We start from the raw sequence: 144,179 nt of genomic DNA, 5'->3' as shown, positions 1-144,179 counted from the left end.
TTACAGTCAGCTTTGAGAGAATTCATGTTTCTGACCCCTGCTTATGATTTACTGTTCAGATATTTGTCCATTTGTTTATCTATAAAACAGTCACGGTTGTGTACTGCATACAAAAACGTGAGAATGAATTCACTTCCTTTAGATTCGTTTCAGTTTACAAGAGATGTTACACAATTCAGAAGCCCGCGTGGCCACGTTCCTGATTCCATACAGAACATGTCTCCAGCGTTGACTCGGTGTCATCATCTTGACGGGTCAACGCGCTGATTCATGCGGGTCAAGGGGAGCGGACGGGATGGTAGTGATTGCAGCATGCTCTGCGCGCATGACAGATGCAGAAATAAATGGTCCGGGCTGTTTTCTGTGTTCTGAACTCAAACCCTGGGGGGGAACCAATTAGTAGAGGCACATTACTTTCTCTTCTAGCTCATGTGCAATACAATAAGTCTCAATCCTCAAGGTATTGGGCCATAACATATTTCCCATGCACACATGTCTGTCTCTGGAGGTCGGATGTGTGTGATTTGAGGCCGCCACATGAGACTAATATCATGCTTCATGTCTGCCTTTAACCTATTCCCTCATGTCAGATTGCTTGGGATCATCCTTAACCTCGGATAGAATGTAAACTACTTTTCTGTACGGTTGTGCAGGAAGACGTCAAAGGAGGTTCTTCACAGGACACAAAGATGTGCACTAATCACCGCCAGAGCCGTTTGGCTCGTCAGCATTATCTTCACATCACTTTCATCTCTGGCATGGTGACGATACAGGTAGGTATCGTGACCTTCACCACCTTTTTCTCTGATGATTCAATATATTTGCCCTAAAAATGTGATTGGGCTGCTGCCGCTCCTTTTGCAGCCTCCCATTTTCCAGGCTTCAGCGATTTGTCAGAGCTGCTGTCCTGCTTTCTGTGTGGTCTCTCTCTCTCTCTCTCTCTCTCTCTCTCTCTCTCTCTCTCTCTCTCTCTCTCTCTCTCCCTCTCTCTCTCTCTCTCTCTCGCTTTCTCTCCCCCCTCCTCTTTCCATCCCCACCTCCCTTCATTATCTGCTTAAGATATCATTACAGGCTCTGACAGCTACAACTTTATTTCCTCCTCACATTAGGCAATTTCTTAGAGTTGGATGAAAGTCCATCTTTGCCTTATGGATTTGGCAGGCCCACCAACGGGAAATAGAATATGACGTGTGGGATTCACAGTGTGTGAATTGCTCAGCTATTGTGCACCAGCATATTTCTTTGGTTACACAGCAGTCGTGTACACATCGCGGCGAATGTTGACACATTGCTGCCATGAAAACAACAAACAAAGCAGAAGACACACTGCAAGATGTTTTATTAGGTCATGTTATGGATCTCAGATTGTGAAGCAATACAGCGCTAATGAGAAAGGTTTATTTGAAGCTAAATATCTCGAAGCTACTTATTAAATACTGTTTAATAAAACACTTTAAAGCACTCATTTTACCTACAGGATGGCAGTGCAACCTTAGAAACTACAAACAACCCGTCTCTACATTTAAATGCACTGAAAAAGTCAAATTTCCTGGCAGAAATTAGACAAAAGATATGCACACTGTACTGTCATCTCTCACTAGATTTAATTTAATGAAGCAACATTGCAAACCCAGAGAGGTCTTTGTCTTGTCAAGTCACAGTGCAGAACAGGCGCATTAGTCAGGTGCCTGCAATCTGCATAATTAATAATCAATCTGCTCCCAGACAAAACCAGTCAGGGCAGCAGTAGACAACACCATTTGATTCACCACCAGAGGATGAAAAATGAGCTTCTATAAAAAGGACTACAAAAAACGATGAAAAACATTAAAAGATAATTAAATTAAGCGGGGAAAAAGATACAGATGCTATTTCTAATATACTAGTCACTAAAGCAAAAAGACGAGCCAGAATGTCTCCTTTCTTCACGGGAAGTCTTTGACACTATGTGTAAACAGGAGAGATTTCGGAGAGGTAGTCAACATGTAACCATCTTAAAATCAGTTAAAGGGAAATCAAGTTCCGTTAATCACACTCGGCTTGTCACAGTCGTCTCGTGCAAATGAAACCGTTGAGCTGCGCTTGTTAGACACGGCTGACTTGCAAGGTTAGTGTTTAGCTGCCTGTTCAGGTCAGATTACTTTATGCAGTGGTGACCAGTCACACACACACACACACACACACACACACACACACACAGAAGGAATGGGCATGTCACGCTAACTCTGGCATGGATGCTACTGCTTTCATCTGAGAGCCAGCCCACCTCTCAGAACGGGCTCCCCAGCGCCAGCTGCATTGCCTCATATGGAAATAACTTGTGATGTAAAACAGTTTGGTGCGTGAGAGAGAAAGATGCTCGTGTCTTTTGAAACCATCAAACTAGACAATAGTCTTGTTTGTGCAGCTCTTTAAGAGACAGCACCATGAAGCCCTGGACAACGTAGGAGCAGTTCTGTTGCCATGTCGTTTATATCTTTCCAAGAATGGCTTGGGAGGGTTTTGTACTTGTCAGAATTAGCAGTGTTTGCAGACAGGTAATAGCTAACACAACCATTAGCCTGTGATCTTTCTTGCTAGAAGTGACCACTTGACAGCTGTATCCTCCAGATAACATCACCAGGCTCAGCTCTTATTTAAGATGTTTCCTTGAACACAACATCAAGAGATATCTAATCTCTGATGACAAAGCTGTAAATTCGGAGCACTATTTTACTCTGCTTTTAGCTGACACGGTTGCTGATACAAGCCTGACATAGAGCTTTTAATGGACTGTCTCCACTGTTAAATGTTGCCTTTTTTTTCTAAATCTGTTTTCCAGGACTATATTTCATGTTTGTTACTTGTTATTGGTCCCACTTGTGTGGTAAATCACAGTGGGTGAAACAATGGTTCAGCATACGGACTGCAAAATGGAGGCTTGTATAAATACCTGAGCAGGATTAATGTTTGGCTATCTGTCAGTTTTGTTTTCCTCAGGGCGTTTTCATCCAAAGGGAGCAACCAATCAGATTGCAGACTCCAGTTCAGAATATAAATATTGACGCCGTATTTTCTCTTTCAATGGATCCCCCTGGAGGACACTGCAAATGAACAATGGATGGAATATTTGTACTCCGAAGGGTTCCCAGTTCCGCGCTCTCTCGTCATCGTGTCACTGTTGGGCCAGATGATCTAACCTCAGCCTCCCGATGAGATACATGACATCCGCACGTAGCAGCAGGGGCTAAAGGCATGATGACAAGCTGTCTGCTGCTCTCAGAGAGACTGAAGAAGGACATTGATGATAAGGGCCGAGCACAGATGTGTCTTTGTGCTGCAGTTAGGGACGACACGTGGAGAGGGGCCTTTGCAGCCTCCTGCCTCTCAGGGCTCCTTTGGCCTGTGTATAATTGATGAGTGGAGTGAATAAGAGATGAGTTTGTGATTGTCAGCCAGCCTGATGGGGATGGACAGAGCTCAAGTTTGGCTCTCCTCATCTGGCTGATGATGACAATGATGGTGATGATGACTATGCCCGCGCTTCTTCCACATCACTGTCCTGAACTCTGCCCGGGCCGCGCATCACCGCTATCGTCACCGCTACCTCTTCTGGATGGCAACACAAAGACAGAGGGGCGTGCCAGGAAAGAAAGAGGCGAGGAGAGGGAGAAGGAGGCGGGGTTGGCGTGTGGGGGGGGGGAGACGACGAGAGCAAGAATGAAAGTTGGATGAAAAAGGAGGGCAGAGGATGGGAGCGGGGGAGGGGAGTAAAGAAACCGCTCGAGAGTGGAGAAATTCACTCACAAGAAATGATGACATGCAGATCAGATCAGGCTCCGAGGGGGATTTGGTTGCAGTAGTGGCCTTTTAAACTGACCGGGCGGAAACAAATGTTTTTACTGATCTTACTTTTTCATAATCAATTCATTGACTTTTATCTCAGACACTTTGGGTACATATTGGGGAGGTCTTGTACATCAGACATGTTTGGACAGCAGCGTGCTGCCGTGGTGTGAATATATTACCGGGGTCGTCCCTGAATCATTTTCAATCTGCGTCCCCTTTCTAATAACATTTCTGCCATTCTGAGACAACAATCTACATATCAATGTGTTCCTTCAGAAAGGGATTACCAACAGAAATTGGACTTGTTACAGATTTGATGGGAAGAAGCATTCTACAAATGGCTCATTAAGGAATGCAGTTTCTCTCTCCCTGACATGAATGCTGATGCTGTGTCGTCACTGTCGTGCCCGGCTATACCTCGACTGTGTACAGAGACGCTCCGTCCTGGGTCAAAGCGGTAAATGATTGACCTAGCTCTGAGAGGAGTATGAGCTGGTGGGGTTGACATTGTACGATGTGTTCTCAGTGTTTACGTTAACATATTTGAAAGGGATGGGGAATAAAAGGATTTAGCAATTTTTAGGCTGTGATTCATTTTATCCGAACCATCTCAGAAGCCGTTATAGGAAACAATTTGGTAAAGAGCAGGCACTTATATTGGAAGGCAGTGGCGGGCCGTGGGTTTCAGACTTAGGCCACAATACATAGCGCGTTCATACAGTCCATGTTTTGTTTGTTTTTTATTCGAAAAAAGCTATAACTTTGTGATTCTGTTTAGGCCTTAAGAGACGGCTTAGAAGGCCCTGGCGGCCCGCCACTGTTGGAAGGTAATTGGATGAACCATCTGTCCATCAAACTCTTGCCGAAGCCATTTCGGGAGAAGAGCGAGAACATCTTTTTCATCCAGGAAGGCCTTCAGTGCATTTCTTTGCTCTGCTTTCAGTGAAGAAAACTGACATGCCTGCTGCCATCGCCGCCTCTACGCTGACCTCCTCCTCAGAACCCTCCATTGTGGTTGTGAACAAACGGTTGACTCTCAAAGCCGTTGCGTCACACACCTGAGCAACACCCCAGAGCTGCCGGTGTCTCACAGGATGACGATTCGTCTGCACACTGGCATGCCGGATGCTATGATCTGGTGGTGTTGTGAGAATCCCGCTGCTGGACCGTACTGATCTAAAACTGTTTGCTGTACTCGACATTGTACAGAAAACAACAATATTTCCATTTTAATCTCTTCTCAGAACATATTGTGTCCAGGGTATATTGTGAGCTAAGTAGCAGACAACCATAGAGGCACACATTTAAGCGTCTTTGAGCATTTAAAAAAAGCGCTGCATAAAATTTAAGTATTATTATGTATTCTCCGAAGGTGATAAGCCGTTTTCACTTGAACTTGTGACCTTTTGTCTATAGGGCCACCTTTTTCTCTCCACACAATAAGTCTCTTTCCACGGATATATGATTTCAGATCCTTCTGTCTGTCTGCCCCATCCTTTGAAACTGAAATAGAGCCGTGCTCTGGGATTCTGCTGGTTTAGTGGATGGCTGCGGTGGTGCCACGGAGAAAGAAAGTCTGCCCTTTACACAACCGCTGGGACCGGGTGAGTGACATTTCTGCTAATGCCATCACATGAGCCGTGCCATTTCAGTGAAGACATGGACAGATGCCACCCTGTGCTCACACCACTGTGACCACACAGGAAACTCCATGTCTCTCTGTGTTTTCAAGCGAAAGCCTGCGGAGGTCAAATTCTCATCGCCATCTATGGAAGTGCGCTGCCTCCATGAACGTCATTACGTTGAATTCTTCAAATGATCAATGAGTGCAGGTGACAGCACGGAGGAAACGCAGGCGAGACAGTATACGCTCGGCCGTGGCGCGACCGCACCAAACGTCACCCGGTGAAGCTTTTATGTGTTGCGCTTTACGGCTTCAAATGAATCTCAGACATGTTGCGTGTCTGAATGTCATTTACGGCTCACGCTTTGCAATGTGTTGACTTCAGACGGATCCCATTCGTTAACAATGCACGGTCCACTTTTACAGCCCTGCTTGTAGTCTGAGGGGAGTAGGCGCTGGCAGAGCTCAAGGTCTCTCTCTCTCTCTGATAGACTGTACTCTCCCTCCTCGACTTTGTGTCTTTTGGGGGAAGGTGTTAGTTCGACGCGAAGCAGGCGACGAGGCAAGCAGTGTAGCGAGGGGAGCCCAGAGTTTCAGCTGAGTCCAGCGTTTTTCTGTCCGCTCCTTGATGGCTCCCAGATGTTTTTTAAAGCAGCCGCTCTCTCTGCATTTGCTTTCTTTCTACCCCCCCTTCCTCTCTCTGTGTCTCTCTTTCTCTCCTTTCACATAGCTTTACCCCCTCGTTCAGCCTGCCCTTCCAATTTTCCCCTCTCTTCAGGGATCACACCCTTCGCAAAAGCGCTCGCTTCACCGTGTCTGATCGTAATCACCCCTCGTCAAATAAACAGTCGTTCTCCACACTTGTTCTCTTTATTTCTCTTTTGCGTCTCCCTCCTCTGTCTTTGCTCCCTTCTTTCTCTCCTCCCTCGCCCTCCATCATTTCGTCATTCAGCTCGTCATATAACGGGCCAGTGCATGACGCTTCTACTATATATTCTACTATAATATACGGGACAATGTGGTGTTTGACTACAAAACCAAGTGTCCTCAGCATGAAATGCATCGCCCATGCAGAATTCATGTGATTTCAATGCACTCGAGTGCGAGGAGGATTCATTCACCAGGAGTCCAAAACATGGCAGACCAGGACTTCAGCCGCTCGGTTTCAGAACTGAAATGCGTTCGGTTCAGGTGCAGAAATAGCAGTTGTGCGCGACCTGTAAGTGCAGTGTGAAAGCTCCTCTCCTTCAGCACGCACGAGTGTGTGTGAAAATGTAAAGACAGAGATATAGATATAGAGGAAAGGAAGTGTGTGAGGAAGTCATAAATAAGAAGCTCTCGCTCTCTCTTTTCCTGAGCTCTGCTGAGAAAACAGGAACTTTACTTTTATCAATGAAAACTGTTTTTTAAATGTATTCACTATAAACATGTGCACACCGCCTTGAAGGAATGCACCAATTTTACAAATTGCTCAATAATTAATGTTATTGCAAAGTAATGAAGTGGCATCAACATTAACGATACCTGTGGGCTCCTGCTTCTTCATGCTCGTCATGAAAAAAGAGATTTTATGCATCCGGCTTTTCTAAGTTAAAAAGAAATATAAGTTGGAATTGACTTATTTTCTGAAAAAAAGGTAGAAAAGGAAAATGACTTTTTTAAATAAATGTTTGAATTTGTACTTGTTTCACACTTTATGTATGTAAATGCTTAAAATAGTCTGTACTCCTATTTACAAGACAACTGTTTATCCATTTGTTTCGCAGTGTTGCTTCATGAGTCCTTCCAATGTTGTATTCATTTTCTTTTCATTCTTTTATTGTTGTTATGTGTTTTGATGTCCGCATAGTTTCTTGATGCTGCACTTATATTCCGCTGTAGTCGTAAGTGCTAAAAGCTAAATTGTGGCTTGGCTAGCCATGAAGTCAATGATGCAACCTACACTTTGTGAATACTTACAGCTCTGAGGAGAATAACATTGACTTTATAATCATGGCTATGTCCCACACAACATTTCAGATTAGATTGGGCCTAAACATAAAGGACCTATTTGTTTGTTTTCCCCATTTAGGCTTTTTCACATTGCCTTGACGAACATAAAGGGAACCCAACACCATTGTTGTCTCCGTACTTTAGTACTTTGGGTACTTGCTAATACCGAGTACCGCAATGATAACTTAATAAGACCATTTTATTTTTGTCTGGAGTTACTCAATTTTTGACTGTAACAAAATAAACATACAACAATGCTGTTGCAGACATTTTAACAGTAGCTCTTTGCAGTAATGCTAATGACCTGTTAATTGACAATACAAATGTTGACGGATAAAATCTTACAATTCAACAGTTAAAAGAAATATTCCAAATTTTAAAAAAAGCTGAGCAAACATTAGGACTGGCTTGTGACTGAATGACAATAGTTGGTCAGCCCTTAAGGGAGCCGGGGCCTCATTGTTGCTGACTTAATCAGCTGGTGTGAGCTCAGCTTAGGTCTGGAAGAGTTGTACAGATAAACTGCTCTCACACCACACTAATACTAATAACTGTGCATCTTTATGGGTAATATCTTTAATCACTGATGCACCTCAACTCTCCACCATTATTAAGCCCATAGTCGTTACAGCTTTCATGTTTTTCACTACAGCTGTAAAGTGTTCGCTGCGACGATAAGAAAGACATCTGTGACAGCCGTCTCCTTCAGACTGCGTGACCAAAGTCCTCTCTCTCTCTCTCTCTCTCTCTCTCTCTCTCTCTCTCTCTCTCTCTCTCTCTCTCTCTCTCTCTCTCTCTCTCTCTCCCCCTCTCCTTCTGGATGCAGGTTTCACATGAGTGTTCACCGGCAGACAGAGACGTTGACTGTAAACACTGCGATCTGTTTTGATGACGCACAAGCCAGCGCAAGCTCAATGATATGGAGAGGCAACTGAGGGCAGGAGCTTCCTCATTAGCGAACACATTCCTGTGATGTTGACCCAATGGACTCACAACTTTACCGCAGAGAATTTATGTGTGTGTGTGTGTGTGAATATGCATTAATGCCACAAAATGGACTAAAAGAAAAGAAAGTTCACATGTGAAGCTGTTTTGCTGCATAGAGGAGTAAAAGGGCTTTAGTTTTATCTGAGGTAGAAGAAAGCACAAGCGTGTTTTTTTATCACTTTATTTTGTCTAGTTTTTTAAATGGATAAAATAAACATATTTTACTGCATACATTTTTGTATTTGATTGACGCTTGGGTCCTCCCCAAAACCGTGTCAGCCTCATCACATCTGGAAATAATGATCAGAGTGTCACTCCATGTGGACTGGATGTTTTACAGACAGCCGTGGAGGAAACATGTCATGCCTGGAACAATATCCTCACACGATTTCATTTCAAACTTTGACTGAATAAATTTAACAAAAATCAAAGATTAATCATAATCATGTTCATAATAGATTATGTACAGTGTGTATATATATATATATATATATATATATATATATATATATATATATGTATATATATATATATGTAACTTGACAACTCAATTTACTCTTTTACAAAATATATCCAATCTAAAGGAGTAGTTCCACATTTTGGAGAGTTGCAGAGCGTTGGATGAGCAGATTATCTCCCTGCCTCCAGTCTTTAGCAAAGCTCGGCGCATTGCCTCTTGGCTCTAGCGTCATACTTGTGTAACTTGCTGATTTCCCAAAAATTATTATCATTACTTGTAACTCCCCCTTCGTTGCCGCTGCTTCTGTTCATGAAGCATTTGATCAACGAGCGATAGCAGTGAGATGACGCCTGCGCGGCTTTTTGAAGGTGTGAGAAGTGCTTCCTGCTCACGTCACAGCTTCACATCTCTTTTCTGCTTCTTCATGCATTTCATGACTGACATGGTGTGATCCGATTCCTACACTCTCGGGCCACTTTCTTTAGGTGCACACAGACAACTTGATTTGACTGATCACTCACACATTGTTGTATTTGTAAATCTACCTTCACATGGTTAATGTAGCTGAACTTTAGCTGACATTGCGATGAGGGAGCTCGGTGGACGCTTGCGGGGAGTGACGAGGTTGCGGAGTCACTTTCTGAACTGTGAAATCACGTAATTAGTTTCATGTGATTTGCGTGTCTGAAATGGTGTCAGTGCAATTATGTACTGGATGCATATTAACACAAATATGCAAAGATACAAAGAGGAAAGGCTCAAATGTCTCACGCATGCCTTGAGCAATTAGCACTTTTTTTCCTTCTTTTGATTTGTGTTCCACACAACTTTATTCAAATGGTTTAATCCTCAACCACAAAACCATGAATGAAAAGCAGATATGTTTGTGGTAATGCTGATTCCACAGTTTGGAGCAATGGGATGAGAAAGGTCCACAGGGAGAAATGCTCCTCTTCAAAAGAGACGGGCATGAATGTAATTATCACAAAACAATGCTTCTAAGGAGCAGGAGTACGAGCTGGTCCACTTTGGCACAGTGGCGAACCTTGTTCCAGATTCCTTGAATCATATTGCTGTTTTTTTTCTTGTACAAATGTTCATTATCATACGATGAACTGTGGACCTGTGCTCGTACTGCTCACATCTCACTCTATTTATTTCTCTGGCACAACTGATAACCCCTTTTGTTGTTCACTTCCTTCCTTTTTTCTTGATGCATTTCTATTCTTCAAACAGAACCCTGCTGTTTTCCGTGCCCTCTCTCTCACTGATTACCACTTACCGTAAAGAGTGCTTTCCATAATCTCTCCCACTCCGTCCCTGCGCCTCCCTCTGTCCCTCCCTATTCTTATTAAAAACTCTCCCACTTTAGTGTCACCCTGGCCCAGGTCCCACTCGCCTCCACTAAATGATCCAAGGCTTCCCTTATATCCTATCTCCTCTCCTCATCCTCCCTCTGTCCTTCCTTCTCTCTCTCTCTCACTCTCTCTCTCTCTCTCGCTCACTAGCTCGCCCGTTGGCTCGGCATGTAAGGAGTGACGCACAGCCCTGCTGTCAGGGAGAGATAGCAGGCCTGACTCTGGCTGTGACGTCACCAGGTTATCTCCAAGCTGTCCTTCTGCAGAGCTGCTACACAGGAACAGACACACACACACACACACACACACACACACACACACACACACACACACGCGTTTGCACCACTAGTATTTGGCTGACAACCCTCAAGATTATGGTGCTTGTGCTTGTACAGTATATGAGAAAAAGACACACACATGCAGTCACGTTTTCACACCTTCAACCTCCGAACCAATTACCAGCATGCATGTCTTAGCGCCACGCTCCTGCACGGCAGTCACAGGGTCTGTGTGTAAATCCCTTCCACATATATATGAAATCATTAACACCCTAGATTGATCTTTATCCCATATGTGCAGCAACAGTGAAATGCTCACAGGGATTCTTGCGCTTGTAATTCACCGTCCATGAACAGATGCAGTAGGAGCCGACATGCTGCACATGCAGAAAAGATGACTTACTTTACACTACAAAATCTTGCATGACCTTTTATTTCTTTTCTACATTTACAAAGCTTTCTTTTATCTTCATGTTTCATATGCTAATGATCATAGACCTTGAATTGAATCTTATTATACCATGGAATAAATAGACACATCTGAATGTCTTGTGCTATCACTTGTTTTCTGATCCAGGTGGCCCACAAGAAAAGAATAATATCCATTTTATTTGTAAAGCACGTTTCAATCTGGGAGCAATAAGTGCTTTCTGTAGCCAGATCATATCAACACATATTATCAAGAAATAAAACCCCAAAAATAAAAGATTACATTTGCAGATGAATCATCCCAAAGCATGTAAGGTAGTGAAACTATTTAAATACCCTTCAAGTCAAATGGTTGCGGAGCTATATTTAACAATAAATAAATAATTAACTGTCAGGCGAAAAAGGCAAGTTGGTAAAAATGAGACAGGATTTTAAAGCCGAATCATTGTGAGCCGTTCAGATCCTGGAAGACCGCTCCAGAGCGGAGGTGCAAACGCTCGATCGCCTTCAGACCTTCACCTGGACTCCAGAACCGTCAGCAGGCCTAACACGCAGAGCCGTTTAAGTCATGAGTAGCATTTTAAAACGGATTTTAAAGGAAACTGGCAACCAGCTAACACGGGGCGGTGTGAGAAGAGCGTTTGGTGTTTGTGAGCAATCTGGCTGCTGGGTTTAGCTCCGCCTCTGGTACGGAGGCAGGTGAACACGGACCTACGAGAGTCCAGTCGTGAGGAAATAAAAGCGCGGATCATTTTCAAAGCCGAGCTCACTGTCAAAGGTGACACTCGGGTTCTTAGCAGTGCTGCTAATGTTTGAGGTAAGGAACCAAGCCGGGGCTCAGGGCCGATGATAAGCACCTCTGTTTGGAGTTCACTGACTGGTGTCTCATTTCACAGTTTCGGGGTTGTTAGTGAGGATGGCCATTTAAAGCACAAATATTATTCAATATTCACTCGGATTTATTCAATACTTGCTTGTACACTTTTTCAGATTGTGTCCCCTTTTAAGAGGCTGGTACTAGAAAATTGAATTCATGCTTTAAAACTGACTCGAGAGATTAATCAATGATCCCAATTGTTGCATATTTTCTCATGATCAACGAGTCTATCATTGTAATCTTCATCTCTAAAATCATGAAGAAAAACACACAAAAAAGTGTGGTTCAAAGGAGAAAAAGGATAGTAGGCCGGTGATGAAATTGTACCATCAGAGAATACATGAAACGCTGTCAAATGAGGCCTTGCTCCGTGGTGGAAAAGTATCCCAGCTGTTCATTATGGAGGTTATTTTGGAACCAGTGAACTCCATTGCTGCACCATCTCCTCCAGTAATGAGAGGAGAGGCGTGCTGATGTGCGTTCTCCCTCGTGGGCAGTGGACCCAGACTGTCCACGATGGACCAAGAGGACCAACCGATGGACAGCTGTTTGAATAAGATGATCACCTTGTAATTAGGTTCTCTGTATCATATACTAATGAGTATTTAAATTCAGAATTGTCTGTTTCCCTCAACGAATGTCATTTTTCCAGCTCTGTCCCAAAATATGAAATGTAAAACAACACATTTTATTAGTTATGGTTTTACACGTTTATGTGGGTCAGAATCTGCTCATTCATTCAATCGGTCCCTTTGGTCCCGTCCAGTTTGAACCTTCCCTCATGTGTCCTGCTGCCAATACAAAGGTATATGCTTTGTTCTTGTTCTTTGTTAATGTGACAGCATTGGTCCCAGATGTGCTGTCAAAAGTGCACCGGCTCCCCTGAGAGCTCCACAGGAACAGAGGGTTTTCTTTTCTTGTATTTTTTTGTGAATAAAATTTGCAATACCTGATTGGAACCTTTCCTGAAAAAAAGCAGAAAAAAGGGCCATCCTCAATATTCATTTGAAGTGGAAAATCAGGCAGTGGTGAAGTTCAGTGGGTTTGGGTGGGGTGAATAAAATTGGATGGCCTGCTTTTTTCCATTTCATTGAATTCAGATCAGGACATGAGGCCAACTCTTAGATGTGTCGCAGAATTTGGCATCGGCAGTGATGGCAGACACAGCTGTATCCAGCATCCCCCACCTCCATCAGGACTAGAAAACTCAACCTCCCACAGCGCTCCTCTTTGTTCTAATTTATGGATTCTTCTCTGTCATCTGATTCATATTCTCTCTTGCTTTCTTTGAAAAGAGCAACCAGTCTCCCAAATGTTCTCACATCACATACAATTGTTCTCATGGTACTTTGTCATCGTCATCCTGCCCAGCATTTGGCTGAGAAGGATTCGCAGTCTGTTCAAAATTGGACCAGCCAGGGAGAGGCAGATGTTTGGAGTGGTGTCTGGGTGCGGCCAGGGACCGTGTTAGAAGACAATAGAAACCGCAGGACAGGCTTCCCCAAAGTAATGACGTAGAGCGTGAGCCGCTTCGTTTCTTTTGTGCTCTCTCGCTTACATCAGCCGGCCCTGATGCAACATGGCGAAGCGGAGACATCGCCATGTTGCAGAATACAACTGTGAACAGAACGCCCAATGTGACATTTGCAGATCGAACCCGTATCTCTTCTTTTTTTTTTAGAGCCAATAGTGCTCTGACCATTGTTCAAGCTGTACTTCTGTTCACCAACTTTTAGTTTAGTTGAGCTCCGTGGAAGAGGGAAACTGTTTGAATTTGAATACATTGAGGAATGATGTTCTCCCTTATTAATCCTCTTACTTTAACTCAGGCTTTTGGCTAAATCTTTACATTTCAAATCAATAACCTCACTATGCAAACTGCACATCACTTCATAACCACACAGGGAGACATTCAGAGGCCGACCTCTTTAAATGAATATCGTTACATTTTGGTAATATGTTTATTTGCCTTCTTGTTGTGAGTTTAATGAAAGGATCGATGTCACTCTCATGCCTGTGTGTTGGATATAAAGCTATTGACAGCAGCCGCTTAGCTTAGCTTAGCATAATGACTGGAAACGGGGGCTAGCAAACAAACCAGACTTCCATATGTCATAAATGATCACATCAGTTCCTGTGTGTTGAATTAGTTCTCAACATTATCAACTATTTGATTTGATTGATCTTGGCAATAGATAAAACATCAGGTTCACTTTCTGGCTTTTATGAAGCTTTTTCATCACACGTAGTGTTCAAAAAGTAAAAATAATTATAATATATCAACAGCAGCTTTTTGTTTCTTTGAAAAAAACAAAAAAACAATCAGAACCTGTCACTTCCATTCTTAATCAAGCTCTCCATTCGCTCGCCGTGTGTCTTCAGCGTATTTGTTTCTGTTCACCGTGTTTATTTTGTGGTTTGCTGCAGTCAAGCCATATTTATGCAACACACACACAAGGGATGAATGAAACAACTCTTCACGTGAATCATGTGCACCTGTGGTCCAGTTCTCTTTAAATATGCAACATGCGTTGGTCTCTTCCATAATGGTCTTCATCAGTGCACCAGTCATTGATTTATAAGTAATTCAGAAGCATAAACAATTCTCCACTGACAGTGCAGGCGTGTTTCCACTGACAGAAGGGAGACGTGGAGACTGTGTGTGAGGAAATCACCTGAGAACGCCGATAGTCACTTCTGATTACATTAAAGCTTGCAGCGTCATAATATATTCATCATGTGAGAAGAAGCCGACGTAAAGACACAGAAAATAGATTTATGGACTCAGATGAGGAACGCTTGTTCTTTCATTTTCAAACACACATTTCTGTCGGATGGATTGAAGACTCCCCACAGAGTTAGACGCCAGTATTATAATCCAAATAAAAAGTGCTCAAGTTTGAATTTATATCATCCAACTGTCCTGTCACATCGTCCAGTGTGCAGTGCACCTTGATGTTACTGAAAGATGATTCGAGCTCTGAATTGGGAGATACATCCAAATAGCATTATTATAATGCACGCAACCGTCACGTGATCTCTGCTCTGTCTGGCGCACATGAACCAAAGAGAATAATGTAGGGCGGTAATTGGACAGCTTCAAAGACACGCAGGGGTGTTCCTTTCATATGTTCTTTTTCTTTCTGATCGGTCAATACATGTGACACAACACCGGGCAGCGTGTGGTGATAACGCTCCTATCTTTTTGGGCTTCTACTCACTCCACACTGAGATTCACAGCTCATCTGATCGTAAGTCAAAGGAAAGACAGAGCAAGGAGAGGGACAGCGACCGCAATCCCTCTGGGGCCTCAGATGTGCCAGCGAGCCTTTCGTTCCCTCCTTCACGGTGTGAAGTGAGGAGTGAGCCGTCTGGACAAAAAAAAAAAAGGGGAGTCTGTCTCTTGCGCTCCTGGCTGTTAACCTGGCAGGCGGATACGAGAGTGAAAAAGTGGTTCTTCGCAATGATCAGAGGCGTCACAAAAGACACAGACGCTGCCAGAGCTGGGAAACAATCCCTTCATTTTCCCGACATCAAAAGAATGTACTGTCTGCAAATGAAACGACTCTAAAGAGGACAGGAGAGAGATTAATGCGGAGTTTAAAACGGGAGACAGATAATCGTGTCCTCAGTTTGCTTTGGCGAGGTGCCTTCCGCGCTGAGCCAAAGAAATCAAACAAGTCAATGAAGTCTGGAGACGGATACGCCCCAAAACCCCAGCCGGTTTCAACTTACCTCGAACTGGGTTGCATCTCCATTCAGTGGAAGTTGTTGCCCAGTTCACTTCATGTTGGCAGATAGATAATAAACATCTGAACCATGGCCAGACATTTTGTTCTAACAACAAGCCATTATTCCAGCTGAAGAAAAATGATGTTTCTAAGAGTTATGATCGCCGCTGTGCTTACACTACACCTGCTGGCCTGTGTCCTGGGATTTATTTATTTTAAATCGTACTTTTATTGTTGATTAGAAATTGATTCCATTTACACGAGTGATTCAAACTACTGTAATTGAGTCACACATTTCTATAGGGTTTGAGCACAAAGGGGAAGCGTGTTAATATCAGTTCCAAACGGGCATCAGGAAGAGCCATAGAGAATCATTGAATAGTATAAAGGGGGATAATGGTCCGTACTTTTGGGCAAACTGGCGTGTGCACCCTCAAACCTTTGCAGCTGCGTAATTGGGGCTGGCGTGCAACCGGGCGTGTGCTTTTTGAAAATTGAAACGGCCATCTGCGGCTGTACCAACTGTTGATGATTAACTAGTTTGTCCATGGAACCCACGATACAAATCACTTTCTTTTCACATCCTTCCAAAACAATTGTAGCCACAGAGCCGAGGCCTTTTTATTCTTTGGTATGTTACAGTTGCATAAAGAAATACCAGAACATTTTTTAAATAATGTGCACAAAGCTACATTTAGCACATGTCTAGAAAATTAAAAAAATGTTTAAAAAAAATATACAGAATTAGACGTATAAGACAAATGCATCAAACACACTTTTGGGTCATCGTTTAAGAATTGATTTGCTAATTATGACAATTTCACAAAAACCAAGTGATGGCAATTTAGAAAAACTCTAATTTGAACTGCAACATGATGTATACAACTGAGCAAACTTCATCCACTGTTGAGCTGGACTTTAAGTTTAGGGTTTGTTTGTTCTTTGATCCAACGATGTGAATGGAGGACGTCTGAGTAAAAACACGTCAAGAAGTTTTAAATCCTGGTTCTGTTTGCATTTCTAAGTGTTGACCTGCAACTCTACACATTCATGGGGCTGCCACACTTCAGGTTACCCAATGATCATGGAGATGATCTCCTGGTGTGGACAGCACGACAGTACAAGACCAAACCCAGAGGCGGCTGTGATAGATTACTTTAGTGTCCTCTGCGCGGCTTATCAGACCTCTTCCTTTTTACTGCCTGCATCTCTCAGGCTCCCAGTAGTTAAACACTGAAGATAAAAGCATGTCGTGCAGGCCCACACAAAAACAGCCACTCAGTTGATTTATGATGTTGTCCTCCACCGAGGAGCTGTGCTTCTCAGGGCCACAGTGCCGTGACTGCCCTGTGTAACGGGCCTTGTTGTGTCGTATCCTCGGACACCTCTATCCCCTGTGCCTCCTAGCAATAGTTGCCGTGGCCTTAATGGCTCTGTTTTTCGCCGTCGGTGCATTTTTATCATGTTGGTGAAACGTGGAAACCACTTGGGACGTGTTCCTTAGGCGGCTGGCTGATGTCGCAGCCTAAACGCCGGTTGTGGCGAAGGTTGCGTCACGGTTTGCCGTCCCACAAGTCGTTTTGATTCACTCTAAGAAACGCAAAGGTTTTCAGGATTTGATAGGACTCTGGGAAACACGTCTCCTGTGTCCTGTCCCTTGGTTAATGCGAAGCTGACACTTCAGCGGTTGTTTAAAATGTGTCGCCTGCTGTTCTCCTCTCTATTTGATTGACATTTGGAGATAGCAGCGGCTGATGGAAAGGTTGTGTTTGTTCGCGGCGAGAGAGACGGGAAAAGATAGACACAGAGATGAGAGAAAATGGGAGAGCAGAGCATCCTGAACTACGATAACCTGAAGTCCTTTTCTAGTGACACATGCTCCCATCTCTGACTGGGTGGATTATGGTGACAGCAGCCTTTGCTCATCTTAGTCGAGCCTCCGCATCACATTCCTGCGATGAAGACACTGGAAAGAAGAAACAGTCTTTGTTGTTGCTCTGAGGGAGAGTTGCCTCTGTGCATCTCGGCCTTTATTAGGTCTCGCTATTGAAGACGGGCTCTTTTTAACAGAAAAAGGATAAGTCCTCAAACCTGAATTATTTATTTCCAGAACCAAAACACAGAAGAACAATACAAAGTATCACACGGATACTTAAAATGCGTCAGCTTCAAACAGTCGTATGTGTTGAACTTCTCTAAAATCGGACGATGTTAATCTGTGGGATGAGAAGAAGCACTGTGTGACCTGTGTTGACTGGTTCATGTGTGTTATATACCGTGATCGCATGTGAGTCTATTGATCTCTTATAGATGTTGACTTACATGTTGTCCTTGTCCGCGGCCACATATTTAATGCCAAAGCTTTAGTTTCACATTCTGAGCGTTTTATAGCAGCGAACAATACAGCTACGTAAAGACACAGTGAAGAAACATCTAGCTGAGTAGAGATCGAAGTAATCTCCCTTTGTGTGCGTTTTCCAAGCTTCTCTGAGTTTTGTTGACATAGCCGTGCTGGCCGTGCGGGCTTTCAGTGCATGCGAGCAGCGGCCCTCAGGTAAACGCTGTGGCTTCTACCTGCACTTTCGACGTTGTTTACTTGCCGTTTGTTAGACATGCTCCTAATCTCAGATCTTGCAGCTTGAACGAATGGCGGCAGGAAGAGTTTAAAAAAAAATATTGAATGTTCTTCAAACGTTTCTTTTATTGTAGCTTGCTGCCACCATTGCACGACAGGGACATTTTTAACGTGTGTGTGTGTGTGTGTGTGTGTGTGTCGTCATTGTTGTGAGAGAGTGTTTTGTCTTATTTTTTCTTTATTTTTTCTTCATCATTTCTTGGCAAAAAACAAAAAGTACGTTACACAAACTAACACTCAAATATTGAAGAAAAGTAAGACGAGACTGATAACAATAAAAGACATTATACAACATTCACAGGGGCAGTACACTGCACGCCCTCATTTGTGCGTGCACATGTCTGTTTTTCTATGCATGCAGTCTCAAGAGCTTCCTCACAGCCACCGGCACTTTTACATTGCGTCATGTCGTTGAATGTTCATGCCTGTTACATTTAGTGGAATATGATTCTTGCGTGCATATTATTTCCATCTCGTTGCTCTTCTTGATGAGGAAATTGAACATACATGCTGCAGTAGGTATGTGATAAGAATCCTCCATGTCGACCACAACCACCGCTGCCGTCACCACCGCTGCCACAGTGTTTCTAAGAAATAGATCACCTCCAAATTTTGTGTTATGTAACCTTTAAACAACTGCAGATTTCTCTCTTTGCCTTGTTTTTAAGAGCCACGGGACCACAAGCGTGCCTGGAGGCCAGATGCAGATGATGGTCTGTTAGTTTGCGGACCCATGGTCAGGCCATCATGATGACATTAACACTCCAAGAATGTCTGTAGCACTCACTCTCAACCATCTTTCCACCCTCAGCTCGAGCGGGGTAGGCTAATTCTCCCCTGCAGAATGAGGATTGTTATGAAGGATTGCGCGTACAGTATGTTTGTTAAACCGCAGCACTCACTCTTTAGGTACGCCTGTCTTTTCTTTTTTGCTCTGTGAAACTCCTCCTCTTCCTCCTTTATGAATGGATGAAGCAAACAATAAAAGATTGTCCTGTAGTCACCAAGCACTTTTGATTTGGGGCGTCAACACGTCCTGAGCTCTGTGTGACACAGCGAGCTATCCGCTAGTTTGGACCACTGGAGCAATGTCGTGCAGCATCGGGAAGTGGAAGTGAGGACACATGAAAAGACATTTCATGCATCAAAGAAGTCCCTCTGGATCTGCTCATGACATGCACAACAGCTTCAAATACTTTGAGGGGGGTCAAGCTCACTTCCATTGGCTCAATCTCACCGCGCGATGCCAGTCTCTCCTCCTCCTTCCCCTCTTTCTCTCACTGACCTTTTTTGTGTGATTGCAGCCCTGATGTGACGAGTGTTTCATGAAAGAAATATTTAGACAGATCATAAGCTTGAGCCCGGGCTTTGAAGCCCACGATGGTGATGTTGACAGCAGCTACTGAAGCGCCTAATTAGGCTGCGAAGACTGCACCTCTGTGTGGGCTCCTCTGATGCAACTGTGAAGGCACTCTGCTAATGCTAGCACGCTGTAGCAGTGTGGAGATAACGCCGGCCAAAATAACTGATTGGTGGTTTTAGTGTGTCACTTGCATCTCCAAGCATGGATGTCCAGTCGGGCTGTAACGACTGGCCGCTTTTGTGAGTAGCCGGGAGAAGTTGTTAAGTTGCTATTACACTGATCTGAAGTTTGAGGTTGGCAGGGCGGCGGGAACTGGGCTTGGCGTATCCCTCGTGTTCGATGCGCAGCCTGCTGTGCAAGTCATAAATCTTTGCTCGCAGTTCTTTGATAAAATATCAGCGGCAGGAAAGTGGAAGGGCTGTCGCCTGTAAAGCTAGCTTTCCGTACGGAGCCCCTCTCTGCTGGGCTTGTATGAATTAAACATGGACCAGGGCCATTATAAATGACAGGGTCAGGACAGCCAAATACGGATGTTGGAAAAACAATGCGACCAACAGAATCTATCATCTCTGCCAGGTCAGTTAAACTTTGTCTTGTAAGGCCAAGTCAGCAACTATCAGACTGCAGCTCCAGTGAACACTCTTGCACTGAAGTGAACAGAGCCTCATGACAGTAGTGATTGAAGAGGACGTCGGCTGTGTGCTGTGCTATTACTTCCTGGTAGTTTGTGAATGATAATCGGATAGAAGCTGCTTATCCCTCTTTTATTAAGTCATAAAAAAAAATTAAAAAAAGAGTTACCATCCAGTGTAGTCCTGACAGGCGGTTCCTTTAGTGCTCAAAACCTGGGCACCTGCATGAGGTTTTGAATGTCGATGAGGAGACAAATGTGTGGTTAAATATAAAGGTCAATGTTAGATTTACAGATTTGCTATTAATCCTAATGTTTTCTCGGGATGTAACCATAGCCTGTATAAGATATGCACTTATTCTCCGTGACGTCGCCCGTAGATTTCAGAGGAGCCCTCGTGAAGCTCAGCGTGTGTCGCTTTGGCCACATGGAGCATGTATGGAGCAACGTGGACGTCCATGGAGAGTTACATGAATGGAACCTGAAGACACCAGCTCGGGCTCTGAGATAATTATAATTATATCATGTTTGACTCCTTTGGCCAAAGAGAATAATCAACGGCTGCTGCCCTAATTTTACCTCATCTGTACATGGCTTACATATTGGGTCAAGCTCAGCTCATGTCCAAAGTGTTTGTCGTATCGGTGTATTGTTGCCGCAGCCTTAAATGCACTGTGGTATTGTTTCCTCTCTTCACTGGCTTCTCTCATGCGTCCAGCCTCTCCCCTGCTGATGAGCAGCACTTTGGGTGCCAAGAGTCTGGCAGCTCCATCCAAGTCTCTCGCCGGGTAAAACTCTGCCTCCCTGTTTGTTTCATATGCCTGAGCGTTGTTATCTGGACTAGGAACAGACACATTGATGAAGTGGACCCTTCAAAAACTATGGAAGTTGACCAGAACGCATCTGTTTCTTAAGTCGTGGAAATAAACCAAACAAATATTTAATTAACACGCAGACGGGGAGGATCCTTACTGAGCTTGCCTGAGCAGTAAACACGGTTGGTTCTGTTTAAGCCTGAGACATAAACATCTTACAATAAAGAAAATAAATCCTTTATAAGATTCCATATCATTTACCAGCTAAGTTAGCTTGATTTGATCCTGGATGCAGGTCTATCTGGAGCTTTTGGCTTGACCTTAATGTGCAAAAGTATACGCTGACTCAAAGTTGAATTGATCAAGATGAATAATTTTATGTCTACTCCACTGAATCCACCAGTAGAGCTGCGTTGCAGTGATGTTGGTTTGTCGAGAAGAAAATGTGGGCTATCACCGAGAGCGTTTTGAAAGATACCTGTGTCTACTACTACTACTACTACTACTACTACTACTACTACTACTAATAATAATAATAATAATAATAATATTTTTTTTTTACATGCACATGGAATATTTTTAAGAAGTCGACAAAATTAAAAAATCAGGAAATCATTAACAATTTATTCTTGGTCAATTTTACTTTATGATTATATCGAATCTCTGAGAGCATTTTTAATATATATATATATATGTATATATATATATTAATTTATATATATTAATTTATTAATTTATATATATTAATTTATTAATTACCTGCATGCTAAAACACTCTAAAAAACATCTACTTGTACATTGCCAACCAAACAGATTCCTTTGTTGATTGCAGAGCAAACACACAGGCCAGCTGGAAAGTTTCCCTTTTACATTTGTCCCTGGAGACAGAGGAGTAGAAGCATTGTTGGGGTACCAGGGTGGCAGCTAGGGCTGCCTTGTGTTCAGAGATACCGTCCCCAAACCGAAGGGGCAAGGACTGAATTTCCACTCTACTGAGAATGAAGGATCATCCACAGCTGTTTGTAAATGACTAGAACAATTATATTCCAACGATTTAATGTCTAATCGTATATTACAACTACATGGAAACATCTCCAAAGTGAACAATACTGAAGGCGGTCAGAATAGTTTATGCCAACCTTGATTGTCCTTTTCTGCTGTAGCTTGTATTAAATGTGTCTCACGCGGTGGGTGTCCTCCAGTGTTAGTTTGACTGTATCTCTCACATTCTTCCTTGTCAGATAGACTATCGTCTAGTGTGGTCTGAAAGGTAAACAGGACCCAGGGGGGTCCGGGAGCACCAGTCTGTATTCTCTCCTCAGTGTCAGAGTCAAGTGTCGGCTAATGGAGCCTGTCAAAATCTCTGTAGCCTAAAACCACCTGCCTTGAGAGGCCTTGTGTGTAGATGTCAAGTCACTATAGTATTACCCAGCAGCCCCACAGCAAGACTCAATACTGTGCTGTCACACTTGATTTATACACCATAGAGAGTGATACATGCGGTAATTCATCTTAATTAAGCTTTGGTAATCCTGTCCGAACTCTATTAGCTGCGACTTGTGTGACTTCTAAATTGAACGTGCCTCTGTGTTGACTTAGTCAATATGGTAACGGGTCTGCCGTCGTAATTTAGATGTGAGAAGCAACTACGTGGCAGTGTTATGATGCGGTGGTTTTTGTGTTTGATATTCTGTAATTGTTTGATTTACATTTATCATTATAATTGAGTGTTTTTTCAATGTCTGGGTAGATGGGTACTTTAACTATAATGGATCCAAAATGCGTTGTACCCCATACCAGCATGTGTATGCAAATCAACAGCAACAGACACACCGTAACCATACATCAAGTACATCAAGTAATTCCTTTTTAAACACTTCTAGATATGAGTTTAACGGGACATAGGAGCGGCAGTAGCTCTGTGGTCGCCCTGCAGTCACAGAGTAGCTGGTTCGATCCCTGTTCTCCTCATAGTTTGCAATTCAAAGTGTCCTTGAGCAAGACACTGAACCCCCAGTTACTCACCGGGGGCTCCCATTGGTCCTAAATTGCGATAGCTGGGTTAAATGCAGATAGCAAACTATATGTATGTAAAAATGTGTGTAATATGACGACGTAATTAAGTTTTTAAAGTATAAGAAACTTTAAAAAATGGCTTCATTGTTAAAAGTGTATTTAAACGTTAGCATTATAGCATTGTATTTGTTGACTAGTCCAGAAACAGAACATGATCATTTTTTTTAATAACCAATAAATTGTTATTGTAATATTACAAGATAAACTATAACAGCCCACATCACTGTAGTGAAGCCATCAGCCCGTTCACTTTATATTGATGAATGAATGGACTTCTAGTTGCCTTTCTCGTGCTTTAGCCAACATTTACCCATTCACACGCACACACACACACACACACACACACACACACACACACACACATCCATACACGTGCTGCCATGCAAGGTGCCACCTGCTCATCAGATTCTAATCTAATCTTTCACACACACTAGTGAACAGCTCAGCCTTCGGGAGCAATTTGAAATTCAGTATCTGGCCCAAGGACATGCGGATTGGAGGAGCTAAAAAAAAATCAACCCACTGATCTTCTGAAATACAAGATAGAAACCGCTCTGCCTCCTGAGCCACACCCACAATCGTAGCGTTGTTTGTATTACACCTCTCTCTGCGACAATTAACCAACGAGTCGGATAATTTCTTGCTCAAGACGTATAACCTCTCTCTGCTCCTGGTGTTCACACGTGCAGTGTTCATTCATGCTGCAGACACACTGCCGGCTGGTTGACTGAACGTGGCTCTCAACTTGCATCACCAGCAGCTGTTACGTAAGCTGCAGAGTGCAGGCAAGTAGCTGCTGCATGCTCGAAAAGTCAAGTAGCTGTAGCTGGAGAGTTTTCAACTTAAGTTAATTGTATTTTCTTTAATGTGTCCTGTATTAATTGAGGTTATCTGAGCATGCGTTCCCTGTTACAGCGGTGCTCTGGTTGCAGAGTGGAAATCAATATCAAAAGAACAGACAAACATAAAGCAGTTATGGGTAGGTATGGCGCGATTATTGCACGTACTTTTATAGTTATTTAACAGTGTACGTGTTTTGATTTGAGGTGGTTTTGCAGATTACTCCATGACGTCAGTGTGCTCATAGTGAAGCTGTCTCTCTTATATCACTCCTAGCATGGGCTCCATAAGCATCAGCCAATTATTGTAGTGAGTTAAGTATGGAGCAGAGTTCCAAAATTGAGATATAAGATGGCAATTTTCCGACTGGGGCTTTTTAGATAAATAAACACCAGTGGTTATTATGTCTCTCAGTCGGGTAAGGCCAACCAACCGTACTGTATAAAATGCAGTGTTGAGTGTTGTAATAATCTCCAGTAATGAACCTAATCATGTCTACAAAATGAGAGGAAAACTCTTTCAATAATCAATTTTCTACAACTCAGAGAACGGCACTTCTGTTTCTGTTTATAAAACCCAACTTATTTTTTTGGAAGTTTACTAAAAAGGTTGTCTGTATGAGAAGTAAACTTCTTGTGCTACAATAATAAAAGGTGTAATGCGGAACCCATTGTCTTTGCACCTGAAGGTTTAATGACTCTCTAGTTACAATATCTCTAAGTACACTGTGGGTACACGTCGGCATTTCTTTCAGCGAGGTCAAAGGTCATGGTCAGCCATGCTGTAGTGTTTTTAAAGTAGTAAAGCCGACACGGCGGACAGTTCAAAGCTCTAACAGAGATAAGCTAGACAGAAAATGCTCATGACATTGCCTTGACAATGCCTAGTGTGGACACATATAAGTGCCTTTACACAGCTTTCCATACCGCTCTGTTCAAGATTGTAATACATAAAAGGGGAAAAGGGTTCGGTAGTTCAATCAATCAAGCACACGCAGTGAAGAGCCCAAAATGAACTGAAGGGTCAGCCGAAGTGTAACTTCCACTTGATTGATGCATGTTTTTTTTTTAGGCGTGTATAATCCCACCTGAGTGCGTATATGCTGAATACTTGTGTATATGTCCTACCACACCTCGGGTCAGCACGAGGTCAATGAATGAAATCACATGATGTCAATGTCTCCTACAGAGCGCCACTACACAGCAAGTGTTTCTCCTTCCTCGCGCAATGGAAACTCCACAGCTCCTCTGCCAGTCGTGATGGATCAGCAAGATATTCAGCCAAGGAAACTTGAAAAGTGAGAGTGTGTTCTTCCCAGATGGTGTGCCTTCTGTATCTGCCAAACATGATGTGTGTGTGTGTGTGTGTGTGTGCCCTCAGCTGCACATATGAACATATATAATTTGCTTTCATACACATGCAAATAATGCTGCAGGCTTGATCTGTCACACACACTCAGCCATACATACATCTATCCACGGGAACGCGTTTCCTTAACAGACGTAGTCTTCAGATTGCTGAGCAGTTAGATAGTCTGTAGGTTTATCTGGCTGCTGAGGCCAACAACAAGAGCACTTTCCTGTTGCACCGGAGAAATAACAAGCTGTGCTGGGTTCTCTTGCCCGGCACAGATTAGATCAGTGCCAGGGCCGGATGGTTTGGTCTGTCTGAGAGCCCCAAGTCTTTGGCTTTTACCACTTGGACTATGTTTAGGCCCCCTCCCCAGGGAACTGTCCAGTTAAGGCCAAGCAGAGTGGAGGGCTGCAGGGAAAGTCCAAGTCCAACACACACAGGTCTGAGCACCAGACAGGAAATGACCTGGGCCTTTGGAAGTCATTAAACTCTTAATCTGATACCACAGGGCTAGGACACACTTCAGCAGCTCCCATCTCACTCTCCTGTAGATATGTTATTCACTATTTCCAGTGAACGATTTGGTTTTTGCAGCATTAGAGACTGTATTTGATTTCTGACGATGCCTTGTCTCAATTATTAAATACATTTATGCGTTATATCGTAATACTTCAATATCCAGCACATAAGTCAGATGAGAATGATCTTGTTACCGATAGACTTCACAGGAAACATTATGTAAAAATATTGACCAAATAGAAAGTAAAACTCACACATTAAGTCAGAATCTGAATTTTACAATGGTTTCATGATGTTTTCCATTTCTTTAACTTGTCTTTTTCATATTTTTTCCAGTTGTTGTGCGGCAACAATGTTATTTGGAGCTTCTTGAAGCCGCTATGCGGCACATCCCCCCATGCACATGAAACTGGTAGGATAGTGAGGGGAACAGTCCAGTGCACAAGTATAAGGCAAAAAGGGGGTGTTTAAATTTTTAAACATATGCCATTTTAGCACTTTAATTATTGAAACCTCCCGGTGAGCCGTGAATAACTTGTGCATAATGCAGACCCAGAGAAATGTTTCAGCACCGTATATTCTCAGAAATTTAGCTCATGTCTGTACTCAGTGTACTGTAGTACTTATTACAGTGTCCTGACAGAGAAGGAAACAGAAGCAGTTTGGGTTTGGGGCGTCACAGAGTTCAAAAGTCAACAAAATGTTTTGTCAACATAAAAAAAAAAAATCTTAGAGAAGATGATGACTGTGATTTAAAATTGATTCATTCCTGAGTGCTCTTATAATTGAGTTGGACATGTGTTGAAACTCATATTTACAGAGGACACACAAGAGAATGCAGATGGCATTGATGTCTTTAACCTCACTGGAGTCCTTGATTAAAAAAAACAAACTCACTGACTGTGATTAAATATTACGAGAGGAAAAGTAGACGATGATTAAAGTGCAAAGTTATAACATTTTCTGTATTTGACTGTTGGCTGAATTTATCAGAAGTGTTTCAGCTCGGGGCAGCGCAGACCAAAACAATGTGTACCCCTCCTTCTCAATCACTATTTCAACAATAACATGTATCTCCGCAGGCTTTGCCTTTAAAGGGTAACAGGGATGTTGGTACGGAGTGACGGTGCACACGGCGCTTATAAACACTCCTGACACAAGCTTATGTTCAGTGTATCCCCGGGCACACATGCCTTCTGTTGAATTGAACCAAATCTCTTTTACTCTCCACAAAAGAGGAGTCGGACAAAGCTTCTCATCCAGTAACAAGGAAAAAGTACAGCTTTGATTCAAGAAATTACATTTTTTTTTGCGATTTAATGCCTCCAATCATAGCATTGAAGTCTAAAGTTTGGTGGTTAATTAAACACACGTCCTCTCTCTGTGCCAACTCAGAATCTCTGTTTAAACAACGTCCATCTGAGAAATCCCTATTACCAACAGAGCAGTGCATTTATAGATTATCTGCTTTTGCTGAGCTGCTGCTAACTATATGTGTGTGTATGTGTGTCCATTTCCATGTAGCAATCGAGTAAACATATTAAGGGGTTGAACACTTGACCAACTGACAGAAAGTGACTTGACCTGAGAACATGAAGAAAACAAATGTTGTAAAACGTGGGGAGGGTGAAGTACATCAGCAAACACGAGAAATGTTTGCATTGTCGCCGTCATCAGGTTGACATTTTAGCCAAAACGTCTTGAACGTCTGCCTTTTCCTGGGCAGCTCCGTGTGGGTTTTGTGACTCAGTAATGCTTAGATTGCAGAAAATTTGAATATGAAAAGTTTGCTGTTTTACTCAAGCAGGAAATGTAAAGTAAAAATATAAAGGTGAGGTATATGCCTTTGCTCTTATTTTCTCCTTCAGTCCACCTCGACAGCACATCTGGAATCGCAAAGCTCATTATATAATGTTAACTGCTGGGGTCAGGCTTTCACTTATGAATGCCATGATGTTTCATATCATGCTCGACATATCTGCTTGGATCTTTGATACTATAAACTATAACACGGTGTTAAGGAATTATTGAGCCAGATGTATTTCATTCCTGTGTTATGAGGAACATAATTAATAGTCTTTAAGCTTCTGCTGTGTTCAAACTTAAAGCTTCTTGCACATATTGTACTCGGCAGAGGCTCGTGAGTGGCAAAGATCATGTACGATTTTTCCCTGATGTTTACAACGCTCAGGCTTAACCAAATGACAACTGTAAGCTGTTAGAGAGGTTTCTCATTTTTGTCAGTTTACTTAAGGCAGACTTTCCTCCATTAAATGACGTCAAACAGCCACTGGGAAGACTAAATAGGGCTTTTTAAAGCCTGTTGCCGTCTACACAACTGCCGTCACGCAGTTCTTAATGGGGGACTTTGAGTCCCTCCTCCTCGGTTGATGAAGGGAGAAAAGTGAAGGGGCGGAGATGCTTTATATTCTCAATTTAAGAGGCAAAAACGTTGCCTTAAAAGTCTCTGTTCAGTGCATCAACCATGTAGGTGTTTGCCATAAAATGTTATTGATAGAGAAGGTTAACCAGAGTGGAGAGTGAGAGTTTGTAAATGGAGGCCTCAATCTGGCTGCTTCCTCTTGAGGGACCACACACTTTATAGATCACTTCCTCCTCTCCTCTTCTCCAAGACAGGCCTGACTTGTGCCGGCGCCATGCTCTGTGATGGCAACCAGGATAAACGGTACAAACAGCGGGGGATACATGGCAGCTTAAAAGCCTCTGTCCCAAATAAAAGTCACGCAAAAGGCAGAGAGAGGGGCTGTCAGAATCTAGAGATGAAGACCAGCCATGTGAGATTGGAGCTGATCGGACAGAGCCGGGATGAGGCTGAGTGTGCGTCTGCTGCTTCTCGGGGACAGGAAGTCTGCTGCGCTGTCCTGTCTTCCCTCTGCCTCTCTGTCTCCATGCCAGTCTGCTGTCTTTGTCTGTCTGCTGTTTAGAGCGCCAACCCTCCAAAGGTCAGCCGACATCGAGCTGAAATCTCATTCTCTCTTTTTCACCACGGGGCTCAAATCATGTTTTACGGTAAATCACCCGACAAGTGATTCAGAAAAACTGACTTATGAATGGCTGAAGTTTGGAGGATTTGGCCCCAGGGGAGGAAAGTTGCCTTGCATGCTTCACTGAAAGCCCACAGCTGTTTGCTGATTCTGACTAGTACCTTAAATTGTTCCGTAGCTTTTCATGCTTGATGATTGTTTGCGTCTGGCCTTGGAAAGACCAATAGCATGTTATTTGGATTCCTCTGTAAGTCCTCCCTAAGCAGTCCCTTGTAAACCTCACTGCACGTGTGGAAAACATGTTAGCAAGCCCTAGACCAACCACAACAATCAACACAGTGCAATAGAAACAGATTACATTTACAATAGAATATCAAATATGATATAAAATGCACAGACATACTGACTTTCTTTTAGCTCTGTTTTTGGTCTCTACCATCTCCAGAGGGATGTCTGGCTCTTTGGCTGCTAGATGTCCCACTGTGTTCACCAGCTGGTCGCTAACTTTCTTTGTCTGACATTTTGTGCTGAGCAGGTAGTTATAGTCCGTGATTGACATTGCACTTATTTGCTTTAACAATTTACAGTTTATGAGTTTGACCTGTTTTCAACAGGTCTCATTTATTAATCACATTTTGTAACTACAAAGTAAAAACTGGGGCTCTCGAATGTAAATTGCACCAAAAAAGATTTCAAGCTTAAAACAGTCAAAGCGTTTTTTTTGTACTTCATCCAGTTGGATCGGAAAGAGTCTCATCAGTCATGGGATTGTGTCATCCCGTAAAGGTCGATGTGATCTTTCAGTTGAAGTAAATCATCCCAGTTTCTCCCAACAGTGATGTATGTTTGAGGGTTGTTCCAGGTTATAAGTTACCTAAACATACAGAACAAAGCAGAAGTATGTTGCAGTCAATAAGAATCTGACTAATTGTTTGTGATTATGTTTTTGGAAAAGGTTGTCATTAACCCTCATCTTTTTTTTCCCAACTGGAAAGTTGCCGTGAAGCACTTTACCCATGACCCCCTGTTTCCTTAACAAGTGAATAGGGCCTAAGGATCGGTTTCTGGGCCTGAGTTCCCAGCAGCATTCCTCATGTTTAGGAAAACATGTAAACTGACGTCGAAAAAATAGAAGTGAGCAGTCAGCTCCCTTGGCCTTTCTCGCCTGGCCCAGATGCCCATATGAAAGCTGACTTTTGTGTGCTGGACAACTCTCATACAAGGTGGACGGCCGGTGTTTTTCCTGGCATGTCTTAAACAAACATGGACCAATTACACTGGGCTGCCTGGTGTGTGGAGCCATGATCTGCAGTTTTATTTTGCATTATTTGAGAAGGCTTAGGAAGCAAATCTGTACTCCACAGAACAAGAGAGACAGAGATATATAATACAAGTTCCTGCAGTTTCCCCGGGTTAGCATAAATCCCAGGCTCAAGCGGATATCTAGTGTCTAAGACAAGCAGCACGTCCCACGCCAGCTCGCTGCCACATGGTCTGAGCCAGCTGTGGTGGCAGAGCAGCTTTGAAAACTTTGACGTAAAATATTCAATACATGCAGCTCCCCTGCATTTATACAGTATGCAATACAATTTGTGGCTCCTTTTCCACTCAAACCTTGGAATTACATTATTCATCTGAGACGGTGTTTCAGCTTTCTCTCTTTCTCTGCCCGCAGTGCTCCCACCCACACCAGTGAATGGAGTAATTCAATCACAATATTCTTCCCCATCAGTCTCCAAAAACTGAGCCCCAGTTTGTGCACATGTTCGCTGCACAGTGGTGCACGGTGGGGACACGTGAAACCTTTCTTACCTCAATATGCCACATTGATTTATGATCAGTGTGTCCATAACATAATGGATCTTTGTGTTATATGTAAGTAGCAATACCACAATGTAAATGTACTACTGTAAAGAAAAGGTGCTGCTCCTGTGAGTGTTATAGAGGAATATATTATATTATTGGATTATAATACCATCGCATTACCATATAAGCAGTATTTTACTGTTGAAATTGGGGGAGGTGGAGCTAACTTTATTCAATAACAATGCATCATATTTTATGAGTTCATTGTGTGTTTTTTTAGGTAAAATCTTAAGTTTTAAGGTAACTAGTTGCTATATTTTTGAGGTGGAAATTAGTATTTCATTCTGCAATGAAATGATGTACATGACATATAAATTGTGTTACATTCCACGACTGATGATATGTATGTGTTATAATTAGACTTTTAATTTCACCTTTTAATAAATAACAACCATCAAAATTATAAAAGTTTCTCCTAAAGCAGTGGTATGCCCATTTCCATAGATTGTTTAGTTGTTCAATAAAGTTTTTAACAAATATAATTTTAAAACTGTAAGATCTCACAGTTTGCTTTTCTCTTATTGAGAACCTGAACTGCCAAAATGATTTAAATTGCAATGGTTTGGGTGAAGAGTTTGTGTCCCAGCGATTAAATGTAATTTCAGAGGAAATATTTAGGCAGAGACACTTTTTCTGCCATGAAAATGAACAACATTTAAGATACCGAATCAAAAGGGATTTGAGGGATTCATCTGCTATATCCCTGTGTGTGTGTGTGTGTGTGTGTGTGCTATGTTTGTATTAGTTTGCATGTGTCTGTACTGTGTATAAACACCTGTTCTGGGGTGACCTTTTATAACCCTTCTAGATACAGTATGTTACAGTTTGCCATGTCGAGAGAGTCAGCAGTTTTATTTACCAACAAACACAGGATACAGAGACAGCCTTTCCTCTTCAACAGCAGACTATAGTGGACTGTAAACACTGGGTTATTTTAGTTCTCGATTCATCTGGAGATCATTTTCTCGGTTAATTGGAATTCCCTGAAGCTGATGGTTCAAGTTAATACATCAATTCCCCTGTTTTGTTTAACAAACAGTCCAGACGCCAAAACTATTCAGTTAATTATAATCTAAGGCAAATAAAAGCAAGCATTTGATAAACTGGAACCATCAAATGTTCGAATCATCAAAATCGTTGCAGATTAATCTTCTCTTGATCGATTACTTGCATTATTGAGGCAGCTCTGGCCATACAATTAAAAGCGAGTTACAGTTTGCGTTCATTATATTGGCTTTGTGTCACCATCTTTGGCTCGAGCATTTCATTTCAGTAGTTATAGGATCTAAATCCTGTAGCTCTCTTGTGCCAATGAATCCCTGGATTGTACATGATTTAAAATGGAATATTGATGGGAGAACATTTTGGCGGATGTTGAAATCATTGACCCAGACTCATATATAATGCAGTTGGCTCTGTTGTAGGCTCCTGCTCCGTTATTGCCGGGATTGTGTAATACAAGAAACAAGAGGCAGGGACTAATTACAGTTCGGGTACCAACTTCAGGTCAGACGTTGTTGATTCCTGCGGGTGTCCAGCTTAGAAGGCCCTGCTGTGTGGACAGTGGTGTGTACAAACTCGGGCAGATAAAGGACTGTCAGGAAGTGAGTGCACATGCGTGTCTGTGTATATGGTGGCGGGAGACGGGTGTCCACAGCACCTTCGTGGAAACTTGGCCATAAGCCCACCGTTACCCATGAGGGCTGATAAAGGCACAGCTACAAACGCTGCCTGTGAACATGGCGCCCAAGGTTGGGTCTGGACTCGACTTCCTCCACGTCGAGCTGGAGATCAGTGAACAGAACATGAAGTGTGTCAGCACTTCTGTTCTGGTTTCCACTTTGGAGACAACTTAACCAATTGAGCCCCAAGTCCCTAGAAGTAGTCATATTTACCCCAAATGAGTTATAATACTTGTGTTATTTTATATCATTTTTTTTCAGAATTTATTTGTGAAAAAAAAACGTTTATTTTAAAAAAAAAGAAAAATTGTATAACATATTTCCCAAAAATGCCTTTTCGAGCCGCCATGGTTCAAGGCCTAAACAACAAGCTACAGTGTTGTAAGACCCCTCTTTGTAAAGATACTGACCTAAATAATCGGAATCTGCAAGAAAAATAAACAAAAGCCTTAGCCTGTTACCAAGGATTTTTATTTAAAAAAACCCTCTGTCGTTCGGTTCAAAAATAGTAAAGTTATAACCTTTATGCCTAAATATGCTCAGATTTCTGCTTAAGACGTGTGACGCGTTCGAAAAAACATCCTCCGACCACAGAAGCCGTCGCAGTCGTAAAAGTCGAAGGAGTGGGAAAAAAAACAAACAGTCCGGTCACATTTGTATTTGTCAGGTACTAATATAGTACCCACAAGGATCTGTCATACTTTATTAGATTCCTACAAGCTCACAGGGTTACAAAGAGGTGTCTTTTTATTAAATCCTAATGATAAGGTTCATTTTTTCTGTTTGGATAGAACTCTTCCCACAAGGCTTCACTATATTTCAGCAATTTAAATGAAGTTAATCAACGTTGTGGTTCCGGAGAATCAATCACAACCTCTTCTTCTATGGTTTTCTGCAGCACAACTTCTTCTTCTATTGTTTCCTGCAGCACAACCTCTTTACTCAGCGACCAATGACACCCACTGTGTTCATTGAGAAACAGGAGCCACCTTTTCAGAAAAAAAAGCATAATTATAATGAAAGTCTTCTTACTTTCATTTCTATGTTTTAAAGGGTTTACTTCAGATGAGCTGTTCAGATGAAAACATACTTTCTTAATTTTATTGATATTGTTCTTTTGGTTTTCTCCGGGTGATCCAGTTTTCTCCCTTAAAAAAAAGAATTAAAACTTCTTTCCAAAAATAATTAATGAATAAAATTGCTAAAAAAAATTGATTTAAATAAGTATCGTGTTTCTATTTACATATGTCTCTTCTTATCATGTTATGTCAGAGGTCGTTAAAAACACTTCAATACTAAATGATGTAGTTTTAATCACCTTTTAAGCACCTTTCATACTTTATGACTTTTCTCTCAAAATTGCTGACGAACATGATTTGATAGTTTCTGAAGTAAAAAATAATGGAAGTAATAAACACGACATTCAGAGCCTGTTGAGCCCGAGCGGCAAAATAGGGAAATACTAAAATATGATTCACCTAGCGATCCATAGGTGCTAGTAGACAAAACGAGGTGACGAAAAGCAAGCAGATCCACACAGATTCAACACATGCACAGAGTTAAACACAATGTAAACGTGTTTCCATCACTCTCTTCAGGCTCTTCTCTTCTTCTTTCCCTCTGATTTATTCGTTCGACTCTGAATCACGCTGTATCTGCATTGCCATTCCAGCCAAAGTGTCATCAAACAGACAGCTCCTCTTGATGGATGATTCTATTTTAGATTATTGAAAGCTATTTACAACCCGATCTGCCTGAAGTGGAGATCAAGTGTGAGTTAGGTCATCAGTCCATTGTCATGTTGGATATGAGCAGAGCATGTAGGTGCTGCAGGGTGAAGGGGGTTTGTGGTAAACAACTCTGCAGGACATTCACACTTCCTGAGTATACATCAGATCTGTCAGCCACAGTCCTAGAGAGGCCAGCGTAGGTCATCAGATGACTTGCCCCCCCTCCGGCACCCCCCATGCTGCCCTCAACATCCAAACCAGATGTCTGATGAATTGCTCCTCATAAAAAGATTCCTCTTTCACAATGGACCGTGACATTGCCAAATAGGGTAAGATGGTTACGTGTGCATTCCCCAGTCGTTAAAGTTCTTACGGGTAATTGAGAATGGCCTCTAGACGTGTTTGTAGGGATGACCAGGATTTTCTATCCACAATAATTTTGCTTGCAGCGGCTGCTGAGAACTGCGTCTGAGTGATTCATCTTCGTCTGAACCAGAAAGTTTCAAAGGGGGAAGATGCAGATTAGGATGAGTTTTATTCACGGCCATTGACAGTTTGCATGAATACAGGGCAGCTGTTGGCTTTCACAGTCGACAACACAGGCAGGTCTCATTCCGGATATTTCACATCTGGCATGACTGTATGTCTTGTTTTCCTGCCTATCACATAACCTGCATCATTTCACATTATATCACCACACACAGATATAGTTATTTTGAACAACATTGGGCCCCTCACACAATGGATTTGCCTCTGAAACGTAGAAGAGGACCAACAATGTCACATCATGAGTGCACCATGGTAGACATGGACAGTGAATGCGTGTATATCCTTGCTTTCTGGCTGACTTCAACTCCTCTCTCCTTTGTCATGTTCTTATCTTCTGTTTGTAAAGAGGGAATGTTTCTGTTCCACTCATCCAGGAAATAAACCAGTCAGATGAAGCAGTATTGTTTCAACTCTTCCAAAGACAAGTTACCCATGGGCTTTGATAAGATGGAAAAATAAAAGACGTCGCAGGAATCTGCTCAAACTTGGAGCCAGCAGCTGCCCTGTGTGATGCACTGCTTTGCAAGAGCTGTCTGGCACACAGTGAGCATGTGCTGAGAGGTGATGGACAGGACCTGGCCTCCTCTTGCTCCTATCGCTCCCTGTTAGCGCCTCTCCTCCCGCGCCTCCCGCTAATCACAACCGACAAGGGACACACATCGGTCGACACCGATTGATACAAAGAGTCCCGCTGAGCTATCTCAGCTGGGAATAAGCACAGGTATAGAACATCAGCATCACAGGAATGAGTCCTCATGAACTCCTTCTCTGTTTCAAAGGATGCAGCATTTCCATAAATGAATGAAGGACGTGGGGATGCAAAAGCAAGAGCGTGACATGCTAGCGCATTGTCTATTAGAACACTCCGACCTCATTTGGATGCTGTGAGAAGACCAGATGTTGAAAAGCTTCAGGGTTGAAGACAAAGAAGTTACAGAGTTGAGAAACTACACACGGTTTTGTGCGTCAGCTTCTTTGTGTTTGCATCAGCAAACGTGAGCGAGATTACATGCGCTTGCCTGGCGGTAGATGTCTAAACTGTATGTGTGAGAGCGTGTGATCCCACGAGAGCGTTACATCCGAGGGTGCACACGTGTGCCTCCTGAACTGTGATGTTCTTCATGCTCACGTAAGATACACACTGAAACATTGATGGAGACCTTCCACTGTGACGCAACACATCATCAGTGACACTTAAAGTGGGATGAATATTTCAATGACCCGGTAAAGTGGGGGCATCAGGAGTCAAGCTGGAGGGCAACCACAGGACTTTTAAGGGCAAAAAGTGTTCGCATGAAGATGTCCCATTTCTCTCACCAGCATCTATATTCTTCTCACGAGTTGAAGATCAATTCATGGCAAGACTGTTTGAAGCCATCAGGTTGGCTTGGCCACCAAAACCATCAATCAAAATGCACCCATTGGGATGAAATGGGGCCTGAAATGGTTGTGCCAAAATACACCATATTTATGGAACTCACTGGGAAAATATAGGTCAACACCAATTTATAATACAAACAGGTTTGTTGCTGTTTTAATATATATATATATATATATATATATATATATATATATATATATATATATATATATATATATATATATATATTCTTATTTATTTTTTTAAATACAAAAATAAGGCAAACAAATGTTGAAGAGAAAAGACCAATCTCAACTTAAGTCAGAGCTAATGAGGACAACGCCTGCTGGGCTGTCTGAGGAGAGATACGGGGGGTTTCATTGGTGCTGCACTAACTTCTCCCTGCGTGGAGTCGGAACTCGGGGGTGTGAATGAGCTGAAACTCGCGGCTGGTTGGAGAGCCGGTGACAAACAGTCAGGATTAACACCTCAAAACGCAAAGCAAACACCCGACGGACTCTGGGTCTAACTGCTTGAATTCCTCAGCAGCGTTTGTCCTCGAAAGTAAAAGGAGAGCCACTACTTTTTTTTTTCTCCAGGAGAGACCGGGAAGTGATCAAACAATGGAAAGGGAGAGCGCGTATTGTCGCTGCATGCTCACGGAACGGGACTGATGTTTTGCTGCTGTTGCAGGGACCGGGCATTGGAGGAGCCACAAACCAGACGTCAAAGAAACGGTGCTCCACAAAGGAAGGAGGGCAACGCAGGACGCGTGTGTGCAGAGAAGCACTGCCCTAGATCTGAATAACTTCTACGTTTCTCATTAGTTACTCAGTTATTCAGACTCCGTTCGTGCCGTTCCTCGACCCTGCACCTGGAAAAACAAAGGGAACGCAGCACATCTCCATGCGTAAATGGAGACCCATCGGCGCATGTTCGCTGTACTTTTTCATCATGCGTGCAATAAATTCTGCTTGTCACTAACTCTCGCCCTGTCCCATGACCACACTAGTATAGATGCATTCTAGACTTCCTCATACTGCATATCTACCATGAGTGATGGCGATGCCTGCAGAATCTGACAGTGCCGGTGCGCAGAGCACTCGTGAAAAAAGCTTCAGCGCACCGGATCGCAACGGCTATGTGAAAACATGTGTCATCCCACTGTGCAGTGACCGAGATTACGAGTCGTGGGTGAGGCTAATGTTCACCAAAATATGGAGTTCCCAGAGACTCCGGAGTGCGGTGTGTGTGGGGTCGCTCTCGCTTTTCCTCGCTCTGCTGGTCAAATGTGCAGACTGGAGAGCTGGAGCCAGCAGCAGCAGCAGCAGCAGCAGCAGCAGCAGCAGCGCTGACAACAGACTCTCGCATTCATCGTCTCCCCTTCACTTGGTCTCAGGCTGCGCGGCGGAGCTGTTGCAAACTTGCTGGAGTGTTGTTTCCCCTTTGTTCACCCTCGTTTGTGCCTTCTTTTGGGTCGGTGTGTACTTAATCCGCTGCGGGGTCCTCATCCAGACCGCCCTTTCACTCCTAACCTTGTGCCACCTGGGCGAAGCGGCTGCGTGGTCTCTCCTGGACGGGACAGATGAGCAGCTGTTTTCCTTCGCGACAGCAGCCGCGGTCGTGCTCATCTGCGTGGCCACCGGCGCACTCATGGTAGCGCGGCTGAATCAGGGCATATCTGTGGTCGTTTTCATTAGCCTGGTCAGGACTATCTCACTCTTCTCGCTGCACAAAGTGCGGGCCACTTGGAGACCGTACGTAGCGTACCTGGTTGGAGTGCTGGGCATCCTGCTGGCGAGGTATGCTGACAAGCTCCTTCCCAACCAAGGGAGACACAAGGAGGGCTGCACCCCCGTGACTGGAGCTAGGGAAGAGATCCCTGTGTTTAAAAGGCGCAGGAGGTCCAGTTCTGTGATAGCCTCAGACATGGCGCACAGTCAGTCCAACAGTAAGTCACATCGCCGGACCTCTCTGCCATGCATCCAGAGGGACCAGGTAAGAAGTTCCTGTCCCATTCAACTTTTCTATTTCTGCCTTGTTTTCTGCTTTCCAATGACGAGTTGTGTGTTTGTGCTTGGCGAGGCGAAAGCAGGGAGCATTGGAATGGCAACACAAAAGAGGACCGGTGGGCTTTTATGAGTTATTTGGATTTGGATTATTACATGTTGTATTATTGTCGTTATCATGGCTGTTAATGCATATCATATTTATGGTTGCATGTCATGTGCAGTACCACACAACAGCAACCACAGCAATAATAATAATAATAATAATGACAATAATAATAATAATAATAATAATATTAATAATATAAAATAATAATATTTCAGATACAAATTATAGTAATCATTATAATTAGCTAATAGTATGTGTTTATATGCTCTATTTTTACATTGCAGTGGGTATACAGTTGCTCAGTTGTTTTTCTCTGATCTGCACAGATCATCTTTGGAATGATATCTTTTCACATCATGTGGAGCAAACATTTGAAGGCAAACATGGAATTATAACAATGTATGTTTCTTCTTCTTCTTCTTCATCTCCTCAGTAACATTGTCATATACAGTAATGCTTCATTAGATTTTCTGTCATGAATAAAATACACATTATCTTCTACTAAAATGAGCAATTAGGCCACATTTTCCAAATGTGTTTCTCTAAAAACATTGCACCCAGGAGACCAAGGTAATCATTTATTCATGTATGTACAGTATAGTTTACGTTTGTCATTTTGTTGCTGAAGGGAGGCTATTTTAGAAACAGCTTTCAAGTGCTGATGAGAAAGGGAAGCTGAGGACACGATGCCAATGATTCATCTCATCCCTAATTATTTATGTCAAACATTCTCCCCAGATGATCTCCGAGCCACTGCCACAACACTGACAAACGCATTATTATCTTTCTGTCCTGGACTTCAATACCACTTGCTCCTCATCACTTATCAGGCATTGCGGTCCTTAAACTCCAGGAATGTAGCAGCTGGCTTTTAAACCTCCCGTGATACTGATACACATGCATACCTGTGTTAAAAGGAGAGAAGCTGACTCATATCAGCTCCTCAGGCCTCCTTATGGAAAATCAATGAGCATGCTGAGCATGTGGATTGGAAACAGATTTTTGGAGTGATCAAAGCTCTCGTTGTGACCTGCGAGTGCGGTCAGGTTAGAGATGAGAGGGAGCTCTGTCGGCCCGGGCACTTGAAAGATGCCCTCAGCTCTCAGGGCCAGTTAGCGTTGTAGTGTGCCTGTTTGTTTTCCTCTGTGGTGTTACTCACACACTCCTGCATGCACACATCAGATAGGAAAATACTCTTAGATATTTTAAAGTGAACTGATTCAAATGGGATGTCTCAGCTGTAGTTTATTCAAGTGTCAATCATTATTAACTTGATATTCAGTGGTTGGTTTGCTGCAGTGATGGAGTGAGGATCTTTGTGTTTTGTATGAGCGACGAGCTGGAACACGTCTGGCTGAATATTGAAGAGTTACTGTATCGATAAACACGCATGTGAACAGACGGCACATTGTTTTACACTGTGTTGTGTTTTAAAGCTCAGTGTTGAAAGTGATGAAATTAAACAAATACATATATGTATTGACATACACCAACAAATTGGTACATTTACTACACTTCTTTGTTTGTGTGTACGTGTATTTTGTTGATGTTGTTGCATTAGATAATGAAGTTATAGCTTTTTGTTCTATAATCTCTAAACAATACTAAATAAGAAGGAAACTGGATATACGTAAGTGGAAAAACTAATTGAAAATGTTTTCCATTTCACACAGTAATGTTTCCATTATGGTAAAAGCAAACATAGCCATTAGACAACCAAGCTGTAATAAATTCACTTATTTTCAGTCGCAGCAAGGCACTTTCAAACACCAAAATGTGTAAAAAAAACAAAACAAGGAGGATGAATGCCATGGCTCGTGGATTCAGCCTCCTTTACTTTAAGGGATTCAAGATGGAGTTACTCAGAGAACAATAAAAACGGCCCTAAACTTAAGACATTAGTCGTAAACAGATACTATTGATGCAACTGTGGCAGTTGACACGTTTTTCTTGTGCTTTAGATATTTTTTTTTCTTGCAGTAATGTCCCAAGAAACGCTGAGCAGGATGGAACTCCCACACAAACAATGCAGACAACATCATGCAAAGATGCTAAAAACATTTCCAGCATCTCTGACTCTTCTCTGCTCTGTCACCTGAGCCAGGCTGGAGCCCTCTGCTGAGTGCTGCTCTCCACTACACGCGTCGGTTGTGTCACACCAAGACAGCAGCAGCGCTCCGACTGTCTTGATAATACGCTGAAGGTTAAGAATTCGTTTGATTTTCTATCATAAATCCTCAGTGTTCTTGCATTCGCTCTGATCTTTGGTGGCGGTGCTAAGCAGTTGAGCAGCCGTGGCCTTCCTGTAATTGAGACACACATGGCGGACATATGCCGCCCTAACCGTGTCTTGTCTGTGTGGTCTGTAATGTGTAAACAAGCCCATGCTGACCCACACTAGTCATCACCTCGCTCACACAGGGCTCTGGCCTCCCTAAGGGAGGGGGGGGGGGTCGACGCGCGTTTGGGGGCCACCGTGCAACCACCACATGCTGACTGGAGCGGCGCAGCGTAACGTGTCTCACTGACTCTGCCCGGAGGCCAAAGTGTAGGCTAACTGCATGGCGGTATTGTGGCCAAACATTTTCCAAGTACCGCTTCTCAGCGAGATGATCTAAAGAGGCTGCATGACGCCTGTGTTTTTTTTCTGTGTTTAATAGAGTTACGATGTTTTAAAGAAGCTGTAAGAGTGGCGTGACAAGGAGTAGTTCTGCACTTTGTTGACGTGACAATGTTTGCATTCGAGCCGTGCGTCTGAAGTGTATGAAGAATAGTGCGAGGCCGGAGGACGGATTACAGTTGATACTTAACTTTTTTTCTTCTAAGGAAGATTCTCCCACAGACCTTTGAGTCTTATTTAAAGGCTCTTCAGATTGATAGTCTTTGTGTAGAAACAGTTTATTCAAAAAATAAATAGAGCAAAGAGGAATCCTTCTGTCCCCTCATCCTCACAGGCCTTAAAGCTGCCATGTTGCCCTCCGCCGCTCTGCCAAAAACATGCTCCGAGGCTATGCTTCACTCTGCACAACTGTACATTTAATAAACAGCCATTTTCCCCTCCTTTTGATTACAAATTGGCTGCCAGCATCTATCAGCTCACTCAGTAGGTGCATTTCACAACTCTGGGGTCGTCCTTCCCATCATAAAAGATTGTAATTATCAGCTGATCTGATGGTGGTTAGTGGGGGCCTCTGTGGGATATTTCTTCTTCTTGGGTTAATACAAAATGACAGACCAGTCTTCTGCATTTCAGCTGGCGATATTGAACTGGATAAAGAGGTGTGGATCGCTTTTTACAGTGTCAGGAAATATGAGTGCAAGGCTCTCCAGCTGCAGTGATCAGCACTGTCAGAGAAATTCCTCTTCGCTCATGCAGAGGAAAGCAGCCTGCCAATGTTACCAGTACACATGGAGTGTTTTTAACTAAACTTACCTGAGCTACGGCGCTGACGAGCCAGGAAGGGGAGGAGACACCGGCAAGACATTTCTGCGTTTTCGCTGATTCTCTTTAGGAGGCGTTTGAAGCCTCTCCCTTTTCTGTCAGCAACTCCATCCCTCTCCACAGCGCTCAACGCTCTGTCCTCTCACTGACACCAACACAAATATTGTCCCACCAGAGGAGGAAATTCTTTCTTAACTTGGATGATAAAGATATTCTTGAAATATATGGTAATGACTTCCTGTGGAATTGGATCCAAACACAATTACTGTTGCTGTTGTAAATGTTTCCTGTTACTCTATTTTTGCTGCACCGTCCATAATTGAATTGTGTTTTGGATGGAGGAGGTTGTTGATAGCCTTTAGGGCAGAGATTTACCACTGGGCCACTGCACACTCTCATCCCAAACAGCGTGTTTGTATTCCAAACACATAGCCTCGTGGGATGTGATGGTTTTTTTTTTTACTGGACTGGCCTGTGGGTTAGAAACGGTCTCGTTGAGAGCCCCCCCCTTCGTTTGGAAAGGAAGCTGATTTCAGCATGGGGCTGTGTGTCTTGTGATTGGGCGATCCAGTTCACACTTTCAATCCCCACTCAGTCTCAGTCTATTAGCTGCGCTGTGCGTGTGTGAGGAGGCAAAGGGTGGAGGTATTGGGGTAGGAATGAAAGTAGGTCATTCAAGGTTTTGTTTAGCAGTCAGGCAATACAGCAGGCTTACAACCCCCCTCCTGAAGGCTGGAAGAGAGCTAAATGTTGATCATCGAAATACCCTGTTTTAAAGGATCGGTGTGTAGCATTTAGGGGGATCTATTGGCATACAAGTGTTCATAAGTATATTGTGATTAGTAGAAAATAGTAATCATTGTGTTTTTCGAAACTTTAGAATGAGCGCTTAGTAGCTACAGTACATAGCGAGAGGATCCTTATCACGAAGTCCACCATGTTTCTACAATAGCCCAGAATGGCCAAACCAAACACTGGCTAGAAAGGGACATTTTTATTTTCAAACTTTGCCTCGGCCACAGTACCGTGAAATTTGAGTTATGAGCCGATACTTTTTTCCTATTTTTCCCTCAACTTTGACCCATGCAGTTTATATATCGGTGCGTCTGAGTTGTGGATTTTTCCAATTCTAAATTTAGCAGCAGTTACAGAGACATACAAAATTCACGTGACATATTCCCAAATCCCCTTCACGAGCAGCAACAGCGGCTTATAAACTGTCGCGGCCTGTTTATGATTAAATACAACGTTTTCTTTCAATTTAGTAGATGCAGCGTATAAAAGGGTACACATTATAACCCACATTTTACGGTAGTTCTGCTACGTTGTTGACACACACGAGGACTTTCAATTGATCGCAATCTGCAACCTCACCACTAGATGCCGCTAAACCCTACACTCTGCACGTATAAAGTTGAATGATACTATTGTCTCTAAATTCTGATAAATGTTTACAACTAACATTTTGTGTAATTATTGTACACTTAGCCTCTCTTCCTAAAAAGGGCTTGTTTAAATGAACAGTTCAACATTTCACTAAATATTGCTCTTTGCAGTGAGTCAGATGAGAAGTTGAATTTACTAAATATCTTGTCTGTATGATAAATATGAAGAAACAGACAGTGGTTTATTAGCTTCGCTTAGCATAAACACCTTAAAAAGGGTGAAACAGCGAGCCTAAATTCGAGAGCTAAACCTGTACAACCCGATCTGAACTCTTTTTTAGTGATGTTGCTGTGTTCCTGCGTTGCTGTGTTGCTGTGTTCAGCCATTACCGTGTGAGAACAATATTGTGAAAACCAATATCAACGATGGGAATGAAAAAAAATAAGACCCAAGTTCTCATAAAGCGGAATTATCCTCAAAACACTACATTACATGGCTCAACCATCTGTGTTTCGTTCCTTCATTCCCTTAGTTTAAAGCAACAACAACAACAACAGTAGCTCACATTCTGGTTCTTGCCCTGTGCTTCTGATCACCTTTAAGCTAACCAAACCAGAAGTCCAGGACTGAGCTCAGTGCCCCTCTTCCCTCTCTCTCCTACCCCTGGCACGACCACGATCTGGCTCCCTACTGATTACCATGGAAATTATGGAAGGACGTCTGTGTGAGCATGTGTGTGCATGTAAGCGTGTGTGTGTTGCCAGCAGCGTGATGGCTGCCAGCTGCTGCAGGCTGAGAGGTTGAATCCGCTCGTAGAAACACGGAGGGCCTCAAACCACAGACACAACCCAACGCAGCTGGAACTGCTAGACAGGCACAGGCCTCCAGTCCTGACACACAGCACACATATTAACACCTCAGGATCCTAATAACTGCCTCACATTTGAATAGAATGGTATAATCTTAAGCAAATTATTGATGTGTGTGTGTGTGTGTGTGCGTGTGTGTGTGTGTGTGTGTGTGTGTGTGTGATTACACGCTGTACTTTATTTCTTCTGCTAACTAAGGCAATTAAGTCACTCAAGTTTTCTGTGTTACCATAAGAGACTAGTTCAGGGATGAGGTGAACAGAATGTTCCTGGCACAAACGTGTGTATGAGTACAGTACGTGTGTGCTTGTGCATGAGTGTGTTTGTGAGGCAAAGACGGGAGAGAGAGTGTGTTTGTTAAGAATTGGATTTGCATATGTACATATATTAGGTGTTTGCATAAATAGGGATGGGTATTGTTTGAATTGTTACAATATAGCCATTTACGGCACTATTACCATAATGATACTATTGTTTTCAACTATTCATAGTTTACAGAACTCTTTTTTTCTTGAGAAATGTGGAATGAAAAAAAGAGGTCTGTAAAATATGAATAGTTTTACAGACCTACCGAGCAGATAGTAAATACATGAATAAACAATGCGCCATGCAGACATCTGGCATATGAAAGTCAATTTCAAGTATGACAAACGCTTATATTACCATAATGATACTATGAATACTACTAAACTGCCGCACCTCTCACTAGCAATAACAATCACAGCTTCATCAAAAACACGCCTCAAAATGTAGAACAATATTCAGGACTAGAAATGGAAAAACACACAACTTACACATCTAAACCAACAAGCAACACAGAAAGTGAGCGCAGGAAATGGCTACAAAAAGTTGCATTGTTAGTGACAGAACATTGCAGCAGAAATACTCCTCGTTCCAGCTTCAAATGATGGTTGTTTGTTGTGCTGTACTGAAGGATGGTGGTCAGCTGGCCTTCACCCACTGTTACACTTTCAAATTTCCCTAGTTTCTGGAACCTCTTGACGAGGTTGTTTGATGATGAAACAAAGCATTTTTGGCAAGTTTTTAGTTTTCTGAGGCACACAGAATAATGGTATACATAAAGAGGTGGATCTCGAGGGGATCCCAGTGCGTATATTGGACTGGATCAACTGGGAGTAGAAGAAACAGCTTCAAAGAGAATCAGGTTATTATTTGGTAGGGCTAAAGCCGTCTCCTGTCACCTTCGTGCCGCCTATAAGCAGCCAGGCAAAACTTTAATAAGAAATAGCAATGTCGTATTGAACCAAACCCTTTTTCATTCAGCAAAACAATCCTCACCTCTCAAAACAACCAAACAAACATATTGAATAAAGACTAACTATTACTCTATCCCTGCATAACTCTCTGTACTGTTTTTGATAGTTGGTGACGACCATGGGTTTTTTTGTCGGAATGACTCATTTTGGGACGTTTGATTCTTAGCTTTTTGTACAAAACAAGCCTGTGTTTGCAATGTCGATGCACTTATTTTGCTCTTAAAGGATGGGCAAGTTCATGGGTGCCAGAAGGTATCCGATAGGACAGCACATCACTTTGGGAAACTGAGCATGTTCTGCTTTCATCTCAATTCATCCTCCTCAAGGGCTTTTTCAAACACGCGAGGAACCCACCTTTAAGACAGTGATCCTTTACATGAGGGGACATTCCTGTGCTTGCCCCGGCGCTAAATGAACTGGAATGTGCAGGTTGAGCAGACCCTGAAGGACAGGCCTGTGGGCCCGTTCACCCAGCCCCCTCTTTACCGTTCCTCCTCTCCCCGCACACCCTGACCTGAGCCAACAGCCAACACCACCATCCTGGGCTGTCACCAGGTGTGCAGCTGGCCTCTGCCGAATGAATGGACACTCTCACATCGCCCCGGGAAGTGTGTGTGTGTGTGTGTGTGTGCGTGAGTGTGTACGTGTGCATGTTTGTGAGAGGAAGGTAGCAGCAGAGAGAGGGAGGGGAGAGGAGTCCTGGATGTAAATAGCTGCAGTCAGGAGATGTGTGAAAAACAAATGGAAGAAACAACTGTTAATTTCCCGTCTCGGAGTGTTCACGTGAAGCGGTGTCCAAAAAAATGGATCTCATGGCCTTTAAATTGGTGTCGGAGAGGAAGTGCAGCAAGTCCCTGAGGTCCAGTCTGGCCATTTTGTCTCGGCTCAAAGCAGAGCAAGCTGCAGTTGCTGCGGCTGCTGCCATCATCCATTTAACCAGCAGGAACATTTTTAACCTCTCCGGCTGGGGCCTTCCACTAAATCCAAACATGGTCAGCTATTAATTGATTATATATTTCAGCAGCTTGACAAGGATTTCCAGTAATGGATGATTGTATTTAGTAATCCACCTCCTGGTGGGCCACTTATGACTTCATCTCTATAAACAGGTTCTGCATATGCAAAGTAATCTGTAGGGACACGTTTTTGGGGTATTGGAAACATGCGTGTTTCCATTTGTAGTCCAAGTAGTATTGACCAATGACGTTTGAGAAGGCTTTTGTAGGGAACCCACCGGCTATTGTCTGACCATGATTTAGCTTTGTATTGGCTTAACGTTAGCTTGTGAACTGGCTACTTGGGAAGCAATCCAGTCGTACACATCACCTCTATAGCTCCAGTCTCGAATCTCAATCGGACCGTAAACAATGACCAGCAGATTGACCCCTGTCAGAGTTATATAACATACACATTATTTATTATTACGGATTGATTCATTAATCTTTAAGAAGCATGTTGTATCTCACTGAGGTCAAGCTCATTGTATGTATTAAGTCTGATTAATCTGTCAGAATGCATCATATTTCATCCACTGATCTTGTGTTTTGTATAAAATCTTGATCTGTAAAGTAACTAAAGTAGCTCTCAATTAGTGGAGTAAAAAATACAATATTTCCCTCTGTCAGCAGGCTGCATGTCTGTCTAACTCCATGGCGTGGTGCGAGGAAATGTGTTATTGTAACCTCTGCCTGGTGAGCCCCCCCTCATCTCCCCGTCCAGCCTGCTGCCTCACTGGCTCGCCATGAGCCTGTCTGTCCCCGCAGCCAACAAGGCTTCTGCTGTTCCCTACTCAATGCCATGTTTTACTCTCTAAATATGTTAGAGAAAAAAAATCTGTCTGTACATCTGTCTGTCAGTCGGGTTATTTCACCCCTTGCAGCGGCGAGAGTCTTAGGGTTTGGGTTAAGGGCTGTTTTCGTGCAGTCACTTTCAATTAGCCCGATATCAAAAGCAGAATGTATAGCTGCAGCGCTGTGCTGGATTTGCATGATGGTATACAGTGTCTATATGATTTAGACTTTTACGGACACATAGTGCACAAACACCAAAGTTGGAATGCTGGTTATGATGCTGAGGTGAACAGTGTGGAGGTATTTTTGTACTTTGGTCACATTTCTGAGTCCACTCTGCAAACAGAAACCGCTGACGGTCAGCTCAAGGAAATTTGTTATTTTTATTAATTAAAAATAGAAATATGCTATTCTTATTAGTTTCATATGTATATTCGTTAGCACCATTAGTTAGGAAAAGGTCTGCACACATGATCACTTATTAATATGAGACACTAGAAAAAGTCGAGAAAAAGTTTTTCCCCCTGCTAAGCTCTATGAATATTTAATCATATTTTTTTTTAAAGTGAATGTCGTCTCAAGTTAACTTCCACGTGTTTGATATTTGGTTAGGACAAGACATCCAGAGGGCCCTGAGATATTCCCACCACAATTGCAGGAGTTCAACTGCACACTGTATAATTCAGTTTGAGAGTGTGAGTCTCGACTCGGTTGTTTGAGAATCGGTGAGACGAAGGCCGGCGCTCTGGCTCGTCATCAGTTCGTCTTCCCTCAACCCTGCTTTGGTCCTCGGCTGAGCAGTGTGATAAAGTGGTGACCCCCCTCCAGTTTTTCTTTCCTGTACACTGTAAACACCAGTTAACACACCCACACACACACACACACACACATATGGTCCAGCAGACGGGCTACGGCAAGGACTCATTGATTTGTTGCCGCTACGCTCTGCATTGCCTGGAGACAATAAACGATGTCAGAGCTGACGTGTTCTTGTGTAGGTGACATCCGTTTATACTACAGACCACAATCGATGGCTATGAACAGCAGGCTCTTCAGTGCATAGTATGTGTGTGTGTGTGTGTGTGGTCAGACAAGTGCTGTGTAGTAGAGATAGTGGTCTGTTGGTTCCAAGCAATCATTCCTGCCAAAGATAGCTAAGCTCACCCGCTAATTGCTTTGTGGCGTACGAGCCATGGAGGCTGGTTCAGGTCACATCTCCGCCTGGAGAACAAGACGTGAGAAAAAGACGCGTTGTGACAACGTGAACTTTGTGATAAGATGCATGGCATTGTTTCAGAAAACTTCAAATGGATTCACAGCCCTTCGTCCACCCAGATAACCTATAGCCACATGCCGCATGTCTCTTGAGAAGTTTCTCTTCGTTAGAAAGAGAGGGAAAGAACACGCGTAGTGAGCCTTTATTTTAATGCTTATGCCTCAGGTTTCTCTCTCCACCATCTCTCTCCATAATGTTTTCCGTTAGCTCCTGTTCCATTCATACTCTCACTGACCTTGCGCCGTCTCCTCCGGGACTGGACAGCTTAAATGAAATCTCTACACCTACTGTAGCAGACACCTCTTCGCTCGCTCTGTTTTTTCTTCTTCTTCTTTTTCCCTGATCTGTCCTCTCCATGGACACTGGAAATAGTTTAGTGTCAGTTCTTCATGCTCAAGGCGGTTCAGCAGCTTCAGATCCTGGATCACAGCTCTGAGACCACATTGCAGATTCAATCTCCTACAGTGAGTCGTGAGTCGTGTGTTGTCCTTTTTTTTTGGTCTCGTTTTTTTTCTTCTTTCACTCTGTTAATAATCAACCCTTCACCTTGTGTCTCGCTGTCATGGCCAGACCCACTTCAGTGTTAAGATTTGAGGATTGTTAGAGGTTTGGCAGGTGATTCATCAAGGCTTTTTGGAGAGAGCGTTTCCATTGTCAGGACGAGGAATGGCATGCGGCGGTTTTGGCAAAGCTCCACAAACTGGAGAGGCAGAAGGACTTTTGACGTCATCGGGAAACGTGACCCACTTCTCAAGAGGCGAGGAGCCTTGGGCTGGTTGAGCAGATGTTGCACAGATGAGCCGACACACACACACACACACACACACACACACACACACACACACACACACCCAGACAAGCACGCATGTGCACCTCCACTGTGTGCCCACTTTCTACTCTGCCTTTATGTCTCGTTAAAATAGCCACAGAAAAAGAATCAACGGCCCAGGAACTTAAGTCAGGTCTCATTTGGGTTTGTGGTCGTGCACATGCGAGAACTGGCGTGGGTGTCGGCGTGTGCGCTTTCAAAAGAGGTACAGCATGACAAAAGAGAGGGTGTTAGGGGGTCATTTAGGTCGTAGCTGTTGGGTTTTCTCCAAACGGGTCTCAGAGGGGTTCTCAGGAACCTGAAGCAGCTTAATGCCTTTCAGCTACATTGCTCCTGTTATGAATGGTGGATGAAGGGGAGACAAGGTGACGATGGGCCCGAGAGAACTGCTAGTTTAGTTCTCCACTGGCTCCCGACTACCTGTCAGCCAGAGGCGATCTCCTCCTCTTCCTCCTCTCTGTATATCACGCTGGCTCTTTCAGATGTTGCATAATGACTTACTAACCAAAGGTCTGTCACTTATTTTGATGATGATGTGTTTTGTGTGTGCAATAGGCTTTCTTTATCTCTAGCGCTACCTTTGATGGAGACCAAAACAAAGCTAAAAGGAGTGTACATATTGGACTTACATTCATAGGGAGGACACAAAAATGTCTCCAATAAATGTTAATGTTGCTTGGTGTTCGCTTTGTGTGTGAAATTCATATGCAACATTTGCTAACATGTTCAACATATTCATTTAAATGCTGATAGTATGTAACTGTTGTGTTTACAGCGTGTTGCCCCAAGTGGGCATAAAATAAGATATTGCAGGATTTCATTAAAAGTTCTACTTTATTATTCGATAGATTTTTTTGCATGTTCATTGTTTTTGTCATGTGCCACCATGTGGATCAGCATTGAGTCCCCTGTGGGACATGATAGTGTTTCATCTAATCTAATTTCACCTCCTAAATCTGATACTCACATCAGAATTTGTGCATGTAACTGATCTTTTATATAATCTCTGGTAATGAAGGGAAAAAACTCTGGCATTTGACACATTTCTGTTGATTCAATCAAATTGTGGATAAAGTATGTTCACAATGCTTGCAGCTTGCAATTTCGTCTTTATTGGATACAGTAGTGGGCTGACCGGTCCAGCTTCCAATCTGAGACGTCACAGGTTTGATTTATCCTCTCTACACAACTAATTTCTGGGCATTTTCCCTTGAATCTTTCCTCATAATCAGTTGGAGCACTTTTGCTCAATAGTTTTGGATTTCATCTTAGTTGCATGTACGTCTCTCTGTCCATAACGGAGTCAGACCATTTATCCATTGCAAAAAATTGCATTTATGCACTTTCAGCCAAGCCACAGCTGGCAGTCCCCTCCTACTCTCTGAGAAAAATCAGATGAAGATCCTCGATCTATGGAAAAGGGAAACATCAAAGTCTATTGATCTCAACCATATGCGTGGCTGTGTGCTAATCACACAATACGTTGATATTGTTTAGCTTTAATCCAGCTTCTTTTGGCAGCCGTGTCCTCTTCATTCGTTATTTTCCGGACAAGTCAAATGCTCTATGGTTTTCAGGCAGATATTGGGTCAGGCCCTTTTGCTATGTGTTCAGAATTCAGACCAATTCCAGAAAACAAAATGGTGGCTCCCAGAGTGAGAGGCTGCTCACGCTGTCTATGATGAGCTCATTATTTCTGAAATGTCAGTGGTAATGAAGATTGGTCACCTTCAAGAAGCAAGCCAATCTACTGTGACTGAGGTCTTTACGTTGCTCGTCACGCCCTGTTCCTCGGCGTTGTACACTCTGTCGCTGAGGCACAGCGAGCTGAGAGCAGACCCGACAACATTTCATGCTTATAAAGATTATCCCTGCCTCATTTTACGCGTGCTGATATTATTGCTTGGCGGCAGGAATGTGCTTGGATGTCGAAGGAAGTAAAAACATTCATGAAACACACATTCATAAAAAAAAAAAACGCACACACCTGCGTAAAAGGGGGCCGGAGCCTGTGATGTTGCCACAGATGTAATAAGCACTCATTCATTTCCACGTTGGCAGAATGTTAAGACTGATTCAGGGGCCGGTAGATGAAAAGGTCAGCAGGCTTGTTTTGAGTGAGTGTAAGATTTCCATCATCACGCCGCACGCTCCACCAGCCCCCGTCCAAACTACACAAACAGTGTCTCTAAAGCCCTCGACAGCCTCGATTCTGCCATTAAGTCAATAATCTGCCCTCACTCTCTCCTTCTCGTCCTGCTCTCTCCTCCCCTCACGACTGACCTGCTGTTAGTTTACGTACTTCCCTTTTTACTTACCCTCAACAACGCTTGTCCAAACAGCAGCATAACTTTCCCCCTTATGTGTTTCTCTTTCTCATACCGTGCCATTTTCCACAATTCTTCCACTTTTTGTCCTCTCCCCTCCCCACTCTTCTTCTCACCCAGCACCGTTCATTGTTTCCAGACAGTGGTGAAACATATTGAGGGAAATGTGTGGAACCTTAAAGTCTGTTTACACGGAGAAAGACAGGGACACACGCACGTGCACACACACACACACACACACACACACACACACACACACACACACACACACACACACACACACACACACACACACACAGACAGAAGTAATTGTTCCAGGAAAGTGGCATCTGTGCAGGCCATTAGACAGGGATTCAGTGGACCAGTGCGGGCCTTTTACATATGGTGGTCAGCTGCTGGAAAGGAACTGGAACCAGGGGTCACATTTGAGAGAAAACATTAGGGAAGATGATGCATGTTGGACCCACACTCACACACACAATTATACACACATCCTTCAAAGTCTAGTGTCCTTCACCGCGTCCTATTGCTCTGGCCGAGTCGTTCATATCCGCAGGTTGGAGCAGACAGCCCTGCGACCTGCACGTAAACCCTCACCCTCTCTCTCATTTGGAGCCTCAAAGTATTCTCACCCTCGTCCCCTCCAGGGTCACTCCTTGAATCAAAAGCACTGAAAAGTTTGACATTTGTTCAAGAGTAAAGGGTGTGGGAGAAAGTGAACTCTGAGAGGCCTCTCATCAGTAGCAACACAGTTATTATTGCAGCAAAAAGTCCACCCTACCGTAATGGCTGCTGAAATGGCTCCCTCGAGTGCAGGTCTACTCGACTTTAGTGAGAGAAGAGGAGCGATTGAGGAAGAAATGAGAGTGAGGGAGTATTTTATAAAGCTTCTTTTTGGGAAGTTAAGTAAGAAGGAGTGTTTCTCTTTGGATGCTACAGCTGTGATTCATTAGTATATTTGTGTTGCTAGGTCTGAGTTGACTGGACCATGTATGGACCCAGGCCAGGATACTTCCTACTGGGCCAACGGTTCTGCCCCCATATATTTGAACTTTCCTCACTGTTTTTATACCAGAGCGCGTAGAGACATTCCTATTTAATGTGTAATGGATAAAACATAATTGTATTGCACTGTATTTATTGTCTCATCTACTGAACATGACATATTTTAATAGATATATTTTATACACGTTGGTGAAAAAAACTTGCAAAAAAAAAGTTTTTATTTGTGACAATGGGCTATGTAAATAAAATGTACTTATCTTGTTGTTTTAGGCAGTGAGCTAATACAGCATTTAACTAAGCAGATTGTTTGTTTTTCCTCCATTGATTAATCATAATGTAATCATTTCTCTTAAATGGCGTTTGATAATGATCTTGTAACCCATGTGGTCCATTTTCATGCAACATTTTCTATGCATTATGTTGAAGCAAAAATCTGATTACTACATTAAATAATCTGGAAGAATTGAGAGTCCAGAAGCATAAAGGCACAGAACATTGGACATTTGACTTCACATGACTATAGTAGTAGTAGTAGCAGTTTGAGATTTTACTGCCATGACATTGGAATAGATTGCCAATTTAACTTAATATGCTCCTATTATAAATGCAGTTGAAAGCAATACAATCATTAGCATTGTGGTGGTACTAAGTTACTCAGTCCTAAATTAAATCCAGAAAGGTAACTCAATCACCCGTTTTCCCAGAAAATTTTGTCGAGCCTCCAAAATGTAAAAAAGGTTGGTTATAGTGAGGTCATGTTATTAGAGCAAAGGTCTAAAGAAAGCGGCTCCTTCTGGGTGGCATGCTGTTGGTCACGGTGATATTACGAGAGGTACAACCCTCTGGGAGGATCCTGCTCACGTTGCTTCAATGTGAGTCGTGTCAGAGCACCTGGTCAGAGCCTCAGGCAGCGGATGTGGCTGCGCATGCTGCATGAATACGAGACTCATTAAGTTCACTGGCCTGCCAGGTGGACTGCAGCTTGTTCCAGCACATACACACACGCACATGGTATACACACACACACACACACACTCACATGCACCATGGTGCATGGACGTGTACATGGGTGCCTGCTAATAGTTGCGCAAGTAAGACACGTTCACACACTTCACAGGGACAGACGGAGGGAGGGAGAGCTACCGAGCTTGTAATCAGATCAACTCCAATATGGTATCATTGTAACCACATTAGTGATGATGCAGAGTGTAGTATATCAGGTTTTGGCCAGAGCTCAGTCACATTTGTGGCAGAGAAGTGACATGGAGCGCTTGTGCCAAATGCAATATTACTGAACTTGCGTCATGCACATTAAGGACAGTTGAAAATACAGATACTGCGGAGGAAAGTAGACTGACGCTGGATGAAGCTCACTCTTGTAACTTCAAGTACAAACAAAAGAGAGACAGATGCTTTCGACTGGAGCTGCAGATGCAATGTGTCTTTTGATCATCGCTAATCTGTTTCACTCATGCAGACTCTTTGTAAGAAAAGAAATGAAGAGTGTCATTACAAAGAGAGGCATCTGTTTGCAGTATTTAATGTGTTTTTACTGTGAAATGACACTCAAAGTTAAAATAGTATTGATGTCCTGACAAGACATTTATTTTTATTTGAGCATTTAAAAAACGATGAATATCTCTGCATATATTATATTATTAAAAGAACTCGTCCAACTCGAGGCACTGATGTGATTGAACTTAAACATGCATCTTGTTCGTCTTATTAAGAGCCGTGTAATATACAGGCTGGTTTTTGTATTCCCTTCAGCCCAGAAGTTTTTTGGATTAGCTAATTCACCAGTGAGAAGCAGAGCTGAGCGTCCCAAAAGCAAAATACGTTTTAAAATCCATCCTTGACGCAGCAATCTGAGAGAACAGATATTCCTTTTTTACTCACAGGCTCTTCTCCAGCAGACCTTTACGAAGCTGTTCATCAAGATGTCATACATGTGCAGCTGTTTTAATTTTGGGCACTGTGCATCAGAGAACATCATTTTTCTTGACGCCAGGGACACACTGTAGACATGTGGGGTGAAAACACAGTTACTATTATCCCAGCTGAGACTACTGGAGCCAGTCTGGCTTTTTGAGTCCTGGTATCACTCGGCGTCCGTCTATTCCCACCGAATGGTCTTTCTAGTGGGAATGCGTATATGGCCCCAGTAATGGAGTCTGGATCACATGTTTGTCTCGGCATACTCTTCTCTGATAGGCCCGTGGTTCTTAATTACCAGAGTGACTGTTTATCCACACTGTTTGCCTGGATCCTTATCAGCCCTAACAGTGTTTTAACTCCCAGTGGAGAATGTGTGGGAGATGGCGAGAGGAAGTGAGCATGTGTGTGTGTGTGTGTGTGTGTGTGTGTGTGTGTGTGTGTGTGTGTGTGTGTGTCGTGACGCACAATAGTGTACATGTCAGCGTGCGTGTTTGATGTACTTTGTCAGACATGGGTCAGAGTGTGTGGAATGCAGAACACGCAGATTCTGCCAGCGATATCTTGGTTGTGCCGATGAGCTTGTGTTTGCGCTCCTCGTCGTCAAGACGGAGGGTCCGACTTGCGGCGTGCAGTCATGGAGCGGACGCTCACGTCGAAGGTTTTAGCGCTGAGGGATGAGTGTTCAAGTTACTGCTTCATTCCTCGGCACCAACGGTACCAAGCAAACGGTGAATTTGCACGTTTTGCATTCCAAATCAGGAGCCCTTGTAAAAGGGTGACCAATTCACTGTGTCTGGGTTGTAAAAATGTTCATGCAGTTTATCATCGGTCTGCTTTTTATTAAAGGTGGAGCTGCGAGTTGGTACTTTGTGTGTGTGTACACGAGTGTGTTTCCATATGCTTTTATTTGTGTGTTTAGTGTATGCATGTGTGAGTATATATATATGTGTATGTGTGTGTGTGTGTGTGTGTGTGTGTGTGTGTGTGTGTGTGTGTAAGTGTGTGCATATGCATGCATGTGTGTAACCTGAGCCCAGGCCATCTCACTGTGTGTGAGTAATGGTCCCTGTTTTATTGGCCCGCTCCTCAACAGACTCTATGAGTAATCACATAATGCCTGCTCTGACGTCAGAGCAGTTTCCATGACAACACAGTGCTCCCCACTCTGGGGAGGTGCGTTCATTTTTTATTTTTTTTTTCCCCTACATCTCGTCCTATGTGATCTCAAAGCTCCGGCTCCGGGTGAAGGCATTACTCCTCGAGCTAAAATCACCTCCCCCTAATCTATAGTTTCACAGTGTGCTCGTGTGATTAGAGCGGCACACTTTGTTCTCTTTTACCTTCCACTTCTTCTTTTTCTTCATTATGGTCCATCTCTCTGTCTCTCTGAGCCTCTCCCTCTCTCCCTTCACTGTCCCTATTTTAGTCATCTTCTGTCTCCTCCTGCCTCCCAGCTCTGTCTCTTTCATGATTAGCCCCCATTTTACTCTCCGTCTTCTCCCTTCCCCTCTCCTTTCTTTTCTTCTCCAAACTCTGTAATGCCCGAGCAACCACCTCTCCTATTTCCACGCCAGATGTATTCATTTTTCTCCCTGCCTTTCATGCACTGTTGAATTCCAGTGAACGGCCGACCCCTTTCTTTTCTAGAGGCTCTTCCTCTTCACAGTTTTGCTTTTTCCCTTTCTCGTTCCTTGCTCTGGTGAGAGGACAGGCTCGGATGAAAAGGAAACACACTCCCTTGTGCCCACATAAGATTAATACTGCTTCAGCCGTCCCCCAGGGAGCCAGAGGATAATATAGCAAGTTCTGGTTTCGTTTATGACTGAATAGCAAAAAGGTGCATCGTTAAAAATGATAACTTGCTAGAGTGCACCGATCTATTAGCTGCACTCTATTAATTTGTTTGTATTGTGTTTCACCAGTGCGACCAATTTTTAACACGTAGAAAGCAGGGAGAGCGAACAGAAAAACGTCTCTTCAGCTGTGTGTGCGAGGAGACTCAGCTGTCTCAGCAGAATCAAGACAGATTGGAGGTCATCTCTGAAAGTAGAGATGACTTCAATGCGGAGGGGCCGATGGATCTGTGGAGGGAAAAAAACACAAAGAAGGTCCAGAAAACCACCTTTTTGAGAGGAAGAGAATGGATGAAAAAGCAACCAGTGACTTCGATTTTGAAGGTTGTATGAAGGGCATGTCCTACTGATATCTACGATACCGGGACTTGATGGTGGACACTGAAAACACTTGAAATTCAAATTCTGTCAAATATCAGATCACACACAAACTCCAAAGAATTGAATGTGTTCCCTTTACATTTTCAATATTAAGCTGACATATCAACGCGGAGTATCTATTACTCAAAATATACCTGAAAATAGCAACTATATCGTTATTTACGGCAACCAAGAGCTGATGTGCAGTTGCTAGCGTGGCAATCACTTTTAAGCGTTAGCAATGAGCCCTGGTTTCACATGAAGTCAGATACATTTAGATTCACCATTCCAATAACCACCGTACAACCGTAATTCAAAGTTCAGCTCAAGCGTCAGACTCAGTCTTACTTTTTCCCAGCCTGAAAACCAGCAACATGTCAATAATCAAGCCAGCCTCAATCTGTAGCCAGCAGCGGATGGTCTGTCTGGCTAGCCAAACACTCACACATTGAAGCCGTTAATGGCTCTGTGTTATGTCTGTTGTCGTTGCACGGAGAGGCCGGGGCTGAAAGCATTACGCAGCCTATTTCCAACCCATTTCCTTCCCCTGTTGAAAGTGGTGTGTTGCTGCTTAGGAGAGGGGTATTGCTGTCTCCCGACCAGCGGTGATCTACCGCCCTCACTGCTCTGTCATGTGGATACCCGCGTCCATCAGTCATCCAGTCAGGAGTGAGATTGGTGACTAACAATGAAGACAGACTGGTTGTCTGGGTGATGTGTTTGGGTCGGGAGCAGAACCACCGTAATAGACTTTGCGTCTCTTCAACAGAGCTCGACTCGTACAGACGTCCGTCTTCATTTTCAAATCAATTAGATCCCAGTGGAAAACAGGCCCGCTGACACAGGTGCATGTGTGTGCAAAGTGTCTCTGTGGCTGTGTGTTGGAGAGAGGAAAAAGAGGCAGACAGAGGAAACATGAGGGGTAGTGCGGGAGTGTGTGTGTGTGTGTGTGTGTGTGTGATTCTGTGCGGTTTGCCAGAAAGGCAGCCTTACCAGATGACGGCCATAAAAAAGTGCCGCCTAGCAGCTCAGCCCAGAGTCATAGCTGGGTTTCTGGCTGACTTGCCCTTGACTTGTTTCTGAGGCCCAGGAACAGACAGAGCCGTACCCATTAGTGCGTTGTTGCATGTGACTGGAGTTTTGACCCAAGAGTCTGGGAGCACTATCGAACCGTAACCCAATGGGCCACAGTTGAGGGTGTTATGGCCCGGGGCGAGATCTATTCTGCCAACACAGGTCCCCTGGTTTTGCACAGTTTAGCTTGGCACTGCCAGCTCAGCAGAGGGATCGAATCCAGACAAGTACAAGGACAAGGTGAAAGTCAGAGTTGTGCAGTTATCCTACTGCAAAAATGTTTGAAAAGTAGGTAATATATATATATATATATATATATATATATATATATATATATATATATATATATATATATATATATATATATTTATATATATATATACATATATATATACATATATATGTGTATATATATATATATATATATATATATATATATATATATATATATATATATATATTGATCTAAAGATCAGTAGAACTCTCATATGTGTCTGTTAAATATGAAGCTTCGAGCAGAAGATAGTTATCTTAATTTAGCATTAAGACTGTTAACATGTAACTCATTAATTAACGTTAAATTATTTTTTTTTAATCCCAGTCTTCATGCTAAGCTAAGCTAACATGTCCTGGCTATCACTTCATATTCAATGGACATATGCGAAAGTGGTACTAAATAAATGTGTGTCTAAAAAAAGTGTTTCCCAAAATACTGAACTATTCCTTTAAGTGAACCCGTCTCATCAGCAGTGCTGCCGCGTCACGGCCCATCAGTGTGAATCCACCAGTTGGTATAACAGTGTATAAAAGATCAGAATGAAATGTGACACATGGAAAATGCTCTGTCCTACTAAAACAATCTCCCTTCGACCTGACAGGAGTCATTTAGCCATTGGCTTGCAACTTCTGACAGCTCATTATTGTTGCTGTGATTAGTTCTGTAATGTTGTAATCACTGACAGCGAATGTTTTGGATGTGGGTGCAGGTCGGGCGTGATCTGTCTGCAGTTTCTTCCTCCATTTTTTCTCTTCAGCGTTTTACAGCGTTTTACAGTAGCAGATCCGAGATCCCTCTGTTCACGCCCCCGCCTCTTTATCTGCACAGATCCATTGCTTCAGGCGGGAGCAGCTGTACTAATCAGGTTATATGTGGAGAACTCATTTTGTTTGGGGTCTGTTTTCCATTAGATTAATGTATACATGCAGATAATAAACATGCAGATTTTTTAAATGGAAAGAAAAATAGCCGTTTGCCCAAATTTCAACAGTTTTTAACTCCACGGTGGCCATTTTGTATTTACAAGTCTTGCACAGTACAGCCTTTTCAACCGTGCAGTTGAAACTGTTTATGGCTCAGTTTTATGATTCCTCTCTTCTAGTCTACCTCCCTAATTAATTGAACTACTTCCCATTATACTAGATTATCCTTTCCAATTGGGCATTTTCGAGCCAGGATTGTGAAAACAATCTTGGCTGATGGTCATCATTTATCCAGAGTTGCAGCAGACATTATTTGTTTCTGCTTTTACATGGTCTACGGAAAGTGCAATTACAGCAATTACAGATGAGGAGTCACACCAGCTTCAGGCTATAGACCCATTTCGTTGGACTAATACGGGTTGGGAACCTCTGTTGAACACGATGTTAAAACCAGGATTAATCTTTCTTTTCATTGTTTGATTAATTGTACTGCCACCATTACTGATTGGCCAATTAAGAGTATAACAAATGAGGATTTGGACAGTGTAATGGCTGAGTGGGGTTAACCGCAGCCTCCATCACACTCTCCATCATGTTTGCTCTGCTTCTTCAGATGTTAGCGAGACGAGCCCGTTGTTCTGCGGTGTCTTTGGATCATGTCGTGGGGAGCAGAATGTAGAAGGCAAAGGTCTCAGCAAATTGTTTCCTCAGCTGTGCTGCAAGGCTAAGAATGGAGAAGCCCTTTTAAAGTTGTGTTGTCTTAAACTTTCTCTGCTGTGAGACTTCGTGTGGCTTTCAGCAGCAGAATGCAAAGTATGCCACCATTTTGTGTATTATCTAAACAACAATAACTACATGTCAAACTCTGGTCCTTCCTTTGTTCACGATCATATGTCAGACACATATTCCCAATATGAATTCAATTATCTTTCTCCGTCATAGGGTAACAAATCAGGAGTTGAAGGAAATGTAAATGCTGCCTGGATTGTGTCTTTGTACAGCAAGAACCCAGTAAGGCGGGATGGTGGTTAGGTGTAGATGGGCGTCAAAGCTTAGGACTCTTACACCACAGACCGAGGTTTGCATCCCGTGTCCCGAGTGGATTTGGATTTGACAATAAAATCTCTTTGTTTCAGGTTTGATGTGGTTTTGGTGTGATGTTGCAGGGACTGTGTGTAAAATGTTGTGGCATCTAGCAGTGTGGTTGCATATGCGACCAAGTGAAAAACCCTCCGCTCACTCCTCTCTTTCCAAGACTGTGGTAACGTGATCCACCTTGGTAATGCCATTCGCCTTGCTCAGAGGCCATCCATACCATAATAACGCAACTTTAAGATCAACGGTAGTCTCCAGTTTTATTTGGGGCTCACATTATCGCCGTTTCACAAGCGCGTCTGAGACGTAGGGCGGCCTTCAGGTAACGTAAAGAACACGAAAGAAGCTCTCGCTGGAAACATGGCGGACAATTGTTAGTGTGAGGTGGTTTTACTCCAATAATATGAATGTTCGATTCCATTTCTGCAACTAGACATTGCTCGTTTAAGTAAACACGTTGTGTCTTGTGCTTCAACTCACTGTTGGCTTTTCCAGCATTGGACAAAAAAAAACATCTATCACTTAAGTATCTTAAGCAAATGCTACGAGGGCCTGAACTGTTGACCGATGCCTCACATGTTACGAGTGGAAATAGAGGATAAGAGGAATTTCCTTGAAAACATATTCAATGTTGTAAATTAGTTAAACATAATGTTGAGTCAAGGTTGTTATGAGCACATGGTGCAACACTAACATATCATTTCAAATCCTATTGATTGGGACAAGACCTTCTGTGATCACTAAATTATTCACCTTTAGCCACATACTTGCATTGCGTAACAATTTGTTATGATCATAGTGAGAAATCTTGTCCAAAAGCAACCAGAAATATTTTTCCTGTTTTGTAAACCAAGTCGGAGCAGTACATGTTGTACAAAAAAGTGCAATGCTTGCTTCGTTAGTCTGGACAGTTAGTCTGGACCTTTCAGCCAACAACATATACAAAATGACATCAAACACATGACAAAACGTTTCATACCGTATGTTAATCTAATTTGAAATGTTGCACCACAGGTGCAGATTAAAATGTTCCATTCACAAACTGTACATTATTATACATACCTTATCCTGTAAGATCCTCATTTCTACTGCCGTCTTCTATAATACAACAAAGAAAAATACACCAGTTTAACAATAAGCCTCAGACACGATACCAAACAAAACATATCGTAGTTCAGAACTGAAGCGTTCATGCATATTTATGTCGTAAGTTGTTTGTTCCCTGTATCCATCTCCTGACAGCAGTTTTGCAATTATTTATGGATTCCATATTTTAAGTAGAACAGGAAGACTATTTCAGGCAATAGCTTTTCATGAACGCACAACTGCTTATGAAAACAGATGGCAAACACAACGCAGTGCTTATTTATTTTATCGGGAAAAATGACTATAGCAAACACGGACCCAGTGAATGATTGCTGCTTTTATAATGTATGATCTCTACTTCCTCTGTTCTGCAGCATCTGAGACGATATCAGTGAGAACTGAGACTGATGAATGTGAGGAATGTAAGCTGACGTCACTGCCAGCACCGTAGCTTCAGTCACATGGCTACGCAAACACAAGTAGCTGGTTGGCCTGATGTGGCGTGTGCATGCCTTTGTGTGTGTGTGTATGTGTGTGTGTGTGTGTGGGTGTGTGTGGGGGTGGCTCTGATCAAGAAGATCCAGGAGCAAAGTGTTCCTTCAAGAAAGTTTTTGCTCCGTGTTTTTAAAAAACAAATGCTTTGTGTTTTGTTTTTTTTACTTGGATTCCTTCCATGTTTGAACAGCAGCACAACAAGGTTTTTTAAACAATGTTTTTCCAGCTTGTGGTTAGCCTTAATGCTGTTCCAGAGCCTGAGCACACATGCATGCATGGACACTATAACTGTACACATCTGTATTCACACGCAGTCATGAAACCTGAGCCGTGCACATGCGTATGTATTGGGACATACTTCATGTTATTGTATACCTATTGGGGATAAACTTACAGACATACAAGGACTGTGGCACACACACATGCATTTAGACTCAGTTGTTTGCTAACTCCAGTTGTAGAAAGTGCATTTACTTAAATAATTCATTGTTATGTAACATCATATCTCTTCTTCACTCTAATTCATAGGGGAAATATTGCAGTTTTTACTTAACTTAAGTTATCTAACACCTACAGTTATTAGCTACTATGATGATTGTGATGTTCGAACAAATAGTTATGATACATTTGTTCATTAACGCAACAAATGTCACAACGTTGGCGAAGTTAACAGCAGAAATATGGCCTTATTCAAATTAACAAGAGGGCTAAAGTGTTTCACGCTGGACTTAAGTTGGTTTAAACGTGGTGCGTTGTACTTACTGCCTTGTACTTAACGCTGCACTGGTTCATATTTTTTATATTAATAATGTATCAAATGTCTAAGTAATGTAAAAGGAACAATGACAATGACCCCACAGAGAATTGTTGACTGTGCAGTTCATCTGTGTTTTAGTTCGTTCTCAACCTCTAGACATAGCACCTAGCTGTTTTTAGTAAACAAGCTCTGATAAACCCGCTGTACGCAACTTGCCCAGCAACAAATAGCAGACATGCAAAGTTAGTGACACGCAGGTTGACACAGCGACTCATTACAATATCTTCGGTGTCGGTGAAGACCAAAATAGAGCTCAAAGAAGAGTGAATATTGGACTTACATTCATGTAGTGGCAAAAAAAACATTGGAAACTTTAGCTCATGAATCTGCAACTGTTTGTCCACACGTTCACCATAACAGTTGAATAAGATGTTCACATGTCAATGATGTGTTATAAGCTTTTTGTACAACCCTCATGTGGCAAAAAAAAACAAATTCACAGTTTGAAATATTTGTGCCGCCACACCGTGACGGAGCTGTTGTCACATTTCTGTAGCGCTGTACTGAAACTATACATCCTGATATATCTTTGCCAAAGGCCCAATTGCTGTACGGCACAGTGACAACATATTATTACCACTGTATCTTTGGTTATTATCACATCATACATCACTTAGGTGAGCAGGACCGAGAGCATTTAGATAGTATATCTTGTGTGGTGCTTGCAAAGACTCCGTGAGCCCCAGCGAAGGTGTGATCAAAGAAGGTGGCTTTCCTTTCACCTAGGTCCCTTGCAGCCTATTTTCCCCAGAGGACAACTATATATTATCCCCCTGTTTGCGTGTCTCAAAGCTCGGTTTCTAGGATAGCTATCAGTATGATGATCCAGTCCTAATGGCTCGTTATTTTGCCTCATCGAGAGGAGCCCACCAGTGTGTCAGTGAAGGCCGTCTCTTGTTCCCCTTACCTTCGCGGTCCCTGCAGACCCCTGCATTCCTTCTACATGGGGAACTAGACCCCTCTGGGAATTTCAGTGACAAAGCAAGCATTTTACAAGCTAATGGTGGAAAACCAGCTGATGGGGCTGACCAGAGCCTCTTCTAGGGGAACAGGCTCTGTAATGTAAATCTGTCCACCTGCAAAAAGAGGAAGCAGAGATTTATGCTCTCACACAGGTACACATGCTGTTTATTAGCGGCTGGCATTCACACACTTTCATGCATGCACACGCACGCTTTGAGTACATCAGTCAGTGCATAGGTGCTGTCTTGATTGTACATTTATATTTCTACAGCAGTGATTTATAAAGGATGTAGGGATGTGATTTAAAGGCATATGCTTGAGCGGGCAGTCGCTGTCTGTTTGTTTACTGGAGTCCTGTGGGAATCTTGATGGGATTGTAAATGTTCTACGTGCAGCTGTAATAGTGGGGGAGATGTGTGTGTGTGTGTGTGTGTGTGTGTGTGTGTGTGTGTGTGTATGTGTGTGGGGTCCGCTCTCTGATGAACACAGACAAAAAACAGAACACAGACCGGGCTGAGTCAGGCCTGTGAATAAAAGATGAAATAATATATGCACTGGAGGCATACATGCACACATTCCCATGCTGCTCTCATAATAATGCTGTTGACTGAACTCTGTGTTCTCAGAGTCTCATCCCCTATTCACTGCATTACCTTATAGCAAAGATTAAGTTACATGCTGAAGCCAGAAGAATGATTTAATTGCGCCAAAACTAACTTAATTCAGAAGTTCAGTGTGTTTGTTTCAGTTCTCATGTCAAGGTCAGCTCCAAATTGTTTTGTTATTCAACTGTTCATTAACTTTGAAATCCCCTCTTGACGTAAATCGCCTCCTCCAAAAGAAATATTGCCTTCTGTCCCAGTCAGACTTATGGCTTCATAAAAACATTTTACAGTGGAACTGTAACACCCAGCCTTGTTGTCTGAGACCTGCACTGTGCACTAAAGCAGCACTTAGCCATCCATTTCTCATGGCTTAAATAAGACCAATGAGCAGCAAAATACAGCAAAATGGGGCTTAACCTTTTTTTTTTTTTTCAGCATGCGCTCCTTTTCCTAGCCCGTCATAATGTAATTCATAAATGTGATAGAAAGTCTTTAAGAAGACACATAAATCAATATTACCATTTCCATTCTGTAATGAAAGCTCAGCTGGAAAATACCCAAGTGGCTGTAGGGCTGAATCATGGAGTTGATGGATGATGGGGAAATACACTCTTTATCTCAATGCTGTCCATCGTTTCTTGATGAACATGTAGCTAGGCCAATGACACACACATTAGAGGGAATGTGTTGTCCCCCTGATGGGTTTGTAATTAGCCAATCAACAACCAGGTGCAGTCACCTTTGGGAAAATGTGTCACCCACAGAATGAGTGACAGCGCAGCCTTGATATATTCCAGAAGAAGACCAGTTAGCTCACATTTAGTAAACAAATTGCAGCGTCACAAACATATTATTGTGACATAGCTCTTTAAAACAAGTGTGCTGCGGCCACAGAGTAGCCACTCGTGTTGTCACAGTTTGAAGCGACTGTGAATTAAACCACACAAAGCCCACTGGCACCTTGCAGACTGAACAGAGCAGAGGCTTGTAAAACAAACAAACTAGTGAGTGCTGTGTTCCCTTCTCAGCTTTCCAGGCCCCAGCAGTAATCCTGACTGGACTATTATACACTAATGGCATTGGCATGCTGTTTTGAGGTGGGCTGCCAGGTCTCCCCAGCCAGATCCCCTCTTTCTAACCGGGCTGAATGTGCGGCCAGAGCTCATAAGCAAGGAAAAGCAGCATGTACACAAATAATATTCCAAAAGAATAATATATTATGCTTTTTAATCATGTAACCACATGGATGAGGCTTTAAAACTTTTTTTTTTTTTTTTTTAAATATCTCTTTCTGCTTTCATAACATTTTTTGCTTTGTCATTGGTACATTTCAGGTCGTCGTGTTTGATGATTTTCAACTTGGAATATGGGGTACTCCCATAGAGGTTTCCTCTGGGCCACGGCATCCTTGTGGCCTTTGCTTTCACCCTTGGAGACTGACAGATCTAGCTCTGGTAGAGCCTCAAACACTGGGTTTCTACTCGGATCAGGCACTAAGTCTCTCCCGGGAAACGTAACGTTAAATCCCATTAGTCCCACTTCCGAAATTAACGAAGTCTGAGTAAGAAAGTGTGACGAGTATGGAAGGGCTAAACAGAGTGCACACACAGTTGTGGTGTGTAAAATATATCATGGCATCATATGTGAACATTGTTAATGCACATGCATTTGTGGTTTACTCATAAAGTGTTCGCTTTGCAGCCCGGTGCATGGGACAGAGAATGTGAGGGAGGGTGTGTGGATACCAAACAGCTTTTAATGTGTGAGTGTGTGCGCTAATCTTTGCATTCACACAAGTGTGTTCCTCATTCCCCGCACGTGACCCCCTCCGCTCTGGCAGCCCACCTCAATAGTTCCCTTCCCTCCAGCGATGACGCAAATGACCCACGATGACTGACCCCCATGGTAAAACCTGTAAAACATTAGCCGTCGTGAATAGGAATGACTCTCTGTACTCTACACACGGCATGCAGGCAGTGAAGGATATATTACATTTTTTATTTATTTATTTAGGTGTCCTCCCGGCGGACAGCTGCCGTGCTCAGGGAGGATATGGCAGAAGAGAAAGAGTCACCTGGACAAGGAGACAGGCTGGTTGTGTCGCAATTGTGTGTCTGCCTGTCCGTGAGACTTTCAACACTTGTTTCCTGCAGTGTATAGTGTACACGGTACTTCTTTTCCTTAACCTGATAGCTTTGCTATTGCCTTGTGTCCCATGAAATTGAGAACAGCTTATAAAGAGAGTTTTTTTTCAAACTCGTTTTATTGAGTGGGAATGTAAATACATTATGGATAGAAAGGCGATGAAGACACTCTTAAATAGTTCCTATGTGTTTGTTAATCAAAATGTAACTTTCATTTTTTTTTTTTGCTTTTTGTAATGTCAGTGAAATTGACTATTTCTGGACTGACAATTATAAAGAAATGTGTATCTGTTCACACCTCAGAGAAAGAAATGTAAGAAGAACTCCATGGTGGACCAGGTTAGGTAGCAATTAATAGAGATGTTAAACATTAATGTACACTATTATACTAGATAGGTTTCTCCAACGCAGGCTTTCATTAGAAGGGATAACCTGTAATCATACGTTGTCATGAAAAGAAAAAACTGTATTCAGACAAAAAAGACAGTTTCCCACCGGCACTCATCATGAGAATACCTCCACCTGTGGGTGCAAAAGAAGAATACACCTCACTTTCAGAGCTGTGATGAGCAAAATCGAGTTTACTGTGGCTCTAATAACCATGAAAGTGAGTACAAGGATCTTTGATTGTTTCTTTGATGGCGTCCTTACAGCTAAGCCGCTGTCATTTCTGAAGCCTTCCTATAGTGAGACTTAGTTGAGTCTGACCTACTTTCTTTTTGTCGACTGAAATGAAAGTGAGTGCGGATATGTCTGAGCAACGCAGACGTCAGAATAGAGAGCAGTGATAAAAGAACAAAGGAGGAATAAGTAAGAAAAGGAGACCTCAAGGCAGCGGATGTGAGTCTGAGTGCATGTGTGTGTGTGTGTGTGTGTACTTATGTAAGTAGGCATTTGTGTGAATTCATGACTTTGCAGACCTGATTGTAAGTTAGAGCAAAGTGAGTTTAATTGGACAGAAAGGGGGTGCATTAAACCCTTTGGGTCCAGCTGATTGGAAATCCTGCGGACTGATCTGCTGGCCCTTAATTAACCCACCCATACTGTAAGATCAGCACTCCCGGTCTTCTTCCACACCCTCAGCCTGGAGATCGTTCATTGGCACTTCTTGTAACCGTGTCCTCAATTGACACTGTATTTGGGTCCCAGTAAATCCAGTTCACTAACAAGCCAGCACAGCTACTGAAGATCCAAGTAGACACACATCAACTCCACTCGCATGAAAGCCAGTAATGAGGGTCGAAGTAGGACGCGGGAGGCGGAGAGAGAAAGAGAGCGGCAGAATGAAGGCCTGATCATGAATGAATGATTAAGAAACACTGCGAGCAGTTATCTTGCACTGAGCTATATTAGGACCAGGCAGTTTCCGGTTCCCTCTCCAGACACATTTAGAAAAGTGCTCGGTAGTAAGTCGACGACAGTGGCTTCAGGATTATTGGTGTGGAAGGGGAGCTTCACTATGGCTTGCTGTCCGCCACTTCACACTTGTAGGGAAGTGGTTCTCTGGTGGGAGCAAGTCAAACAACAAGCATATTCCAGTAGTTTGTTTGTGCTTTGACACTGTGGTGTTTACCCAGCACCTCAGAGGCACAGCAGCTTGCTGTGGGCCGTGGCTCGCAGCCATGGTGGTGGACAGGGCACGGCTGCATCCTGGCATCCACGCTGCTGCCCTCTTAACACTCTGGGTGAGGGGAAGGCTGGGAGTTTACTCGGCTGGCACTATTTCATTTTGAGTCATGAGAGTGCAGCTCATTTAGGGAGGGAAGCAGGCGTTTTTTTTTTTTGGCTGGCCGCTTTCTTTGTATGTCTGACAGTTTGATATCATCTACTGTACTTAAGAGTGGCCTTTTCATTATTTACCGTTGTGCCTATCAATCTAAACAAACTGTAATAAAGCTGAACAGTAAAAGACTTATGGTCTTGACACAGGTTATGATCGAAATCTGTAAACATCCCTTTTCTCTTGAAGTGATTTCATCATAGAGTCAACCCACTGTAAGCCATTTGGGACAAGGGACAGTCCTTGGTTGGGCAAAAAGATTAGACTTTTATATATATTATACATATGAGGTTTCAATTGGATTCATCTGAACTCAGTCTGTTTCTTTGTCCTGGTCGTCTTGTGAAGGTTATTTGTCATTGTTTTGTTTCTCTTACAAACCTATGTGTAACTACAGGAAGTATCCTTTGGCCTCAGCTGAGCTATGAAACAGTTAAGATTTAAAAAGAGTTACAATAATGAGGGAAGTATGCACTAAAAAGACTGTAACTCCCTTGTTGGCTAACTCGCTCAGACTGGAGTCTCCCTCAACAGGTCATTTGATCCAACTTTTAAAAACAAAATAGTAGTTTCTTTTGATGCTGTGCAGCCATGCAGAATATACTCTAATATAATATAAATCTCTTACATTTTTAGCTTCACCCAAACACTTTATAAAGTTTAACAGCAACGTCTCTTTCAAGGAACAATGTCTCGGTAACTCTGTATATGAAGACTTAAAAAGACAAAAACTGTTCCAAAGAAAACTATTGACAGTGAGTTCTTTGGGCTATCCACAGGAAACGGGACATTGTTCCTGGAAAGACACATTGCTGTTGAAGTTCGAACCCTTGAGGGTTCCTCTGCTGTTGTATTTTGAGAAAATAAAAGTTTGTGGAAACTAGTTATCAAGTACAAAAGCAATTGAAAAGAAGTTCAAACGTCCAGGCTCTGATACTCCAAGAGGTCATTTATGAATGTAAACTTGGCTTAACCTACTGGGGGGAAAAAGGATTAAAGGGAGCAAACTTTAATGCTGACAATGTGGGAATCATTACGCTTTTTCATCTGTGTTAAATAACATCTTTAAAAGTTTGAAGCAGTTCAAAAAAATGTATTTTAATTGACACATTTAAAACGTGACCAGTGGGGCAGGCGAGGGCTCACATGAGCTCGGTATGATTTGATCAGTTCAGTTTATTGAAATGTCCTTCATGAAGCTGAACTCCACCATTATACTTTCTTTCCCTTGCGTGTTTCCTTCTTCAGAGTATCACTCTGGATCCTGAAAGTACAGCAAATCTCCAGAATGAGTTCACAATGGAGCCAGAGTCCCATAAAAATGCCTGAGACCGTATTGAGTGTGTCGTGTTACTCTGGAAGCTATTGTGCCGTGATAGAAAGACGTACTTCCACTTTAAAAGATACAGAGCATTTTTTCTCCTGAAGACTGGTTTCGGTCTCTTATAAATCACTAGCATTGCTATAAGTGAAAGCCACTGCTCGACCTGAGTTATGGGGCGGTAATGAATCTAGCAGAGGGTGAAACAAAGGGCATAACTTCTACAAAGTTATTATTTTTCCCAGTAGGTGCACTGCAGCTTTAGGACAAAAACTTTTACTGCTCCGGCTGTGTTGTGCTGCCTGGAGGGCGTCCATGAAAAACCAGGAGATATCTAAGAAATCATTCACGCGTGGTTTTACCTCTTTAGACATAATATTGGCAGTGAAATGTCATATGTTATAAGTATAATCTCCATACTCCTGAAGCAAAACAAGGTAATAAAGTTTGAACAAGACTTTTGGTTACCAGCATGTGGTATTGTTTTCATCTTGTGCGTCTGAGTTTGTGTGTGTCATCATGGCAAAGTTTGGTCGTGGAGACAGAGACTGCAGAGCAGGAACTTCCACATCGGCGAGTTTGAGTACTTTGCCAGGTGTTTATATTTATGTCTTTCTGTCTGTGCACCGATTTTATCAATGTGATAGTGTCACAAGGGCAAGATGCAGTCACGAAGATGGGTGTGGCTACGAGGGCGCCAGATGATGGTCTTGGTTCTCGTCCGTAAAGGATGAAATAGTTTGAAAAGAAGACGTATATAGCGTTATTAGCAGTGTACATTGTAGCCTCTGTGAAGTTATTGTCTAGTTCTGCTGGGTTTCTTTTGTCTCTTGTGACGGACATTTCTGCTTTTTGTTCTCCAGTAATTTCTTGTTTGTTATGACACCGGTGATTTGAAGGCTGGAAGCACTAACACCAAAAATGTTGTTTACGGACCTTCCAGCGCTGGTAAAGAGCATTCAAACACAGTGGCACCAGACTGAATCTACTGTGTGGTTTAGTAAGTGAGTAGCGCACCACCATCCACATGTATTTGTTGATGAAATGTTTTGAGCCAGTCTCAGAGGAAATTAACTCCACTGTGGCCTGCAAAGTCACTGTGTGCAAGAGGCTATCTGCGGCGCTCAAATTTTATGCTCAGCTTTGATTTTGTGCGTTTTTTGTTTTGTTTTGCCAGATCAAAGGCTGCATGTAGACTTCTGTGTAGTCTGGGTCTGTCTCTCAAAGCATGGAGATGAAAGGTTGGGTTACATAAGACTGTAAGACCGAATAGGCTGTTTATGTGTGTGCGCCTGGAGAGCCTCACTGATACTAAGACCTTCTAATGGAGCAGGACTCAGCCGTGACCACGGAGGAGCTGCTGCCAACTCCTATACTTTAAGAGCAAAACCCCGTCGTTAGAGAAGTACAATAAGACAAACAGCTCACTGGCTGGCTAATATTATCATTCACAGTAATTTACATCTCATACATGGGCTTTTTACACAGATGATTGCCTGTTTGACTTCTTTTTTCGTCTAGTATGGTTATTTTAATGCATGAGAAGGTACACACACGCTTGACGGAGCTTTAATGTGACTCACAGATATTATCATGCTTATGATAGAAGAATCCAGGCTCTTCATATCAGCAGTCCTTGGGCTAGAAAATGGAGCATGAGTGAAGAATATGTTTGTTGAGAAAGGGCAAATCCCCCATATTGCATTTAAATAAAAAGAAAATGCTCAATGTCAAACTGTGGAAACGCCGTTGTGCTTTATGAATGGATGTGCGACGTATTGTGTGTGTGATTTGGCTCGTTTACTTACTGTCAGGGTCACCATTGTTTTACCAAAACGTAAACTCCTAATTTGATTTATAGTGAATGTGTTTCAATGCCCTGAAAACAACCAACTTCTTACTGCGACCTTACTGCTGTTATGTTCAAATAAATGAAGACAACACACCCATTGCTGACCAATAGGCGGCGATGCAGTTAGCTGCGTGTGCAGTTCTGTTAGCTGTTCGCTGAAAGCTAGAGACACCATGCACAACAATACAAGTTGGCAAAGTGCTTTTCTCACTGTGTCTCACTTGCCTGGTCTCACCTCCCTTGCCCAGGTAAGGGCTGCAAAGTAATGAGTGAGGAGTCAGCAGTCAATCAATGGCAAACAGGCAATACAAGGTGTTTTGAGAAAGTCACTACAACCACGAGAGTTCCTTGACTTTGCCATCAATGGGCACCCAACATTTTTTGCTGTTCGATGCAAGATTAGTTGTGGACAGACACAGAGATACACACACACACACACACACACACACACACACACACACACACACACACACACACACACACACACACACACACAAACACAACCCCGATATCATTGTCTCCTGGCAGAGATGGTAATAAGGAAACAGGAACAATTTATTAAGAACTCGGCCGCACTGTTGAAAGACTCGCCACAAAGCAACACTTCTGTCCAGACGGACTAGTAGCACTGGCGACCGAAACCCCACTGAACGCTTCCTCTCACAGCACGACACAACTCAATGACCTCCTCTGACACAGTAAATTACACCTGAATTATCAATTTGGCTCTTATGCTCAGCCTCCTTGCCTCAGTGTGTGCAGCAGCAGTTTGTCACAGCGGCACGCTGGGTTTCTCAGGGCCTCTCGGTTCTAGGGCAGAAAGCCCGAACAGAGGCGGGGGGTTTAATGTTGACTTGGCTCTCCTGCAACGTGTTCACCAAAAACCGGTGACAGAGCTGCACTGATGCATTCGGTGACTCTCAAGAAAGTGGAAAACGGGTTTACGAGGCCTGTGGGAGGACACAGTGGCTGGTAATTAGACAGTGTAAAAAGGTTCAGCCTCCACCAGGCCCTCGGGCAGTGAATAGGAGCTAAAGTAAACCAAACCTGACTGTGAAATTGCATTAAACGTCTGCGCTTAATGGAAAGTGAGAAAAAAAATATGACAAAACCCATTTTTGCATTTATGAGTGTTTCCATCCCCTCCACTTGCCTTCTTTGCATCACCATTCCTGCTCCTCCTCTTTTTTCGCTACAGCACAGTATATCTCGATAATGGTGCTGCCTTTGTGCCGAAGTTCTGTCGTCGGACGCTAACAGGAACAGGATGTTCATGACTGCGGTTTGAACATATCTCTCTTTTCCCACAGATGCTCCCCCGTTCGGATTGGGACCACAAGAGAGGCTCCCGGGGATCACAGGTTAGCACTGTCCACACAAAGAGAGACACACTAGCAATAACAATAATGTTAAACAGCTGGCAGGAAAACACACACACACACACACACACACACACACACACACACACACACACACACAGGAACTTGTTCCCTGATCTCCGTCACTCGCCTACACACACCTTATGAATGACGCAAATAGCAGAAATCCCACCACTAACAGGCCTGTTCACCCACTCATTTCAGCCATGGTTAAACAGCATGTCCAGAGGTGTCACTTCCCACAAGAGTCCTTGTTGTACTCTTGTAGTCTGAAGGACGCAGGTCTGTGAGTTGGCTGGAAGGTGCTGCACAAGCCATTAAAGGCCAGGGAATTGAAACTAGAGGGACTCAGGTTGCCCAGCTCGTAGAGGGCAGACACACACAAGCACATCCTTGAGATTATGTTTGGGGATTGATGTATTGAGGTGCCACAGGGCAGAGTGCTGGAGTACATGAAGATCAAACATTGCCCTTGGTGGCGCCATGGCCATGTACAGTACGGTCTGCATCAGGAGGATATCCTTTAGAAATTAATAGGCAATGCATTTGTGCTGACACTGTATGCTGGGATCGCAATAAAAAGTTGTGGTTGGGGGCTGAATTGGGGCATTTTTTTAATAAATACTGATCATAGCAGTGCAGCGCACGACTGGGCTTGAAATTAAATTACACACTGTAATTTCCTAGAGATGCTAAGACTCATATAGCAGTATATCTGTTCTCAAATCAGCCTCACAGTATTATCCTCTTGGAAGCGAGACATTTTCAAATCACATGTTACCCTTTTGAAATATTGTCCAAGGCTCATATCAATTTGTTATATGGGGTTAGTACTGTAGGCAAGCACATATTTTTTTGATTGATGCATTCCCTAAGCTGCCATTTAGACTCAGTGGTCAGCGCAGTCTTTTTTTTTGTTTTGGATTGGGGCTCTGCATTCGTCAGTGGTATCCCATAATAGTCCAGAGACTGACAAGACGTGTAAGAAGTCGAGGCTTATGTTGGCATCGCTCTCCATCTCATGGCTATTTTCCCTTGGCTCTGCTCTGCTGGACCAGGTTGTTGGTCAGAGAGGCTGGTTGCGCTTGACGATGCCATGGCACCTCGCAGAGTGTGTAAATCACACACTCGGCTCTTTAACCGGTGACCAGAGCGTGTGATTGATCTCCACTTTGTCGTAGTCGCCAACATGCACACATTAGCGGGCTCATTTTCCAAACCGCGTTTTTTTTTTCCCCCAACCTTCCAAAGCATGCGGTGGATGTTTTAGCCTAGGAATTGACAGTGAAGTTATGTATGGAAAGAGCTATTTAAATATTTGTATTCGACTTGAAAACACATTGGTTTTGGAACATTACCCGGGGAGATTATCGGAGAAAAGAGTGTCTGTAGGCCCCGGATCTTGAGACTGTTATTCTAAATTACAGAAAGGCTGGAAGAGTGGTCTGTGAGGCAGACAAGCCATGACATTGCAGTCATGTTGAAGATTTCTCAAAATCACTCTGAGCGCTTCAAACACTTGAGACCAGCATTTCTTAAACTGCAGATTCTTTGAGTTGTCAAAGGTCGCTGCCCTTCTCACTGTCGGTCCTATCATGGCAATCTTCAATGGGATCCTGTGGCTTGACTGAATTTAAGGCGGAAAGAGACCGAGCTTGTGGCCGTCCTTCATCTGGTAAACAATTGTATCTGCACATGATACAGAAGCATTAGCAGTTGTATAAGCTCCTATGTTTCATGCTGTGCAACAGTAAAACACCTTTAGAAAGGGATGAATAGAATGACATTTTAACTTGGTTTTATGAACAGCCTGCTTATTCATTTTTTTAAGATTTAAAGAAACGTGTGACTGTGCCCGCCACAGTGCTGATGAAGGATTTATGTTAAACCTCTCGTATCATGTGGTGAGTCCTCGCTCAGTGTCAGCGATCTGTACGCTTGCCCTGTCCTTTATGGAAGCATTTCTTGCTTGCTTCTGCCTCTATCGGTCTGTTTGTGCGTCTCTCAAGCCTTTTTTTTTTTTATTATTATCTCACTTGGTTCCTTTTTCAAACGCCCTGAAAGTATGTGTAAGGAAAAACAAGCCTCTTCTTTGAGATGAGATGGCTCCATGTTTGGGGTCAATTGGCTTGACCTTTCCTCGTAAATCATTAATGAGGCAGTTATTATTGTTTGTTTTGTGTTAATACCCCTCAGATCCCACAGCACACCCCCTTTAATAAAATATGTAATAGTGTGTAATTGTATCCTGGCTGCAGCCGAGGACCTGGCTCAGCACCGCTTCGGTTTGAGTTGACAGAGGGGCTGTGAGGGGAGTTGGGTCGTGGTGGGCTTTCGTTGGGAAGTGGGAAATGCAGTTTTGGCTGCCGGAGCTCAGGCAAGGAGCAAAAAGTGTCTCAGAGGAGTTTTCTGTTACCGTTGTGCCGTGATTCACACTGTATGACTGCTCCGTTATTTCAAGTAGAGAACATCACCAACTCCCAGGCTCCTCTTCTGCTAATCCATCTGGACAGATGTAATCAGGGCCATTACTGCACTGCCACTGAAATAGAAAACTGCACAATAATGATTTTTCAAACACGCAGAGAGTTCTGTGTAAATGAAGTGAACCTAAAAAAAAATAATGAATGCACTTAAGTATTTTTTATTTAATATATTCCCCAGCTTCTAGCTCAGCAAATGTGTGTATATCTCAGAGTGTGCAGGGGGGTTAATTGCAAACAAGAACCCCAATGTGTGTATGTGTGTGCTTTATGAAGATGCAGAGTTGCTTACATTATTGAAATGTGTTTACTAAGATAATCAAATACCTTTCGTTCTCCACTAGGCCCCTGAGGGATTTGTCCAGTCTCTAGCTACATTATATTCTCACCATTGCACAATTTTAGGAAGTTTCACATATCCCTGGTATTTGACTTGAGGCTTCGAGGGCTGTATGTTTAGATGAGGGAGCCACGGGGTTAAAAGTGCATTAAGTGGACCGTCTCGGAAATTGCAAAAATGTGACCTCTCTGCCTTGTATCCCATTAATAATAATCAGAAGACAGAAGGGTCAGTGATTTGTTGGTTGCATCAAATGCACTTCATATGTCTTCTGCAGAGTTATTGTTAAATACATGTGGACGCAGCAGCAATACCAGCAATCACATTTCAAACCCTCAGTGTTGTTGCAACACTCAATGTCCATGATGTGATGCGTGATGTTTTGCATTAAATAATGACTATTTGCAAATACACATACACATTTCCAGCATCGTGTATGTATATTTTTATCCAGCACAGGTAAGATTTGAGTTATTTAGTCCTCCGAAGCGTTTAAATTAAATGTTTCTAGTCAATGACCCTCATTCCATCGATCAGGTACAATGTCCAGACTAAACCAGCATAACTACGTTATTTGCAAATATTATTTGGACAATCTTTGGTGCAAATTACTGCAACTAAAGCTCCACACACAGCAGAGTAGGTTTCCGTACAGAGAAGCTGTGTGGACAAACAGCTTTTCACTCTTCAGGAGTGATTGCTAGTTTGTTTTGACTGGCACTTGGTTTGGTTTACATGAACTGCTGTGCGGGTGTTAATCTATGGCATGTCTATTGACGTAGTGTTCCAAACTGTGTTATTCACTTATACACTGTTGTTATTCATCGTAAAATGTCATAGCAGCATGTCCATGCATGGTTTAGTATATGACTTGGCTTGTTGAACAATCATAAAAACTGTTAATGCTGGTAGTCAGTCTAATCAAATGTAGCATGTCAACAAAAGCTTGGAGCTTGTGACCGAATATCACACCGATTTGTGGTGAATTTGTGACCAGAGGTGCTTGGCACAAGGGCTGGATTAGGAGGATCAGTGGGTGTGTGAAGGGGCTGGCATCAGTCAAAACAGGAACTTTCTTGCCTTTTAAAATCAGCATGCCTCCTGGCAGTTAAATGCAAAAGATTGGCCAGCCACAAAAATACCAAATGGCTGCACGCTTGAGAGAATCCACTGCAAAGACATTACGTCTTGAATAAAAAAAAGAGTTTTCAAAATGACTTGAGCAATGTATATAACTGCTCGCTAACAACACCAGAACACAGGTTAAAGTGCAGCATGAAGGTTTGTATGGCCGCTTCATTAAAATGGATGCACACAACTATTCAACTTCTCCCTCTCAGCGTTTCCAAGTAGCGTGAGACAACGGGAGTCCTTTCCTGTTCCCTCATAGTCTTGCAACTAACACCAGACATACTGCATGTTGTTTTCCACAGTTACTTTGGTTGTTATATCTTCTGGAATTTCTGCTGCAAGGGAGAGTACCTGCAAAGAACTACATTGATAATTTTTGGGCAACTGGGGATAGCTAATGATAGCTTCTGGGTAAAACAAAAGTGCTACACCCACTTCCTGTTTGAGGAGCACGATGGTTGATGCACCTTTGTGCCGTGAATCAAGCCGTCATCATCCCAGGAGATCGGAGCATGTTGACACATAGACCTGCAGAGTGAAAGCCGAGCCGGGGAGACAATCCAAACGCAGATAGTGTCGTTATTCTGTAGCCATTACATTGTGCAATCTCCATTTACCTCTTCATGAAAAGTGACAGTTTGTAGGATTTGGTGGCATCCAGCGGTGTTGTTGCGGAATGCAATCAATTGAAAACAACTTGGCTCACTCCTCCCTTTCCAAGACTGAGGTAACCTGAGCCGCCAAGTGCAGAACTACCTCGCTCAGAGGCCATCCTTAACATAATAACATTACATTAGGAATTAGGAGCAACGGCAGCTGGTGGTGCCGCAGTTTTTCACTCTGCAACTCAGTTACAGTTCCCAAGAGTGTTGGGCAACTATGGTGGCGTTCGGGCACCGTAAAAACGTGAAAGGCCCTCTTTAGTGTTTGGTTTGTCCGTTTTGGGCGACTGCACAAACATGTTTGAGCAACATGGCGGACTCCATGAATATTGTGAATATTATAGTCCATTACTGCTAATAGTTTCCTGGAGTGCGACACACTGCCCATTTAAAGCCTAAAAGTTGTTTATTGCCACTTTAAAGCAATAATGCAGAAACTTTTGGAAATACCCCTGCTGCTGCCAGCTGTTTTCATGGCCACTAACTGTGTGTATGTTTACTTTCAAAAGTAAGATTGATCCATTTCGCTTGAACACAGAAGAATGATGAACCATTTTCGAACTGAGGAAGCTGTTGTTTTGATGATCAAAGAGGCAACTGTTGTCTTTTTTCCTCTGTATTTTAAGGTAGTCACTCCCCACATCTCCTCTACACAACTCTCTGAGGTGCTGGATCACTGATTAACTCTGAAGGGTGTATTTCTCAGAAAGATCTCTTCAGAGAGGAGTGTGAGTCAGTGGCAGACAGTTGTTGACAGTTGCCAGATGTGAATGTGTGTTACTACGAACGTGGTTTAGGGCTGCCGTCAAAAACGCATGCATGCTTATGGAACGACTTTGAGAAATAATTCATATTTAGTACACAGCCTCACTGGGAGGTTAAAATGGATGGATTTTAATTATTGTGTTTAATGGAGTTTACAAACACTGCAGTTGTGATTGAGAAAACTTTGAAATGCTCCATCATAACATCTGTCCAAAAGCTTTTTTCTGTGATACTCGCGGTGAGGCTGCTACAAAGGTGGCTGTGGTTGATGAATGAAACTAATCATCTAACCTGACAGGAAATGCTTATATAACCTTTTGAAATTATGTAACCTACTCACAATTCAATCACAGGACGTCCACGGGTGATTTTTAAGTTTTAGTTTGCAGATTGTTTGGAACATCGGGATTTATCTTCCAGCCTAGACCAACTTGAGCCAGGCATAGTTGGGACTTTACACACTTTTAATCTTTCCCTGCAATCAGCTTTGTTTGATAGCTCAAAGCTCTTGCTCCTCATCTCACAAACATTCTTTAGGTAGCTTCAGAGGGAGGATTTTTAAAGGGAGATATATAATTTTTGACAGCATGTTATTTCAAATTAAGCAAGATTTGGCTTGTTTTTTTTTTAATATATAGCAGAACAGGTATTGCTATTTTTTACTTCAAGAACAGCACAAATTCAGTGGAAACAAGATCCCTACTGTGTCCCTACATGCACCTGGAGCCTTTCACCACACTGTATTTTTCAATGTCATGCGTTGGGCATTAAGTGGCTCGCACTCTGTGCAAAATCAAACTGTGCACATTCATCTTTCCCTCCTCTTTTACGGCCACTTAGGTCAAATCTTGTAGGTAGTCTTGTTTAGTGGCACAATTCTTATCCTGCATAGTGGTTTAAGGATGCACACACGTGTCTCTGTGCTGCATGATCAGGATGATGTCATTTTCACTTCATGTATTTCAGTCTTTATCGACGCGACGTGTCTTTTACTTATCTAATGTGTTGACTGTGTTGTGAGAACCAGGGGTTAAGTTTCTAGAAATTGCCCGAGTTGTTTGTGTGCACCAGACAGATGTTCTCCAGCAGCTATATTTTGCTGAAACCCTCTTTTAAGCAAACTCCTAAATCAGCCTATAAATGAGCTGAGAGACAGGTGTTTACATCTTATCCTCACAGCATGCATTAAAGCAGAATATGGGAAAGAGAAGAGGGAGAAGAAGAAGAAGAAGAAGAAGAAGAAGAAGAAGAAGAAGAAGAAGAAGAAGAAGAAGAAGAAGAAGAAGAAGAAGAGAAGTGGAGAGAGAAGGGATGAGGGGGTACAATAGTCTTCTGTCCAGAAACGTTCCATCAGCCATCCCACAGGACGTCTCCTTGTCTTTAAAAGGGATTAGCTTGGTCCCAGGGCTGACCATGTGTCAGATTTATCAATAAATGTGTGTCATTATCATGTGCGAATCACCATGTGTGGAGGAATGGCCTCATACCCGCTGAACACACAGCTTTTGTCCTTTTACCGACTCAAAGAAAAAGTGCATAAATACAGTGACTTATCTGATATGACTAGGAAAATAAAACGCGAAACCTTCTCTGTTCCCACAAGCCAAGACGAATGAAAGGTGTTCACACATGTGTTGTTCAGGTCAACCTCTTGCCACTTAGCCAGTGTAAACAGTATAATTCTGGGTGCCTGGCAGCTGGTGTCAAAGTGAATGGGACATTTGGGGAGAAAAATCTGATAACATTCTTCGGCGAAAAAGGGAACTCGTGAGCTTATTAGATAAATTTGTTGGCAGCCAAGACTGACCTGTGTTTAGTTGTGGTTGTTCAACTGCTCAAGGCACAGCAATTAAGAGTGGGCTGTGAACTTTTCACTTTACCCTGCGAGAACAGGGCCGGCTCAAACTACGCTGGTGCCTTCAAAGCACCGGGAACTCGGTCAGAAACAGACGGGGGCTGTTGGCTGTCTCAGGGGTCAAGAGTGAGGAAGTCAAAGGTCTGACTCTAGCTCAGACATTGCTGACGAGTCCATTCATTCAGCATTAAGTATAGCGCAGCTGTGCTGAACATGGTTTACCTCATGTTGTTGTTCACATCTCTAAAAGGCGGCAAGTACGTCAACTCCTACAGCTGTAAAGTACCAATCCATGCTCCCGCTCACGTTTTGGCTTTCTCTGAGATGAAAGGAGCCATATAAGGTGGAGATTAAAGCCTTTGATGTGGGAGTGGATGGACGTGGACATGGACGTGTGCGTGTGCGTGTGATAACTCAATTAAAATACACTTTACAAATCTTGGCCGGATCTTAGTCTGACATTGTGATTGAATATGTCTCCTATGATAATGGTCCAAAGTAAATGGCCTATTGTTTTCCTACTTTCATATTGTTGTGTTTAGGTATTTTTATAGGTATCATTTGTGCCATGTTGCTTTTTTCCCTGAGCTAAGTGCCCTATTGAGGCCTAATTTGGATATGGCTGTGCTCAGTGTCATTGTCCACTTGTAATGCATTCTCAATAAACATGGTGCAAAGCTGATGAATGTTCTTTTTTTGCTGCTGGAAAATTGGCCTCACCACATCATTTCTGAATAGAGACGGTGATAGTTTTCAAAGCAGTCTTTGTTGTATCAGCACCTGCTGTGACAGCATATTGTATCGTACAGAAAAGACCAGTTGTAAAAGACTTATTCAGATCCTTCGTTAAGTAAAAGAAGCAATACAGTAATGTAATGATACTCCATTACAAACTTTGCATTCATTATATTAGAATTATCAGCAAAATATAAATACAATACTATCAGAAGTGAAAGTAGTCATGCAGGCGAAAGGGCCTCCATTGGTATTATAGTATTATATAATATTTGATTGTTATTACTGATGCATGAATGTGTAATCAGCTTAACCACATTGAGCATCACCATTGGGCATCGTAGTGTTTTGTCAGAAGTGTGCTCTGTTGCACTTGTAATCTCCTCTAACTATGACATCACTCTGCACTGACACGCCCTGGAGTACACCTCTGCATCACTGAACATTTAGGAGCAGTAGGCTGCTGTAAAGCCCTCAGGGAGCAATTTGGGGTTCAGTGTCCTTCTCAAAGACACTTCGACATGCAGACAGGCGGAGCAGAGGATTGAACCTTGTGGTAAAAAGACGACCTGTGTATGTGCGTTTTCTGGGCACATGCGCTGATAAAGTTGTTATTGCAAGTCCAATAGAAATTCCTGAATCCTTGTGGTTCCATCTTGTTCTCCAGGGAAACATATCTGGCTCTTTGGCTGCTAAATGCTCCACGATGTTCACCAACTAGTCACTAACTCTGTCCGCCAGTGGTTTGGCACTGGGCAGGAAGTGTACAGTGGGTTTGTTCAAGCTAGCTGGTGATGGGAGCAGTGAGACTCAACCAAAACAATATAGCAAAAACAATGAGTTTAAGAACTTATGAGTTTGAGAGTCAAGTTATAATTCTTTCTGGGTTTGTTTCTATGGTCTACATCTTTTAGTAATATATACAAAATATGCATCAGTGCAACTTCACGACAAAAACCTTTACCATTTTATTAATAAATATCACACAAGTGTACTTACCAATAATATTTGAGCAAATACACTGTCAGTTTCCACCACTGAGAGAGTTGGAACAGTCTGTCTTAATGCAAAGACATAACTTTAGCATAGCTTGACTTCCATTTCAGTAGAATTAGCAACACAAGTGATGCCAATGCCACCGTTAAACACATTATGTTCTCACACACGAGCTGCCGACATGGTTTGCACAGCTGCTCTTCACACCTACCACCAAGAAGCTGCACACGGCCGCTATCAGATCCAGCCATTAATGAACATTGAATCGAATTAGCCACAGCAGTAGTGATGCTTATTTCACCTTCGTCTTTATCCGTGTCCTCCCCCCTCCCCCCCACAGTCATCAGGCACCACTGTCATGGTGGACATAGCAGTGATGGGAGAAGCCCACGGACTGATCACAGATCTGCTGGCTGACCCCTCTCTGCCCCCCAACACCTGCACCTCGCTGCGGGCCGTCAGCAACCTGCTAACCACCCAGCTCACCTTCCAGTCGCTGCACCGGCCCCGCCCTGTTTCGCTGCTTAACCCCGGCGATGCCTACACATTCTCAGACTCAGAGGACGGACCAGAGAAAGGAGAGAAGACGTCCATCCATAAGGTAAACCCGTAAATGAAGGTCATGTGTCACGATTTTACCTGTACTGGAAAGATATGCAGAAGCAGGGAGTCGACATGAAGGACTGACTGAATGTTTAATCAAAAGTAGTAATAAGACATTTTTTGTAGGAAATGGCTGAAATAATAGCAATGCAGTCCGCTTTATTAGGGCCACATTTATACACCACAAAGCGCTGCACACACATGTTCATCTTTTAGCCCATGTTTCAGCTAATGAGTGCTTCCTGCTCGCAGAGCTTTTAGCATCAAATGAAGGAGCGTATTTTCATAGAGTTGAGTGAAGAAAAATAGAGCGTGTCTACTGCTCTGAGCAGCGTTCTCCCTTTTCATAGCCACAGCTGTGTCAACATGACAGATGTGCAGAGCCAGACAGCGTGTGTGTGTGTGTGTGTGTGTGTGTGTGTGTGTGTCTGTGTGTGTAGTCGAGAAAAGGGAGAGGCGACATGAAGGTGAACAAATCTCTCAAAAGGTTACAAAGAGGGACGTCTGTGTGTCAACCAAGCTGGACCCCCCACCACCATTTTGGACCCAGTTATTAATCTGAGGAAGAGACCTAACCCGGCTGTCTTGGAAGCTGTCGTGCGGTCGATGGTTGCCATGCCATCGAGCCAATCATTTGGCTGACAGGTGTTTTTTTTTTGTTTTGTTTTTTACGTCGTCTAAACTTTGTACGAGTAGCTAAGACAAACTGTGCCTGGGAGGCTGCCCTCATTAAGACTCCGCTCCTCAGAGATGACATGCAGCCTCTGACTGCCCGGGAGGAGAATAGCAGGAGGAGTGAAGGTGGTTTATGCAGGAGTGGAAAGCCCTGCTCTTGCTTTTCTGCCTCTTGGCTAAGAGTTTGATGTCCATCGTGGTGCATACTGATGCCTTTCAAGCACTTTTCCGAAACCCATTTTCTTTCCAACACAGCGTATGTGTGAAAAATGCAGAACTAATTCTGAAATATTTGAAGTTTCATCAATCTCACCTTTCTTACGAAACAGTTAGAGAGATAAGTCAAGTTACAAACTTAAATCAACACTGGCTTTTTCTTTTTTTTTGTGACGATACCCTGTTTTTTGCCACGCTGTTGTCGATGGTGAGGCGTGTGTTTCTGTGTTGTTGTTTTTTGCTTTTGGTAGAAGTCTGAAAGGCTTTCATGAAAGAATGGAACCATAGTGCTGCAAAATCATACCACAGCACCATTATTCCACCTTTAAAATCAGGAATTAAATGCATATTTTCATACATCTTTAGTATACACTATACTGTGCAAAACGTGTGTGTAATACATTCGTCTAATCATAACAGCATCATACACATGATGTTTTAAGGACAACCCTGGTATGTGCTAACATTTTTGGAGTGTTCTGTCTGTGTGTGTTTGTGTACATATAGTATGTGCTGATTAGGCATTGTTCTTTTGTTGATGTGTGTGTGTTTTGTATACATTTCACAACTTGGTTAATCTGCAACTGGAATCAGCACATGCTAAAATCAGGCAATAGTATTGGTCTTAAATGACGGTTTTGGTAAAGCTTCAGGAGAATTCAGTGAACTGAAATGTCCACTATAGAGGTTAGGCCGACGACACTTTTGAGTGTGTGTGTGTGCTCAGTAAATGCCGCCTTGCTGTGAATGGGCTCATTCAGGATTCTGAGGCGATCTTTACTAGGTCACCCTGCAGAAGACTGGGAGAGAGAGAGAGCGCCTGCCATGTTTAGCGCTGCTGTGCCAAGCTGCTGCATAGCACCGAACAGATGGAGGCACCGCAAGGGCACAGACCACTGGGAATCCCAGAGAAAGAGCAAAGACGAGACTGAGAGAAGGAGACAAAAGAGACATACGAACGGAATAGGAAGCAGAGAGGCAGATTCCCCGTGATGAAATGTATCTGCCCACTGCCATACTGACATTGCATCTCATATTGTTATCGTGAGGGGCATCGTTGGCACTGCTGCCTTCCAATATCCTCCAATCGGGGGGTGACTGTTTTGAAACCAATGAAGGAACAAAATTAAAGTGCCACATGATATATTTTCAAGCTTCTATCGGCTGCATCATTTTTTTTCATCTTCAAGAAACACAAGCGTCTCATCTAGAGGATCAATTTGACTGCAGACAAAGCAAATAAGAATGAAACATATCTCAGAGGTTGGTTACTTTCAGATCCAACCCAATTCCAGCCATGTTTTTTTCCATTCCTGTATTTTGAAGATTTTATTCATTTATGGAGAGAAAAGGGGCTAACAAGGGTTTTCCGTTAGTGTTAACTGTGGTTGTGTCCGTATGTGCGTGTGTGTGTGTGTGTGCAGCGTCTGAGGCGGAGTCTCCACCCCGGGCTTCTGAGGAGGATCTCTTCCACGTGGACCACCACCACCTCCGCCACAGGCCTGCCCACCATTGAGCCCGGGCCCGTCCGAAGGGACCGCAGCGCCAGCATCAAACCCTACCATGAAGCACTCGCCTGCAGGTACCTGAGCGTCAGCTCAACCACCGATGTCTCACTCTTCTTTCAGCATCCTATTCTCAGAAACGTACTTTTATTTGTGCTCCAGTTGCAGATTTAGCAAATGCGGTCTAATTTCAGACATTACTTTTTGCCTGCCGTATTATGTTTTCCTCCCCAGAGGAAGGGGAAAAAAGTTCGGGTTTTCAGTATACTAATTAGGTCCTACTGTGCAACATTCTACCGTAGTTATACATAACTATGGTAGCAAATGCTATAAGGAGGTCTCCTACAATGGCGAGCGCAGTATGACGCATCACTCTGAGGGTTTAGAGGTTTATTCCCAGCAGTGTGGCTGTAGTTATACCAAAGACAGCTTGAGTGAACAGTAATGGCGCAGCAGTACGGAAGAGGATGTGTGTGCATGGGAGCCAGAATGGAAATATGCCCCACGGGCGAACGCATTAACCTGAATAACTGAGACACACAAAACCTCTCTGCACGCTGTGCTGAAGATAGCGCGAGACTCCGGCTACACAGAAGTATCACGGTGCAGAAGTAGATATGCATGGGATATCATATTTATGTTGTTTTGTTTCTTAGATATACTTTCAATGCAATAAACTCATAGATCAGTACAACCACATATGTTTCATAACACATTATAAAACATTTTGTAATGACTTTCACGGTCACGTGTCATATTAATTCACGATTGCTGATCACTGAAATGTATCTCGCTCATGCTCAGGGTCATAGTTTATTATAATTTCCATAGATGTAATACATTTGAATAATGATTACAAAGCATTATAATGTAACTATCTGTTACTCTAAATAAAATAAAAATGTAGTTCAATATTTCTTTAGGTTGGGGGTTGTGGGATATAGAGAAGGTTGCAGGATATGTGTCAGTATTGATGAGCGTTTGTGGGCTTTCATGGGTGTGTGTGTGTGTGTGTGTGTGTGTGTGTGTGTGTGTGTGTGTGTGTGTGTGTTTGTGTGTGTGTGTGTGTGTGTCCATGAAAGCATGTCTTTTTGTGCTGGGGTTTATGCTTGGCTGCATTTTGTTTTGTGTAAGCTGTTGAGAAAATCTGGCCTGGTTGCTCCATTGTGTCCTGACAGGACTAATGCACATGCAGTGAATTAGTAGAAATGTCAAGACATATTGTTGAAAACCCAACAAGCAAAAAATAACTCCTGCTATTTTATATTTAGCCAGTAAATCACATTGATGCATTGAAACTAGAATAAACACAATTTATTAGAGTGGTTATGATTACTAAATGAAACATTTCACCATAATTTGCTGTGATCAGTGCAGGGATTGCATTCCTTACAATTACTTTCTGATTACTGTGACGTTATGTTTGGATTCTCTTAGAACGGCTCGTGTTTTTTTATGAATTTCCAAAGGGGGGCAGATCATTGGAGATTCAACTTGAAAATCTTCAGCTGTGCGTGTTCGTGTGTACTTGAATATGAGTTATCGTGCACACACGTTTTTTATGATGTGAACGCACAAGCAGTACCAGACAGCACATGCTCCCTGTCTTTAAAATATTAAGCATCTCTCAACAAGAAAGAATCCCTTCGTTCTTCATCTACCTTATTCAGTTTCTCCCCTGTGGAGTTTGTGTCATGGGCATGAAAGTCCTGAGATGAATATCAGCATTAGTTAAATACAGAAGCCTCTGGGCGTCTCTGTGCTGCCAAGCGGCGCCACGGATGCTCGTCATGAGCCAATTACTAGGTCGCTTAATACACGGTGTAGGTTTGTGTATGTGTGTGTACGTGTTGTTGTAGTTAGTTTGTTTCATTTTCAAATGTTGCACAATAACTTTTGTTCTAATCTGAAGCACGAGCTGAATTATTCATGTATGAAAAAAAACTTCAGAAAGCCTCGTCTGATGCCTGACTCAAAGACACGCTGAACAGCCTGCTTGGATTCAAACAAAATAGTTTCAACTGAAGATAAATGACCTTTGTGTAGTTTGGCTGTATTTGTTTGGAAGTGTATGTGCAGGCATACAGAACAACAATTGATGTTTCTTGTTTACTGTATTTGAGGCTGGTGTGAGGAAATATTTTATTCTAATAAATTTGGATATTTGGATATATTTTTCACAACGATTTAACTTCTGCAGTTGGAGATTTCAATCAGCTCGCTCACATACATACTGGACCCGCTAGTGACCCCGTAGATAAAAACTAACTCACTGCTGTACAATGAGGCATGACTCTGCTGCTGCACGGCCTATTTCCCACCTCAGATTAATTGAGAAATTATTTTTGGGTGGGTAGTTTTGCAGAAATTTGACGTTTCCAGAAGAGTTGCCATGTTTATTTAGTTGTTGTTTTTTTTAAATTAGAAGCAAAGACCAGTCACAGGGCCGCATGTGATAAGTTCAACCAATTAGGATAAGGCGGATACTAGCTCATTGCACAAAGTATAGTTTGTATAGCTTACATTCATGTACAAACTACTTGAAGTGATGTCTGGATGTAGAAGAGGCCAGCCTACCATTAGGTGTGTATTGCAAAGTATTTTTGGTTGTGAGGAGATTTGTTATTGATTTATGGTTGCACTGTAAAACTGAACTGGTCCCATAAAAACATGTGGTTCCTGTCCTTTAAGGTGATTGTTTAAGTCGAGCTATCTGGAGAAACATGCTAACAAGCAGTCAGACGTGTGACAGCCTCATACTAAAAGAAACTCATACTAAGGAAATAGCACTTTTAGAAAGACTCACTTTTCGGAGGATTTCTGCGTTTTAAATTATTTATTAATATCTGTTACTGAACAATATAATGTAAAGTTCAATAATGTCAAGAAAACGTTCAACATGGTTTCACACTTTTTTAAATAGCTTCAGTCCTGGAGGAGTCTTCAATTCACATCATGTATCTGTAGACAACATATCTATGACATTGTGTATCTGCTGGTTGATAAAAAAATCAAAGTGCTTTGGTTGGTTTGTACTCTCTCATGAACAAGCAATACATAACAAACATGTTCAAATATTTACACAACAAAAAATGTGATGCATGGAGATGCAGAGACAACATTTTAAATAAAAAATAAAACAAACCAATATTTGCATATTACACATACAAAGTGTCATCCATACAGTTCAGACCGGAATGTTAAATTGCCGTAGTAAAATAGATTAATCATAGAAAACGGATATAAAAGTCTACTTCTGTTGACTACAGTATATCCAACCTTCAGCTCTAAATTTCTATTGTTTACCGCACTTCGTAAAAAAAAAAGTGATCTGCGTCTTGAGCCCTCTACAGGGCGGTGTGGGCTACGTCTTTCAGGGACCTGTTTGGGTCTGTTTGCACAACGACAGTGTGATACTTGAACACGTTCTGTAAATGTAAGCACACCGAGCAGCTTCTGTACACAAAGCCCCGTCGCCTGGTCCTGACGCTCAGCCCGGCCCAGCGGCAGGCCCCAGCTATGGCCACTTATGGTGGTGTGAGTACAAACAAACACCTGGGCCTCTCCCCAGTCACCGCAAGCTCACAATTAACACACACACACACACACACACACACACACACACACACACACACACACTGTCACAGCTGCTTCTTCTGGCAGGGGCTATACAGACACAATTGGAGAGAACAGCAAGTCTCTGGGTTTAGTTGACTGCAGCTGAGAGGGTTCTCTCCGGAGTAACACTCACATTTTGGTTGAGCCATTTGGCTTTTTTCCAGAAGTAAACAAAAAAAAGAGCTGGTTTAGGATTCTGTGACGAGCTAAACCTAAAGCGGGTCAGTGCCTTCTGACAACTACTTGCTGTTTTTTGGGGTTAAAACTGTGTCGGTTCGAAGAGCAAGCGGCAACCGGCCAACACATCATCTCTCCAGTGGGCGAGTGTTTTTTTATAATTTATGTACTCTCAACCTGTATTTGTTATGCCTTTTGAGAGCTGGCCAGGACACAGTGACATCAACATTCGTCCACAGATCAAACAAACAACCAATAATCATTTCTGGTATGGTATGAGTCGCATCAGAAAAGTTGGAGGCAGAATTGTTTGGGTGAAGGCGAGAGAACTCATGGAGGGGAGGAAATGAGCACATGGCTTCAATTGCCTTCTCTCTGCTCCATCATCAAATCTGTACAATCTTAATAAGGACATTAGGCTTTTTTCTTTCTTCCGTTTTTTTCCAACATGTCAGCTTTTAGTGACGTGCCTTGTTACAACACTATAACACTAACTTCAAAGCTAAAATATCATTCTTTTTTTCAATCACACGGACCCGGTAAAAAGGGCCCGATTGAATACTTTCCATTTCCCTGACCCCCGGCCACTGGGCTCTTATCTTCTTCACGTCATCTGGCTTGAGAGTAGGTAGATTACTGGAAGCAGAAATAATGGCTGCTGTGTTTATCCTGGCTGGGACACTGTCCGTTTGGGCTCTGAACCAAAGGTAATCTGTCAACCTGCTGAGAGTGGTTGAGTATAAAATCTAGGAGTAAACTGTAGCGGATAGGGGAGCGGGCAGAGGCCAGTTGGAGCTTATTGCATGGCTCAAAACTATTCAGATAAGCAACATGGCAAACGCAGACAATGTTGCAATTCATGCAGTATTTCCTTTTGCAGGATAATTAACTCGATGAAGGTTCATTCTGGAGGATGCCAGGGTGCTTTTGTAGGAGAATAGGAGTCAGTTTCTACTTCAGAGGAACAACTTGATTGTTGGCAATTCATCTTGGCTGTATTCACATTTGTTAAAATGATGTCTACAGCGAGACACCGCATTTGACCTTTGACCTTTGTTGTGTCCTACACATAATGTTTATATACTGCAAATTGTACACACAAATGCACATCTTGAATAAAAAAGTGAATTGGGTTTTATAGCATTATAATGAGGATAATATAATTCGTAGATTGACAGAAAAGTCGTTTTCTGTCAAATATTTTCATGTCAGATATCGACTCTATAATGCTTTTCAAAGGTGAACATTTGCTTTAAATAATAAGGAATGTAAGCGTTTTGGAGCTGGAAAATCGAATTTTTAGACACTTTATAGAGGCCAAACAATTAATCAATAAATTAATAATAGAATAGTAGAATAGATAGTTCCAGCCTTTAACGTAAAAGATTGATTGACAACGTTTTTCATTTGATAATATAGGGAACGACTTGTAGAAACAACATCATAATTTAATATTTTGTTGGTTGCAAAGAAAAACTTCACACTGACTTGAAGCAGTGTTGTCTTATTCTAACCACACAACAGGATGCAGCTTGTTTCCTCGACTGAAAACAATCACATTTGCAGACAGCAGCTACATTATCAGGCAAATTAAATGATTTGAAAGCAAAACAAGTGTTGTCTTGGTACTGTTGATACATCTCACTGGGACATTTAAATGACTGAAACTACAGTGCTGTCTGCAGTGACTACTCCTCAGAAGAGGTTCTTTGACAAAAGCAGAGTCACTCGATACATGACTGACGGATTCCTCGAGTGAAGGCGGCCGGCTTTCTTATTTACATTCAGTGCCGAAGGCTCAATGTCAGTAGCTGAGGTTATTCTGCTGCATTAGCAGAATAGGAAGAGTGTCTGCCAGTTCTTCAACTTTCATTAAAAGTAAACCTTTTAAGCCGAGCGCTGCTGCCCGCCCAGACCCCCCTGACAATAATGTACTTACTGTTCGCCCGCCAAACTATCAAACTATTTTATATTCCACACCTGCTAGGCATTACACACAGTGGTCCAACCTGGCCACGCAAACACAACAGAACTGCCTTTGTTTGGGCCCCGGGGCCATTAGGCAGGGTGGGTACGGCTCAAAAGTGTTCAAGAAACAATTTATCAGAAGGAGATAGACACACTACGGGACTTTGTGCTCCCTGTGACACCATGCTCTAACGGCAGGCATTTCCTGCCCCGAAAAGGCAGGTTTTACAACATTTAGAGAGAGGTATTTTAATTGGAAACACCTATATATGTACAGTTTGACAGTGGTCTCAGTGGAGAAACACGGAAAGCTGTTGAGAGCAGATCAGGGGGCGAACACTGATTTGTCTAGAAGCTCAAAGAGGATGAGCTCAATTTATTATGAGTCATTCCTAACTTGTTGTTCTCATTGCATTGTATTAATGTGTGCATCCATTAAGTCCGCTAATGAGTATTTGTCTTGACGCGTCTGTACAACATTGTTTCATGTGGGGACAGCACAGTAGGAATCCCATTACATTTTTTCTCAACATCTTCTGCCGACTGGTTAGACATCAAAGACAGATGTAGTGCACGCCGTTATTTCCAATTCTTTGGCGCGGCTACGGACAGCAAAGGCTTGCACATTTTGCTCTGTACAAAAGAAAACGCTCATTTACAGTACCAGTCTGCATTTGCAGGTTTTTTTTTATTTTCACATTTTATGTGGATTTTGGTTTTAATCATCTGTTCTGCCAAGCAAAACCAACAACGCAGAAGTCTGATAACCACTAATTCTTTCATGAATATCATCTCATCCTACAAAAAAATGCTTTACGGATTCTAGCATTTGATTTGCAGATCTTTTAGTGCACATTTAGATGCCATTTGTCTTACAAGAAGATACAATTAACCCAGAAAATGTGTTGTTTTTTTGACATTTAGCAGTCTTTCAGTGTGTAGTCTCATAGTATTGAGGTTGGACATGTTCTTCAAGATCATTGAAATTGATTGATTACGACATACACAGCACCAAATATAACATTTCCCGTTCATGCACTTTATCCCCAACCTGTCAAACCTCTCTTGTCTACAGCTGCGGGAGACCATACATCAGACTGAGCCATGGGGAGGGTTCCATAGACAAGGGAGACAGGATACCACGGTCAGGTATGCTCTCAGTCTTCCTCATCCCGATCACCAGCTCCACTATCTCCAAAGAGCAACACTAGCACATATGCTGTATCTCTAATAATAATTAAAAGGTGACCGTCAGATGTTGGTGTCAATCCATTATAGTAACAGGGTAACTAACCAGTGCACAAGTTTTTGATCAGTTTTAAAGCCAGCAATAAAAAATAAACCAGTTTTTCTGACGATACAAAAACAGACTTCGGTAAAAAGCACATTTGTCACCGGACACACAAATCAGACCGCACACTCTCCCTCAAAAAGCATGACAATATGCATCATTTTATCCGTTTCCTCTCGGCCGCAGTGTGACATCTCTTTGTTTTTGTCTTTTACTAGCAGAGGACCAAGTGATGGTGTCATCAGACTATGACAGCACCCACGAAGCCAACCACAGTGACAGCAGTGATGTAGCACACACAGAGGAGGACACGGAGGAAGGAAAAAACCCCGCCCAGAATGTCATCCTCCACCCACTAATACCTCCCGAGGTAACGACTGCTCTTACAATGCAACTCTGTTAGTGAAACCTGCAATCATATTGTCATATTAGTCACATACATTATTAACATCGTATCCATTTGTCTCACCTTGTCTTCACTTGCCACAGGACAAACCAATTCTGGCTCCAGAGCCGTTAGTTATGGAGGACTTAGAGCCTTTGACGAGTCAGCTAAATAATTGGAACTTCCCCATCTTCAATTTGATGGAGAAGACCAATGGGAAATGTGGACGGATCCTCAGTCAGGTGAGCACATCTGGGAACACCGATGACCAGAGGTCAGCCAGAGTCAATAAATATATTGATTATTTACATGAAAATGGAGACATTTCCACCAATAAATGCTTGAAAGGAATAAAAACTGCTGAGTAACATTAGGTGTATTTTGTATTTATAAATGTATAGACTAGTGTGTAATTGCAGAGATGATTATACCCCTCTTAACTGTGATGTGATGATTATCTAAGCCGTAAGATGTTCACAGACTCTCATTTGTATCTTTCAGGTCTCCTACAGGCTCTTTGAAGACACTGGCCTGTTTGAGACCTTCAAGATCCCTGTAAATGAATTCATGAACTACTTCCATGCCCTTGAGAATGGTTACAGAGACATACCATGTAAGCTCCGTCCTCATGTTTTTCAGTTTTCTTCATTTTTCCTGTAATCTTGTATGCAGCTGTAACAATGAAACCAGCCACTAGAGGGAAATGTCATACCATCATATATGACTCTTTGCAGCCTTTATGTTCCTTTTTTATATATATACAAGAAACATAAGCAGCCTAACAGAGCCCCCTGGTGGGGGCGTGGGGGGATAACGCAAACATACTTTTTAAAATGTACTTTCTAACCCAGATCACAACCGGGTCCACGCCACAGATGTGCTTCATGCAGTCTGGTACCTCACCACGCAGGCTGTGCCCGGTCTGCCCAGTCTCATCACTGACCACGGCTCTGCCAGTGACTCAGGTGCTTCCATTAGTACATCCATGCAGACATGTGTGTGTCCTGCAGGGGGTGCTGGTGTGTATGTGAATGTATGTTGTCGCATTAAAACACATGAGCTCCGCATACCTTTTTGTTGAGCTTTCTAACTTTTGCCATTTATTATGATAAAGACTGTCGATATGTAGGCCAGACTTTTTTATTTATATTTTACCATCGGCCTGCAGCTTCACTGTGAGTTCTTATTAATGTCGTAGCATCAAACCTGCAGGAGCGCGTGTTCTTATCCTACTCACAGTTTGTCTTATCTTACTCAGGCTTTTGGCACTTGCAGTTACGTACCAACCACTATTTGAAGTCTAGAACACCATGAAATTGCAGGCAGATTAGAGTTCCCTCTCACCCATATTTCCATAACCTCATTTGTATGCGTTACTAGGGCCATCCCTTTGATCCACATATAAGTGGATTTGAATGTTCAAGTGTGTGTTACTGTGTGTGTGTGTGTGGGTGTGGATGTGTGTGTGGGCTGCAGAGTGTGTGTGTGTGTGTACTTCGGCATGTGCACATGAAAGTACATTATGTGTTTGTGTAAATTCTGCCACCCTGCTCTTCAACCTCCTCTCCTTGTCTGTTCCCCTGTGGCTAGACTCCGACAGTGGAATAACACACAGTCACATGGGCTTCCTGGTTTCAAAGACCTACACTGTGTCAGAAGATGGTTACGGCTGCCTGTCAGGCCTCATACCTGCCCTGGAGCTCATGGCCCTTTATGTGGCCGCTGCAATGCACGACTACGACCACCCCGGGCGGACCAATGCTTTCCTCGTGGCCACCAGCGCCCCACAGGTACTCGCGCTAGTCAGCCAAGAGAACGGCGTCTTATTAGGAGCAAAGTCAGTTGACGTCCAATGGCTTGATTTACTGTTACACACAGTAAAATCTACTTGGAGTCGACAAGATGATCATTTGATTGCCGATTTTCTTCCACTGTGTCTCTTTCACTGCCAAACTGCACTGGCGAGTCAGCCATCTTTAAATACAATTAGACAATCATCAGTTACAGTAGCTACTTATGACTGGTCAGCAATTGACAAGCAATGAGGAGGACATGTCCGTGTTGGGTTTTGTACTCTGCAGAGTATTTTATGTCCAGGAATCTGCCCTAATTGTACTCGTTCATGTAAATGTAAAGTTGTTGTGTGTTTGCAGGCCGTGCTCTACAATGATCGATCCGTCCTGGAAAACCACCACGCTGCCTCGGCATGGAACCTCTTCATGTCGCGGCCGGAGTACAACTTTCTCGTCAACCTGAACCACGGGGAGTTCAAGCGTTTCCGTTTCCTGGTCATTGAGGCCATATTGGCCACTGATCTGAAGAAGCACTTTGACTTCCTTGCTGAGTTCAATGCGAAGGTACTTCTAGAATCAATAGTTTGACATTATTTATTCAAAAGATGTGACTTTTAGGTCTGAAGACTTTACGAATGTAGTGAATAAATCCTATGAGAATGTTAAGTAGATAACAACATAAACTTAAAAATGTCTCAGATTTTTATTGACTTTTGATTTAAGTAATTTGGGGGTTTGTGATTCTCGGGAAACACTATGAATCCCTTTCCTGTCAGAGTAAAAAGTTGACTCATGAGTTGCTATTTTATTTAGTTGTCTTTAGGAACTAGGCTTAGTGAGGAATTTTCTGGACAAACTTTAAATAGTAGCTTTGAATTATTCATCAGCTCTTATTGAAAAAAATATAGATTTATTTAAAAGGAAATGTCCAGTGGTTTTCGAAGAACAGGTCTGTTTGTGCAGAACATTGCAGCACTTGGAGTATGTTCAGCTCGAGTTAACGACACATAGCGCCCTGCAGCTTTTCAAGAATTGAAGACAGAATGTTGGCTTTGGATTTGAGCTTTTTCCATTTTGAGTATGAGCACCACGCTCGATGGCCAGGGTCTGTTAGCTTGCACGTAGCTTGCTGGCAAAAGTAACAGCAATGTCTCTCGCCGTAGTGCACCCCGCTCTGCTCTTCCTCGAAGCAAATTAGCTTTCTGTGAAGTACCCGTCAGGTTTCTCACTTGATCTCGTCAGCTTCCTGAATTATTAGGTGCGAATGATAAGACGGCTGCTCCCTCGTCAGATCTCAAGCTCATCAAGCAAGACATAACAAATTCAGAATCAAACAGTGTTTATATTAATTGAAGCATTAACCGCATGGGTTTGAAAGCTACTGCGTCTGTAGAAATAAGTTAATAATAAAAAATGTCTCCAATATAGATCAGAGAAATGCATAATTTGTAATATCTTACGCCAACTATGAGTGGTCATAACGCATTTAAAGCATAATAATTCAAACTTTATCAGGGACAAGTCTGTTCATGTGACTCATAAGTTAACAGGTGTGAGGGGTACAACTAAAATGCCTTAATAAACCTTTAAGACATTGAAATGCTGACACAATCTTGGAACACATGAATAATTCCATAAACATAATATCCACATGCAGATAACATACGAACAGACTATGTTAAATGTAAAAATGGTTGTCTGTTGATCCCCTAGGTGGGGGATGATCCGTCCACGGGTATTGATTGGTCTAACGAGAACGACAGGTTGCTGGTGTGCCAGATGTGCATTAAACTGGCGGACATCAATGGGCCTCTGAAGTGCAAGGACCTGCATCTGCAGTGGACCGAGGGCATCGTCAACGAGTTCTACGAACAGGTGTGTGAACCGTCTCCGACGGGAACTGTTGGTATTTACTCACTGTTGCTTTTGGTGACATGATCCTTCGTCACTATTAAGACCATTTTAGGTCAATCTCTCATGCAGTGCACTGTCCTGGAGCCTCAAATATTCACTCGCCCACCAAATGATTTGCTCTTTATTGGTAGATGAAAGTGTATTATGAAATAAATGTAAGTATGTGTGATGTTGTTGAAGAAATGGGCAATACACATCTTTGGTTTTGTTCTTTTCGTGGGATTTGTTTCACAAGAATAAAGAGTAAAGACAACACGGAGAAAATTGGACACCTCTTTTCAGCACCACAACTATATACCTTATTTTAATCTTCACATGCCTACCCATAATTCTAACTTTAACACGGAAACAACCTCTTAACCTTCACTTTAATCGGATCCTTAACCAACCAGAATTCCCTTAATATGAATATAATAATTGTCCTCATTCCAGTCTAAGAAAAGTCTCCCGGGCTGTGTTTCAGAAATGATTTCTGTCTCGTCTCAAACTCTTCCTCCATGTGGATGTTGAACTTCAAGCCTGATTGATTTTTCTCCCTTTAATTCATTTTTGTGTTCAGTCTTTCTGACATATTGAGTTAGATAAGGCAGCGCTCCGCCTGATAACTGTTATTGTGTGAGGTGCTGTCATAATTCCATGGCAAGATTGACGCATCTGTCCAGTTATGTAAGATCTACTTTTGCCTTTTTTCATTTACATGTTATATATGTATTATATATTTACATAAGATGAGGAAACAGTAGTGAACAAAGTAAAGGTCTCTCGTAGTTTGGGCTTTGTTGTCACTGTAATAAAATAATATGGAATTGTGGCCTCATGTTGAATATGCATTCAGTGACCACCTTATTAGACACACCTGATATTGCTATTCACAGCTCTGCCATCATTTTTACTTTGACTCATCATGTTCAGTTCTTGTTGTATACCAAATTCAGGTACATTTATTACTGAGGTAATAGTTTGAGGTAGTGCTGAATGGAGTGCATTACTGTGTATTGTGTTTGTATTGTTGTGCAGTCCAGTACAACACCACTACTAATTATGACTACAATGCTTAAACGTGTCATTAGATTAAATGAATACCGGTGTACCTAATAAAGTGGCCACATTGCTGCTTTAATAAACTGCATCTAAGGCCACCCTCATTAACCTTTGTACAGTACAGTAAGCTCCTATGCACCCTGCTAGTTCAGTTAGGTGGCTCAATCCGCTTGTTACAAGCCTCTCTGACAATCGTTTTAGGGCTGCCATGTGGTGACATACGTCAGCTGCCATGTGGTGACATTCGTCAGCTACCATGTGGTGACATATGTCAGCTGCCCAGGCAAGAAGCCTGTGATTATACTGACCTCCTCCAGAGTCCAACAACCTCAAGAAAAGGGCCAAAGCGAGGCTACTCCTTCTCAATAGAGAACATGTTCAGGCATACATACAAAGCACCACACACCATCCAACACACGCACAAGCACTTTGTCATGCAGCACCAGAAAACATGTCGCCACAATCTTAAGGATAAGATTTGTTCGCCATGCTGTCAAAATAGCTGAAATTGATTAAGATGTGTGAACTGGGATCTGTTTGTCTTGAATCTGTATCCCAATACTGGATGAATCTTACAGGGTTTTACACTTTATAGACACCGAAAGTCCTACTCCCAAACATGAGCAGTCTTGTATTTATTTGGATAGCTTCGTGAGAACTGTCCACTGTTTTCTTACCACTGTTTCTGAAACATATCGCATCGACACCAGACGGCTTTCCCTGCAATGCTTCTGAAATCTCCCCATCTGTCGTGGTGGCGGCAGCTGGATCTCAGAGCTCTTCACCTTCTTTTTACGTACGCTCACCTGCCGAGATATTCCAGCAAGTTCAAGTCCATCTCAGATCCCTTCTTTTGATGACTCTCATTGTGCCTGACATGAAAAGGTCGCTGTTCTGCAGGAATAAAAGCATGCTAGTGTAAAGTGTATACGATGGCACTTGAGTTCCCAAGGAAACTAGGAAACCTGTCTATAGTTGTTGTTTATGGCCTTCATACAGACGTCACAGACAGCACGCATGCTGCTGCCCCACAGCTTTCCCACTATATTCTATATTCTATATTCTTTGGGCCGTTGTGTGATTTACTTTCATGAATGCTTCTGATTCATTGCCATGGCCATCTTTAAAGGTCACATACTATGCTCATTTCCAGGTTCATGTTTGTATTTGGGGTTTCTACAAGAACATGTTTATGTCCTTAAATGTTGTTAAAATTGTTATATTCAGCCCTTTTCGAATAATAAAAAATAAATTAAAAAGACATACAAATCAAACATTTTACATTATATATATATATATATATATATATATATATATATATATATATATATATATGCTTCTTATTCTGATTGTGAAATCAATAATTTGTTAGATGTTGGCTTGACTTCTTTACAACGTATGAATTACTTTTGTATGTTGAAAGGTGAATCACGCCATGTCTTGGCATTCATGAACTACTGTGGGTCATGCTTCATGCAGGGCGACGAGGAGTCCAGCCAGGGCCTCCCGGTCAGCCCCTTCATGGACCGAGCGGCACCCCAGTTGGCCAAACTCCAGGAATCGTTCATCACACACATTGTGGGACCGCTGTGCAACTCCTACGATTCAGCCAGCCTCATGCCCGGACGATGGGTGGAGCCTAACCCAGAGGAGGAGGAGCCAGAGATCACTGAGAATGAGGAAGAGGAGGAAGAGGAGGAGGAAGATGATGAGGATACTGCAGAGGAAGATACGTCCACGAGCTCAGAAGCGTCACGTAAGAACTGCCGTCTAAAACAAAGCTAGAGTAGTCACGTAAGCATAAACAGGAAGTGATCACAGACTCGTTATAGGGACTTCATTATACAATATGATATTCGGAAATACATTTAACAGATTTTTGTGTTTTAAAAAACATTGCAACATTAGATTACAAGGCCTCTGATCAGAATACTGTATGTTATCAATAACAACTCATTGGAAAGACAAAAGGAAGTTTAACTTTTAGTAAGCCTCTTGACCAGCCCGTTTTAATATTTCAATAAATACAGAGAAAGACATCTTAAATGTCTGTAGGAGTTATGAGGGACACGAGTTGAGCCATTTGGACATGCTTTAGTGTGATTGTTCAGCCTCTGTCAAAAAGGTCAAACCACACAGTGTGACAGCGAGACCAATGACTTGAAGCCAGAGACGGTTGGTTCGCTTGCTGATGGATGACTGCAACTGTTAGTTACTTTTCCATTCGGACAATGTGTAAAATGTAGGGCTGGACACATTCATTCGTTATAAATGCGGTTACGCAGCAATTCGTTAATGCCGATAATTATTTGATCATGCGTTAACCGCATGTTGTTGTTGTTTTTGCATTGCAAGGGGCTTATTAGCGCTGCACACAGGTGCTGCACTTTAAATTTCTCCCAGACAGCGCAGTTCAGCCCTGGGCTTTTTATGGCCCAGGTCCTGATACCTGTCAGCTGTCCTTCACATCTCCACCTTATTCAACCAGCCTTCATTGCACTTTACTTTTTTCACTGAGTAAGAAAAACTGATTCAACTGGAAAACATCAATAGCACTTATTGCTTTTGTATAAAGTTAATGAATTGCTAGTCTTTAACATACATCTTACGGTAAGCTACAAACTGAACATGGACAAAAGCAGGAGTTGCTTGTCCCTTACAGGGACCCTTACTACTGAACTCCTGGATAAAAGACAAATATTCTGATAAAAAAAAAAAAGACAACTTGCTGTTGCTCCACCGCGCCTGTTATATTGTTCTGATAACATTACTTTAAAATAAAAGTGGTTGAATTGGGCGCATAATGCGATTAATCGCAGAAAAATAATGCCTTTAATCAGTTAGATGTTTTCAACTTCGCCCAGCCCGAGTAGAATGTAATCACGCTATTTTCTTTCCAGAGAAAGGATCCTCCAAGAAGAGAAGGAAAGTCTTCTGCCAGATCACCCACCACCTGCTGGAGAACCACGAGATGTGGAAGAAGGTCATCGCGGAGGAGGCCCAGAAACAGGGCCAAGGAGCAGAATCTGTCCATTTAAACAATGTCGCCGAGCCAATCCTGGCTATTCATGAGGAGGAAGAGGAGCCAGGCAGCCGAGAGGAGCTAGTAGAAGGAGAGGATCCAGAAGAGGGGGTGGAGGAACCAGAGTGGCCCGTTTCTCCGCAGGAGGACTCTCAACCTTCAGTGGATGTAGCGGAGGAGGACCCACAGTGAAACAGCCGATTGGAAATATGGCGCCAGTCAGGGCGAGGACGTGAAGAAATATTTCTTGTTTTCTTATCCTATAAACTGACTCCTGTCTTTGCCAGCACTTCACTTAGACACAACACTGTAGATGTTTGGGAAATGTGTGCCTATACAGAAAAGAAAAAAAAAAACAGGGTGGGAAAATTTGTGCTTTACACATTTTATCTTAATATCTGGTTTCACCAAACAGTTAAAGGAGCTTTCCATTTTGCAATACAGGATTATTTGTGTACTTTGGGATACAGACTCTTTTGCTACTGTCAAGAGAAGAGGAAAACTGCTTGCACAGACCTCAACCCAATGTGGTAACACAGGACTGCAGACATTTGCTGCCAATTTATACATAATTATTTTCTGAATGCAATTATATATAGACATCACAGTTACTTGTACTTGTGTTTCAATTTTAGCAAGAGTTTTTGAGGTCTCACATGGGCCATAATATGTTTTCTTTTTCTATATATGGATTATAAAGGGAGTCAATCAAATGAGGAACATTGGCGTATCTTTTATTCCTTTCAACTTCTGCCAAAATGAAATACTCACCCATAGGATTTTGCATATGAAATCAAATGATAGCACTTTTTTGTCTTACATTTGTTGCCAAATTAAGTACTTTTTACTATTTGTTGTAGCCATATTACTTTATGGTAGGAGACTAAGGCTCTTGACACTCTGTATTTGTGTGTGTGCGTGTGTGTCTGCATGTTTAAATTGGTGTGCTCAAATGCACAATCCTTCTGCAGAGGACATAGATATATCCAGCAGATTTATTCGTGCCATCTCAAATGTAGTCCAGAGGTCTGCACTGACAAGGCAACAGAGGGGGAGTTGGAAAGTATTCTGTACTGAATACAAAACCAAAAAGGGAATACAGTACACAAAACATATAGTAATACTACCAAAGTGTGAAGGGACAAACAACTGCATTATTAAAACACAAAGAACCACAAAGTATAATCTATTCAACGAAAGTCACTAAAATGAATGAGATGTAAAATCCTTCAATGTTCTTTGAAGATGGCCATAGGTAGACTAACGAATACACTGTCCGACAACTTCTTTTTTCTCTTTTTCTTTTGCAATTTCTTTTGTCTATGTATTTGGACTCAGTGTGCTGTATTTTAGTCTTCAGTTACTGGTTCTCATGATGTAAAACAACTGCAAATGATGCTGATCTTTAACCCTCAGGAAAAACTCAACTGTTGAAATTCAAAGTAAATATCTGTATCACCTGCAGACAGTAAGTTACAGTTATGGTTACACATGTGCAGGGATCGTAAGCTAGTTTGAAATATGTTCATAAAAGGCCAAGAGCCTTTGACTATTATAACATCTTTGCATCTAAACACCATGCATGTTTCTGAATTCTTCTCGTGGCTCCTCAAGGAGACATTCATTCTCTCAGAGTTACAAGTACACAGGACTCCAGAGTCCTTCTGCAAGTAAAAGTCCAATCTGATATATCAAAGCATTTGCTGTGATAATACAGAGAGAAGTCAAGGTTGATAAAAGTGTGTTGGTGCAAGCCTGAGAGCCGCTACAATTATCTGAGGCTAAATTATGAAGTTGTGTGACGCCAGTAGAACATATTTATCTTAATGAAATGGAGATGTATCGCAGTAGAAGTCACATTTTGAGTAATGGCCAAGACGATGGTGATGGCAGCAGTATGACTTATTTACCATTTACTCTTTGCAACATCGAGTTTGTCATTTGGACTTTCACCTGATGTTCTATCTCTCATACTTTCCCAACATTTGGCCCTATGATGTTGTGTCCCATTACTTTTTTATGACGGAAAATAATTGCATTAGTAGCACAATGTGATTATAATCAGAGATGACATTCTCTACCTTTGATTCAAATCTTAGGGTCTTAGTCTTCTTATTGCTTCACAATCACTGTCATAATATAACAAGGTAGTGAGTATGTCAGCTGGAGCGATCGTCACTTTAGACATTCAATTGATGAAATCAATGAAGCAAAGAGAAAGTGCTCCCGGGGAGTTATTAAAAACCTTGACTGACTTGAGGTCGCATGATATCCCGTACTGTCAACCAAGAAAAAGCCAGTGAAATAACCAGCTGCCCAATAGCTTGTGTAGGATGCCAAATGTCACTGAAGAATATCCCACTTTGCTCAAAGTAAATAATTCTGATAGAAAAAGTGTTTGAGAGACCATAAGTAGATCTTGAGTTGAACAAGTAAAGTGCTTTACACTGAGTTGGCAGGTCAACCGTTTGTCACACACGAGTGCAGTGTTATGAATTATCCACTGCTAATCTTGTCGGGGTCTGATGACCTACATGCACATGTTATCCTGTCGTGCGCTGGTTTCTCATCTCATACTGTACCACAGCTCTCCTTCACGATTTCCTTTCTTTCAACTGATCGATAAAAGGCTGCACGTCACACACGCCAACCTGTGGAGAGAACATGAGAGCTTTCCGGGGTGATGTAAATTACAACGAGTACCGAGCTCCGTGCCCTTGTAACCGGCAGTGACGTGCTCTTAACATCACCCAATGTTCCCAACAGAGGTGAAAAGCGCACTACATCCGTGATGGCCCGTTAACTGCCGCCCTGGCGCTGCTCTGTGCTGCAGTGTCAAGGGGAGGACGACCAACTCAGGAACTGCAGCTTTTAGGCCAAACAAGTTGAAAAGGATTGATTTCCCCACTGATTAGAAATACCTTCGACAGAGAATCAGGTCCAATTTTGTTTTTTTTTGTGGTCTCTAACGATCCTGTGTTGCCTCACTCGTTGTATCTTATATACAAAATGCCTCCCGTGTTCTCGATGTTGCCTGCAATTCATCCATAATGAGCTATAATCATCATGACAATAAACACATTTGATTTAGCATCTTGAAAAACCTGATGAGACAAAGTAAACAATGTTGACAAGCAATTCAATACCACACAGACTTCTTAGCTTAAGTGGTCCAGAATTATAAATACATATAATTACATCAACTTAAACTGTTTAAACGTTTTGCTTTGTGAATGTACAAATAACATATACAGTCTGTGTGTGTGTACATGTGTGTGTCTGTGACAGAGACAGAGAGAGCAAGATAACGTGTGTGTATCTGTGTTTGTTTGATTTCTTCCGTCGGCCTCTCTAATGTGACTTTATTTGACGAGCGTTTACTGTTGAGTAGCGGCTTACTCACAAGTAGAGGCGGTGAAACAATGGAGGGCAAAGTGATGCAGGAAGTAATACTTCAATTCTCAGATGTTCAGAGGAAATCTGTATTCACGGTCGGTCCGATAGCATATTTCTCCTTGTGCTTCCTCTTTGATCTCCCAAGTGCTCAGTTTGCAGATCAGAGATCCTCACCGGCATCAGCGGTCGAGCATTCATCACACGTCTCTCGTCCTTAAAGGGATGAGGTTCTGACGCTGTGTCAGCGTGTTGGTGGTCCCTCTCATTCATAGCCATGCATTTTGTCCCCGGGTCACATCAGTCTGAAGACAATACTGTTTGATGTAATACAGTATGCCAGTTTTGACAATGTATTTTGTGTTTCCTAATTGTTTTTTTTTTTCATTGTCGTATACTTATTCACACATGAAGCATCATTGTAACCATGAGAACCAAACAAGCTTTACGATTCTGTAAAACAAAATGAGATGAGTATTTTTATATAGTTGACACATGATTAAATAATTACTTTCTTCTCACTAGTACCTTGCACTTATCACATGTACTAATACTTACACAAGGAAGAATATGTCCAAATACACAGTATTTGTGAAAGTAAAATAATTTTCTTGCAGGTTGACGCTCCATTTTGTACAATATACATATATGCTGTACAGTAGAGAAATTTTAAAACTACAAAAACTCTTTTAGATATACATTATTTATTTTTACCATTTTGTAATTTAGACACTATACTGTAGCTTCAATATTGCCAGACTTACTGGAAGTGCCTATATTGGTATTATGTATCATACAGTGAATATATTTGAAGATCATTAGAAGTTGTCACAAACTGAACCATGTGGATGTTGTAATGTGAATACATTGAATTACAAGACTATAATTTCTGTGGTATCCCCGTGTCTGTGTTGTGTTTATTTTTCCTCTTTGACTTTGGCTTTATACTGAAATCTACCAGGTACATCATGACATCATTTCTTTTGAAGATGTGGTGCTTCATCAAGACCATCTTGGTGTTCGAACACAGTTTAAGTCTTGAACCTGGAGAATCTTCTCCATATTCTCATCATTTTAATGTTGAATTGGTCACAACACGACCCCACAGGTCCCTCTCTCAGTCCATGTTATTTCAATCGAGCAATATACAATATTCAGAGCATTAATATAGCAACACACAACTGTTATCTGTGTACAAATATTGTGGAGTAAAGTCTACCTGAGCAGAAAACGAAGTGGCTCTCCCTCTGTGTGTGTCGTTATCCGAATTTCTCCTGGTTTTGCTGACAGAGACCTGCTGGTGAAGCATGTTTTTAGTGCATGTCAGTGCACGTGAGCCCCAATAGTGCAATGCTCTTATAAGGCGGTTACGTTATACCCAACAGCCGCGTCTCTAAAGTACGGCACCTCCTTTTGGTTCCCTCTGAGGGATAATCTTGTATTATGCTATTTTAAAAGGGGGGGCAATGAAGAGGTGATGCCAGTTTTACTTAAGATACATTGCACGTGTTATTGCCTCTTTAGAGTGAAGCTTAACAAAGGACACATCCTTGTATGTTGTGTGATCGACGGCAAGTTGTTGCACATGGCAGTGGGGAAGAACTAGGACAGGAAGTAATAGGGAGACAAAGAAATACCTTTAAAAACTAATTAGGAATGAAAGACTCATACAAACCACTTCTTGAACTGCTTGACCTGATGATGCAATCACTTTTTTCCTGTATTCATCAGATTTATTTTGATCAAACTGGTCAGAGTTTCAAAACCTTTTTACATTTTACATTAGTAGGTGGAATTGAGAAAACACTACCGAAGGCATCAAACAATAATGAATGTTTCATGTAGGTTATTAATAGTGCAGCTATCTCCTCTCTTTGAAGATCTTCACTTTGAAGACATCCATTAACCAGATGTTTTAAATACTGCAATAAAGCAATCTAAAGTCAATATTTCCCAGATGCTGAAGTTCCATAACAGATTGTGTTTGAAAACTGGAGAGTGTGCATGTGCTCTTCCTGTTCATGGTCTCCACCATGTTTATTGAATACACCTTCAGCTGTACACACGGTGTAATCTCACTGGGAGGATCTTTTAGTGGACCAAAAAAACTTAATATTTTATTATGCTCAAAGGAGAGCACACAACAGATCATTAACAATGGAGATGTGACGTGTTACATTTAGGATTGGCAATACGATGATAAAAACTGTGAGAGAACTATGGTAAACCATTGTGGGTTACGCAGGAATCAATGCTGCTTTGTGCAAATATTGAATTGAGAACTAAGCACCTTGATTTGCTAAGTATTAGTTTTTGGGGATTTAGTAAAAACAAACATTCCTGTTGATGATTAAATCCTGGAAAAGGATCTCAATTGGTTTTCCTGAAAAAGCATCAGAATATTTGGCTACTGCTATTTCAAAATAAAATAGCACGTGCATTGTGTGAAGATTTTAGTGGATATTGCCCAGTCCTATGATAATGTATTCTTACAGCCAGCTCTGCATCTAACTTTGGATAACACTGCGGTTATGTTTACCTCTGAAGAGAGAGGTATCATTCATAACAAGCGCTCTGCTGTATAGCCATGGCAACAGAGCAACTTGAGAAATGAGGTCCGACCAGCTGCTGCGTCAGTGGGCTCGACAGGGAACATCGTGACCTTATCTATGACGCATTAAAGATGCATTGGCACCCACTTGGTTTTGTAGGCTTTTAAAAACATCTTTCATCTGATCTTCTTTTATGAAACTTGTCTCTGGGATGATTTCAGAAAAAAATAAAACCAACAACAATCACGCGTAAAACTGGACTCCATTTTAAATTTGTTTGAACCTTCATTTGTGAGCCTTTGGAACTAATTTGGGTAGAGCTTACTGCTAGATGATATTAGTTCAGTCAAACTTGAGGAAGCTACCACATATTAAATTGTGTGACTCGTTGAACTAGGTAGAGATAAAGCAAGGCGAAGTCCTATACTATTGACCAGCGTGGGACCATGTTTAAAAAAAAAAAAGATGTACAGTAATCAACTGCAAAAATGTTTTAATGTTAATGCTGTTTGAATCGCACCATAAATTACACATATATTTGTCAATTCAAAGGATGGTTTTGTAAGTCAAGAAAGTCAGTTGCAAAACTAAAAAATAGTTGCACGCGTGAAAAGTAGGCTTCCAGTGCTTTCTGCCAGAAAGAGTTTATTTCAACCCAAAACATGATGTATCCTAAACCTAATCAAGTACGTTTGTTGCCTTAACCAAAGCAACTTTCTAAAAGGTACTTCAACAAACAAATTGCAACTGTCTTAAAATATCTTTTAAATTGATAAACATCAAATGTGTAATTCCTGCCACAATCCAAACAGAATAAAGACACGTTTAGTGTTAAATACATATTTTTTCAGAAGGTACCATGGAGGACACCGGATGGGGACGGACTCCGCCTGGAGGAGCAAGAAAGATTGCAATGACAAAAGTCTGCTTCATTATTACAGTGTCTGCATTGTTTGCTGATGCTTTATGGTGGCTAAATCAGTAGTGAGAGTACAGTTTAAAGGTCCCAATCTCCACTTAACTGACACAAAGTCGGCGGTGACTTAACATGAAGTCGTCCATGTATCTCACTCAGGATCATATTTTTCCTGTTGACATTGTCATTGTGTGTGCGAATGATCTGCATTACATCGTTTTGCCAGCATATGTTTATGTATTATAAGTGAGACAACCTTAAAAGCTTCAACACTGAACATACTGTAGGATGCAGAGGGTGAATAATACATCCATGCATGTTGCCTGAGCAAAATGATAGTAGTAAATGAATCCCACAGCGTTACGCAGGGCTAATAGAGACGTCATCGCAGATGTTTGCATTAACAGCTTCAAGTTTAAGTCTGGCTCACGTCTGGATATTAGTTTCCTCCGCTCTCATGAGCTCATCACGTGATCTGCGTGTGTGTGTGTGTGTGTGTGTGTGTGTGTGTGTGTGTGTGTGTGTGTGTGTGTGTGCGTGTGTGTGTGTGTACGCCATGTCGCTCCCAGTGAGACTGTGTGCTCAGCTGCGAGGAGCATGTCGGCTGCAGTGTGAGGAGGAGACTTTATTACAGGAGAGGCTCGCTGTCGGTGAAGCCTTCCGAAACGAAGGCATTGTTCTGCCTGAATTTGTAGTTTGAAACAAGAAGTTATCGACGTCTTGAAGGGAGAAGGTTAAGGCTTCGAGTTGGGTAAGTAGCGTGGTGTTTTCTGTCACAGATCAATCATGCGCGTGGGGGGTTTTTCTGGACAGTTTATTTTCAGGACTAATTGAGTAAAGTTGCAGCTCTGTGATTTGAGATGACTTATAAAGGCGATCGATCCATACCTGGTGCGTTTTAGTTTACCTGTTTGTTTGTAGGTGCACATTTCTTTTTTTATTTGAGCATAACAGCAAAAAGAAAAACGTTACAACTGGAGACAAAAATAAACAATTGCAGGCAACTTTTTACGCTTGGCTAATGTTGAAATTTTGTCAAGAAAAATGCAAGAAAGTGCAAAGAAAACAGACTCTGGGAATTAATCCTGACGCAGCATGTGACTTACACGTCACTGAAGAGACGACACATGGCGCTAGACCTTTATGTTTATGTTTTTATATTTTGGATCCCGATATATCTTTAATGTTTTAATGTTTTTATGGAACACAAGAATACTTAGCCCCACTATTGCTTGTGTCAAAAAAAAAAAAAAAACCTCAATTGTTATAACAGAAAGCTACTCGACATGAATGGCATATTCACATTTTCTTCGGCCAAAGTTTTGTATTTTTTTTATTAATTATGAAATCTATTGAAAAGTTTGGACGATAGTGAAGCATCAACTCTATCAACAAACACTTAACCAGCAGTGCACACAGCCGAGAAACGGCATTGGATTTGCAGAGTACAAAGATGCTTATCACATTACTCAATATGCATTGACCAATTAACCTGAGTGCACGTGGGATCATCATGGCTCATAATTCAAAAGAGATCGTGCGATTATCTTTAAACCTATAGCACAGGTTTACACCCTGTTTCTTGGTGTATGAAACATCAGAGCGTGTTTGACATAATCTGTAGTCTTTTATCAGACGGTGTCAAAGAGTTTGGCCCCTAAAACATATTGAGTTGCCTTCATGCAGCTGATTCTCAACAGCCCTGCTGTCAATACTCTTGTTTAGGAAGTCATTACACGTTTTAAAGGACAAAAACACTTTAATAGTAATAATTATGTTTGTTTTTCTAAAGACATATATAACACAGTATATTGTACCTTCGCTCAGTTCGTACATTTGTAATATTTCATATTAAAGGTGCACATTTTATTCAGCTTGAACACCAGGACTAGAAGAGTGTGATTTGTATTCACAAAGAACCCCCTGCTGTGTGGACTTGAATAGGTAAAATCTTCTCAATACCTGGAGAGAAGGCGGTTTGGTTTGTGTATTCAGAATGGGGCTCATTGACAGTCTGATGGAGCGCCTCAGTCAGACACAAGCTTCAAAACTAACTCATGTGTGTCAAACTTGTGTTTGAGATACGTGGTCCATCAGCATGTGGGCTGCAGGTCATAACCGCTCTTGTTGTGCCAAAAGACAGTTCTGCTGACGGTCTATTTTTAGATGAGCATGGACACCTTCATGTCGTCACACAGCTACATTTCTTTATTGCAGAGTTCATGCTGTGGTTTGGTGTATGGTGGTGTATTCCACAGGGAGTCACCATGTCACTAAAGAAACAGTCTGGATTTCACACATTGTCTGCTCTGCTTTCGCTTCTTTATATTCCTCTCTCTCTCTCTCGCTCTCTCTCTCTCTCTCTCTCTCTCTCTCTCTCTCTCTCTCTCTCTCTCTCTCTCTCTCTCTCTCTCTCTCTCTCTCTCTCTCTCTCTCTCTCTCATCGCATTCCCAGTTTGCTCTCTATCGTAGGTGGTTGCAATTTTTATTTCAGAATTATGCTTTGAATGTCACTATGTTTTGCATTGTGTTGATATATCCAAGATGGAGGCAGCATGGTTTTGGGGATGTTTGTAGGTCGGTCTGTCCGGTCCATTCTCATAAACATAAACTGTCTAAAATGGCTTCAGATTTAGCGAGAACAGTAACTCAAGGATGAACTGATTAGAGTGTGGGGGGCAAAAGGTCAATGTGTTTGGCCATCTCAAGAATAGGCAACTTATCTGTGAATAATGGTGCGGTTAAACGAATACTATATAGTTGTTGCTTAGCAAAATGGGCTTGACAGATTTCCCAATCTAAATTCCTTCCAACAGTTGTGAGTGAGGATCCACAGTCACCTAACGCGACGCAGCTCGGGCGAAGTACAGAAGAAGAAGATGGACTACACAGCCACAGGCAGCTGGACTCTAGACAACAACCCTCCCTCCTCTGCAGTGAGGAACTCCTGCCACCCCAATCTGAAGGTACTGTCCTCCGCTGACACACCCTTGGTTTGACCTGTAAACAAATCTTCACTGAATGCATGTCATGAATTAAAGATTGTTTTGTTCCGGTAAATTCAGTCCAAACTTTGGCATATTGTAAATGTCTTTCCTTGTGGTGTGATGACAAATGTGTCCTGGAGCACCTTTGTTATCATGTTTTGTGTAAAGACAGTACAAAACTACCAATAATACAGAACAATTATATCAATATCAACCTCCAAAAAACCTTTACAGTATTTCCACAATTATTAATACATATCTTGTAGATTGTGTTTTTTTCTGTTTTTTTTTTTTTTTAAAGTAGCAGAGAAGGAAAAAGTACTTCATTACATTTTCACAAGCCAATGGGTGCAGCGTTGAATAGCAGAGAACATTCATAAGAACGTGTACAAGGTGAAGTATTTCCGACTGAAATGGACCTCGAGAGGACCACACACATGTCTCTACAATTACAGGCATCACATGTACGTAAGAGCCACACAGACTGCACACGTCGGTGAATGTACTCTCCGGGGTGTGAATATCTAAAAGCTCTCGCTGTCTCCATTTCTCCTGCAGCAGGACTTTTACAAGCAGGTTACAACCGCTCTATTTATCTTTTGCTGATGAGTTGTGAGTCTGGTAGGCTTCGTTGATGACCATACAAAGGTGTTGAGCTCTCTAACCTTCAGACTGGGTAGTCAGTTGAGAAATTCCACAGACAAAGTTTGTGCTTAAGTAAAAGAGGTCAGGTTGGACCTCTTTATTGGATTAAGAAGCACATTGGAGAAAAATGTAAAAAGCTGCTTAGTGAAATACCAGGGTAATTAAAAGAAACATGCCTTTCATCCATGTGTGTTCTGCTTGATGAATGAACCTCTAAGTGAGGTGCTTTGAATACAACATGCCTTCTAGAAAATGTGTTGTTGTCTCCTTGTAGCACACACACACAAACATGGCTAATATTCACAGCAGCAATTTGAGTGTTTGTTGAGCCCACATTAGGGTTGATTTGATCTGCAGCCGAATGTTTTTGAGACTGGAAACTTCATCCGGGGGCCCTTCGGCTCCAGACAGATTTCCTGCAAATTGACACCTGACGAGCCAACCACAGCTGTATCGAACATGGTGCGTGTTTGAGACGACGACGACGGTGCAGAAAAGCGCAACACTCAGTGCTATGTCACATGTTTTGTTGCTCTAATCGGCTGTAGTTCTCTTCAATGGTGTATATTCTTAATCCATCTGTAAATTTAATATTCTTTCATACTGCTAATTTTGTATTTTTTTAATCTGTTTTATTATTGTTCTACTGTTTATTTATATTACTTAATTATTTTTTTTATCTTATTACTTGTTAGCAGTGCTGCTGTAATCCTGTAATTTCCCCACTTAGGGACTAATAAAGGATTATCTTATTTTAAATATATATACATTTGATTTACACACATCTTTTTGTAAAACCACATTATGACAACTCAAACAAACGCTTCTGTGGAATTAAAATTATTAATTGGTTTTCTGTGACAAAATTACGAAGTACACATTTTGTGCAAAGCAACATAAAGACAATGTAACATAAAGTTATGTAAACATTTATCGTAGAAGGTGTAGATATTGGATGGATAAATGCATAGATTGCCACAGCAGAGTGTTGCCAATAAGAAGAATAAAGCAAGATATGTATATATATATAAGACGATGGTAAAAGTACGTTTCAAGAAGAGATCTGTCATTATGTTCCTCACACCTCACTATTCATTGTTCCAAAAAAGCAATGACGGTTCCTTTAAGTTATGACAAAACGCAGACGGCTTGACGCCGGTGTCAGGTTTCCACCTCAACATTATTAATGCAGTCAGATGAAACCTTCCGTGCCTCAGAATTGCTGCACGAGCATTATATTCACTTATATTCCGTGGCGCGAGCAGTCATTTTGCACTTGACATTAGAGCGACGCCGATCCTTCCATCGAGAGTTTATCAATCAGCTTCAGACCAGCCATGTAGTTGCCGTGGCAACACTGACACCTTGTCATTTGCATAATCTATAAAGTGTTAAATGAATGTTGAGGAAATATCAGTATGTGCTGGGAGATTTCAGCTCACTGAGTTTTTTCATAAGCAGGCTCGTGATTTCATTAAAGTATGCAAGTTCATAGCTCATGTTTAGCATCTGGTTAGCTGATGCTACATGCGGCATGCTCAATTCTTCACCATCTGCTAATTCATTTGTGCTTACAGAGCGCTGACCTGAACATATACTTACATGAGTGGCACCGAACCTGTGTGTCTCTTACTGCAACTGATTATAGAGTCACCGTAGAATCGGTCATGTCGATGTTTCGTAAAATGTACGTACATTTTACAAAACATTATTTGGTAGTATCTTTAAATCTTTATGTTCTTAATTAAATCACCATTATTGTCAAAGCTAGTGGTTTGTGAATATATAGCAGTTTAATGGCAGGGATATATTAATTTGACTGAAAAAAACAACTTTTTTTGTCATGTGCTTTTCTTACAAGCTGGTGTTATTTTCATCCCTAAGAAGGCATGCTATGGTTGCCTCTCACCTGTTTCCAATCATGCTGCATGTCATTGGGTCTCAGCTCATAGCGCAGTGGATGAATCTGCGTCCCAGTGGGTTAGGCTTCTCTAATCCTCTCTTTGTTACTGACGGTCCACAGGTGGCTTAGCTCGATACACTCTCAACACTCTCATGCTCAAACAGCCAGCGTTTCCTTCTTCAAATGTGTATTTGCCTTGCAAATTCACATCATACGGCACATAAACGCACACTCGCTCTAGGAAAAACATGCACAAAGTCTACATGTTAAGCTACTGCTTGAAAGTTCTATTCATTGTTTTGTTCTTGTTACAAAATCCTAGTTTTTCCTTCCAAAGTTTGACTTTTTGTGTTTCTTTCCACTGTGGCTCTGAGGCGTTTGAACCGCAGTGCCTGCCCTGGAGATAAAAACAATATTAATACAGGTGGATTTGTTCTTTTGAAATGAAATTGTGGAGGACACAACGTCTTCTCTTTCTGCATCTCTCTAGATGTTCATCGCATCCTTGTCCTTCGCCTACTTTGCCAAGGCTTTATCTGGCAGCTACATGAAGAGCACAATAACACAACTCGAAAGGCGATTCGACATCCCCAGTTATCTGATCGGTATCATAGATGGGAGCTTTGAAATAGGTGAGTTTCTCAATTTGTGTTTGTCCATGTGTCTCTGTTAACTGGCTAAATAGTTTAGATTGAGATGATAATTTCAGTTCAATGACTTAGATGTTCTTAGATACTTTGTATTTTACAGACCTTTTCTCACTAACAGTCTATACAATATGTATGGAATACAGCCTAAGAAGAATACAACACTAATTGACATTCTCTTAACAGTACAATTTCATTGCTTTTCTGATCATCTCAACCTTGCAGGGAATTTGTTGGTCATTGCCTTTGTGAGCTATTTTGGTGCCAAACTCCACCGACCTAAGATCATCGCAATCGGATGTATCTTGATGTCTTTTGGGACCTTTTTGATCGCCATGCCTCACTTCATCATCGGCCGGTAGGCAACACGTCATGTGTCTATGCAATCAATGCAGCTCACAAACTCCGTTCACGCCGCACTAAATGATGTATGTATTTGGACTTTACATTGTGAGTATCTAACGATACCGGATGCTTTCTCCCTTCCCTGGTTTAACAGTCAAATTGGTATTTTGTACGCAGCTATAAGATCGAAACATCAGTTAGATGGTCTGTGAATTCAACCAATAACTTCTCTCCATGTCCAGCAAGCTCACCTGAGTCCTCCAGGGCAGGTGACAGACCTGCTATACTGTCCTCTAGAGGTAAGAGTGGGATTCGTGTGCTTGGTCAAAACAACACACATTGCTTGTTTCTTTATTTTTTTTTATTCAATTTAGCAATGTTTTTGGCGCATTGTTTGTATTTGTGTATTGTTCCTGTGCCAGACAGATCCAAACAGGGAATTTAGACAACAGGAAACTAGTTTACTTTGACATTGCTGGAGTTGTCTCGGTGTGATGTGTTGGAGCGTGGTTAACCATAAGAACAACAAGAATGTAGTAATATAGACTATAGAGAGGCAGTCAAAGCATCATTGTGTTTTAATAATTTATACCTTTTGGAGGGTTTCAGTTTTAAATTCTCATTTTTCCTATTTCCTTTTGAACTGCAGGCTGTGAGCGAGAGTCCAGTGTTTCAATGTGGATCTATGTGTTTCTGGGAAATGTCCTGCGCGGGATTGGAGAGACTCCAGTACAGCCTTTGGGGATCTCCTATATTGATGATTACGCACAGTCAGAGAATGCTGCCCTCTATATTGGTAATGCATTTTAGTCACTGTTCCCAAGATTACTTAATAACCATGTCAATCATTCGGGAACGGATTTTCTTTTCATTTGTATCATTGACTAAAAGGCTTTTCTTTATTTAAGCAACTAAGAAAGAATTGTGTTTTTTAGTATGCACTGGTGGACACTAAGGATGTACTGAGGATTAGTTGGGAGTAGGTGCCAACATGTTTAGTACATACCAGTTTTAAAAAAAAAATAATAATTACAAAACAATTGTGTTATGATGCCGTTTACACGCATGTCTGTCCAAAATGTCATTGCGTTATGGCCAACAACATATTTTGTGACCATACAGTGACCGTTAATGTCCAAAATCAAATCTTCAAGTGAATGTTTGTGAAGAAAATCCCTCCAGGCGTCCCTGAGATATCACGTCCACAAGAATGGTACGGACATATGTCCAAACATTAGGCCTCCGGCTGCAGCTGCTGCCGGCGGGAAGGCATATAAATACATTCATTTGACTGTATTATTCAATGGAATGTCTTAAAATACCACAACACAATATGTCATAAAACTGAATGAAATCCAAACATTTGATGTTATTTTTGTATGTTAGTGGGTGTTGAATTTGGTTAAATTAAAATTCTTTGTTGTGTATTCTAGGATGTGTCCAAACTATAGCAATCATCGGTCCGGTGTTTGGGTACCTGCTGGGATCGCTGTGTGCCAAGATCTACGTTGACATTGGTTATGTGGACATGGGTGAGCAAGCTGTCACCTCACCGATGAACTATGACTGATTAAAAAAACAATGTTCTGCTCGGTGACTTGTTAATCATTTCTTCACACTGCAGAAATGCACTCGCACGCCTCCGTGGAGGCTTGGATTTAGAAATTGACTGTTGTAAGACACAATAGACCTGGCAAGAGGGCATGAATTAGGGCGGGGTAAATCCTGTGTGGTACGGTGTAATCTGACACTTTGAAGCTGTTGTAAATACGATACAGTAAGTCAGGACACGGCTCTCTGGTTCTAAACTGCTGCATTTGTTTTCTGCAGTTTCAATCATATATATAAAGCACTTTGAAACTGTATCATTCATGTTGCCTAAAAACAATTACAGTTATTGGAAGCACAATTACAGTAAATGCGAAGCAAATTAAACTAAATGAATCTACTTCCTGTGCTTTTCCTCGTCGCAGAGACGGTGACCATTACCCCCGGTGATGCCCGCTGGGTGGGGGCCTGGTGGCTGGGCTACCTGATCGCTGGCACCATCACCCTCATGTCTGCCGTTCCTTTCTGGTTCCTGCCTAAATCACTGCCCATGCCTGTGGAAAAACACGATACCAGCTGCACTCCGGAGCAAACCAGGTTCATCAAAGATTCTCCAACCATGGAACTCAAGTTCAGACCTGAGGAGCCGGTTAGTTTACATCAGATGGCCAAAGGTACGATTATAGCCACAGCGAGTGTGTTAAAATGTTTTAATGTAAAGTAATGGTATTGTAATCTGAATGCAGTATCTTTAGTGATGTTAAAACTGTCCCATTTAATGCTATCTTTTGCTACTACTTTCTGTATTCAGTATTCTTACATGTTCACCACAACTCAACTTTTTAAAGAACTATTTCTTCTTATGCATTTAAATTCGCCTTAAATCTGTGGACAGAAATGTAATTAAACAAAGGTAGCATCATTCTAAACATGTTGGAGGGTCTAGTTTTGAAGACCTTATGCATGTTAGAAAGGCAGTAATCTGAGAGTTTGAAGAGGCAACCCCTACATTTGAAATACTTTTCATGAACTTCCTCACACAGAATTTGTCCCCACATTGAAGAGTCTCCTCGGAAATCCTGTCTACATCACTTTTTTATGCGTGACCATCATTCAGTTCAACTCTCTCATCGGGATGGTCACCTACAAACCAAAATACATCGAACAACACTATGGCCAGTCAGCGTCAAAAGCCAATTTGCTCATGGGTAAGCAGACCGTTTTGATCATTCATAGCGTTTTCCTGGTTTAGATAACTTTTGTTGGAGAATGATTTGCATGCCGGTCCAAAGCCCGTGTTGCTTCATGGAAAGAAAAAGTGTTTAAGGATGCAAAGTGATATGCATTAGACGGTCATCATAAGAGTTTCATGAGCCAGCTTTTGATGAATTTTTTATGATCAGACTCCCACATCTCCCCTGAGGACAAGCTGCCGCTTCCATACGGCAGCCAGGTTTACTGAATTTATTGGACAGTTTGGCATGTATTTATGAATAAAAGCAAGTAATAACACCATTAATTAGGTCAATCTCATTGAATCAGAGATGCTGTAATAACAGCGGTTTCCTCCACGTAGCAAAGAGGCTGTTGCGTGATGAGAAATGCATTTCTATCCTCTCTGCCAACAAAAGTCATTTTCATCTTTAAAAACATGACTGCAGTACACTTTACATAAAATATGAATGAGACTACTTTCATATGAATGAGTGCTCTCTGTCTGATCCCTTTTGGGGAGCGATGCTGCCGGCTGACGTTGTGGCCTGGTGTTGCTTATTCCCGTTGTTTCCTGATGAATCCCTTCTATTCTGCGGCTTGGCTAGGCATGATCAACATCCCGGCTGTGGCACTTGGTATGTTCTCTGGAGGGGTTGTCATGAAGAAACACAAGCTGGGCATCATGGGAGCAGCTAAATTTGCCTTTGGGACCTCGCTGCTGGGCTACTTCCTGTCGCTCATGTTCTTAGCCATGGGCTGTGAGAACTCCAAGGTGGCCGGCATCACAGTCTCATATGGCGGGTATGTGACGCCTGGATGCATTTCCCTCATATGTGTAATGTCAGGTAAACACAGGTGTGTGTGAAGGAGAGGTACAGCAAGTCCTTCCTTCCACAACCAGCTGAGCTCGCAGAAGATCACAAAAACTCTAAATGAACACTTCAATCACCTCAACTGTGCAATATACATACTTTATTATGTATTTATTTGTATTCTATCTGCATATATAATATTGTTATTGTGCATGCTTTACTGTTTTTAGTTTTATTACTGTTTTACTGCTGTTTATTTATATTACTTGTACTTGCTTTTATTTTTGTTTTACTATGGCTCTTGTGTGCACTTTACCCGTTTGCTGCTGTAATCCTGCAAGTTTCACAACCACAGACCTAATAAAGGAATATCTAATCTATTCTAAAAAATAAATACAAGTCAAAGGTAACATTCAGATGAAAGCGCTCGGTTTGGATTTCGGGAATTTCCACAATAAATCAGTACACTGAGACACTTTCAGTCTCTCTATTTTCATATTCCATGCTGATTACTGTAATTGTGGCTTCCTTATTTGATACATATTTGATGTGAGCTGTCAATAATATATGCATATTCTTCATGTTGTCACATGCAGAGTGGAAGGCTTGTCTTATGAGGAACAGTCTCTCTCCTCTGACTGTAACTCGGGTTGCTCGTGCTCGAGAAGGCAGTGGGATCCGGTGTGCGGAGAGAATGGGATCACCTACATGTCCCCCTGCTTGGCTGGATGCACCGCCTCCATTGGGAGCGGCAGGAATACGGTCAGACACACACCACTGATTTCATGCCACATCCACATATATTTTAGTAACAAATGCAGCTTAAAATGTTGGCCTAATTACTTCGATTCGTTCCTTCCGGCCGCCAACGGAATAGCACATGACATTTCAGTTGTATTGGCGTGACTATTTCCCCTCAGGACAAGAAGTGTTTCCTATTGTTCTGCAGCTCATCCATCATTCTTCTTTGTTAGGTGTTTGACAATTGTAGTTGTGTGTTGCTGGCTGACACCCAACACGGCAACCTAACGGCCACTCCGGGCCAGTGTCCACGCAGAGACAGCTGTGACAAAATCTTTCCCTACTTCCTGGCCTTGTCTGTGCTCAGCTCCTTCGTCATCTCTCTTGGGGGAACACCTGGCTTCATGCTGCTTGTCAGGTCCGTCGACAACCGCTTGTGGAGTCACTCGACTCATTAGACACGCAGCCTGTTAGTGGATATACATCATGTCGTCATTTTTAAGAAGATGACACTTCCTGCTCTACCAGAGCATTTTTATAATTTCGTATCATCAGTGGAGGTATTTACAGAAGTTTGCATGACAGTAATAGTTCCACTTTTGCAGCTTAAAGTGTAAATTATTGTTCTTCTCGAAGTGTTGCAAAGTTTAAAAGTTGAGTCTCCTTAAACCCCTCTGTCTTTTCTCTACAGGTGCATTAAGCCTGAGCTAAAATCCCTTGCTCTTGGAATCTACACGTTGGCCACTCGCACCCTTGGTGAGACCCATCTTTGCTATTTTCTACATTACTGGCTACTTAGTGTACGTGTCAAACACATGGATATCTCCTAAGAGCTGACATTTAGCATTTAGCATGCTAGTTGATGGTACCGAGCAAAATTACTGGAATAACGTGTTTGTGTAGAAATCAAATAATTCTTACAAATCTTTCTAAAAATGTTAAGGATCCTATGTGAACTGTTTTTCTTACTAAGTATTGTAGAAACCTATTGACCTTTTTTTTTTTTTTTTTTTTAAAGTACACCAATAACATAATTATGTTTTGGCATTTTATCAAAGTGCCAATTGATTGGTTGATCTTACCTTGAAGCCACCCATAATGTTCTCTTTGTCAAAAGTCACAGGTTATTTTTCGTTTTGTACAGCTGGAATACCTGCCCCAATATACTTTGGAGCCATTATCGACACAACATGCCTCAAATGGGGAGTCAAGATGTGCGGAGGAAGAGGAGCATGCAGAATATATAACACCTCAGCTTACAGGTACTTTGATCTGGAGGGCTTTTGTTATAAAATGTTGTATGTAATATCCACTGGACGCCTTGTAGAACTACGGTTCACTTTCAAACACGACAAAACATCTATAACCAAGTGACCTGCCCTGCATGGCCGCAATGCAAGAAAACGATTACATGGATTAAAAATAAAGAAACAAACGTGTTATTGTTAGACACTTACCACAAAGGTAAAGTATAACGTATACATTTGCCAGTTCAAGCTTGACTTTCCCAGTTTGTCCCTGAACAGTACATCCTTCCCTCTCTTTCTTGCAGGATAGTGTACCTGGGCCTGACTTTGGGTTTAAGGACAATCTCCTTCTTCCTCTGTATTTATGGCTTTGCTCTATTAAAAAGACATATAAAGATGGAGGAGAAAAATGCTCTGACCAATGGGAGTGCAGAGTTGGAGTCACTAAGGAAAGAAGAGAAGAGCTCCATACACTGTGAGCAGTTTATACTGGGCTGTAATCCCGACAGAGAGACTCACTTGTGAGCCTCAGCATGAGCTCTTCTCTCTTGACTCCAAGGAGCATCTCAGTCAGATACTCAGAGAAACACAAGCTGTGGACTCTTTCCGTAGCATTCAGAGTATACAAACTGAACTGGATTTGAGGAGATGACGAGTCATTTTAAAACTAAATACACTATTTCTGGGAATGTATAAATATGTGTTTGTGTTTTTCATGAACAGAAAACTTTTGTAGAAAAAAACAAATGTAGTTGTGCTGTATTTTCTATGTTGTCTTCGTTTTTATGAATAAACTTGATGAAATACATTTTTGGATTCAACATATATTAAAGATGTAGTCTGAAAGCAGTTAAAGGGGACACTTCCCGTGTGTGCAAAACGTATAGGAGACTTGTTGGCTTTTTGTGTTGATGCGGTATCAGCATGACAATAAGGGGCACATTGTCTGAGGTTTTAAATGTTTATTTTAATGCTCATGTTTGTCATATAGCAACCAAACTGTCCCAAATCACAGTATCAAAAATGGCCGGGCCATCTCTAAATTGTTTTTTAAATTATGCATATAAAGGTTTAAAGGTAGATCTACTGTTCCAGGATGCTTAGGAAAATTAAAAGGCAGATTATTTACAACATTTCATTATAATTTGTTAAAACAAAGATGTTGGTAATCCGCACATCAAGACAAGTGCTTAGGTCACTGAAAGAAATTAAACAACTTTTGTTTAGTTAACTGGTGCACAATCTCTCTACATTTACATTAAGTTCATCTTGTATTTCTGGGATGTCAGATATTAATCATTATTAAAATGTAGCATAATCATGAGCCTCTGAGATATAATTTCAATCAATTTATACACTTTTACTACTGAAGAATAACATGCACAAATACACATGATTTCAGATATTTTATCCCATCAATTCAAAATGTGCCTCAGTTTAAACTGAGAGTATTAAATTAGTAAAAGATAATACAAAACATAGCCTCTAGTGACCCACTGCCTATAGCACACAGTTTTAGTGTCATGAAAAAAAAATATCCACGTAAAGAGAAGAAATCCTAAAACAATTGTCACTGCATTCCTGTGGTTACTGATCCTTTTTGTCTGTAGCACTCTGGGGATTCTGTGGATCAAGTGCAATATTAAAAACTCTACACTTGAGTATTAGGTGAGTTAATATACATTACATTTAGCTGGCATTCTTATCCAAAGCGACTTACAATAAGTGCATTCAACCAAGAGTACAAACTCAGAACATCAAGAATCAAGAAAGCGCTTTAAGTAAGTGCCATTAAAGTGCCACCATTGAGGAGCCAGGACAGCAAATAGTCGCAACTTTGTTGAGTATTTAGCTCGCAGCGACGGAGCTACAAGCCGATTTGCAGAAGCTGAGCAGAGAGAACAAGCTGCTGGTGTGTGTGTGTGTGTGTGTGTGTGTGTGTGTGTGTGTGTGTGTGTGTGTGTGTGTGTGTGTGTGTGTGTGTGTGTGTGTGTGTGTGTGTGTGTGTGTGTGTGTGTGTGTGCGTGTGTGTGTGATACCATCTTACCTGGAGTTGATGATGTTCCGTCAAAAGTCTGTCATACTCTTGTGCCAAACCTTTGGCCTGCCTCCTCATGGCCTCCACTTCAGCATGAGACTTGCGCACAGCTACACACACAACCAGTAGACAATTGCACTTCAAATCATCAGTATAGTACTATGGTGTTACAAATATACACATATATATATCAGAATTATAGCTTTTCTTGAACATTTTTTTATATGAACGTTCTTTCTTTATAAGAACATTTCTTTGGTTTCAATATACCTGTACAAAGGAAGTGATGATTACTTACCCTCCTCAGAAACCTTCAATTCATCTGCCAGCTTCTCAGCTTCCAGCTTCAGTTGCTGGTTTTTTACCGACATGGCTTTTTCCTCATCCAGAAGAGCCTGAGCACAAAATACGAGCACAGTACTCTATGACACGATGAAAATACAGTATGCAATAATGCCTCCACATTTTAAAAGGTGTACATGAGTCCCAAACATTCTGCAAACTAAAAGCAAATGTTATGCTAAAGATACAATATAAATTGAGCTAGATATTACATATTAGGGAAGTTTAGGACAAGAACCGGCTTTCGGACTACAAGACAAAACGAGTTTTAGTTCCGTCGTCGGACTCTGATTAACTCTTACTTGTGAGAGCTTCACGTTGTCGTCCTGGTGCAGCTTCGCTGCTTTAACAGCACTGTCCATCTGTGCCTGAAGACCTGCACTGTTCTCCACCGTGACGGCAACCTGGTTAAGCAAGGTGACAATCCGACGCATGATACTGTGGTGGAGGACAGGAAAAGATGAGAACCGGAAAGAAAAGAAGACAGGGCCTCAGAAAGTGAAGTAGACAGTCGTGTGGAATGGTAATGTTTGTCTTTGACTGAGGTCCCAAACACGTTCTGTGAGGCTGAATGAATGTGGAAGGAAGTAACACTAACAGACAGAGGAAGAGAGAGAAGCCAGATATGTAGAGGTTCCTCTGGGCTCTGAACAGCTTCATGTGGACATTGTCGTGTAAATTTGGGTTCACCTTGGCTTCGTGCATGGGCTCAGGACCTGAGTACTTCTGCACCTCACGGACAGCATCTGAGGGTGGGCAGGGGGTCAGCGGCGGGAATGAGCTGGACTGACAACATGCTGTCAGTGTACTTAGTGTCATTCAATGTCAATCATAGCAGTTTGCTTACCGAGGAAAAGTACAATAAGAACCATGATCATGGTAAAAAAGCCTTTGTTCCAATATGGAGATAACCAGTTCCATATTCCCCAATTGAAAACTGAACGCCATCTGCATGGTAAGCAAAAAGGCCATTGTGAGTCAAACATAATGCACAGTAGATCGACCCTGGAAGGACATGCATGCACTCTGCTGGTGATTTGTGTGAAGTGGCTCTTTAATGTTTGTTGCACAGGACTTTTTTTTCTTCTTCTTGCTTTAGAAAATGAGAATTTGGACAGAAAAAGCTGAGGACGAGCTGCTGAATTAACTTTTGCTCATTGTTTGGGTTTGTGTGTTAGATTGCAGTACCTCCGTGCTGATATGAAGGGTATGCACAAGATCAGGTTGACTGCTATCTCAGCATAGAGGAAGAAAGCCACAGCAGTCCACTGGAGAGTCATTGTGACTGTGATTTCCTGAAGCGATATACAGACTTAATTAGCTCCATACAATTACAAACATATCTGGATTGTATAACGCTGCAAAAAATATCTTTCTATATTGTTCTTTTTCTCCATTAGAGAGTAGCAACCAACATTAAATTACAACAGCAGTCATTCACCTATAAACAAATGTCATTGGAAGAATTCATATTAATGTGCTCATTGCTCGAAACTATATACAGTATACTATGCTACTCATATTGTACAGGGACTTTTCGAGCACACGCAAACGTTTCTGTAGGACTACTTCATGAAACAGGCACTCTGCAGCAGAAATTCATAGTCCATTTTCCTCTAAATCTATTTTTCCTCCTCCTCAGCATTAGTATGAGTGGCTTATTCTGTTTAAGAGCAGGAGGTGAACAATCTATTCCAAGCAATACACAGAGTTGTTGCCTTACCAGACAAAGTTGTGCGATCAGAAGAATGGGAAAGTCCAGACACGCATGCGCTCACACACATTTACAACAGCTGCTGGTGGGCATATAAGGAGCTTCAGCCCTAAATAAATCTCCACTGGAAGCGACATCATTGGTCTGCCACTTTGTATTTGTTAAAGGTCACAATCTAACTGATAAATATAACCAAAGGCTTTGAGTTCAGTTCAGAATGAGTGCAAGACTCGATTTTTTTATTCCACTCCATGTTTCCTGAGGTGTCAGTGTGCTTGTTGATGTCTTCTCATGTCACATGACATGGTACAAAAATAGGCATGTGAGGGAGGGACACTCAGTCTCTTTTTTTTAAAATAATAATTGCCTTTATGTTTGTTACTAATCCTTCAATTACTAAAATAAACAAGCACACTTAATGAGTTGATGATTTCTATATCTCTTTGGTTATGCTGACCTTTCGGACTGGGCTTTTTCTGCCCAGAAGACGCCAAACAAATGTCCACAAGAGGGGGATGTTATCCAAAGGCATAGCTTTTGCACAGGGGCTTGAAGCAGCAAGTCCTGTATGTTTTGCAGATACTGCAGGGAATTCAATCCAAATATTTCCTGTGTCAAGGAGATACAGACAGCTGACAGTGTGGATAAAGGGTTCACTGTGTACACACCAGCTGACTATAAATAGTTGTCACTGAAATAGCAGATATACACTCATTACAAATGCTCATTCATCACAAAAAGACTTGAAAAGATTGCTCTTTTTGTGACTTTGCATGCCTTTTGATAAAGAACACAAAACACTATTGGTTTGCTCATCTTGCACATAAACACATCAATTACATGGGTGTTGACATCAATAACAGACACCGAGGGGATTCTGGAGTGCAGCCCTCAGTACACCCATCTTCCATTTCAATAATGAGTTGTTTTTTTTAAATTAATTTTTTTACCAAATTCAGCTCCAATGCCTGTTCTGTGTGTTCCCCTCCTCGGCTGTATTCAGCTTGCAGAGTGTATTCACACGGGCTTCCTCTTGTGAAAGAGACTGATAGCTGCTATCCTCTTTGACTGCATGTCTCAGGAGTGCCGAGGAGCAAAATGTTTACAGCTGCACCCTGTGATAGCTTTTTGAGAGTGGCCAAATGACTGTAGCAGAAGTGAATGCGCTTTGATTGCTCTCCTCTTCTCAGCATCTCTGAGGTCGGAGCTCAGGAGACTGAAGAGTCATTACAGCAAACTGCCTGCAATAAGCAGATGGTCAGGATATGGTGATGGTGTGCTCGCTGGAGTGATGTAGCTCGAGAGCTCCATTCACTTTATTTATTGTCTGTCTATACACATTTGACAGCTAATGTAGTCATGTAAAGATGCATGTGGACTTCACAGATGCCCTCTTAAATATTATATATAAAATTGTTTTCCTGTTGTTTTGTTTTTTTCTTTCGATGCAGGAGAGTATGCACATACACCTGCTTGTTTTGTGAACCCACGGCATTCCTGCCAACTTAGAAAATATAGGCCCTATTGAGTCTGTTGTGTGTAACATGGGGTCTACGCCGAGCTGTTTGTGCCCAGAATGCCTCCACGGAGGCATTTTCTCATGTATATCAGAGTCCCTCACCTTGTCCCGGAGGAGTAGCAACAATACTCTGCCAAGGATTTCTCATTACAGCTGCTTGTATCCTTGGATCTTATCATCCCAGTCACTACACAAACTTGTGACTGAAGGTTGGAACATAAATCAACTTGTAAATCGAGAGCTATGCCTTCAGGCTTAGGGGCTTTTGACACTATAATGACACGGCATCCCATACCTTTATGCAATTTGGTACTTTCCTGGCCAATCTCGGCCACCATGTAGCCCTCGTTTGAGAGCAATTCACTCAACTTTGTTCCTTCAGGCCTACATGGGTTGGGAGGATCAAAAGCTCCATATTTGTCACTAATGGTGTCAATAGTGGACTTCCTTTGGGTCTAACCCCCAAAAGAGATCTGGAAACAGGACACACATAATACAAGAGAGGCAAAATATAAGCACACCATTCGCATATGGAGACGAGAGTGCTCTTGTAAACAATGCAACTAGTGGAGGTGGCAAGGTTCTCAGTGTTGCCCGATTGAAAATGGCGAAGTATCGCAACAAAGGCTGAGAATGGTTGTATTTGGAGGATAATTATCGTGCATCTGGCAACCATGAGATCGGTCAACCAATGACAGTTGTCTCTACAGTCAGCTCGCGCAAGAAGGTGAAACGTAAGATACCGTTTCCAAAACGTGTAACGGCGTAATAACTAGTTTGTGAAAGACCCAGAGAAACACAAATATTCAACGAGGCAAAATCCCGGACGTTTCTGGAATCCATGCCGGAGGTAAAAGAGGACATGTCCGGGAAAAAGAGGATGTCTGGTCACCCTAGTTTTGAGGTAACTAGCTAATAAGGTAATGCTAATGAGACAACTTAGCTTACGGTGTCACGTGACACAACTTCTGCTGACTTTCAGTTACACTTTTTTGATAGTGTTAAATATTGTCTAAGCTTCATGTAAAGTGAGCTTCAAACACATAAACATTATTTAGATTGTATCTGCTGTTATTACCATGCACTACAACTAGCTAGTGTTGGCGTGTAAATTGTTGCACTTTTATACACAATAATCTGTAACTGCATTAACTTGATGATGTTCCTGCCCTTGTTTGGCTAACTGTGTTCCTCTAATTTTATTAAATAGCAGAGCTGTTAAGTCATTTTGACTGGGATATAATTTATAGGCAGTACATTTCTAGGAAAGGCCATATTATTCTGTAGTTTTAAGCTACTGGAATATTGATTATCAGTATTTGAGAGTACGGAAACTTGAAACGTTGACTTAGACTCCAACCCAGTGACTTGAATTGGACTTGTTGAAAAGAGCAATAAAACCCAGACCTTTCCATCTGGTTATGTTATCCCTTTGAACAGAAAATGTATCATATTAAGAATTTAACACCTGCACATTTCTACCTACACCATGTTCGCGCAACACTGCATTGTTCCTTTTTATTTTTTTCAAAATCAAATTTAATGCATCAAGTCAGCAGTAAAACAATGAGCACACTCTTTTAACCCCTCTTTTATCGCTACAGTTATAAACTTGTCAGACCATTAAGCTACAGGCAATTGTTCAATTATTTCTTTTAGTGTAATAAAAAAAACCTCTTTAAATCTGGAGGATATGATTGATTTTGAGACTCAGAAGCAACTCACTGTGAGTTACCTTTGCAGTTTAAACGATGCCTCTTATTTGGATTGAAATATTTTGACTTGTGTTTTTTAATGAAATAAGGCCAGATGATTAATTCACTGTATATTTTGCCCTTGCTGTAGAGACTGTTTCCAAGCAACCCTATTTCTAAATGTGTGTACACCTAAGAGGCAGAAAACAGAGTTTCACAGAAAGCAATGGCATGAGAAGTTGAGGGGGAGTTGTTGTGCGTTTAACTGTTGGAATCATATTCAATGATGAAATGTTCAGTATCGGACAGTTATTGGCATTTAGGGATTTGGTCGGATGATGATAGGTTTTCCATAGAAATTGGCGCGGGTAAACCTGGTAAAGCAGCATACTCATGTTTTTTTTGTTTTTTTTAAATAAGAAGTGCATTAGTTTCCCTGTGCAGCCTGGTAAATTTGGTGTTGGCAGCACATCAGAATCTCAAGTATGAATGTTGCTTGTTTTGTAAGAAAATACACATAGGGAGTTAAGACAATATAGATACACTATTATGTTTTGTGATCCTGTATACATTTTTAAATCAAAGTTTACATGAAAATATTCGTGGCAAAAGGAGTCGTGGAGATCAGGAGATCAGGAGGAGAATGGAGAAAAAAAAATTAAACGTATTGGTCTCTTTTGGCTTTAATGATACAAATCTTCACCTTGTAGTGTCTCAAGCTGCCAAGCTGTGGTAGTGAGCTCTGCGGTCCCATTCATATCTTTTCATGTGGAGAGAGAGCTGGAGGCCAGCAATCTCCTCTCTGCTGTGTTCCATCTCACACCAATGGCCGACACTCTGTCACTGCCTGATAAAACAATTGGAATGACACATAGCTGCATGCACATACTGTATTGGCATAGCTGCACTTTCTGGAGTATGCACACATTGCTGAATAGATGCACACACAGACAATCACACACTGACTGGCAGTTGCACGTGCGCACACACACACACACACACACACACACACACACACACACACACACACACACACAGGGACTGGGCATCCAGCCATGTCGGCACTTCTGACTTCATTTTGTCCTTCAAATTTTTGGTTTAGTGAGATAAGAATATGCTCGCCTGCCCCTTTGTCTGACTCGCATAAAGGACGATTTTATAATATAATGGAAAATTTCATCAAATGTAATATTCATATACTGTACACAGTCTGTATTATCGTGCTTCACGACATAATCATTTATTGTGCTATGGGCAATTTGTACATAGAAATTCTAGGATTTTTTTTTCTATTACAATACAACAATATCCTATATTATCCACTTTGGCATGCATGTGAGATGTTTTTTGTGATGACCATGTAGGGTTAATTAGTTGGCTGACTGCATATTGAAGGAGAACACTTCATTTATCATTGAATATCTGCGCTAAACAGATACTGACGGAAAACAGTAATCAACACAGCATTGATTCGGGCCAGTGTGTTATTTTCCTCCTATACAACCCAATGATGCCATTAAGGTCACAGGAGGTAGAGGTTATACCCCATTGTCAGTCTCTGATTCCTGGTTTCTATCTGAGCCATAGTTTTTCTTGTACAGAGATAATACGTTGCATATCAGAGTCATATATCTTCCAGATCTGTAAAGTGTCCTTCCATCTCTACAGTAAATGTGGCTTGGTGAGACTAACATTTGGAAAATGACCACGAGCAACAATTTGTCAAGCTGCGCTGGCTGGTGTGCTCAATTCACTTTCTTCTTCTCTACGATAGCAGAATTACAGTTGAGTGTTTGCTGACCTAATGCAATAGAGGCTCCATACGGACAGAGTAATATGATTTCCCGGGCTTTTATTCTGTGTCTGTGGCTGGATAGAGAGGAGCCCTAAAGAGATGGCATCTCAATCTGGGATGTCTGCCTGGGCGAGAAAGGGAGGGACCTAATGTATGTGATAGGGACAGCAGTACACATTCGCCTTATTATGGAGTATCGGGGAGAAGGTAAAGGACACATCGGGGTCAAGTGATCCTCGTCAGGCTCACAGGAAAGCTTTATCGAAGCCTTGCTTTTTGAGTATGGTAGTATATTGACCTATTTTCTTCTCCAAAGGCCACCTCGGGTTGAAGGTCTAGTGGCTGCCAGCTAACCTATCCATGCTAACCAGCAATGCTGACCTTGAGATGGCAGCCATTTGTAAATGTCGACATTAATGAAAGTAGTCCCACGTGGGCCAAAATGAAACATGAAACTACACATGGTCAATATAATAGCAATGATAACAAGAAGGGGAGATGATATCTTGAGCTGAGGTCAGAGTTTGAACATAAATGCTTGCCCCTCATAATATTAGATTATTTGGAATTATACATAGAATACATAGGAAAAAGGAGACATGTGAGATTAGAGTTATGGTGTAAATTGTACAGCTTTTGTTTAAGTTATTAGACACATGCTTAACAGAACGTGTTAATTCACATTATGTTGATTTTAAGCTTCATTAACCTATATTATATAACCTTTCATTCCTTAACAAGCCAGTAACTCAATAAGCAAGGGTATTTCAAGGCTTTGTTGCGTTTTCTTTGCCTTGGATGGTCAATGTCAATAATTCCTTAATGCAGCCTAGAAATTTAATTAAATTTGTGCATGATGAGATTTAGACAGAATTGAGGTCACTGGGCCTAATGTCTAAAACAACATTTTACAAAAAGAGCTCCTGAACAGATCCGGTATTTAGGATGAATATTTCAAAAGTGTTCTGCAGCACAATGAGCTATATTTGACAGAAATGTGCTATTTTAAGTTGAAGTGCATCCACTCTGATGTTCAGTCGATTCGTATTATTTGTGGCGTAAGAGGTTCAGAGTTGTTATTGCACTCATGAATGGATTTATCCCCTGTTGGAGAAACTACTCAGCCCGTTGTTGCCGTTTATAGGTCGGGCCAAGGTTAGGAACGTCATTTACCTGTGCCAGAGCACGAATCAAAACAAATATAGAAACAAGCGTCAATAAAGAAGGAGCTATCGAGCCTGTGAATTAAATTGACTAAGAACAGTTCTCAAATGGGACAGCACCAAGCGTTTAAGGTATTTCTTCATAAGGAATGAGTTCGTCCCAATTTCCGCAAGAGAGTTAAGAAAAGGTTTGGCCGTACAAAACATTCATACTTTTTTCCTTGATGGCCTAATGAGGATCAAGTTAAAGAAGCTGACAGGTTTGGCATGTCATGTAACTTGGTGCAGTTGCTTTAAAATAGCAAATAGTTAATGTTACAAAAGTATCATCTCCCGTCAATGAACGTGATAACCTATCCAGTAGTCACACGGCTGTAGTATCTGCTGAAAAGGACATCAAGAGAACGGAGACATCAAGTGCCATGATTAGTGAGAGCTAAATACCCCCCTCCCCCAAAGAGAAAATGACAGGAAACAAGAAGCGATTGTCAGACTGAACATGGCAGTTCAGTCCGAACATCGAGCTATGTTAGTTGTGATTGAAAAGCCTTTTTATTTTGCTTAACCAGTGCTGACTGCACCCCAGGCTGGAAAACAAATTGTGACCTAGATGGTGTATGTAGTATTGGTCTTTGAGAGGTCATTTTAGAAGGTAATCAATACAAGTGATTTCTTTTTTGTCAATAGCACTGATTATGTTTGGATTAGTACTTGACATTTGAGCAGAGGGCTAAATGATGTATTCAGGAGTGGAACATATAGATGTTAGTAGTGAATCATTGGGATGTTGGTAATGGGAATACGCCTATACATTTGTATGTTGATACCCCACCGATGAAGTTTTCCGACTAAAAGGTAGACTCATACTCTCCACATGTGTTTGTTAAATGTATCCTCTGGCTCAATGTTTCATCTCATAGGTTATTTCCCCTCCCCTGTCAGCTAATCTGTTGCTGGCTCTCATCCCATCTCCTCTCTCAATCATAGACATGCCCTCAAGGTAGCGTGACATCCACACTGCCTGTTTACTGCAGGGCCATAAAGAACCTTGCCTGCATCAATATTCCCATATCAGCCCTCTCTGTTGTGCTACAAACCACACACTCGTCTGGCAGCCAGAGAAGCATCTGATCAAGGTTGTGTAATCGCTCTGGTAGCCAATAGCCGCCATGCTCTCAGTATCTAAAGGGCTCTTCAATTTTCTACCGTCCCTAAGACAATAAAGGTGTGATGAGCTCATTACTGAGATAAACTGTGGAGTACGGTATGCACTTGTCTGTGTGCACCTTTATGCACGCATGCATGCGACTGCACTGCACAGCATATATCCACATTTTAGAGAGGATGTAATTCTTGACCCAGGGATTGTAATGAAGTGAGCTGCCAGGCTAGCTGAGCATTGCTTTATATGCTAATGGTAATTGTAACTCTGCATCTAGATTCAGTATTAGAGCGCACCCTGAATAATAAGCTGACAGCTTTTTTTTTTGTTATTCCGACTGAAATTCTTCTGCATTTTTATGAATATATTATTTCTACTTATTTAGGACAAGTTAAGCCACAAATATAAGGCAGGCTGAATTATAATCCACCGGCAACAGCCACCTGGGAAATATAGTTTCACTACCGTATTCCTTGATAAACAACGCAGGACACGCACTATTGGTAGACAATCAAAGGCAGGGAAGATGAACTTCATTATCTATTATTATGGATTGTAAACAGAATCTTTTATAAGGCTTCAACATTTTTGCAGTAGTTCTTTATTGCAGTTATGGGTTCGCTTATTTAGAGAACATTGTTGTTCGACTAGTGTTATTAAAAACAGACAATTTGATAATACAACAATTTTCAACATTTCCCTTTAGCTTGATTAAATCACTTCTTTTTGAAAACATAACCTCTGAGGATTCACTCAAGTTTAAAACAATATTTGTCATTATTTTGATCACTGTGTTCAATGTGTGCTTTCTCTGTCCCACCGTAAAGTCATGCTCAATTCATCAAACCAAAATAAGGCAACTGCATATTTTCCATTTGGCTCAAAGATGCAACTGTTAAAGTAAAACAGACTATGCTTTGATTATATCTGGTTTTTGTCAAAGATGTGATGAGAGCCTTGGTCTTCTGTTGTGTCTATGGAATGCAAGTGTTCCTCTTTAACTCTAAAAGCAGTGATTGTGAACAGTACCCCATAGCTTTCCGGCTATAGCAACATAACATACGTTACTTTTGCTGCTTAGTTTCCATGTTTGACCCGTCTGCCTTCCCTCAGAGGGCTCCCAGGCAATAAGGTCAATGGTCACTGGGGATTGCAGGTCTGGTCTTGGAGCAAGTGCCATGGTGATGAATGGTTGTAATCTCACAGTTGTTACATGAATCACAAATACTAAACTTGGGGGAGGGTAGAATAGGAAGAGTTTTTTCTGTGTTAGGTGAGTGAACACGAAATTTATTATAAATATACATAAACATAGTACTTCCTACGTCTCTCTCTGTCTCTCTATTTAAATACCTTGTTTACCCTATGCTGTACATGTATTATGTATGTACACAATGCTCTGTATGTTGCTACCATTACAAAAAGCCATGCAATATCTACAGTACAGTATATAGTGTATCTATGAAACCTATATTTGTTCTCAATAAATAGTAATAAATTATCCACCTCTTGTTTTTGTACATTTACAGCTATTGCACATATTATTTACATTACTGCTTTGGATTAACATTTTCCCTTTTTCATCATGACCTGATGTCAGTTGTAGCTGCTTTAATTGACTGGATATTGTAAAGTCAATGAGTTTCTTCACCCCACGACCTCAGAAGACAGACATTTCTGTCGGGCGTCTTTGTCCTCAAATGTCACCTTTTTGTTCCTCTTTGGGTCAATCCAGGAGTTGTGGATAATGGCATTGTTAGGGGTAGGATCCGCCTCAATGATCGACACCACTCGCTTCTTCATCTTGCTTTTCAAGACTTTCTGGAACTTCTGCCTCGTGAAGGCATAGAGGAGAGGGTGAAAGATAGTGGTCCCATAAGCCATGACCAGGAATCCCAGTCTCAACTTGACCATTAGGTCACTGGGGCCCACACTCAGGATGACTGTGTTGAGCACCGTGATGGGCGTCCAGCACAGCATGAAGGTAGACACGATTAGGAGGGACATTCTGAAAACCCTCTTTTGACGCTCTCGCCTTTCTCTGTGGCGCTTCACAGCCCTGCGCAAGGCGATGATGACAGAGACAGAGGTACGCATACCCAGTGTGGGGTTGCGGCTGCCACTGCTCTGGGATGCATCTGGAGCCTCATGCGGCGTTGTCATGGCTGTCATGGATGGACTTTTTTTCCTGCGAGCCTTCTTCTTCTGTGAAGCGTGGAAACGTGTGCCAATGCGAATGTTGAGTGCCTGCAGGATCTTGGAGTAGGTGATGAGCATGACAACTGCAGTGAAGAAGAAAATAGGAATCTGAGCAAGCAGATGGTAATAGAGGCCAAGTTCTGTGTAGTACTGGTTAGTGTGGACCACATTCTCCACCACTGTCTGGTTCAGATCCGCTTGGCCCTGGGCGAAGAAGCCCACCTCAATAAAGGGTACGAGGAAACTGACGAAGGATAGCACCCAAATGGCCGACAGCAGGGTCAGGGCACGGCCCATGGTCAGCACCCGGTTGGCTGGTTTGACTGAGATGTCGTAGCGATCGAGGGTGATGGCGAGCACGTTAGCAGCAGTGGCGACACTAGCAAAGGAGACACAGGCTTCATGGAAGCAGCAGACGAGTGCAGTGTCTCCCTCCAGGGAGAGCAACACCACCACAATTGTGAGGGGGATGCAGCACACACAAATTAGCACATCCAACACATGGAGGTTCATAGTGACGATGTTACTGACAGAGCTAATGAGGTTGGACTTCATACAGTAAAGGGCGAGCACAGTGAGGTTGGAGCTCATTCCCAGGAGGATTTCCAGCATGAGGAAGCCAGTCAGGGAGACCTGGAAACTAACAGGGTAGGGATACGGGCTCGGGCTTGCCGGACTCATGGTGCGGCTGATGGGCTCAGTGTTGTCGGTGACCGTGACGTTGCTCATGGTGGCTTCTTGTTCAGGGCAGGGAAGGATATGCATTATCCTGCGTGCAGAGAAAGGAGAAAAAGAGAATTCATGAAGAGAAAAAGAAGGGGTCCATATTTGTGTATTCCTAAAAAGTCGTATCTTGTCAGACCTAATGCTGCCAGTTATCAAATGGTAGGAAGCGTATTGAGTTTTAAATGAGAAATGCTGAGATCAGACACTCAGAAACAGTGCTGGAACTTGTTTCCTATTACGCTCAGCAGATTAGATTGTCTCACTACGTACATGGCATGACTAACTAGTAACTATCTTGCCTCAATCAGCTTTTGTTATCACCATCCTTGATCAGGCTGTTGCAGCCCAGCAGAGGCACATAACAGAAGCACAGAAACACTTTGAAAGAAATTAAATTCTAATAACCTCATAGCCTTAATGGCTTAGTATGTTGAGGCTTTGTAGTGGCTTAGCTGTGGCTTAGTGTTCTTTGGAGCCTCTGCTGAACAGCACATTCAAGCTGACATAGTTTTAGTGTATTAACATTTACAGTATACATAGTGACTATAAACCAGAGGTCATGGAGATAATGATGAAGAAAGTTAGTTTTAGCCCCAATTGATTGTGATTAATATGATTGAGGGGAGTTAGGAAATAACATACTTCATATGGTTATTGCTTACTAAACTCGTCATTTCTGGCAGCATTTCAGTCATTGCCAAAATTAAAAGAAGTGGTTCATAACTGACACGAATATTCTGCCAGAAGATTATGTTAAGTTTGTCAACAGCAGGCATCAAACTCTCAGAGATGTACTTCAGAATTTAAGATGTTTGTTCAGACAGAACTTCAATAATTGGAGGACTGTGTAGTGCACCAAAAAAAAAAGCTGTCGTCAATAATGGGTTAAGGAGGAGTAATATCTATTTCACATGCACTGCATAATAATGAAAAGATAAAAGCTGACTTGGAGAGAAACAAATGTTTTTTTTTTAATATTTACCCTTCCCACCAGCACTATCTGAATACCAGGGCTGTGTAATCAGGCCATAGAGTCCATGTTGCGTCCACAGAGACGAGCATCACATCCAAACATAGCCCGTGGAAAAGAGTTTCCGCTCCAGCAGAGCCCCCCAGCGAGGCCTTTCTTTTCACTGCTGGTCCCTCCCAGAGAGGCTGACACACCTGTCCGTCTCGCCAAAGACTATCTGTGGGCAGTAAGCCTTTTCTTCAAGGCCTCACAGATAAGAAAGCTAAGGAATCAGCCACCTGCACCCAGTGGATTTTAGAGTATATATAGGATAATGTCCTCTACAGTCTTTTTTTCTCTCAGATCTCTGGTCCGTTTGCTTTGGTGATGGAGGGAGCTCTGATGGATGAGTAGAACAGGGATAAGATGTCAGAGCCACCTCCTGTTTATAATCTCATGATATTCCCAGGCAGGAGAGACACAGCCAACCAAAAAAAAAACAAAGACACGCAGACTCTTTCCCCTGCACAGGGCTGGAATGTACTGATCATTGTGCAATGGTTCTTGCCTTTTTGTCTTCAAAGAGAAGATAGTAGTCAAATCTGTAAATACAAAAAAACTGCTATATCCATCAGCTTGTACTCCAAGAGGCAGAGTTTGTTAGTCGGCCATGTAGATTCCCCCGGTGTATACTATAGTATTGTCCAGAATCTGTCCAGGAGAGGTTAGTGTGTCCGGGCAGCATCCAGGCCCATGTTCCCCCTGGGAGCACTAATGGAACAGACCTTTATTCTCCACCTTTTTCATCAGTCTCTGTACGCCTGGCTCCAGATGCCATCGACATGTAAATCGAGCACAAGTCTCCAGTTTGCACCTCGACATGCTGAACCTTCAATCACCGGAGATGGCCTGAGTAGAGCAGATTATTAGAGAGCATGTGTGTCCAATCACCATGACATGTGTGATCACTGAGACATTTGTGATCACTGCTTTGTATATGTGCATGGGAGGGGGTGGGGGGGTTGATTCAGTGATTCAGGAGAAGGTCATCCTCCTGAGGTAGTGGGAGCGAGTTCATGAGACGAAGAGTGTGCCTTGTAGATTTGCAAAAAGAAGAGAATTGGACTTCAGGTAGCACGAGCTGCATACCTCATCCGTCTGTCCTTCAATACCACATCTTTCTCTCACATGTGACCTGAAGAGAGAGATAAAGGATAGGGCAATGGTTGAGAGAGAGAGAGAGAGTAGGAGGAGTAGAAGAGGGCTGTGTGGGGGATGAGTTAGTGAAAATAAAGATATCCTCAGCAGCGAAGAAAACACTCATTAGCATAGCAACAAGCCTCTGATGTCTTATCATGTTCCTGCGTATCGCCTGATTTACTTTACATCTTTGCCATGCGTTAACATAACAGTTGCACTAATAAAGGGATTACAATAAAAGCAACAAGGATTAAATATCCCAGCCCCCCAGTTTTCGATTTCAACATAAATTGTAGTATTGTTTTGCTATTCTTGTTGTTTTTCTGTAAATTGTTACAGTAACATGCTTAGCAGTAATTATTGAGTACAGCAACAGATGTGCAAAAATGGTCTTACCATTTTCATAATAGGCCAGCCTTGCTATAAGAGCTTTAGCGCCGTGTGATTCCTCTGGGAACTTGTCATAAAGGCATGGACGTCTTCTCGTGTGTCACTATATATTATCCATGTAATCTCTTCAGAGAAACATGTCGGTCATTCTCCAAGGTTGACTCAGTGAGGGATGCCATACTTTACGTCACAATGTCAGCAGAAATGATTCGTGAGTACCATGCTTCAGTACTAGGTTAGAGAGAGGATCATGTATGTCATGAAGGAGTCTTAAAGTGAACAATTGCATATCAAGTTTCTCCGATATATTCAGCCTGACAGTTTGAAATGTGAAATGTGTGTAGGGATAGGATGCAAACAGATGTGCTCACAGCATGTGAGGTATCATAGTGCATAAACAAATTAAGAAAAGTGTGATGTTTACTTTAGCAGCTGGAACTAGAAAACATAACCTTCTTTTAATCAGTTACTAATAGGTTTCACTTAAATCATAACCAATGTTTCTCAATAAGTCAACAATACATCATTAAATAATACGTAATAACTGAAGTTATTTAGGAAATTATATTGCTAGTTTCTAATCCAATGCCTTTGTAATTGTGACAGAGCTGTTTGGCAACGAGTTTTCTTCTTCATCACACACGTTCTACGCGGCTTAACGTTGCAAATCAAACCAATAAGTAGAGTGCCCCGTCAAGACACGGCAGAACTCACCATGCAGGGTAAACACAGATGCTTCGGAGCTGGTCCCTACCACGCTGTCACCTCTCCTCGCAGCTCTGCAACAATCTAGGTCGACAGACTGTCAGCAGCTGGTTGATCTCCTGCTCCTTCCAGCAGTAATCCGAGAATAGAGATTGAATATTGATGAACGTGCAAGGGTCACACAACTGAAAGATGTTCTTTCCCAGTCTGCGAAAAAAAGTCCACAGTCCACTGAGATTAGTCCTGACAGGAATGTTGGTGGCATTCTTCTTCTCCCTTTAATTCTTAACCATCCATCTGTTACAGGTTTGTGAACACTCTTCTCACCAACTCTCTGTTGCGCTCCCTCCGTGCCTAACTGTCTGGATATGAGTGCAAACCATCACACTGCTGGTATCTCTCTATCTCCCGCTTTGCTCTCCTCTCCTCTCTTTCCCTCACTCTCTCACTCTCTCCCTCTCTCTCTCTCTTACTGCGGAGGTTTGCAGTGCTCCCCCAGTCCTGATTGGTGTTCTGTAATAGGCTTAACCCTTTCCTCTCCAGCGAGGGGAGGTATTTCCTTTTGTTCTCACTCCATCCTCTCTTGCCTGACAGTGACTGTGACATCCCGTGTGGGGCTCTAGTGATTTGGGAAAAAGCTTTTACAGTACTACGCTTTTGCGTCGGGACTTTAGATGGCACTGCGCTAAACACACAACCTGCTGCAGAGTCAGATAGGCAGACTGCTGTTTGAAAAACAGAAAATGCAGGAGTGATGTATTAATTTGCTCGGTCACTATGTCGTGGATAAGTGTGTTTTTGCATAGTAGGGTTGAATGATGAGGATGGAGAGCCAGCAGAGGAAAGCAATATTGTTTTATTGATTTTGCGCACATAGCTCTTAATATGTGTGTGCAAGTGAGCATGAGAGACAGCGAGACTGACAGAGAGAAGATAAATTCTTGCAGCTGTGAGTGGGAGAAATGGATTATGCAGGAAGGAATGAAAGTCAGAAGAGAAGAGATAGAGTATAGTAGCTCTCTGATTGATAGTTTCAATTAAGCGGCTCTGTCAGATCAGTAAGAGCTTGACCACCCTCCATTTCTTTGTCAAGGCTCGTTTATCAGGTGCAATTATTGACAGAGGGCATCCTGGGATCTGCTGCGTTGGCATTGCTAACTGATAAACTAACGATTGAAGCCCACAGAAAATACATCAGGTATGGTTATTGTGGTGGTGACAGTTCAATGATTGCACTTTTAAGGCATTTAATGTTGACTTGCCCCACTAGAGCTGAAGCTTTAGACGGGGCTGTGATGTTTTATTACCTTGTTACTATGGAAACAATTAAATGAATCAATTTGTTAATTGACAGAAAATTAATTGACAGGTTTAAAACCTGTTCTGCACTATTAAGGGGACCCTTTTATATCACAAGGTACAAATGAAGAAAGAAACATAGTATGAATAAATAAAATAAAAAAAACATGTTGGGTATCAAGTTAAACATAAAAATCAGGGCTAGAATAATATATAATCCTCATTTACAACCTCTAAACACAACTAAACAATACGTGGGATTAGGGGTGAGGGTTTAAAGGGCTACGAATCAATTCATCATTTCGGTAATTTTTAAATGAAGATGTCAAACATTCCCAAGTTAAAATTTCTCAAGTGTGAGCCGTTGCTGTAATTTGGGGCCATGAGGAGTTGTCGTGGACTTTTTTGTAAACAAAAAAATTAAGCACAATACTTTGTGGCAAAATGTCAGTTGCAAATGATATGGCCCTTAGGTGCATAAGCGGCATGATAGGCTTTGCAGTTTACGTCTCTGCTGCTGTACCAATGTAGAACAAATTGAAGGTCATGGGGAAAATTTTAATTACAATCTGGTGTTATTGAGGGCATAGGATGCCCTTGATCATACAGAGGTAGATGTTTTCATTCCACTTAACACAGAAAAAACACCACTAATTAGAGGATTAAGAAGAGCAAACAGTTTTTGACATTTTTAAGCCTGTCGTTAACACTAATTCTCACCGGATCCTTACATTACATGATATGGAGCTTGGCACATGTGTTGACAGAAGTTGTAGAGGAACATGACAGATGGTGGGAAGAGAGCGCTATCCATACTTGTTGTAGTTGTTAATATATATGAGGTCTTTTGTAAAGAGCTATTTCTCAATAAGGTTCGGTGCCTATGTGTCCCTTGGATTGCATGTTTGTGTACCTCGATGTCTTTCACCCGACATCAAGTACCTGCCTCCTACACAGGATCCATCTGTACGCCTCTGGCTGTCGACTATAATTAAACAGCACATCAGTGCAAAAGCTTGCAACTCAAGGCACTGTGTATTATAAGAAGCATCCGGAAGAAAGTGGAAAGTGCACATGTATAGGAAAAGACAGAACACTTGACAGCCATCTTACAGCTCTTCAGGAATCCTTCTAGTTTAAAGAGGGGTTAACATGCTACTGCAAAAACACTGCTTTCCCAAAACTTCAGTTCAATAGAAGAATGACTTGAATATTTCATTACCATTAATATTTCATCTAGCTTTTTCTCTCTGTCCCCAGACTTCACTGTCTGACATACGCTAGAGTGTTTCTCCCCTTTCTCTTCGAGTACCTGTAGACGTCCATTGATGTGCCTGTCGATATTCAAATGTCTGCATTTTTTTTGTTCATCCCAAATTTACTACATGTGCACTTCATCTTCAGCACTACGTGTGTGTGGTGCTTCTGTCAAGAGGGCCATCTCTGGCCTGAGTTCATCGGCTAAAGAAGATGCAGATGTGTTGTCAGCGGCCGTTTTATTTCAGCCCGTACTTTGCATGCCAAACATCAGCAGGCAATCTTTCAATAGTAGGATGTCAGGCGGCGGGCCCAGAGGACCCAGCACACAGACTTTTATCTCCTCCCTGCAGCAGGCATCCTGCACTTCCATTTGGTGCCACTGTGATTTGCTCCAGATTGCTCCAGAACAGAGCTAGCTCAGTACGAATGAAGTGGCTGGTTTCAAATGTTGTCGCGGACTGCTGTCATCTGATCCATTTAAAACCCTCAGAAACTTCTAGTCCAAACTCGGAGGGATCTGGGGTTGTCGTACATAAATGGAGAAGGACAAATATGGTGTCTTGAGCTGCCTTGGAAGCTGCCGTTTCTATTCCCTAAGTTTCCCTCTTATTCCACAGCAATTTCATCCACTTCCCAAAGCATAGAGAACCACAGCAAATGTAACATCTTCGAGGATGTTGGACAAGAAGGAGACTGAGAAGAAGATGGAGAGAGATGGGGGGAACACATCCTAAGGTCCTCTGGTTTTGCCTGTAGTTTGACCACAGGGCAGTCGGCTTTGGCCTCAATCCCAGGGTCCCTTTGGATTCATGCTCATTTGAGAAGAGAGGAAAGAGACAGGATCAAGAACAATAAGAAAAGAAAAGAAGTCCCTTCATCCCTCCTCCTACGTTGAACACTCGAGATTGATGAGCAGCAGCTGAAAAAAATGAAACCCTAAGTCTATAGAAGAAATGTTAATGTATCCTCTTCCATCCACATAAAAGGTCCACTCGTGTTGAATTGGCTTTATTTGTGCGGGCCATTTAGTACAAGATATTGTACAAGGGTTGTTTTTTGGTACCATCGGTGAATACAGTATATATATATATATATTTTTTTTTTAAAGTTAATTTGGTTACACAGTATATTACAATAGTCTTTTTTTTAAATTACTATTTTTTTAATTATTGAGCACTTTATAAATAAGGTAAAAAAAGGAAAAATGAATCAGCGCAAATATGGCACTGGGGAAAATAATGTAGCCCGTGAAAGAGCAGAGAAGCCATGGGTGTAATTATTTAATTTTTAAATCTAATAACTCAACATAGCTAAATTAATTTTCTGTCTAACAGGTATTTGTTGTTGGGTGATCATGAAGGAAGTATTTCACCATTCCTTATCGGTGAGCAATAGATACACATGGAAGAAACTGTGTGCGTGACTTTAGTAGCATGTTGAGGCCGACTGAAGGCACAATCTCGGAAACACTCACCAGAGAATAAAAATACAGTGTATTGCTAATTTTAAAGATTACCTTTTAGTTACCGGTAGTCTTGCCCCTCCACACCAAGAGTAGCGGTGATATAGCGTTACCAAGCTACATCACATGTAGGTGTGGCAACAAGTAGAACGGTGCACTTAATAGCACAATTTGTGATCAGATCGATCTCTCTCTCTCTCTCTCTCCCTCCCTCTCTCTTTGATTTACAGTCCTGGTGGTATTGTGTAAGGTTAGAGCCATAAAGTAGAACCCGGTGTAGTCAGTCAGCTGTTTAACCCTGACCATGGGGTTAGACATTTTAAATGCAATCCCTTCAAACCCCAACACGAACCGACACACATGCTCGCCTGGGACCGATTTTTTTGCCGTTTCCTGCTGTACTGTGAACTCCTCGATGTCCTCTGTCACGGAAAAGAACAGCTCCTTTTCCATCAGCCCCTCAGAACTCGGCCACTTCCTGTCACGGCGCAACATCTGTTTACGTTAGTCATGTCAAAGAGCATCGACCAAGGCGTGGGAACGCAAGGCAGTGCATGGGGGACCCCACACTAACAGGAAGGTGCGAGTGCAGCGGAGGGGTGAATCTTTGGGGAAGCACGTAGAGGACAACCACTCACACTCTGCAGATAAACACAAATACACACATTCATGTTCCTCCTTATGGGCACTCAGCCATCGGAGCACTCAGTGTTTGTCATGTCATCTTTATCTGGTCATATTTTTACTCCTGGGAGTTCATGTTACTTAAAAATGCACAGTTTTCTTAAAACAGCCTCTCTTCTTGAGCAACTAGTTGAAGGACTTCCATAACTCATTTGTTTTCATTGACTAAGTTGAGTGTAACTGGGTCAGCAGACTTTGAAAAATTGATTATGCTTGCTTTGAGCAAAGACTTTTTCACCCCTGAGGCTGTATATCTTTGTGTGTGTGCACGAGCATGTGTGTGTGTGCGCATGTGTTTGAGTCTGTCTCAGTTCATTTGTATTTGGAGCTGAGACCTCCATGCTGTCTGTGATTCGAGCCTGTCGGCCCCGTTGGCGTTCCTGACTGTCTGCTAATACAATGCCTTATCCCTGTGTTCAGTGCTCACAGGGGATCAAACAGAGAGGGAATTCCCTTCTCCAAGGAAATTACTTCAGGACCACAAAGATCCTTCAGCTCTGAAGGCCACGCCACAAAGGCAACATAGACAAAGGACTTCTTAATGGAGCACAATGACATTTGCTGACATTTTATGCTGTTGTCACAGAGTAACATGCAATTATGGAGTCACGGTTGGCATTTCCTTTCAAGAAAGTTATCCATGTTAGGTTACTTCACCATTAAAAAGGTAGACATAGCAGCTACTTTGAAGTTAGCGCTGCTATATTTAGATGAGGAAATAATTGTTATCTCTTATTCTGGTGTTGGTTTCATTCTGTCATCTGTTGACTGTCATGTAGTGGCTTGTAGTGTCATGTAGTTGCGTAAATCCCACATGTACTGTGTGTAATGTGCCAATCAGTCATGTAAAGACAGCTTTGTAGTTGGATCGCTGTGGCCTTGTGGTTGACGGCTTCAAACAGAGCTTATTTTTCTTTCTTTCTCCTTTTGAGTTGTAGTCTTTAGGGGGAAGGAAGGATCCATCTGAAATACATGGGCCAGTGAACATCAACAGGAGGCCCAGCTAATAATCAGAGCTACTCTCCATTATACACGTACGCATGAATTCACACACAGGCCGAGAGACAAACACTAAAGTGAGTATACATACGTTTGAGTCACAAGTTATCCTTATCGACCATACGGTAAGCTATACAGTTAAGGAAGCTAAACTCTTCCACAAAATGGAAAAACGCCAACTAGGTGATTCCTACTATTTTATTCTTACACCAAAGCAGATTCCCTGTACAGTAATTTATTTGGCTCTTGACAACTGTCCTATTTTAAATGAAATGTAATGCCCCTAGGGAAGAGTTCCAATATTACACCTTGTAAATATAGACGACATGACACAAACCTTTTGCTTCCCTTCCTCAAATTGCCAATTTTTTTTTGCCCTCCTGTCTTGTGCCTTTGCCTGGTTCTCTTTCTTTTCAAGTCCCTTCTTAGCACCTAACAGTTAGCCATGCAGTGCTAGCTGTCGACTGGTGCCTATCCCTAGAGTCACAACTTGTCAGCGAGGCCTGTCCTGTCTGTGGCCAACCACTAATGGGCCACTGCCTTGGCTCTGACAGCCAAGATGACTCTTTCTTTTTATTCTTTTCTTTTTCTCAGCTGCTACCTCTTCATTAAGACCTGCCTCAAGCTACTGTGGCACAAAGATCAGCACATTTTGTGACACTGAATGGGGATCTTCAGAGCACCTCAGAACCTCCTCCCACCCAGATCAATGTCCAGGTGTCGATTAGCGATGCACTTTTTCAGCCCTGATACTGATACCTGGGCTTTGGGTACACACTGTGTTCAATTAATAATCTGAATGCCACATGTTTTGGAAGAGACGATGAACATTATTTTATCTTTAAGGCAGCATCAAGCTTGGCTTAAATATTGTTTTCCTAATTTTTGAAAAGAAATGAGCCACACAATTTATGCACCGGGCGAGATGGTGGGAGCATGGACACAAAGCGTGAACTGAATGGATCTGATGCCGATTCTTCTCAATCGTATAAAAGCCAAACCTTGATATCACCCTATTTTGTAATCCACACGGCAGGATTATAAGAGTCTGGGTTTGTGCCACAAAATGTGAAGCCAGTATATCCTTTCCTGTAACGTCTCTTTTTTTTTTTTTTTTTAAATGGATGTGAATTATTACATAATTGATGTAATTAAGGTCAATTCAGCGATACGCTGCTCATTCTTGTTCCCTGTACTGTAATGAGGATGTGTGGCAGAGAATTGAGAACTTTATTATACCTAAGGGCACAACCTTTGACAGGTGTAGAATGAATGATAATTTAGCTTGCCTTTTTCAGAAATAGTCTGACGTCCTTAAATCATTGCAGAATATTTAGCCTTTTCAAGCTTCAGAGGCCGCGGGTTCAGTTCAGTCCAGTCTGCCGTGCAGCAGTGGGATGACTGTTGCTCAGGAGTGTAACAGCCTGTGTGGGTGGAAGCAGTGAGGTGTTGGCCCTGCCCCTGATGTACCAGGCTGTTGCCCTTGATTGTCTGGCACAGGGTCAAGGTAACGCAGGGCTGGTCACTACCGTCAGCATTTCTCACTGTCAAGGCACACATATAACACCACTGGGTGGCTGAAAGTGTCTATATTTTTGCGTGGATGCACGTACAACTGAACATGTTGCTGTGCTATTTGTGCTTTTCTGTGCATCACTTTGAGTCATGTGAGATTGGCACACTACTTCTATATAATCAGTGCATCTTTGCTGATGCCACTGAGTCATACACTGCACTGTTAAATGCACATCCTGTGCTGTATCAAAAACGTCTATTCGCTACAAGAAATCAAGCACTAGTTTATTCAAAAGTAGGAAGAAACATGAATATTATTGAGATCTCTCTGTGGTATTTAGTTACTTAGTGATCATATTCCATTAAGGCATGTTTGCCCCTCCTGTGAATTAGTCTCCCTATCAGCATGGAGGATGCTGCTGCTCTCAGGATGTTACTCATCTCTGCAGAATATGAATTGATCGTACTTTATCCAGGCAGAAATCCAGGCAGGGAGACTTGGAAATTGAATTAAGAGGTGGATGATGTAAAATAGTGGTGAGGGAAAGTATTGAAACTCAAACTAATATTCAAACATGGAAATGATTTAATCTGATCCATCAGTTTGATCTGATTGAATTAAAAATGTACAGTTTAAACTCTCTGAAGTCTCTTGTACTCCAGCACTGGGTAATCTTTTCCCCAGTTACTTAACTACGCTGCTATTATTGTTCAGCTGGGATTTAGAGGAAACTAATAAGCCGGGCTGAGCAGATGATAGTAACACAAAACTAACTGAAGCTCAATGCGGGGAATATTTAGAATTCAACACCAAGTTCTTGGCTTCCATTGTAAAATGCAACTGACTCATAACGAAGCTGCAAAGGTTCTGCCAGTAAACGGGTCAAAGTTAATTGGGATCAGGCTACAGGGGTTTCATTCAAATTAACACATGAATACCAAATTATATATATTCTCATTAATCCAGTG

The 144,179-nt window shown here is 42.1% G+C and overlaps 4 protein-coding genes across 5 annotated transcripts; 2 read left to right on the top strand and 2 right to left on the bottom strand.

Moving 5' to 3' along the window:
- The first annotated feature begins 37,047 nt into the window (after positions 1-37,047).
- Positions 37,048-104,043, top strand: pde3a (phosphodiesterase 3A, cGMP-inhibited). Of its 2 annotated transcripts, none has more exons than XM_068603570.1 (14): positions 37,048-37,986; positions 72,201-72,251; positions 81,577-81,837; positions 84,155-84,312; positions 91,074-91,147; positions 91,511-91,659; positions 91,779-91,916; positions 92,176-92,287; positions 92,526-92,639; positions 93,265-93,464; positions 93,828-94,031; positions 95,181-95,342; positions 97,902-98,178; positions 99,323-104,043. In XM_068603570.1, the coding sequence occupies exons 1-14, from the start codon at positions 37,048-37,050 to the stop codon at positions 99,634-99,636; spliced, it is 3,153 nt and encodes a 1,050-aa protein (XP_068459671.1). In that variant the 3' UTR covers positions 99,637-104,043. The 2 variants fall into 2 exon arrangements, with proteins under 2 accessions (XP_068459671.1, XP_068459670.1); XM_068603569.1 differs by having other exon boundaries at positions 91,508-91,659.
- Positions 104,044-106,949: 2,906 nt separating this feature from the next.
- On the top strand, positions 106,950-119,147 carry LOC137803885 (solute carrier organic anion transporter family member 1C1-like). The gene is made up of 15 exons (XM_068602712.1): positions 106,950-107,056; positions 109,122-109,271; positions 112,331-112,472; positions 112,713-112,845; positions 113,010-113,131; positions 113,482-113,628; positions 114,266-114,364; positions 114,806-115,054; positions 115,424-115,588; positions 116,201-116,396; positions 117,004-117,169; positions 117,382-117,566; positions 117,840-117,904; positions 118,293-118,410; positions 118,701-119,147. Exons 2-15 carry the CDS (start codon positions 109,185-109,187, stop codon positions 118,918-118,920), a joined length of 2,094 nt encoding a protein of 697 aa, XP_068458813.1. The 5' UTR covers positions 106,950-107,056; positions 109,122-109,184; the 3' UTR covers positions 118,921-119,147.
- Positions 119,148-119,353: 206 nt separating this feature from the next.
- LOC137804630 (B-cell receptor-associated protein 29-like) lies at positions 119,354-122,514 on the bottom strand. Its single transcript, XM_068603977.1, has 8 exons — positions 122,499-122,514; positions 121,964-122,070; positions 121,623-121,723; positions 121,374-121,521; positions 121,078-121,213; positions 120,732-120,828; positions 120,443-120,543; positions 119,354-120,018 (listed from the first exon to the last, which is right to left on the bottom strand). The coding sequence occupies exons 2-8, from the start codon at positions 122,053-122,055 to the stop codon at positions 119,983-119,985; spliced, it is 711 nt and encodes a 236-aa protein (XP_068460078.1). The 5' UTR covers positions 122,056-122,070; positions 122,499-122,514; the 3' UTR covers positions 119,354-119,982.
- Positions 122,515-126,721: 4,207 nt separating this feature from the next.
- LOC137804332 (G-protein coupled receptor 22-like) lies at positions 126,722-136,501 on the bottom strand. The gene is made up of 3 exons (XM_068603508.1): positions 136,001-136,501; positions 133,730-134,891; positions 126,722-132,790 (listed from the first exon to the last, which is right to left on the bottom strand). The coding sequence occupies exon 3, from the start codon at positions 132,784-132,786 to the stop codon at positions 131,470-131,472; it is 1,317 nt and encodes a 438-aa protein (XP_068459609.1). The 5' UTR covers positions 132,787-132,790; positions 133,730-134,891; positions 136,001-136,501; the 3' UTR covers positions 126,722-131,469.
- Between the last annotated feature and the right edge of the window lie 7,678 nt (positions 136,502-144,179).

Source organism: Clinocottus analis, unplaced genomic scaffold, assembly GCF_023055335.1.
Source record: "Clinocottus analis isolate CAN_PGR_092001 unplaced genomic scaffold, fCliAna1.0.p SCAF_6, whole genome shotgun sequence".
Taxonomy (NCBI): domain Eukaryota; kingdom Metazoa; phylum Chordata; class Actinopteri; order Perciformes; family Cottidae; genus Clinocottus; species Clinocottus analis.
Note: the sequence above shows the minus strand (reverse complement) of the source record. Positions and strands in the feature narration are given on the sequence as shown.

Excerpts from the sequence above, each read along its gene's own strand:
- pde3a (XM_068603569.1), top strand. The coding sequence starts at position 37,048 with ATGGCGATGCCTGCAGAATCTGACAGTGCCGGTGCGCAGAGCACTCGT. Across the intron at positions 72,252-81,576 it reads GAGGCTCCCGGGGATCACAG|TCATCAGGCACCACTGTCAT; the intron begins GTTAGCACTGTC and ends TCCCCCCCACAG. Across the intron at positions 84,313-91,073 it reads CATGAAGCACTCGCCTGCAG|CTGCGGGAGACCATACATCA; the intron begins GTACCTGAGCGT and ends TCTTGTCTACAG.
- LOC137803885 (XM_068602712.1), top strand. The coding sequence starts at position 109,185 with ATGGACTACACAGCCACAGGCAGCTGGACTCTAGACAACAACCCTCCC. Across the intron at positions 112,473-112,712 it reads AGATGGGAGCTTTGAAATAG|GGAATTTGTTGGTCATTGCC; the intron begins GTGAGTTTCTCA and ends TCAACCTTGCAG. Across the intron at positions 112,846-113,009 it reads CCTCACTTCATCATCGGCCG|CTATAAGATCGAAACATCAG; the intron begins GTAGGCAACACG and ends TTTTGTACGCAG.
- LOC137804630 (XM_068603977.1), bottom strand. The coding sequence starts at position 122,055 with ATGACTCTCCAGTGGACTGCTGTGGCTTTCTTCCTCTATGCTGAGATA. Across the intron at positions 121,214-121,373 it reads TTCTCTCTCTTCCTCTGTCT|TATCATGCGTCGGATTGTCA; the intron begins GTTAGTGTTACT and ends CCTCCACCACAG. Across the intron at positions 120,829-121,077 it reads ACAACGTGAAGCTCTCACAA|GCTCTTCTGGATGAGGAAAA; the intron begins GTAAGAGTTAAT and ends TTTTGTGCTCAG.
- LOC137804332 (XM_068603508.1), bottom strand. The coding sequence starts at position 132,786 with ATGCATATCCTTCCCTGCCCTGAACAAGAAGCCACCATGAGCAACGTC.